The sequence below is a fragment of the Venturia canescens genome, chromosome 2, assembly GCF_019457755.1.
Source record: "Venturia canescens isolate UGA chromosome 2, ASM1945775v1, whole genome shotgun sequence".
Classification (NCBI taxonomy): Eukaryota; Metazoa; Arthropoda; class Insecta; order Hymenoptera; family Ichneumonidae; genus Venturia; species Venturia canescens.
This window is the reverse complement of record NC_057422.1, coordinates 15,288,046-15,416,613: the sequence shown is the minus strand read 5'-3', so window position 1 is coordinate 15,416,613 and position 128,568 is coordinate 15,288,046. Positions and strand designations below refer to the sequence as shown.

The following is a 128,568-nucleotide window of genomic DNA, read 5'->3' as shown; positions in this document are numbered from 1 at the left end:
AATAACGAGTGACACAAACCCAACGATGGGCCGACACGGCATGATGAGTTCACTATAGACGTCCCATGACCGTACTTGATTAAGTTTAGTGGATGAAACTCGCGAATGATGTCACGTTAGCATATTATGACTTTGCAGAACGTTAACGTCGAAGCAGATGCTCCTTCGAGTCCCACTTTACAGCTTTTGCAAACGACTTATGAGAGTACCTCCGGGAATCCGTAAGAACAGTGTAAACCGTCCATATTTTGCGAGCAAAAAAGGACTTGCGTGTGTTAATCCACAGGCATGTATGTGGAGATCGTGCAACCATTACTTCATCATTAATTCAATTATGACTAAAAATTAGCTAATTAAAAATGATAAATAAACACGAACCGTCATTCGAAGCGAGTGCATCATATTTCGTGTGAATTTTTCGTTTTAGCTTTTAATGTCAATTGACAGTCCCGAATCCACCGAGATAAACGACTAAATCTTGAAATTCATGTCAGAAATGAGAAAATATACTAAATATATTGATTTTATAAATAAATAAAGGTTTTCTAGACATGCAGCCGCGAATTGTCGCTCGATTTACGATACTTGTTTTTTCTCCATACTTAGCTCACATTACTTTTTTTCAGTACACTCAATTGAATAAGTTTTTGCAAATGATGGATCCATTCCGGAAGTCACATGATTATTTTGATCGCTAAGAAGAAATTGTATGAGAAATACACTACGAAACTGGGAGTCATATTCTAAAATGACTAAATTAAAAGTTGGAAAACAATACACTTGAGAAATGGAAGATAAAATAAAATAATTACAGAAGGATACGATGCGATACGAAATATTGGGTAAGCACTAGTAGGCTGCCTGGCTAATGCTGTCAACGGGGATAATGATCCAACACAATAAAATAATTTTTTTACATAAAATTTATAAATCTTCAAAATTAACATTAAATTATTTTTAAATCTTATAGTAAAGAAAATATGAATTTTTCAAATAAATTTGCAATTAAAAATTTTCTATAAAATAAAAATAAAAAAAATAATTATATTCAACTAATCATGAAGATATTGAAATTTTATATTTGATCCTCACAAAAAAAATGTAACATCGAGCAGCGGCTCGAACGAAATAAATATTTAAAGTGAAAATATGGCATCGTGATAAACGACATCGAGAAAGAGAAACTGCGAAGATTTATTCAATTATTTATTATACGATTTCGATTATAGGGAAAGCGTGTACAGCGCAGAATGTAGAGTAAACAGAAATGAACGTGATAATATACTGGAGGAACGCGTTATGGTTCATTTGGAACGTGCTTTGGATAAACGTGTGCTATGAGACAGGGGGTAGCTGGGATGGCAGTGGATGGAAATTGTATGTGCGTGTGTGGAGGTCAACGGGCATAACCCGGAGGAGCAAAGTTATGATGGTTTATGAATACCCCCGTAACGAATGCCTCGGACTAGCCCCATGAACGTTCGTCTCTCTATCCCTGTCGAATGGCTCTCGCGCACGTTACGAGCTCCGCATCACTCTCGAAATACGCTTTAGTTATAACGCGCGTGATTTTCTATGCTGCAAATTGTTTTACGCCTATAAACACAACCTGCTGTGAGGAAAGTGCTAAAGGTCTCTGGATGGGTGACAGTTGGCGCGTAAAACTGTAATGACCGTTTTTTGTACCTTCCGTGACCTATCGATCTCATAAATATATCATTCGAGTTTCCAAATTTTTCCTCCGAAGCTTGCGCCCCGAAGATCTGTTGAACCTAAGCCCGCGGAACGTTGGTCCTACGGATTCACCGATTTTCGAAAGTACCCCTCGATCATTTTCCTCACTGGGAAAGGCTTTTTCTCCTGCACTTCAGCTAGCATATACATAAGAATACATATAAGGTATTCGAAATAGATGCAGAATGACATATCGCTGGCACAAACGCTGGGGGACCTGGTCGGGTGCCAATTTGTAAAAGGAGACCCCACGCAGTGCTACCAAACACATCCAACGCTCCATCTCCCGAGTAGTTTTGCTACAGGCGTACGAGCGTTTAGCCCTGGGCGCAATATGCTCCGACTCTTGATTAAAACACCATGGTGCATCATTCAACGCATGAAAAGTCCCTGAAGTGGTGGTACAGTTTACAGGGTTAAACACTCACGTTGATTGTTACAATTTAGCTTCTCATGCATAGAAATAATCGTCGCATGCGACCATTATGAATGCTGTGTATAAACGTAACTCGAAAATAAAAAAAATACGAGTTTTCAGATGTCACGTTGTTCATGGAGTGCATCATAAGCACCGACTGTAAAAACATCTCATTTCGTCGCGCAACGGAAGCATTGCGAGCGATCGTATTCTTCGGGCGTGCATCGAACTTTCCAGGTTTTTATCCAAGCTTTGAAAAACATTTTTTCCTCCTGTTGACAAAAGCATGCGAAGATACTTCCGGAAAATTCTACTCGGCGAAAACCCGTATTTAAAATTTTCAATTTTCACCAAACAAAATTTGAATCCGTCATTTGAAAAGCATCAACAATAAGCAATAAAAAATACTCTTCGAATTCTCGCTCATCCAAATGCTATTGAGCTTCCAGGCACGTGAGTGAGTCTGCTAGCGCGATATCTCAACAACGCCAGTCCCGATTTATCAATCCCGATTCATTTGACGATCCGCCTATCGTTTCGAGACCCAGACAAGTGCAGAATTTACCATATAAACTTGTTTTCTGAACTCGAGGCTGATGAATCGAGCGTCAAGAAAGATTTATGTTTTCCCCAAAAACCCTTGCATCAAGAGCGCAGGAGACGGGCGCCGTGTTACGTATTCGAGAATGCCGGACAATCAGCCTCGTTTTCGTAGTGCACATAAGCACCGCTGTGCGCGCACTAGCCCCGTGTATTGTGGCCATACGGTTCGCTGCAGCGTGTAATATGATGTAGTGGCGTATTGTGTAGGATGCTTCGATGCTACTGGTAGTGCACAATAGTTTCGATAGGAGCAGGACATGCCCGACAGATGGAAGTGTTAATAATTGATAGTCGCGCCCCCCTTCGCATCGATACTCTATACTCGGGTTTTGGGGTTCGAGGGGTTCGTCGAGGGGTTGTTCAGCCTCAACGTTGCCTCCAATGCGTACTTTTTTAGCGCCGCATAAATACGTGTCTCAGTGATATGTGACTTGGTCCTCGAATTTCGCATAACAATAACAATATTTCCATAAAGTTTCATTTTAGCACTCGTCGGAGGATTCCGTTGTGCTTCTCGAGTCGAAGCAGTACAACAACGATTTTAGGGACGGAAGATCGTAATAATGAGCAAAGACGGCAGGATCTTACGAGAAGGGTCAAAAAGCATCGAGGTATCATAGCCCGCAGTACACAGTTCGAAACTCCGACCCTTCGTCGCGTAGGGCGGTTCAGTCGAGAGTGCGCGCAAGTTGAAAGACAATATACGGAGTGGCGTGGATCAAGCAGCACGGTTTCTCCGCTGGTTTGCGGTTCCGTAGGGCTCAGGCAGTACGGCGGTGTACCGCAGGGTTGAGCAATAGAGAATGAGCCAAGCTGCGTGGGCGCAAGCAAGTGCGGGAGCTGAGAGACGCGAGCGGGTTGAGTGTACGTGCGGTCCGGCAACCGCGAGAGGGCAGCGACATAATGGACACATTAGAGCCTGGCCTCCAGTTTAATTAGTTTACATTACGGTCGCATCGTCACCAGGACCACGCAATGCCAAGGGATGGGTTAACGCGATCCTTATACACGGGTATGTGTGGAGGGAGACACGGACGCGCAGCGAGTCGTGCCGAGGGTCGCCCACCGTTGATTAATTGGGAAAGTTTGATGCGAGTTGATGGAGACGCTAATCACGCCTCGTAATCGAATAATCCTCGGTTCATGCTCGTTTCGTCTATCCAAAACCGACAGCTGTTTAAAATTCACGCTCACATGCAGGTGCAGAAAATAAAACGCGTGCTTAAAGCACCGAAATTGACTTGCAGAGATAAAAACGTTCTGCGAGTTTATTTAATACTAAAATGGACAATGGCACAAGGGCCGAAAATCAAAGACAGCCTGCAAGCATTTTACAACGTACTTGAGGGAGGGAAAGACAATAGAAGGAAATTCGGAGTGAAAAGCTCCGACGACGGGTCCGGTCGCTTCCCCGGGAAAGCAAGAGTCACGCGACATAGCTCATTTAATTACAAATTCCATTAAAATGAATGCCAGTTGAGAAACAAACTCCACATATCAGCATTAAGCCGGTCGGCTTGAGCTCGCTCGCGCGAGCCAGCACACACAACGTGTTCTAATCAGGTTAATATAAATATGAAATATGCAGCGAATGTGTTGGGTTCTCGAGCGGAGAGATGCTCTCGGAATCTCTTTCTCTCGCCCTCTCCCTCTCTCCCTCTCTTTCCCTTATTCACGTTTACACTCACGTAGGAGCGTGTCCTCACTCTCACGAATCGCGGAGCTTCGCAGGTGGTTAAAGGGTGGAGAATGCCGTGGACGTGTACAGTTGAATATCGTACGATGTACTACGTACGGGGTAGGAAGAGCGAGGACACACGTGGTGGAAACCTCGCTGCCACCTTACGACTCCTCGAGGGAGGGCTTCATATTAACCCTTGCATATTAAGCTGCCTGGCACGATAACCGGATTCTCAAATATTAACGTTGACATTGCGCTCTCCTCCCTCTCCCTCCGTGTCCGGCGACATCATACGTGTCTCTACACAAAATATGTTTGCATCCATATTTATCTTCTGACCGGGATCTCGCTCGTCCTTATATGCACGAGCTGACGAAGACGACGAAACAAGATGCGATGAATGGCGAATGAGTTACATTCGTTTCGGTAGAAAAATAAACCTCCGTTCAGCAGCTTGCTCATTCATAAAAAAAAACTTACGCGAGCCACCGCGTAGAGTTTGACAAACATTTAGTAAGCTATTTACTCGATCATTACTTTTCACTGTATTTCACGAAGATGAGGAATTCACAGATCAAAGTTACGTGGTGGAGGTTCCAATCATAAGAAATAACGGAATTGGCACGAATTTTATTTTCTTGAGAGTCAGATACTTCAGTTTTATAAACCTTACGAGTATCTTAAAACTATTAACGAAAAACGTTCACTTTTCTTTTTCACTTTAACATGTGCGTCTTTGGTTATATTTCGTGTAATGAAATTGGAGAGAGACAGAGTACGTGTGAATGCGGAGAATTTCAAACCTGAGATTTTTGTTAGTGCCGCGTCGTCGTAGTCGTTTCCGAAATTCCGGAAAGTTCTTGATAGTAGTCTCGAAAGATTTTTGGATAGTAACCGCTTCTTGACAGGTCTTCGTCGTCACGCCGATCTTTGGAGAGGCGCCTCGATGTAATTTTTCTTCGTATATGTAAACGACTTCGAATCGATGCTACTTAGAAAGCGCAGACTCGGTGCTCTATTTTCGTCGATGGCCAAAACGGCAAGAGTCCTCTTTTCTGAATTTCGAGTTTCCCCTTTTCTCTCTTTATCTACTAATGCGCCTTTACACCGTTACAGAATTATTAGGAAGACAATATCACTGTTTGTGGATACCAATTTGAAGCAGGAAAGCTTTAATCAAGGCATATCGAGATCCGGTCAGAAAAGGAACAAGAGGAACGCGATAAAGCGAGAGGAAAGAGAAATACACGAGTAGGCGAAGTAAAGAAGTGCAAACATTTCTCGCAACCTCGATATTTTTCAATATAAGCGAGAGACTCGCTCGTGCGTGTGTGAGGGTTGTGGCTCGTGTATCGTGTTTTCCGCGCGAACTCTGGTCACCAAGGGAAATCTGGCTCGGGGCACCGTAGCTCACTTTTTTTGTCATGCTCTGCGTTCTCTCTTTTTGGCCTTTCTATCTGTGCCTCTTTCCGACAGCCGGCAATTTTGATAAATATTGGCTCAATTACGGAGGAACGTGTAGTCGCGCGCGGTTATACGACGACGAAATCAGGTGGCAGCTAAATTGCGGAGTACTGAGAACACTTTTTCCGTCGTGCGCGGACGCACCTGCACTCACACAGTTGCGGCGTTAATGAGTTTATAAGTCACGAGCGTTCGCAGAGTCCCTCGTATCGTGGGTTCATACGAAACGTGAAAAGAGAGCGCGAAATTCGTGGAAAGCGTACGTGCACGTGGGCCGTGAATAAAACGATAGAAAATGAGAGAAACGGAGAAAGGCTCGATGTTGTATAGAAGAAGTAAAAGTGCGATGGATCGAGTACAGCAGCGAGCAGGACGCATGAAAGAGAACGAGAGGCGAGGAAGAACGTTCGTGCGTGGTCCCAAAGTCCCCGAGCCGATCCTGCCAAGTTATTTAAATTCAAATTCGAAATATCGTCGAGGGCTGCTAACATATTGTTTGTTTCGTTTGCGCCGTCGCGCGATAACCGCCGGTGAGCCTAGCACGTGCATATGTAAACGTACAAATGTACGCGTGTGTATGCAGACATAGAAAGGGGGAGCAATTCCAATGGACATGACGTATAGTTATATCGTTAACTCAACGTCAGAGGGAAATTCCGTCGAAAGTTCTCAACCCACTTGTCCAGCCTCTGCACATCCATTACTCTCTATGATCAGCTAAATCGATCTTTCTCCAAAAAGAGCAATGCCACTCTGGATTTGCCAATATGAATGAAAGAATGTACCCAAAATATATGTTTTTTCGTAAAGACATCATTCGATTCAAAATTTCATCAATTCTGGAGCATAATAACACGTTACCAAACAATAATTGACCTGGCAGGACGAAACTTATTTGCATACGTGAATGCTCAGTGCTCTCCTAGTTCTAACATCGACGTGTAGAGTGCTTCGCATCTCCTACGATGTCGTGTTTCACGTGTATACCTGGAATTCCCTATCCCTTAACAATTTGCTACTAACATGCTGAGGAACCGACGAACAGACAGCAGGAGCACACAATGTTTCCTGGTGCCTTCTCCACAAGACGTATACATGCGTGCAGCCGATTTGACCAATTCTGACATAACACTAACGTGAAAATACTTAAACGTAAAAGCGATGATATACGTTTTTGTGATTAAGCTTACTCAAGGTCAGTCTCCATTGGGCATGAAGTTGTCAGCAGATATTTTTGGTAAGCTGCAAAATTATTCAGTTCGCAGTAGATTTTTGAGGTTTTGAATAATTTATTAGGGATTTGAGGAAAACGACAATTTTTCCGACATTATCCGACGGTCGCTGGAGATTCTTCGTCTTACGTATGGTTGCGTGGCTATTTACTGATGACGCAGATACAAGATTTGAGTATATTACTCGTAGAGCTGTCATAAAAGAGGGCTTGGACTCAAGGCTTTTTAAGTTTTTGCCTCTGCCACTTGTAAGGGTCAGTCCGCAAAAAGACTTAATTAATGATCGTGGCTCTCCCCGAGGGCGTCCACTGTGCTCTCGGTCGCTTCGTCAGATGCTTTCGGGATGCGAGTAGAAGCGCGGGAGTGAGGTGAGCAGCAGCACAAGCAGCAGCCAGGAGCACTGAGATGACGGAGTGCCCTCCGAGGAACGACCCTCGATGCAAACTCCTCGTATGAATATGTCTCTGCTAATTCAAACTTTGTCCCAGAGGTAGGAGCCTCCACCTCCTATCTCCCCACCTCTTACCCAGGTTACGGGGAATATTAAAAACTTCGAAGGGAACTCGAGGCACCGTCCTTCAGCAAGGTCTCTTCTTGTGACAACATTATGTCTGCGGTACACCCTTATGATGAATGATAGGACGCACATGATATGAGTACGTGTAATAACCTCGGAGACTGACGAAGAACTGGATGATATTTTGTTTAGGAAATAATCCATCCGAAATGAGAAATTAAAATCGTTATTCTCGTTGACAAGAATGACGCCATTGGATCACAGTCCTTGTCACAGAAGACCTTTGCGAAACGTCCGAAAACTGTGGAGCTCGAAGCAGCTTCCTTGAAATTTATGTCATTTATTTCTCTGTTGTGCACTATAAAACGGCATAGTGAAATAACGCTTTTTACAACATGAGATTCTCCTGTTTGTGGGAAAACTGCGCACCCAACCAATAGTCCAACCCCCTAAAGTTAACGGCAGGCCATTTCACACTTTCTTTTCCTGTTTACTGCTAGACGGTAATTTTATGAGACGATCGTCTTCCATCTTCTTCTTCTTCTGCTCACTTTTCTTACGGAGATCGTACACGATCCTGGGGAACATGTTGCAGAAACAGTGAGAAGGATAGTCGTTGAGGACATGCACTATTCAGTTGCGAAAGAGCAACGTTACGTCATATCTTTTGCCAACTGGCTATTTCAATTCTTCACCCTCTATACTATCGTCTCTTCGTTTTTAAGACTTTCCACTCTCTCTCCCAACAGCTCCAGGTAGGTTCTTCGCTCTCAGGACGCCCCTTGGGCACCTACCCGATCATATTTTATTCAGGCCATAATTGAAAATTCGGTGGTATACGGTCGATGGATTTGTCGCCTCAGGAAACTTTACGTAGTATTTTCTCGACTTTTCTATCGCTATATGCATGCCCTCGTGCTTTGAACATTTGATTTCATCTTTTCATGGTCGTCAAAGAAGTTTCTTGCAGCCAATGAGGTCTTCTATTCGCAAAGTGAATTGATGGTGATGTCAGATCTCGCTGTCGTTTTTTGTTTCCATCGAATTACTGATTTCGAACATATAACGATTGATTTGGACTTTCTTCAATTCCAAATCGCATCAAATCATCAACGATGTTAATCACTGCAGAATTAGTGGCTAAAAAAGAGCCTCTTTCAATCTTACAGTTCCTGCAATATCGATGTTAAGCTGGCTCAATCCACGACCCCTAAAATCGCGGCGTATTAAAAAAATAAACTCATCAGCCATTGAATACAACACGACGATTTGCGGACGTGAGTCTCAGCAAAGAAATTCTTTTCACGAGCCGAGCGTTGACGCTCCGTCATATAATATGAGAGAAACGCGTGGGGGAGGTGAAATGGGGAGTGAGGTGGTGATCCAGCAAGGAGAACGAGAAGCGGATGGATCTCGCTCACTCATATAGAGGGCAGGGGCGAGCGTGGATTGAGGGGACCCTATGGAGTCGTGAAATCCATCAGACGAGAAGGCCTCGAGTTCTGTTTTCCAGTGCTACTTACATTGGTGTGGCGAGGACGCGCCATCAAACCAAGGAGTACTGGAGATCTTCGACGTACCGTTACCTGGCTCGCAAAGAGAGCGGGGTAGAAACAAGGTTGAAGTGAGGAGGAAAGATCAAGAATAAAATATAATCCACGATATGTCCCCTTCGAGGATGCCACAACAACTTTCTCGCCGGCTTCTATTTCTACGCTATTTTTTCTCGCTTCAACTTTAGCCACTTTTTTTCAAAAATTTTACTCTTCGTAACTTCCCACCTCTTCGAAATGAATCGAATTTTTCGAATGTCTGAACACGAGACTCTTGCAGCTCGAATTTCTTGCTTTCGACAAATAAACAGTGTCGACCATTTACTTTAATGTAATTCAAGTTAATTTCGAAAGAAGCTCAAAAAGATTTACGTACGAAGTAACTGTTTAGGAATCGCAATATTGTCATTTAGGACCGAAGCTCACAGCTTCGTCGAGGTCGTACATCGTACGAGGACCACGTTCTTGGGGTAAATCTACCAACGTGCCTAGACGCGAAAGAGGAAAGAAGGAACGAAGCGCCGAGAGGTTGTGCTCCTTAAATCTGAAAAATTAAATTATATCGCCGTAAAGCGGCATTGCCCCCGAGTTTAGTGTCTCGTGCCGAAGCTGTTCGCAAGAGGGTAGCAGCCATAAGGGATACCGATGTGCTGTGGCCCTCTTTTCTTGAATAAAAACGGCATTAGTCCGTGCATAATGTATGACCGGGACACGACTATGTCGTTGCCACTGCGCGAGTGCGGCCAAGTGAGATGTTATACGCGCAGTAGCACACTCCTTGCATCGTCTTCGCCTTCTCACTCTCTTTCTCTAGCTTTTCTCTCTCGCTCTATCATGAGGATGCTTCGGCCCACGCCCACCTCACCGGAAGACCCGTGTACGGTAGCTTCTCACCCTTTCTCTTTCCCTTATCCCCTCCTCCCTGAACCCCCTTCCTCCTTCTCTCCTTCTCTCAACCGCCACTATAAAATTGCGTAGCTTCCTATAGCAAAAGAGAAGAAACTATACGAGAAGATTGGGAGTCATAAAGCTTCTTCTCTGGCTCCGAGGTCTCCCTCTTTTACCGTTATGTAATAATTTAGCTTATGAAAATTCGTTTTCATATAGCAAGTTCATGACACAGGGCACATCTTCCTTCATCCCTAGCACATCCAGATTCGCATCGTCGGTGTTCAGCGTATAGTCCACTTTATTGAATGTTCGCAGCAAGTTCAAAAGACTCGTGAGACGTTGAGCTAATATTCCCGAGATCTTTTCTTTCTCGTGTCTTTTGAGTTGAACTTTGCCGCTGAACCAGCGCGGAGATGAGAATCGGATAAAAAGGTAATCAGTTTGGCGAGACGAGTCCAAGAGAAAAGTAAAATTTTCAATTTTATTTTCTTCCTGTAACGGAAGCTTGGCTGATCGAATTTACCTTTTTCTCCAGGGGTAGCACAATATGACGAGGCGCGAGGAGAGTGTCGTCTTGAAAGGTGTGACGCCAGAAAAAGATCAATGATCCACGAATGGCTCAGCGACTGAGCTTCATAATTTTGAGAAAAGTTGACCTTTTTTTTGAAATTCTAGATTACCGATGATCCACTCACTTCGTTTCGCTATTTTGCCGTGTGCAGAACATCGATTTTTATCAAAACTTTGTATTTCGATTATGACTGATCGTTTTTAGTGGCAACGTAGCTTTGCAATGGTTTCAAGAAGATTTTGATGACCAACAGAAAATAAGTTGGTTCCATTCTAAGATGATCCGGTTATACATTAAAAGTTACTCCGAAAATTGACCAAAATAGAATACTTCTTGACACTCATTTATAATTTGTCGTTGACAAATAAAAAATGTCGATTTCAGAAACCTGCTATTGGAATCGTCGCCGATTGCTCGGATCGAGCACAGAGGCTGTGCGGGATTTGCACAGCAATATATTGGAATATAAAAATATATAAGAAATACGTATTATAACTCCGGTGCTGAGATACCGATTTGATTTATCAGGCGGGAAAATCCTATCATCTCTTGCCGCTACAAGACTTTTCACTCTGGTCCTTTGATTAAAATGCGAGCTTAATCATTGCTCTGGCTGTAGCCTGTAGTCACCTGAGGGACTTGCCTGCCATCCTCGTTCGCCTCGCACCCTTTTGCTCAATCTCTTATTTCCTCTGTATCGCCAATGCGTTTTCGCCCTCCCCCAAATCCTTCCCTCCTTTTCTCGCACCCTTCTTGCTCATTTTATCGCACGATGAGAGCGCGCAACTTCGACGAAAGCAGGAAAAACGGAAGATAATACATGACGCGCTCTTTTGTTGGGCTCGCGAAAGAGATACTCGCAAGCCAGTCTGCCTGTCTCTGCCACTCTGTTTTAAGATATTAAAATGTGTCATCAGCTGATGCCTTCGTTACCACATCGTGATGGATACCCTCTCATCATCCCTTAGTTCATCTTTTTATTTTATCGTGTTATATATAGACACGGATATAAACGAAAGTGTCACAACGAAGGCACAAAATTTCTTCAACATTTACTCAAAAACATGCTTTTGAAACCTGGTACTGTTTCACAAAAAGTACAATACTGGACCTAAAAATGTTCAGCCTAGTCTTTGACTGTAGCGAATTTAAAATATGAATCTGGAAACTCGGGCATTGTTTCCAGGAATGATTGAATCGGTTGCGACATTGAATGATTTCCTCTCGTGAACAGCGACGAGAATGGATGATATTGAAAGATCTCAATTGTATATCTAAGACGTATAAAGCTTGATGCAAGAAGGTGAGCTAGCATCGTCGTTGGATATAACGTACGTGTGACTAGAACGGGTTTGGGGAAGTGCTGTTTCTACTATTGGCGTTGTGCGAGGCGTAGAAAAGGTATATACCGCGACAGGTCGCCGTATGCGGGGGAGAGATACGAGCGGTGGGGCTGCAATTTCCGCGGCTCGTGATTGGGGCAGCCTCCTCGGGGAGCAAAAACTCCATCTACAAATGAACAGCCGTGACAAGAGCCATAATTTCTCGTGGCTGAGCTGAGCTCGGCAGCAACGTAGACGTTGCTGTCTTCCTCTTTCTATATCTCTCAAAGAACATCAGCAGCTTACCGCTTCTGGAACCTGCTACTTTAGATTTTGTCGTATACGGACTTATTGGATCGCGAGGTAGCTTGATCGTCCGATCAACATAATTAAACGCTCGTCATAGTTCGATGATCATTTGAATCTACAAAGATGCTAACTGCATTCTGAAAATGTTTTTTTGTATAAATGCCTGAGATCGTGATCATAATCGTAAGAATAAATTTTGAAAGGATAATTAATTTGTTTTTACAACCTTCGTCAATTCGAAGATCCATCGATCCCACGAATGAGCATCGAAGGTAAACGCTTTTTCACTTTCCCACATCGTTATAGTGAACTCCACCAAATCAACGTTTGAAAGCAACATTCCAGACGATCTATCAGCCACAATTTCACGGCAAGTGGTACACCGCGCGTTCGGAAGTAAACATAGTACACCGATGACTGCGAGTTTTCCATTTTTCTCGGGTATTTTTCCTCGGAAAGTAATCCTGCCACGTCCGTACTCGGATCACACCTTCCCCTTGCGGATGATGTATGACCTGGGAGGAAAAAAAATTAAACGTACATTTGATAAATAGACTTTGTGGCAGAGACTTCGTATTTGTGTGGCAAAGTGAACGGTGGAAGGTTGGCTTAGCTTCGATTAAAACCTTTTCTCACAGTATATTCTCGTACGTACGTTTCGAAAAATCTTTGTGCAGTAACTTCCAAGTTAACTATATTTCCAATCTTTTTTGGAATATTCCAGTGACTTCATGAATCACTGCAGCGATACTTCGATAAGACCTAACCCAGAGGAAAAGTTGAGGCGTTCAGGGTCTCTTTGAAAACTGACACGGATATCATTAACTACATTTTCCGATTTTCTTTTCTCCTCTTCTCGACTAGCTTCTTTGGCGACAACTCTTCCAGTGTTATTCCCCGAAGTAGAATCAAGCCGACAATCACCATTGGAGGAGGGAGTTGGCAGCGTGCACACAGACTCGGACGCACACTACAAAGCGCCATTCCACATCTATCCTAAGCCTCAGCAAGTGTTTCAGCATCGTCGCATCTCTTGTGTCGCCGTGGGGATATGATCGCGGCTCTCGATGCGACCAGTTTCCAGAAGTCCAAGAGAGCTCTTCTTCCTTTGTTGCCCCAAAGGAGCTGACCTCCATTACGTCAGGTTAACCACACTGCCTTCGCACTTCCATCAGTCTTTGATTGGCTTGGAAATCCTATTAATTCCATAAATTCGACCAGACATCGCGTCACCGCCCTTAGAATCGTCCATTTAGTTGCACCGTTCTCTCCTATCTCGAGAACAATGCCAAAACGCCACTTGAACAAAGTTTATTGTCAAACAAAAATCATGAAATGTTTGCTATGGGGGGGCATCTCGCAGACACATACCTATCTCTAGAATGTGTCTCAGCGGTAGGTTGTCACAAGCTCTCAAGGTGCTCGATGCTCCGCTGTTATGCAGATAGATAGATGGAAGCCTGCGACGTTCGTTCTCGCCTTGGCAAAGGGTCTCCGGAGACTTGCTCGCGGATATTATGCTACAGCTATACTCGGTGTTGCCCGCAGCGTCGTACTCTCTCACCCTCTTTTTAAATAATATAAGAGCATATTTATCTAGCATCCTCTGTCTCAACCATCCAATTTCTCTTTTTCCTTTTTCGCAAACATGTATCATAGATTTGAGAAAAATTTAGGAAAAATGGAAACAGGAGTGCAGAGACCTGCCGAATGTTACTTTGTGATGCTCGAATGTTATAACGCAGTTTTTGCATAACATCTTCCCTGCAGCCGTATATAGTTGCGAAGTTTTATGTCGTATCATCGATTTTGCTGCAAGACTTCAAGCACATGTTGAGTCGCTTCCAGAAAAATATTTCGCTGTTCCCTTGCTTAGGTTGCCAAGATTTTGTGTTTTTTCGTTTTCTTCCAAAACAGATTGCGTTTTTAACACATCGTCACCAGAGGATTGTCGACGTTTTGGAACGGAGCTCCGGCCAACAACTTGATTAATCGATCGACCTAATTGGCGACCATGCTGGGATGATCCATCGGTCATTTTCGGAGAGTAGCTTCCCCAGTTTATAGAATTTAGACGGACCCAAGATTAGGTGAATCACGACTGAAGGAGGCGTGTGGACGTCACGTCCGGAGATTTGTACATCTTGCTGAAAGATTCAAACTACTGTTCCATATTCCCAGCGTGAACATAAATCGATATCCGGCTCGTGCATGTCGTTTTGATAAAGTTAATCGAAAGCCAGTGATATAGCAATTATTTGGAATCGAGAAGCTTGGCATGAAAAGATTTTCTTATGAAACATAATAAGCCTCCGGTAGGACGAGGGCGGATGGTATATTAAAACTGTATGAAGATGAATATCTTCGGCGTGGCCGCCAAAAACTTGAAAAACAAAATATTAAGCAATGAATCATGAGAAACTTGGAGAAAGCGGATGAATTACGATCTGATTAGCACACCTTGGATGCGAATATGATCTTTTTCCGTTTCTATACCACACATTGACCATGCAAAAGTTTCCCAATCAAACTTCCATAACGAAAGCTCCAAACTCTTAGGAAATTTCATTCCCATGAAGTACATTGGCATTCGGAGAAAGTTTTATTTCAACTGTCTCCCGGAAATCCCATCATCCTTACACTATTATTCTCTTCGTTCATCTCGTGTGTTTCTTAATGCATCATACCAGGTATCTCAATGGCGGATTACAGACCTCCTTGACGTCAGTATGCGGTAACGCGCAAGTGCAGCAACGGTAGCAGCAGCAGGGCGAGTAGTGCGGCCTGTATCTTCAATTAAACGTGGCTTTCTACAAATTAAGAGTTAAGGTGCATAGAGGTGGGTGCCGGGGGTGGCGGCCTCAGGGGTTGGTGGCCTCAGTACGGAGCTCTTGCTTCGAAGGCGGCACCGGACACGCCCCTGGTGGCCGTCCGCGCAACCATCGTGCGCCTTTCCTGATGTCGAGAGAACGAGAGAGAGCCAGAGACAGAGAAGGAAGAGAAAAGAGAATTGCTATCCCTGTGTATAGTCAGATATATAGATGCACCAGGTACTTTCCTGCCAGCTCCACCTTACGATCTCTCGCTATTCACTCCATCAGCCCGGGCACATTGGCAAGAATTGCTTGTCCGTTCCCCATTTCTCACCTCGGATACATATAATGTTACAAGTCGAATTTACTCAGAAATATTGTGCATTAAAATGCAGTAATGCAGCGAATTCATAACGAAAATTGCAGTCAGAAAATTTTATTCGAAAACTGTGAAAAATTATGGTTAAATAATCCTCCAAAACCGTTAAGGAGTAGTGAAATTGATCAAACTGGATGGGATTTAACGAAGAATCAAATTTATGTGATTATGGAAGATCATGCGTTACTAAAAAAAAGCAACTGAACTGTTTTGATCTTTTCATGATCAAAGAAACGATTAAAATTTATTCTAGCAGTTATTAAAATTATGTGTAACTTATTTGTTGAGATTGATACATTTGTAATATAATGATAGTGGTTAAAATACTTTCGTAGTAAAATCGTCAAGCAAAATGTGACAACAGCCATTTTCTATTTATATGCGTATGCCCATCTACATTTTAAGCCAGCTGGCTCATGGTATTGTGAAACCTTCCACTGTCATTATTACTCGTTAACCTCAAATAACTATTTTTCTTCGTTAATTCTGAAGGCATTTTCTCCGGTAACAAGGCTTTCTCAAGACATCATTGATATCTAAAAACATATTTTCTTATTCTCGTTTTTGGCTCTTTAAAGTTGGGAGGATCCTGTTTCATTAAATCCAAATCGTCGCACGGGAAGTGTACCTGCCATAAGAGTCTATGTATAATCCTTCAAAAATGTGATTTTCCTTAATTGCTTTCTCAACAACTAGACGGTAGAATCTATTATAATTCCAGGAATATAGATGCACGGCGTATATTTCTAGCATATTTCCAAACTTCAATACTTAAAGTTGGAATTTTCGTTTTTCATCAGATCCGCGTCAACTTCCTTAAAATACATTTTTGTTGAGACTCAATTATCGAAATTTTATTTCTTATTTGCTTTTCGATCGTATGAACTGTTAAATCGACTGAAGTTTTATCATTTTGAGAGGTAGATTAAAGGGAAAATTTCTGTTTTCCATATTTCTTTGAATGGAAGCCAATAACTATCGAAATTTCAAAAGTTCAGAGGTCCTGACCTACTGCGTATGAAAATCGACCTTCTCGAATGAAAAAATAGTGTTCATTCGATTGTTTATTACTTATACCGCTATAATGCAGCCCCGTGTAGCCGGAGTATACAATAATTCACGTCAAGGATATTCGATATCGAACTTCGATTGGTTTCATAAATACTGCTCGCCCGGACGGTTTCTAACGCGCGTACTGCGCACTTCTATATCGTTTGCTCGTGTGCCCCGTCGGAGAAAGATAATTACTCCGAAGTCGGAAAGTTGTCGGTCCCGGTCATAACTTCGTGAGTCCCTAGAGATGTTGGGGTGCAATTTGTTGGCTGTGCTGAGAGCCCAGCGTTGAAGCAATGTAAGCTCACAGGGCGGGACGTACGCATCAGACGAACTGTATGATATAAAGAAGAAAAGATGCCCATCGCAATCATTCGGGGGACAGGAAGGCAGTGTTGATTTCTGTTGTAGAATGCAAACCATTACGAGGCACAAATGCATCCCTAGAACGATGTGCATCGGTGCAGATGCGCTTCTCAATTTTCAATTCCACTTCGAATATTGAAAAAAATGTGGAAAAATGAGAAGCTGGCAACTGGAAAGGATGCAGTTGTTTTACCAGTTTTTTATGTTCAGTGCATGCAAGCTTTGAGTCTGTTATTTTCTGCTATACTCTCATCGTGATGAAATGTTTTTTTGAAATTTCTATCATTTCGAGCCTTCGAATAATACGTGTGAAATCAAATGTAATTCTTATTCTTGTGAAAGCCACGATAAACGAGAGTGTAAGGCGCGTGAAAAATCGCATCATCTACATTCGACGAGCGTGGGTTTATTCTTGAGTATGAAAAAGACGCTGGAGGACGGTGGCAATAACCAGGAGAAGGTTTGCTTCTCGTTGCTCGAAGCTCAACCAAGCGGCACTCATCAATAATGTAGGCGCAATCTCATTCCGTATGATAATTCGCGAGAGCAGAGAAATATTCATCACCACGTGAGCGAGCTTGAGTTTGTTTCCTTTTTCGCATGGCTCTTTGGAGCTTCTTCTCGGACACTCAAAATTCCATGGCAACCAAAAGAATACAGGTAGTGGGAAGCTCGCGCGGGTATCACGGATAACTGCGTGTGTACATGTTAGCTTCGTTTTCCTGTAGCTTTCTGGTCCACAGGGGCCTTCACACGTCTCAAGGCTCTGCTTTCTGTTCGACTCCGTTTCCATCCGTGAGAGCAGTCTCTCGGACCGCAGGCTTCTCGAATCTTCTGGGAAAACGTGATGCATGCCAAAGCATTCGTGGCAAAGAATCGAGAGTGCGAATGCCCCAGCCGCAAAACAGATAAGGGAAAATAAGAGAAATGGGAGAAAAGAAGCCACGACGCGGCGGCGACCCCCTTGGAAAATCCACGCTTCAAGTGGCAAGAAAAGATGCTCGTACTTTTGACGACCACCACAACCAGCGCCATCAGTAGTCTCAAAATCAGCCCATCTCTCCGCGTGTATACCCAAAGACGAAGAAGTAGAACAAAAAACTTGTGTTTTTGCCAAAAGTTTGTAGCTGCCCTGGAGATACGGAGGGAGAGCTATAGCTTTCCGTTCGCATACTGCGGTGGTATCGCCACGGGATTACCGTTCGGAATGATACTTCCGAGTCGGACACCGGGTAAATGATGGATCGTTGTTCCAGCACGCGCGGGAGAGAGCAGGTCCTTGGAATATAAAACTAACGTAAATCTCAACTCGGTGCGGCATCGCGTGTGCCTCCGGCAACCGATGCTGCTGTGGTTACGTGATACTGGACTTTTCTGAAAGCAGCACAGCACTCGTACTTTTCCGAGCTGTTGGAGGTTTTTCTGAAAAAAAAATAATACTCGTAATTTTATCAGGATATTTTGTTTCGTCCGACGACTCAACGGACATGAGAGTAAATCGGTGAATTTTGATTTTCTTCAGTACAATGTTACCTGCTGTGCTTGTCTGTGTGGAAATGTAAAATCGAAAAAACCAGTGAGATCATGGGACTCCGTCAATCCCCGGAGGACAGGTCACCCAAGAAACATCATCCGGTTGTATCTTCGAAGAAGTCAAATATTTGGACATATTGAGGCTAGTCATCGTGTTGGAAAACCGCACACGATGTTGAAAATGTTCATGCATTTGTACCGCAGCCGATCGATAGTTCAAGGCGAATGTTCTTTTTCACACCGATCTGTGATTTCCTTGGGAAGAAACGAATTCTGAAAAACTCCGGAGGCTGGGGCTGGGGGAATGCCATATTGACATGGTGCACTCGCAACTACCCTTGGGACGGATTCCTCCGCCTTGCCAACAGCTGATTAATCGTCGCGGCCGATCCCTCGGGACTTTGAGACGCATCAAGCGGCTTCTTTGTCGTCGTTGACGTCGCTATATTCTTTGGATGGATTTAATACACGCTTTTTATCGTTTACCGTTACGAATTAAACTGCGCCCTATAACGGCCGCTTTAGCGGCTTCAAGTGTTATGATCAAGCTGGCTGAACAGCCTTAAAAATTCTATTGCAGAATACTTTTGTTCATGAATCCATTTCCAATGCTTTTCTTTCTCTCTAATTACTTAAATGTCCCTGAATGTTAATAGTCATTTGAAACGATTTCCATCCCGAAGCATGACACGCTTTTGTTCACCTCCGATTGGCTAGTGATTTGGCTAAAATGTTTCCCAAAGTTAGGGGGAGCTACTGGATATTTAATTTGAAAATTGTGAGGGAAAAAGTCAACGGTGAAACGTCCGTCGAATGTCGCAACGTAGGAGAGGTGTTGCCCGCTGCAGCTTAATTTGTTTATCTGCAGGATAGCATGCTTGCTGGAGGAGAGTATGCATGCCCCCGGAGGGACGAGCGTGACGGAAGGGGGAGGGGAGCAAGGGGTAAGGGGTAAATTGCAGCGCGATCCGATGTTTTATTTAAATACGTCGCTGTGACCCTAGTCGCGGCCCCATGGGTGTCCTGGATCCGGAGCTGCCTGCACTTAATATGGGGAGCGACAGAGCCATTTTTATTTTTCCGTACATGCTTGGTCGGTTCGTGCACATCACTTCCGCTTCCCTTCTTTCTCTCGATCTTTTTATTTCAGTACGAATAATGAATAGAGTCTGTTCGTCGTATGTCGAATACCAAACGCTACCCAGTTTTTCTTTGATTGTAGCAATTTCTTTGGGTATCAGAGAGTAGTGGGAAGATTGACGTCAGGTTAGCGCTCCTTTTTTTCGAGCAAACGAATGCGAGAATTGTACGAATGTACACATTCGTTATGGCGAGAGACTAAAGTCATACGATGCCCCAAAGGGCTTGGTAATTATTGAGAACGGCGTGTGCTGCACGGAAACGTGATTGAAGTAAAGAGGCAACCATTAAAATTCGGTGAAGAGTCTTCGTGCTGCGGTGAGTTTTGCATATATATGGAGGAACAATGGATCGAGGGATAGAGAATAGAAAGAAGAGAGTGAGCCCGATGTCCCGCGGACTTTGTAAGGACCACATAAATTCTAAATCCGCACCGACGGTATCGCCAGGCCCCACGTGGCGTAATTTGAGTTAATTCCGCTGCAGGGAACACACCGCCAGTGCGGTGAAAGACGATGAAGGAAGAGAAAAAAATAAGAGAGAAAGAGACAGAGAACGGCGGACTTGATTAAAAGTCTCGTGACTCACATTGTCTTCTGTTTGCCCTGGGCGCATACTTGGGCTCTTGCCAATTCCGCGAAAACGCCCAACGGTACCTGACTCTCGTTAAAATTCATTAAAAAAAATAGATGTACATCGAGTGCTCTCCGCGTCCCATCGGGAGTAGACACTGCTTTGAAAAATAACTGCCAGTAAAAAAGAGACTCGAATGAATAAAATGTATATAAAAAAAAATATATATATATATTTATATGGAACCTCGGTATTTCGATGGATGCCGAGCACACATCGAATGCGACAAATCTATCGATCGAGGGTAAATATTGATGACCAATCAGAATGAAATTTTTTGCTCGTCCTCCAACGATCCAATTCCTGTTTTCATACCACGCTGTCAAATGGAAGTCACGAAAATGGATTCTGGGCCGTACAGCATCATTTGAATCAAACACTCGTTTTACCGGTTCATCGATGTATGCCAATTTCCGTATCAACTTACTCCAAGAACGACAGTGGGTACCTACACTTTTACCCTCATCTACATATCTATGTAGTTAAGGTCCGACGGATAATCGTGTATTCTCTTTCCAGTCTAGATAAAGAGGAAGCAGCCCCAGTGGATCGGCAGAGTCAATGCTTTCATTGACTCTGTTCATCCGCTGGGGTTTCCTTGAACGACGTTCGTCGAAGCGTAAGAGTCCGAGGGTGCACCTGGAAAGTTTTGTCACACGGGTGTATCATGAGAAGCCAAAGTCTCATCTGTACCCTCGCATCTTCGTTCGTACACACGGCACACGATGCATGCAAATTTAAGGAAAGGATTTGAGATTACGTCAAGAATTAGATTTCCGAATATTCGAAACGTAACATCTACTGCCTGTTGGTCTCATTCAGTAGCTGGCCAAACGTTATTCTGCTCATGTATACGTGTATATGTTGGAGTTTCCAGTTCGAATAACTGAGACATTAGATCACCGAGGAACGAGCTGGAGGATGGCGTAGTCAAATACGGTTACCTCTCTGTTTGCTCCCCTTTGAATGGGGCCGTGATGGTAAAACGAGTGAGTGCCACATCCCACACGTACGTCATACATGCTGGCTGTGCACCAACTCGTCCAAACGTACTATGACATGGAGACTGAAATCCGACGGTCCTCAGACTTGAGTTTCTCCGTTGTCGATTACTTTGCCAGGTCCTTCGGTAACTCTGGTCGCCTGTTCCCCTGTGTCTCTCACCCACCGCTATAGATGCGCCCCCGCTATACCAATCGTACGTGGAGTGTACTCAGTACTGCGGCTCGCAGTCCCTCAAGTTAAATAGTATAATGGCCAATTTAAAATGTCCTGGAGTATTTCTTGGAATTCCTGTTTGCTACGGCTTCTCTCAAACCTCCGTGTACTTTTGTAAGGATCCTGCATCAAGACCGCAGAACGAGACTCGCCGGTAGAGAAGTTCCTGGAATCCACGAAATACACGACGGTTTCGAGATAAATCGGTGATCAGATCCGTTGGGGGATATTGCAAAGTGAAAATGAGAACGACAAAGTCTTTCCGAGACGGTTTTAGAAAAGTGGGAACAATCGCGTGAGTCCAGATACGCTGCACGTCTTGATCCTTTGGAATTTTACTTTTTAATACCCGCTGCCAGGACGCTTACAAAAAATTACATACTCATGAAACTCTAGAACGAAAGAAAATGCACAGGACTGAGTCGTTGCTCGAGTCATGCGCGAGTTAAATTGAAGAGTCTTTTCCAATAAAGGACTTTTTCCAGTAGCTAAAGTACAGCGATGTTCTGCAGATTCACAGGCTGATGAGGGCCTCACCGCACGATGAAAAATGCCGAAAGAGCTTCCAACTGGTATGGCGCTGCTGGTTCTGCCGATCCTCACATTATTGCATTGTCCGATTTGATAGAATCCCAAAATCCTTCAGGTCCTGAGCCACGAAGTGCGGGGCAACGCGAGGTGCCTAGTAATGTGCCCTCCTGCCATTTCCCTTGGGCACAAGGTAACCCATCAAACTTTTAGCTGGACACACTACTACGAGCACCCTCTTCCCTTCGCCTCTCTATTCTCTTAGTTTGCTCCCGCGTCCCTTCTTTCCTCATTCTTTTTCCGACGCGAGGCATTTCACACTCATCTTTCTATATCTTCTGTCTCAACGTTTCTTTCTCTCCAAGATATACGTATCTTTGTGAGTGTTGTAGCCTCTCTTTCTGGCGTTAAGAAACGTGCCGGTATAACAGTATTCGAGGAAGGACCAAGAGATGGAAGAGAGAAAGAAATGAGCGGCCGTACGCGGGTCCATGTACGACGGGGTGTGCCCGAGCCCTCGTGATGAATATTGCAGAGAGCGCTTATTGTTTCCACTCACAAATCATCCGCCGATGTCTCGCGGGGGTAGAACACCTCGATGTTTTATTCTTATATATATTCGCTCTGAGGCAAGAGTGTAGTAAAAAAAAGACGCAACGGAGAAAATGGATCGAAAAAGAGTCCAATCGGAACCGTCAAAATTGGGGTTATGGACGTTGATGACTATTTATGTCCAGCAGGTCCAGTGCTCGGAACGTTCGTACCCAAACTGTGTTTGATGAATAATAAATCATAAACATGTTCGAATTTTCGTCTCATATACAAACGTCATTTTCTGTTGACTGACTTGTAGCTAAAATTTGTGGTATCAAATCGAAACAAATTATTTTTTTTTATTTAAAAAAAAGAACCGTGAGATGACAGGAATAAAGTTGCTTTTTTCTTAAGAAACAAGGTGTTAGGAGTTTATCTTTTTAGTTACATTTACGCTGAAGTTGGACTGAAATTTATTTTCACTTTTATCTATCACTCAATGAAACTGTCAAACTCCATAATCATAATTCTACAAACTACTCAAGAATACCGCTAATAAATAATGAATGAAGTGTTGTCCGAGAGATTCAATTTAGAAAGGTACCACGTAAGCTCGCACGATGCGGGGTGAATTCACACAGCAGACGCAAGCTTAGTTCTGGAAAATCGCTTCAATCCCTCGAATTTTCTCCTAGTCTTTTACCATAAAATTTATATCGCATGCTCATTTATGTTTGTAGAATACGAGAAGATTATTCGAATTTGTAAAACTTGAGAAAAGTGAAAATTTTCACATTTTTCGTGACGCTCGACAACTATGACTGTCAAATATCTACAAGCAGCCTCGAACCCATGTGACTAACGTAAGATATTCAAATGCAATATTCAAATACTGACCGCAATCCGTAAAATTTGATTTTCCCCCGTATGAATCAACGTCCGAAGGAAATTCCTTGGGGCGATGGATGCCCCCTTGCGGCTAACTCTTGGCCAGCGATCGAGAGTGAAGGCACACTGACGGGAAGTTTTGCCAGTGAGGTTTTCGTAAATATACAACATTTTACAACTAGGTACAGAAATTCGAATAAATTGTAGGATGAGATCATTCAAAAGACAGCAATTCCAGTTATATGAAAAAAAAACAATCTTATTAAGCACCGTTGAAAAATATAAAGATTTTCAAATTGTTGACGAATATTTATAAGGACAAGGAACATTGAGCAAATAAAAAAGACTTCGAATCATCAGTCCTAACAGCAAAAATTTGACCCAAACACTATGAAATCATGTTTTCTGCAGCTGTTTAGCATTTTTGTGTGGATTAGATTCAGTGGTGGAACTGTTGTAAGGTAAAAAGTAAATCCGCTCATCAAAGTAAGTGTAAAATCTACTGACGTGCACGTGCGGAGACAGGAACAATTAAAAGTCCAAGGCAACTAATATGGAAAAAATGATTACGAAACGAGAGTCACTAAAAAACCTGCTCAGCCTACAGAAAACGCAAAAAGTCAAAATGGTTTCGGATTTGAAAGAAGAAAGAGTTCGATCAACAGATGAAGTTTGCTGCAGAAGTATTACCTTGTTCGAGCAAGTTACAGTGTTATGAATATTGGTTTTATCAGACCCGCCGGCACTTTGCTGGCAGGACACAATGTATATTTATGCTCTGAAAGGCCGGAAGATTTTCAAGCCTGAAAACTCACCGTATTCATCCCCTTAACCACTGGTTGGTCGGTACGAGGGAAAAAGTAATTGCGCGTGCACGATTTTATTAAATTTGTCCACAGCGTAACTTCGTTTGCATTTGTTAATGAGTTTTCGGTCCGTCGACGCCACATCGGCGGGGTCAGCGTCGGCGACATACCGGTTGGACTAGCAAAACCTTCGGGTTTCCCCGCCCGACAGGTCGTGGAATTTGCATATTATTTTCGCGTTCGAAAAACTGTAGGAACATCGGGGACATAATATCGTCGTCGTGACTGGTTACTTCATACGGTCAAAAATCGTTTATTTGCCGGCTCGGTTTCACCTTTCTCGCTTGGCATCAGCGTATACTTTGGAATAAGTACAACGCTGCGGATCCGAATAAAGTGCCGTAGATCACTCCGTGGTCCGAGCGGCATCTCAGGGGTCGCATTATCCCCACCAAACGTCCTGAGCAAAACCCTTTTTGTGAGTCCTTCTTCCACAAATTATCCCCAGTGTTTTAGCCACAGATCCCAGTTCTCCTCTAGAAGCTTTCTCCCACAATGCGAAAGAGTTTAATCGGCTGGCTTGCGCGCGAAAAAAACGAAGAAATGAAGAGGGTAGGAACGAGCCGCAACCATTTTTCTGATATCCGAAGAAACCACAAATCCCCTTCTGTTACAGTATAAAAAACGAAAAGTATTCCAAACGAACATAAATTATCAGGGATATAAATTTGTAACAAACTACCGACTTCTTCATCGGCTCCGCATCTTTTCTCTTCTATAGAAAATATTCTATAACGATAAACGTTAAAGTCTGAATCTAAGACTTCAAACTTTTCGCTCCAAGCGTTTATGCCTTCCTGATACGTATCAGGAATCGTTGCAAAAGCTTTTCGCAAACTTCTCTGTACAGTATTATGTTAAAATCTCGTGTGAAGACTTGTCTCTAAGCATATAATCGAGACATTGGAAAAAAGTTTTGTCTGGTGGAGCGAGGATCGTCTGATGATAATCCAAAATACGCGCGAGCTCTTCTCCTGCAAAACAGATGCTTCAACGTTCGCGATATCAAATCCCCGGAGATTTTCTTCCTGTTCTTGACGCCAGTGAGTCACACGGGAATTGCGCCCCTCAACCCCCTTTTACTTTGTGTACATCACCTGTATGAAAATATACGTACGCTCTACTTCGACTTGTACGGGAATATGCCTAGGAGCAATGCTGTATAGTGGAAAACAGGCCGATAAAGGACATTATTCAAATTTCCTTTCGCGTAAAATCTTCCCGTGTATAAAGAGACAGGCGAGGGTGAAATGGTAGAGGCTCACTGGAGTGGGCATGCGTGTTTTGGTTACGACGAAGATGCGTGAACACTTTTAAATCAAATTATAATAACAGTAAAACTGTATTTCATTTGAATAAAGTTTATTTCGCGAAACAAAGTTACTTTTGATTGACGAAACGAAGCCCCAACTTGGCTTAAATTCAATTACAACCGTTGCCTTTTATATTGTTGAACAAACTATACCTTGATTACTGCTGCGTTGATTTATAACGATCTCACTGACGAACAAAATCGTAAATTAGAAGTACTACTTAACTCTGGAGTTCGATATAATTTTAACCTCAAACAAGACACTCACATAACTCCATATCGCGGAAGGCTGAAGTGGTTACTGTACGATCAAGAAGACGCTACTGTATTTCATTGGAACAGTAACCTATCGAGTTGTTAACAATCGAGCACCTCATTACCTAACTGAACTTTTTTATTATGCACCATCATCTACTCGTGCCATTAATCGGCACACACCTGATGTATTTCACATCCCCAATCATCGTACATCTTGCTTAAGTAAATCATTTTTTTTAACTACGGTGCCTCTCTGGCATTCTCTTCTGATCGTCATCCGATCTTCTTCATCACTAGATGTATTTAAATCTCACTTTTTCTCTCATCTCGTTAGGAAACCCCATTTTGCGATAAATGTGTTAACAAACAAAAATTAATAAATAATCAGTAATTAATTTCACCGCTTACATCATAAGTTAACTTCAAGTTTGTCAAAAATTTTACTTCACTGTACTTTCTAAATTCATCTTTACATTGTAATTCGAATATGTCACTCATGCCTTATGGATTCGTCCTAGGAAAAATATACTATCAATGAATCAATCAAACTTTTAGTTTATCATGACGTTGAATAAAAATCATGTTGTAAGCATCCCGCAAGTGAGTACTTTACCTGAACTTTTGAATTTCCCAAAAGAATACTCGATTTCAGATATGTACAGAAAATTTCGTCGCTCCGGTCAAAGCCACCAAAGTATTTTCGTCCCACCGAAGAAGTCCCGGATCGACGGACTTATAACTCGGAATACGCATATGGTGGATGTATACATTACGAATATATCTTTGAAAGACGACGACGCTGTCAGAGATTGCGGTGACACCAAGCCGCGACCCACACGGAGGGTTCATGTCTGCGAGCAATATCACGGGGACGTGGTCATCTTAATGGAGTCGTCGGTCGTCGCTCGACGCATACACCCGTAAAGCGAAAGGCACGCACCAATGACTTTAATGAGATTCGCAAGTCGGACCCGCGGAGTTGTCCACATTCAAGTGACGGCGACGTTTTGCTCGAGCTTCTGGCAAAGCTTTCTCTGAAGTCGCACGAGGTAGATACTCAACAGCAAGATATGCTGCTCAGATATATTCGTGCAAAGTTATTGCAGAAAGTGATAGAGCTTACGTCATCTGACGGGTAAAAAAAATGTCTGCAAGTAGATCTCGTGCAACCTCACATTTCTCAAGAGATGTTACAGCTGAAATTCCCGGCTTAAACATCCTTGGGTTGAAATAAAAACTGAGTTTAGCCTCGAGAAAATTGAAGCTCACATGAAAATGAAAATGCATCGGTAATGAAAAATATCGGTAAGCATGAAATATCGAAGCGAGGAAAAAATGTAAGTGTGTTGAAAACAGTGGATCTTCTAAGATTTTGGAGATTATCTCGAGTCTTTTTTTCCAAGAATTTCCGTCAGGAAACCGAAGAGAAAATCCTTGATAAAAACTGCTTTGCCTTCCATATATCTTAGAACTGGGATCCTTAACAAAATGGGAGTTCTAGTGATGATGTCGTTTTAATAATTCTATGAAGTGAGCAGTTTGAAATTCTTTGATATTCTTCCCACTCGTTTGTTCCAACGAATCCGAAGATGGAAAAATCTGAGATAACATAACTTTATGAATTATTAATGGCACAGATTATTTCGAGCTGAAGCAAGTTTTTCGATGTCATCGAGATCGTAAAAGCCCTTTGGGTTGATGTTTGGAAAAGGGCATCCCAGCATGATATCTATAACCCCAAGAATGAGAACTCGTGGTGGGCGTTTAAAACGAAGCTCAATTGGGTTTCGTGTCGGTCTCTTTCTGGTCGCACATGCTATGTGAAGAAAAGAGAAGGAGAAGCACAGCTCGGACTTGGAAATTTCTGTTGGCGAGAGTCTCTCGTTCGCGGGTGCACAAAGCGGTCTGCCGGACTTAACGTGATTAGCTGAGATACCCGGGTGGTCTGCCAGCAGCAGCAGCAGCAGTACCACCACTACCAACTTCCTATTATCCGCGGTCCAGACTCTCGGGCACAACAACCCTTCAGTGCTTTGCCAGCTTTTGCTTCAACCCCTTCAACTCTCGCTAGGACAACGATCTATATTCTGCAGACACACCGGCTATCAATGTCGCTTGGACACAAACACGATATCGTAGCAATACCACCAGCGGTTTTACTGGACCCAAAGTAATATGTTTACAAATAAAATTATTCAAAATACAAATAAAATCGGGGGAACCATCGGCATTGCGTCGTAGATTGCAAGATCTCGAGTTTGGAGTAACTTCACGGGTTCGTTTCTGAAATATATTTCGTGGCAAAGAAAAATGGACGATGAGCAGGTGATGAATACTATTGAATTGGTCCTCCCAATCGTATAAAATCTAAAAGTACATTCGTTTTTTTTAAACTTCAACTAGAAATAAAATTATTCAAGAAAGTTTTGTATTTTTTTTTCAAAAATATGCAGCAAAGTCAAAAATTTATGCAATTCACGGATTTGTACGAGGGATGTGTGTGTGTGTGTGTGTGTGTGTGTGTATAAATGAATGTAGATAGGTGTGCTATATATCGGAGTGTTCCTGGTACTGCTGGTTATCCTGGACCAGAAGCTGCAACATCAGAGTGAGAGACCCTGCGAGTATGAAACTCAATTTGATTCCTGCTTCGCCGACCCCTCGGACGATGTTGGGGTTGTTCGGGAGGCAACGGGGAGGAGGATGAAGGATGGAAAGAGCAAAAAGAGTGAGACGATAGAGCAAAGATGTGAAACGAAGGGAGTGAGCACGAAATATAGCGAGAGAATCTGTCAGGAGGGTGGTTGCCCGCCAGCACCCGCCACCGCCACCACCCTAGAAAGGAGGTTGCTCCCTGGGGCGAGCGACTGACCCGACATCCTGCTGGATCCAGCCACTCATATTGCCAATTACCAACTCGACGACCCTCTCGCTCTTACTCTCGCTTCGGACTTTGGACGATTCGAAGCACTTGCAGCCTGTTCCAGTTACAGGCTCTCCTGCATCCCTCCCCCTTACCCCAACCCCTTGGCCTTCATCCCCTGGATCGCTCATCCGCCCCTCGTCGCGGTTCGCTCCTACGAATTTCCGGATGTTGAGCGGTATCCGTGACCATTCTGCAAGAGAGTAAAAGACAGCGAAAGAGGGAGGCAGAGGGAGAGAGATGGCCGAGGTATCTTCCGTTGCCGAAGTGGATATGCTTCCATGTGGGAAAAGTCATCGGTGCGTCTAAAAAAACACGAGCCGGAGTTCATTATCCATTGCCAGAGCTAAGAATAGATTTTTAATTGAATCAGTCTAGATTCGGTTTCGAATCATTCGAAAAATCGAAGCGATTAAATTCGTGTTTTTTTTTTTTCCTTTAAACATGTTCATTGGATATCAAAATGAAGGGCGCAGAGACAAAAGGTTAAAAGTGAACCATTTATTCCGTCAGTCACATTGTTGGGCTTCGCTAAGGTCAAGAATTGTTAGCAACTATCACATAACGATGGAAAGGAATTGTATTTTTGAAGCTGAGGTTGCCCTCACGCTCGTTCTGTATGGGCGAATGTACGTCCTGCATTTTTCATCCTACAGTCGCAATGAAACTACGAAACAATACGATCGGAAAATCACTTAGGTTTATTGGAAGTCGGACAGACGTGACTCAGTGCTCGCAGTTTTCTTACTATTTCTATCTCTTTCTTGGTATTTTCTTTCGCATACCCATTCAGCAACGATATATAAAATCTATATGACAAGTATAGGAAGTATACAGCAGGACGTTGCCTTACATACGAAAGGGAGAGTGATACAGAAAAAGATGAAACACGTGTGGGACGCAGACAGCGTCGAATGGTTTTATCGGGAGGAGGAAATGACGGTCGACACTCTACGTCATCGTTCCCAAAGTTTGTGGAGGTAGAAAAAAATGGAATGAGGGGAGTAAGGAAAAGCTTGATGCGGAAGGGAAGACCAAGGTGAGTTTAACAAATATCGAAGTTGTATGTGAAGATGTCGAAGAGTTCTTCGCGGAGCTTCCCGACGATATGTTTTCCAACTACACGCATTTTCTTTCGCCCTTACGAACTTTGAACTTCCAAGTTCTCAGCTTGTCTAAATGTTTTGAGTTTTCTTTTTTTTTACTAAAGTTCAATATTTCACACTTAAGCGGTTACCACGTTTCGGTTAGCTCAGCGAAACGTACGATCAAGATTGAGACGTTAAGTGTCATTTCGGTTTTAAAGGGGTGAATACAGTTTTCTCATCCCCGATACTTCGAATAAAATATTTTTGATTCTTGACAAAACTTTTTTCCATTCGATAAGCATTTATGATTTTGCATGTTTTTTCAACTTCGCACGTTCCCTTGTCGATTGAGCGCTCGGGTACGTTTCTTATGACACAAAAGTATGGCGAAATGAAGTTTTCGGAAGAGGATGGAAAAGTGGGGTGAAATTCTTATCTTCGCAACTCTTGAGAAGCATCGTCTTGCCGTATGGTCGTGCATGCATTCCTTTGATGTTTCAACGCACGACTTTGGGAGTTTTGGCCATTATTCGAAATCCCAGAGACTCGTCAAAATCTCTGCACATCTCTGCACATGAAAGATTTCACGCGACTGTTACATCCTCAAAAAGCGACTTATTTTTGATTCATGAGAATTCGGATTACGTTACGGATGGATTTTTTCTGTAGTAGTAACGGCTCTATACGAAGCCCTCGAATCCCTTAAAAAATAATGAAATAACTGAAAAGTATTTAGAAAAGAAAAAATAGTGAAATTGATGGAAGTTTTACGATTGCAAAATTTCCATCCAGTGCGTCGAAACTTCCGTTCGTAGTTCTCGTTACTTTTTCGGTCTTTTTGCCCGCGAATTATTAAAAACATGCCGAAAGCCATCGGGAAAAGAAAAATGTGTATGCCGCCGCCCGTACAAAACGAAGTCCGCACGTGTGGAAACTACATGGATATTTGCACATACACACACATACAAAAGCGAGTCCCATTCGGAAGGGAACAGAACGTGAGCGATAAAATCGAGTGGAAAGGAGAAACTAACGAAATATATCGGAGTGGTTGCAGTATAAACTGCGATGGAACGAGAGATGCATTCGTCGGCTGCGATTACGAACGAGCGAGCATATCGACGAAAGGGCAAGTTTGATTCAAGCTGCGGTGTTCGCAACCTAAACCTGAGTTGACCGAGCGAGCCAAGTTATGAGCGAAAAACAGACGTGGAATGAGGAAGAGACAGGGGAGGGAAAACTCGGTTGTTGGATTGAGGGAAAGGGGCTGCCCGGCCATTCGCAAAGTACGTATATCGCTAGTATACGTCTCTGGTATACGATAATATTGTGTAGAGTGTATACCCAAGCGTAGGCTGCTGGCTAGATCGGGTGCGGAGTAAGATGTAATTTTCAATACCCAGCTAGCGCGGTCTCTGGAGGCGTCGTGAGGTAGCCACAATTCCGGGGGTTTACCGTGCCCTGTCGACGTAAACTCTCCTCAGTCGTGCACGCTCTCCGAAAGCTCTCCACCTTCCCCCAACCCCCTGGCGACCGGGCAAGTCACCTATACCCCGCGTGAGCACCACTTACCCGAGGTCCATCTACAGGTCGTCTATATTGCAGCGTCTCTGGTATCGTTCGCAGTGACTGTCAATACATAACTGGATGGCCGACGCTGATGTTACACCGCAAATTTCTCGAGCTTCCACAATTTTCTGCATTCCTACTTTGAACGTATATTATTTGAATGCTTTAAATGTTTTTAAAATTTGGAATATCTTTTAGTTCGAATATTTTTTAGTTTATAAACTCTGTCGCGGTTAATCAAGCAACATTGTTTTAGCTTCTTCGCAGTATACAATTCGATCGCATGCTTTATCGAGGTAAGATATCCTTCGAGCTAAACTCCGAGCCGAAAAAGCGTGGGAAAACAAAAACGTGTATTCGGAGCTGAGGGACGACCGATACGAATTTATCTTTCTTAACAAAATTTTACTCCCGAAAATATTTTTAAATAACTGAACGTTTTTTGCAAAAACGTCAACTTTCATCCTAAATATAAATGGCACCTTCGGAGTGGATTTTTTTTCGTAGCAATTCTTTACACCCGTTATTCGGGGGTTTTGAGGCAAAAGGGGGGAGAAGAAGCTCTCAGGATAGAAAGGTGAGAACCGCATAAGAGAGCATCATGAGCTACAAGGAGACTGTGCTCAAGCCACGTGGAGCCCAAGGGACGACTGTGAGTCACACTGATCTTACTCTTTGCCACGGGTGCCATTGGAGTGCAGTCTTCTATCTTCAAAATATATACGTGTATAGATACATCTATATTTTGAATTTTTTTTATCCATGTGTATTAAGGATGTCTGTTCTATCCTCTTTCTGTTACCGAAACCATCATATGCTTCGTGCCTTGCTTCTTCGAGATACTCGCTTTCTCATGCTTTTATCTGCCCCCTCTTTCTCTCACTGTTTTTCTTCTCTTTGCATTGCACAAGATACTCTCGTGGATTTCTTGATGCACGAGTGCTCGACACCGAGCCGATGTACACAGCCCCGTGCTCTTCCTCCGCTTCAAGAAATTTCGCGAGTCAAAAGGTCTCTTCGGCAAAGTCGCAAGAGTTGCACATTCGTGCGGGTTTTCGTTGCCTCTGTGAAAAACTAGCGCACCCTGTTTTTCCTCCAGAGGATTCGTCGACTTCGAGATATTCCGTATCGAGTTACGATGGCAGGAGGAGCTTTCTCATTCATGTTTCAGCCTCTCCTTCTATCCTATTTTTGCATGTTTATGTACGGGTGAAAGAAAAATTCGAAAATTCAAAACTCCACGTTGTGCTTTTCGTTCGCTCTTTTCGGGAATTTTTAACTTGGTTTATTTTCGAAGGTCCTTACAGCTACTGAGATTTCAACGATGCTTCCTTTCTATGTATAAATGCGCATTGTAAAGAGACTTACAATGTTTTTTGCTTAAAATTTCATTAAATTAACACTTTCCGATGAATCTAATGCTTGTTCAAGCAAATACATAGTTTGAGTTGATAAAATACATAGCTTCTCGGTAATTCTTGCACGTCGATTGTCTTTCAGCGGTATCCGTAGCGCAATCCTAAAGTGTCGGAGCTCGCGAGAGAGTAATTGTGCAAAATCTTATTCGACCCTTGGCGAGAGGCGTCGGTGCTGATTGAGCTCGTGAAGAGCGAGTAGTGTGACTATATATATTCGCGGAATCAAGGAAAACTCCGAGGGGCCAATTCCCAAAAGACAGCGAATCAGTTTCCGTTCGGATTCGTCCGATGGGACGACGGTAGGTGGAGCTGCTGGGGAAGGGAGAAAGAAACTTGAGGAGTCGCTCGATAGGGTATTTTCTCGTACGATTTTTCTTTTTCACTTTTTTTATTTTATTTTATTTTATTTTATTTTTCTTACTTTGCGCAGCGTCTTCTCAAGAACTAGCGACGCACTGTGGAGACGAAAAAATTCAGAATCTTCCGGGTGTTCTCGCGAGTTATCGAGCAAGCGAGAAGAAGAGCTCTGGAAATGCGATCGTCATCTAATTGGAATTCGATACCCGATAACGAGGGTTAAAAAGTTTTCTGCTTTTCTCACTCAGTGTCCCTGTTACTAGCGCATCCCTCTATGTTCTTTCTATATGCTTATCCCCTCGATCCTATTCCTATGTCACGTGGAACCTCCCCCTATTTGACGCGAGAGCTCTCACCCCGCCTTGCTGGCAGACTCGCGAGGGAGAATGAAAAATTGTTATCTTATTTATGGATACGAGCCTTGAGGATCTCCGTATCACGATATAACGCCGGACTAATTCAGCGCTCGTTTTCACTCGTTAACCAGCATACATTTACGGGATAGTTTTGTGCATGACACGAAGAAGTTTCTACAAAAAGAGCTTCACACCTTGGTGATAGATGCCAGTTTCGAGTGCGGTCTTGACTCGTTAAGTTCAAATTAAAATAAGTAGAATGTTGAATAATAGACGCTAATTATTTTGTTAAATATATTAACTTATTAGAGCTGGCCAGGACAAATGTATTCCCTCAGTGTATCCCCCTCAAGTTTTCACCTTCGAAATAAAAATATTTCACAGAGAACTGTCATCAATGGCCAAATGGTGTGTAAACTCAGCACATTTTTTTCACTCCACTGCTTTATAGAGTGTAATTTATGGACTGATAATGAAAAAACGGGACATTTTCTACCCGCCCACCAACTCGTGTCACGAGTATATCAATGTCACGCGAGCTACAACTGCTCGATCACGCATACACGTGACGACAAAACCACCGAGGCAGTATTGTTATAGGATTACAGGGTGGCGTAATTATCGTGAAATTTACAACTAAACTACTTTTTTAACACCCAGAGATGGAGGAATATCACGAATGGGAGTTGATGCTCGAGGTGTTAAACTCATCGTTTCGCAATTACAGTGGGAAGGTTCTTCTTAATGGTGATTTTAATCTGTAAATAAATAAGCTACTTTCCAGGTCAAAATAAAGTCAAGGTTCTGTAATTTGGTTTATATAAATTGGCTCGAAAGGTTTTGTTATTCAGTCCAGATGCTCCATGCGAATAATCTCTAATTCTCCATTCACGCGGATTTTACGAAGCGAACAAGAGACGGGACAAATCTCTATGGATTACTGGTCCACGGACAGGAGTGAGAGGTTGCAAGGCTTAGATTTCGAAGCACGTAAGCAATGCTGGGTTGGCTAAAATCCAGAAGGCGGAGGAGGAGGAGATTGTTCAGAATGGTGGATCTTGCAACTCTGCGCGCACCATTCCCTCCGTCCCTCCGTCTTTCCCTGACGGGCATTATACGAGTCATGTTCGATGGTATAGAGCTACAGTATCCGACTCGTTCTTCGAGGATCCTGAGGGTTGTGCACAGACACAGCGGTGCATTTTAGAGCGATAGTAGGGAGCTGGCCGCGAGATGCCCCCGAGAGGCCAGCACGAACGCCCGTGAATGCAACATCAACCGCAGCCACTACCGAGTAGTTTGGAAATCTCAGCGAAGAGATGCGAATACGCTTTTGTTTCATAATATCTGTGTGAGGATACCTTTGCACAAGAGAGTTGCAAACGTCGAGCAGTAAGATCCAGTGGATACAAATCCTGCTGTAAAAGGCAGGCGAACTCGATTCGGAACGAGACGCACACAGCGGATCGAGAAAAAGGCAGTAAAGAAGGGTTGCTCCTGCGACGAAAGAAGGTTCGCCAGGTTTCGTATTGTATAGAGCGTTAGCACGTATGAACCTCTGCCGGAGGATACTGCGCGAGTAAATGCTTGAACGGTATAAAGGAGCAGGAGTAGCCGGATGGAAACGGGTGAGGTGGGTATAAGGTCGCTTTCCAGCCTCTCTCACAGTCTCTCCCACGAGGCCTTCAGTGTAATTAAGCGAGTGCAACCCCCGCCGCCACATGTCTACGTACGTTCGCAACGCGTCTATCCATCTACCCATGGCACAGACTCGCTCTCTTCGTCGACCCCCTCCCTTTTTCTCTCTTTCTCTCTATCCTCGTCGAATCCTCGCTCAACGTAAAAAAAGAGAAACGTCTCTCGTACACGTTCATTCGCTCAGACTCTACGGATTCTCAACATTTCGTCTCCCCCATTACTTCACATTGGCGAGTACAACAATCTGTCGTCGTGATAGCACAGCAAAAAGCCACGAAATAAATCCCAGTCTCGTACTAGTCCCTCATATTCGACCCGAGCAAGTGACTCGGCAAGAAGACGAGAATAAGAAAAAAGAATGATATACAAAAAAAATACAAAGTTGATGAAGGTATGCAAAGCTTCTGGCAGTATTCCTGACATTGGATAAAATCTCAGTGTAATCGAGCAACATTAAAAAGTGGACTTGCAATCATTTGAAACAGATTAAAGTGCGGCTTGTGCATGGTTATCTTGAACATCGACACCAAAGTGCTTGTGGTAGCTATTTTTCTCACATACGCTCTGTCTATAAAGAGATCGCTATACATCCACCGAGACGATCGACTAGATGGATGAGCATCTCAGGCTTTTCACGATAAGAAACAGCAGCGAGTTCTTTCTTTCGGCACGATCTTTCTCCGAGCGATGTAGAAGCTGTCGTTGCTTCTTCGCGATATATCTGACTCTCGTCGACGCTGCCGGGTACCCCGGGTGAAAAACATCGAACGAACGCGCTTACTGAGCTGAAGAGGAATCGCAGAGGTGGGTAGAAAAAGGAAGAAAAGACCGAATGATCGTTGTGTGCTTGTGGGTGAAGAAGAGGCCACCAGGGTTCCCGCGGGAACAACCCTCGAAGTATCTTCGCACCACTTTCCTTGAGGTAAAATGATAGTGGCAATGGTCTAGTCATGGATTCGAATAAGAGTCGAGGTGTTACCGAAATGGAGCACAGAACACATCCAGTTAGCAGTGCCCGCACAACCCTAACGTTCTCCGCTCACAGGACAGAATTACGCTTTAGGATAACGTTAGGATGACGCTTGTCTATGCTCGTATATGGTAATGGAAGGCCAATCATGCGGTAACTATCCACCCGAGGGATGCGGTCAGGCCTGCCAAGTTGCGGTCAGCCCACGTCAATGTGTCACTTACGTTACCGGAATAGCCAAAACCCTCTGGACAGCGGAGCAGGAGCATCGCTGCATCCAGCACCAATAGAATGCTACTACGTTCCTGTCCGTTTACGATCCCTCGAACGAGTTCCCTTAGTCTCACCTCCCGGTACAAGAATCACGAGGCCACAGATAGACAGAAACCGTTCACGTTAATAGGATACGTTTTAATAATCAACACTCTTCGTTCGTTTCAGGCCTCAGTAAGCGAAAGCTCCGTCTCAAATTCTCTTTAGTGACCTTCACAAAGTAGCACGTGGCCTACCAAATATTTTTTTTCAACATTGCCCAAAAAGCTTTTAAGATACGAAGGAACTCGTCAGATTCCGGGGACAAATATATTGACAGTTCTGTCATGTGCTGTACTCTCTTTTCCGAAGTTTTTTTTCACAGATTCTAAAGGGATGAATGAACCGAATAAATCATGACGCTCAATCGCTTGGCTGCCGGATCAACGAATGCTGTTGTGAACACAAAGAAAAGATTAATCGCGATGACGAAGCTGGGCTGGCATGATAACAAAATAAACAGAGCGAAGAAAATGAAGAAACAAAGCCGATTTCCAGGAACCACAAGAAACTTGAGGGTTTTCGTGATTCTTGGGATGCTGAGGATTGACGAAGGTCCGCTCATAAAGCTGCGTCCCGCTATATACTGTTACAGGGAACCCCATGCAATTATACGTACGATACGAAACCACCAGCCTCTGATGATTCTTAGCGTTAGGAAAATAGGAAGGAAAGGAAAAGTCAAAGACCTATCAGGAGCCACGGCAACAATACTTTACCACAACCCTCGTACGACCTTCTTCATCGCACGCCACTATGACCCAACTTTGCCGTCAACATCGATGAACCTGCGATGAGGGTTGCGCGGGGGTGCGCGCCCTATTGCCTTTCGGTGTATACACAGCAGTAGATTATCGCCGCATAGAAGAAGCTATGTCCGTGTACGTAACGCGCGCGCGCGAGCGCGAGAGAGAACACACGACCGCGGGAGCAGGACGATAAATAACTACAGGATGAAAAAGGGGGCGCGGTGCACCCCCGGGGCCCCTAAACCTAGACTATAGATACAGCCCGGACTATTCGAGCCACCTCTGGCACAGCAAGAGAACTTTGCGCTGGCGCGCTATGCGGAAAACCCGGGCACAGCCCCGACAATTATACCCTCGCACGCGAAATGTTTTATTACCCTGACGTGTGTATTCTGCAGTTATATATAAATGCAATACTGTGCGAGCTACTTTTAACTATCGAACGTACGCCACGCGCTACGATTACAAGCTCATACGTGAGTTTACGCTCATCGTAATGGATTTTTGTACTAACTTTAGATTGGCCCGGTTCCCATACGATTTTTTCGCCTGATCGTTGAGCAAAGTAACAGCTTCAACTTGAAATGAAGGTTCGAAGAGCTTTGGATCATGGTAGAAAAAAAATGAAGTGACAAAAGTCCGATCACGATGAAACGGATTCTTAGATTTCTCGTGTTCTATCATTCTGTATAACCAAATTGTGTGAACTCTTAAGTGTACTGCCAACACGAGGAAAGTTTGCAAGGGTATTCCGTGCGAGAAGAGCCGGGAAACCTCAGCCTTCCTGAAAATCCGATTGGCCAATTTCCTGCGCCAAGTGGCCGATAAAGTCCTTTTCGTCTTGGTCCACGTCCTCGAGCAGAGACGTACGACCTGGATAGATACTTTGGGGCTCCCGATTCTGCCCTATCATAGAGTCGGCGATACGGACTACGGAGATGGGAATGGGAGAGAAGCGCACGGGCCGAAGAACGTGCCACCGAGAGCTAATTTTGTAATCCAAGCTCGCACTACCTCTGCTAACTGCTCCACTAAAGTACTCGAGAATCCAATCTTCCTTGCCCGTCGTTTGACAACATTACGTACCAGTCTGTTAGAACTTTCGTTCGTCCGGCACACTCGAGCGTGACGTGCACGCTTCCCCCCCAACGACGCAGGAAATATCTGAGTTTTGCTGTACTCTTCGCGTCATGAATTCCTGAATAATTCGGTTTTTATCACCCGACTGCTACACTCTAGATTTAATGACAACCATCAATCCAAATGAGGACTCATACTCTTCTGATGAAGCTTTTATAGTTAAAAATTGACAAATATTCGTTACAGAATGAGGTCCCCAATTCGATATAGACTATCAGTGAATCTACTTGAACTCATCAGTCCTATTTCCAACACTCGATCAATTAATTGTGCCGTGAACTTCATCGAGTCGTCACACGTCACACGTGGTATTGTAATTAAAACTGTAATTAACCGAGCTTAGCCTAAGCTTAGGAACACTGAAAAATTTGTTGTTTCTCAATTTGGAATTTTGTAATTGAAGCTTGTGTGTGTGCGTGCAATCTTGTAATGGGTACGTCGTACCCAGTGTTTATGCAACGGTTAATGGAGATGGTTGTAAATTATCCGATAAATACTTACATAATTAAGGCCTTTCAACACCATTCAGAATTCAGCGTGATACCTAAATACAGTACATTAATCATCCGAATAATTTTCGAGACGTGGCAGTTTGCGTGTAAATTGACCGTTAATTCATTAAAAATGAAGCGGCTGACAAAGCTTTTACACGTGCTGACGAGAATTCTTTTCCTCTCCTACATTCTCGTGCTTACCGCTTCGCTTCCTTTACACATTTCCACCCCTCGGTTACAGGCAGCAAACTCTTGAGTTAATAACGTCAGATTAACTCGATTAAAGTACACTTTTCTGGCATGCTTCAGTAGTTAGTGACTTGTTATGGTATGTAAAGATTTCTGCGCATGTATTGATCCTCATCAGCCGGTAAACCGTTCGAGCTGTAAACTCGCTGAAAAAAATCGAATATTCATGTATCGATTCTTTTCGATGTTGACACGTACAACAAAGCAAAACCGCTTTCGTGCTTACAAAAATCTTTTAAACCGAGAAGCCTAACTATCGTGATCGCGGTGAAATCGATTTTTAAATTGCGTAATAAATAAAATTAGAGCAGCAAGGGTGGCTTCGAGGAGGAGATTTCTGCTGTCGGGATCCGACGACGAGGGGTCGTGCTCTAACTTAATCAGGGTAACTTCCCTCGACTTAATAAAGCTGTCTCAATTTTTGCCTCATTACTGGTACAGCCTGGACGATTTTTCAGTCAATTTCCGCACTCTTCCCCCGCTTCCTCTCATCGGGCCCCTGTACTCGATGGACAGGAATCAATGATCGTGAGTTGGCGTTTTACAGCAAAAGTCTCATTACTTTTTCTAATATTCAATGAATCTAATTTCCAGCATTTTATTCTTCACCATTTTTCTATTTCATTACTATATTTACAAACGTTCGTCTCAATAATTCTGATCAATATTTCCACTCGACACCAACACCTTTTTACTCCCAAAGTTTGAAGTTTCGCGCCATGCAAACTTGGAAACTCACAGCCGTTCGAAAAAATCTAACAGGCGTTCACGAATGAGCTCTTTTTCTGAACTCACCCATGCACACTGCATCCTGATCCGCAAAAAATTAGGCTTCCTTTCCTCCGTCAAAATGGACGCCGTTCACAAACATGTATTCACGAAAATACACGAACGTGCAAGATTTAGTCGAACGTCGTAGAACACATTTAAGGGTTTGGCCAAGAGGGGTCGATTTGGCTCGACAGCCGGTTGATTAGTTACATGAGACCGAGTGCTCTGTGGCTGTTGTATGTTCGAGCTTTGACGCATCGATGCAATCCACGTTCCACGTTCTTGAATCCGCACGTTCAAGTTCACATATGTGTACCATAAGTTGCTATACATGTATCCAGACCTGCTAGATTCGGTGCGCAGTGTGTATACTTGAATATAGACGTATGGTTAAGAGCTCCTCGGACATGGTTGCAACGCGTTCGGCTAACGTGAAATTCTCCGCGAGCGCGATAATCGCATGTCCAGACATACACGGAGCAATCATGTTACATTATGCGTGACGCGTGTGTGCCAGGGAGCTTTGCTCTCTGCTCGCTAGCGTCGCGCGAATCTCTCGATCCCTCACGAATTCTCCACTCTCGTGTTACTCCTGCCACGTTCTTCGCAACATCGCCTGCGAAGCCTACACCATAAATTATGGGCGATTGCCTCATCTCGTTGATGAGTGACGGGAGATAAGTTGGCGATCAATCGCTATTTTTATCCTCGATCATCGCTGCGATCTACTGGAACATTAACCCTCCGTGGTGACCAGGGGTCAAAATGACCCTGGGAGTAACTTCAATCTGGAATTTCGAAATTACCAGTGGCTAAGGAAGCTGGTTGAACCGTTGCCAGAGTCATGATTTTTTCTAGGGAAAAATGGTTTCTTCTAAAACATGCTGGCCTCGTTGTTGATTTTTTTTCGGCATTTTGACAATTGGATGAAAATTTTTTCCTATGATATTCTTATTCGGGGAGGTTCAAACTAATATCCTGAATTTTTATGTGTCGTTCGGAACAATGCTGGCGACGCGGCAAGCGTTTAAACACGGCTGGGGTTATTCCGAGCCCGTGCGACCAGCGCGTTTTTCCTAGAATGTGTGACCACGGAGGGTTAAAATTGAAATAAGTACGTGGAAAATCTCAGAACACGATTGTCATCCAATTTCCACATTTTTCATGTTTCGACTCCCAGATTGACGGAGCAATTGTTTTTACGCATACAGAGATTCGGGAAAGTGTGCCGCACCGGAGGCAATAGCAGTTCAAAAATTCCTGTAATACGAAATAAAAGGAAAGTCTTGGGGAAAGGCTTGGGAAGCGGTTGCTGCTACTTTTGTTAATCAAACTTCGTATTGTACGGCGATATAAATATAGTTTGAAAGAAAAAGTCTGGAACGTCGTATTGCTACTTGCAGTGCTGGCCATCAGCGAGGGCGGGTCGAGGAAAGCGCACGGGTAACAAGGAGCACAGACGAGGAAGGGAGAAAGAGATACCGTGCTAGCAGCGAAAGCACAAGGGTCGTCGCCGAGTTGATAAAGAAATAAAGAATCGTGGAAGTTGGCGTCGAACCCCACCCGCATATTCCCGAGAGACCTTATGACTTAAAGTCTCCTTACTCCGTTAATTCCGAACATTAACAAAAGTCTCGCTAAAACTCGGCGCCAACTTCTCTCTCTCGTCGAGCTCTCTGGGGGCGTGACGGTGGACTTGTTAATGAAAAAAATACAATAAAACTACGTCACAAGTCGCTTTTCTTCTTACATTCTTTCCTTCAGTTGTTGTACTTCTTTTTTGTTTTCAGCAACGCTCGAGATTTTCACCTGTCGGTCGATCCGCGTCAAGCAGATTGTCGCCGAAACTAGAAAAAACTTCGAAAATATATTTCGATATAGTTATAATCTGCAATTATATAACGGCGAGGGTACGCATTTGCGATGGAACGCGACTTGAAATCTTAATACCCGAGTGACGTTATAAAACGCTTTAGTATTATATTCTCACTCTTTTATGGTACAGCAGAGCAGTTACCGCGCGCTCCTCTTTCGCTTTTCGTCTCATCCGAAGCGTACCTTCGGACTGTACAATGCTTTGGTTTATTCATTCATTCCGTTGCTGGATGAAGTTTACAAAAATTTTAATAATGCTCTGATGAAAGTTGAAGAAAAAATATTTCACCTCGTGTTCTTGAACATTTCGTATTTCGTCGCCATGACAATGCGAGTTACAAAACTTACGAGCTGATCTCTCTTGAGGGTTTCGATCAATCTTAAGTTTTCACAGATAAGCATTTTCCTTTCGTATTGAAAGTCATTAGAGCTCCATTTTTTGTGGACACCGGTCCAAACACTCGATCGAAAAATTTTCACATGATTCGTACGAATATCAGAGTAACATTAAAAACGATTCCATGGAGTGGAGTACGGCGAAGGTGGAGGATAAAAAAGGAGCGGAAACGTGTTGAAAAAAGCCAATAAAACTCACGATACGTGCAGAGGAGAATAGGAACGAAAAAACTTTTCTATATCGGTTAGATGAAAGTTGGAAAGGGGCCGGGGCGAGGGCAGCAACCAATGAAAGATATACATGTATGGATACACATTGAACTCATGCTCGCAGAGAGGAAGGTGGGCAGAAAATAATGTTTGATCGCGCTGAAAATTAGAAAAGCGATCTGGCCGAGTCAGGGTGTGCGAAACCAGTTGGGAGAATGATGCGGGTGGCAAGTTGGAGGGAGACGAGAAGAACGGAGAGTTTGCTCGATCGAGGTTCGGCCTTCCTGCCTCCGGTAGCGATTCTACTCCACCAGCACTATCCCCAGGGAAAACAGCTCCCTCCTTCTTTATCTTGCTCTCGCGCTCTCGTGGTGCTGCTACCTCTCTGTTTTCCCCGTTCCAGCCTCCGCTCTTGCGTACTCTCGCGCCCCGTACACACGCGCGCATATACACACACGAACACTCCACCGACGAACACACGCTCATTGCTTTTTCCGCTGGTGCCCGGAAAAATCATCTCGCTGCCCATTTTCAAGCTCATCGCCGTGTCAGGGGTGGTCCCGTCAAGCTGCCATTCGTATATCGGCTGCGAACGAAGCAAAGAGGAAGGAGAGCGAGGAAAAAAACACAAAACTCGTAACCTACCATTGATCCGAGCTATCAATACTCATCGCGAGGTCTCGACCGTGCCTATCTGTCCTGATCCACCAGATATAATTTGTTTCACTCCGAGTTGATGAACGACCACGATTTCACATGTGTCTCTGCGTCCGTTCGTACAAACAAGAATGAGAAACGGAGAAAAATCAAGCACTTGTCGTGGTTTAGGCGAATAGTATCGACGCGGAATCTGCTCGAGCCGCACAGAAAGCGTCGAGGGTCCTGAATCAATAATAAATCGCAAACTCGTTATTTTCGTACCGGTATACCAAACGATTTCGCTCCTCGCTCACGCTTTATGTACCATCTCGATCGCACCAAACTTTCGCACACACACACACATACACGGTAACACCAACGAGAAAATACCCTCATGTGTAACGAATATAGAGATCAGAAGGGAAACATTTATGACGACATAACTCGTTTAGCCACCGCAAGAGGTCTTGGATCCTGGGGTTGCCTGATGGAGGAAAACTCCGTACGATCCGCGCAGTACCAGGTGGTCCCTGCACTAAGAATCTTATTACTCTCTGATCAATTCTATATTTCCTACTTTGACCTGTCCTGGGGACTGCGTGTTCGCATTGGATGATGCTAACTGAAAGGACGCGAGCCTCCCGCAGGGAGGCTCGAACTCATTTGGAGTTGTGCCGTTCTGTTGCTGAGGTGTATTGCGCGATGGAGAAAATGGGTCCTTCAACTGCGCAGTCACGGTATATGACCAAATATGTCTCATATCGAACATTTCACTTTCCAATCACGTGTTCCTCGTTTCGAGTTACGTCGTGATTTGTATAAATAAATCCAAGCAAAATGATCCGAGTGTCCGCGATCCGGTTTCGGAGATAAGAAAAAATGTCCTCGTAGGTATGACAGCTGGAAAGTGCCGAAGGATAGTTAGCTATATATAATAAAGAACACGAAATGCCCAAAACACATAAGGTCGCCCGAGCGATCCTGCGCCACGTAATCGTGCGCTGCTCCGATTCTCGTCGAGGAATCGCCGGTGGATTGTGAACGTTGGACCAAAAAGATCGCCGATGAAGTCCTCCGAGACCAGCACACGCCAGCAGCAACGGAATGAAAGCTCTCTCTCTCTCTCTCCCTCTTTTGCCCTGACTGCTGCGTGTCAGCGCCAGGGAAGAACAGCCAGCGCACCTAGTTTTGATTCACCTCGCGGCGGCCTACCGGTCACGGGTCTGACGGCGCGTAATTGTTCTCTTGTCTGGGCGCTACGTTCGCACAGCACGAAATCTTCGCCTGCTGGTCTCGCTCTCATTCTCTGCCCCCCGCGTTTCCGTACACCGCCGCCGTGTCGTCCTTCGTGCTTTTGGCATCATCCGTATGTGCCTCGTGCCAACGCCACATTCAGCCTTTCTCAACACTCGGCTACGATCTCATCGGCCATACCTGCGATTGCCTTCGCGCCAAGAATGCATAAGCAGCTTCCAGCACTGTTATCTCCCGCTGGTGTGGGACTCCTGCACCGAGTACGCTTTTCGTATATTTTTTTCTCTGTAAAAAGGTCTTGCGAAAATTGTACTTAATTCTCATTTTTCTTGTCCTTGTATACGATCATTTTATATATATTTGTTTCAGTATTTATTTCAATGAATTCTTGTCTACGTAGCATTGGAGATAAATTTCTCAAGATATATCGAATTCCGCTCTCACTTCATTTCGCTTATGATAAATCCGTAAAATATCATATTCCACCGGAATTTATTTGCAGTCTAGTAACGATCTCGCAGCAGCATTCCTTCATACATCAAAAAAACCTGTCAAAGTGACTGGAAGAAAAACGATTGAAGCAGACCAGAATTAACTTATATATGGATGAAAATATAGATTCTGTCCGGATGTATTCCGTGACTTGGCTCCAGAACCAATCAGCAAGGCTCAGTTTAGCTCTGACAAACGATCCTTTCCCCACATTCAACATAACACGCTCCATACGATATCGTATATCCCTCCCCATAACTATGTGTTCCCGATGCTTGTGTTCCAGATACATACCCATGCCTCGGTACGAATCCATTCACCCCTGCTTCCCCCAATGGGTTATTAACGACGCTGGACCTGTCAGTCCGTCCTTGTCTCTCTCGCCTGGCCAGTGCAACATGACTCTTTATTTATTCGTATCTCTCGTATATGGAATTCTTTCTCCCCTTTTAGTCTCTTCTAACACACGAGAAAAAAGAGAAAGTGGGAAAAAACAAGATACACACGATTTGTTGTAGCTCGTCACAGCTCGATCACTTACCCCCGCTTGTTCGATTTACGAATAATTTGTGAGAAGCTTGCAGTTTGTGCTAGCAATCGTTTCGATCATACCGTAATTGGCACCTGGGTCGACAACCGTTCCAATATGTCAGAATTTTGAGTAGCAACACGAGAGAGCGAGGGATGGAGAATTGTGCACGAATTCGAGAGAGTTTCAACCTCCACCCACACGAGGACTTACCACTGCAAACCTACCACCTGGCATTTCAGATAGATTCATCTTTCTCTCTCTCTCTCTCTCGCATATACACTCGTTTCACCTCGAACTCCCAGAGTTCTGACGTGTGACGGGATTTGTGCTCCTGGGAGACACCTCATTCAATTAGCCACTCAGTTACTCGCATCACATCGCATTTGCTCTTGGCTCCCTCGCGCTCACCTACATCCTCCCATCGTCTCTTATGACATGTCGCTCCGAATACAAATTGTATATTTATGTGTATGATGCTTCTCCACGTGTATTGTGTGTATACGATTTTGGCAAAATCCCCAAATTTCAAATTATCACATTGGCACTAAGTATTCATTTACAGCTATTCAATATCCTCTAGTTATCCATTGATTTAGTCAGTTCCAAAACATCACATCGTCGAATGGCTCTTTTCAATTACATCATTTTCGACCATGAACTTTTAGGATGTACACGAAGGCTATTGATCCTGAGACGAAGATAAGAATTTTCGTTTTAATATGTACTTACTCGAGAACTATTTTTGATCCCACAATGAAAGGAGGCGAACGAAATATCCCAAAATCATGGTCGTTCGCTATTTAAATCCGAGTCATCAAAATCGAATGTCTTCAATCAAATAAAGAGCATGAACAGATATTTGTCAATGTTATTGGCGATGTACCGCAACTTGTCCAACCTCACCCTCATAACTTTGTCGCGAAGACGAGTTATCATTTCGACACTTTGTCTTAATATCCTGAAGACAAGAACGACTTTGAGGACAAACGAGAAACTCAGAAGAAATCAAAAATTATGAGAACTATTTGATATTCATGCGACGAGGTAGATGCTCTTCTTGTCACGGCGGAGAGTATATTATACAGCGTTCTTCGTCAACTTCCGGTTCTCGGTCAGATCTTTTGGCCCAAGATGGATGCGGGGACATAAAGTTGTGGAATAGTGTGGAATCGAGAGAAAGATGGAACGACGAACACACGGAATTGCTAACGTGACAATGCGCAGCACAAGAGAATGAAAAAAAACGGAGAAAGAGTGAGCGAGAGCGAGAGGAAGGAGCGGAGGAAGAGAGAAAAAGAGATTCTGGAAGAAAGAAAGAGACGGAAAAGGGAAGCTGCACATATACACATAGGCCGAAGGGCCGAAACCGCTGGCTTTGCGGAATTACTCGACAGTTGAATCCCCCGGGGTCGAACTTGTCCGCGACAATTTCAAACTTATTTTAACATTCATATAAGCCCCCGTCCGTCCCACTATCTACGAGAGTCAGAGAGACAGAGAGAGGGCGCGAGTTGTGTAGAGCGACGGAATATGGAGGGCAACACGGCATCGTCGAACCAGCATCGGAGTTACCCAGAGTCTTCCCCTTTCCGGGGCGATGCTATAGCGCGATCCTCGTACCTCGAGAATTCCACTATGTGTATGCCCTTTCGAAGGGTGAAATAGAACGGAGGGAAGGAAATAGAGATAGCGAAAACGATGTAAGGGCGTGTGAGCATAAGGGTAGCCATGGATTTACATAAGATTATCCAGCAAGGCCCCTCGTTTACGTACTCCGGTTAGGAATTCATCGTGGAAAACAGCAGAGAAGCTGACGTCGTCAACGAGCCACTCGGGATATTGTTGTCTTCGGCACACAATTAGGTATGGGACGAGCAAGTGTCATCGTCACGGTTTCAAAACCCCTCAATGATATGATAACCATCGAAATCTTTGCTTTTATCAGTTATTCTCACAAACGAGATATTCAAAATTCACAATATGAAAATATCATGAAAAACTGTTGGAAAATTATTGTCCTGGGAAATGCCATTTCTTTCGATATTCATTTTACTGAGTGAACGCTGGCAGTTTTCGACTTGCCCCTGAAATTCGTTATAAGGTTTCTCAGTTTCTTTACAAAACAGAGTTAAAGATTGCTCAACGAGTTTTGTACACATCTAAGCTCAATCGAAGATCAATGTTTCAACTCAGAATTTTATACAAGTAGATCAACATAAACCCCTTCTGTAAGTTTTACATCTAAGTGAAATGCAGTATTTTATTGAATGATTCTTCTGGAATATGGACGAGCGTATAGTGAATAATCTCCGCTTCTGAAAATAAAGACCTTTCAAAATAAATTTGTTTGCAGAACCTTTGAAGGGCTAAAATTTCAAAGTCCGTTTGGCCACGGTCGGAAAATTATAAACCGTTTAAGGGGTCGCATAACTTTCATACAGGATCGTATAAGCAATGAATATCTAGAGAAATTGAGTTTTACGAAACACCTTAAGTCACGACGGTGGGTATGAGAAGGTGAAAATCTATTTCACACAAGCGGTACTGCTGCTTCTGTTTTATATTTCAATAGGCTGAAGAGATTTACGTTTGAACACGAGAGCCCCGTCGAATAGAATGCTCGCGGGGTTGTTAAATCCAGTACAAGTCTTCTCCCGCGCCACATCTACCCGCAGTTATGCGTTTCGTATTCATAGTCTGAGGGAAAGTTTCTCCTGAAGCACAATAAAGCTTATACGAGCCGTAAAGTAAGTCGAGCCAACCGTATGCCGATATTTATTTGGAAACTGAGAATATCTCCATGTACTCGTTCGCTGTGAATACTTTCTCATCTGCATGGTCCCCGTAACCATCAGCAATCCTACCATGGAGTTGGTCACTACAGAGCTACACGGAATCCCACAGAATTATTGGCAGTCGCTCGGATTCTGGTTGTAGGTAAATGAGACTGGAGGTTTCTCAAGCATGGTCTCGCTGCGATTCGACGCTGCAAACGGCATCTGGTCATGTAGCCATGGACCGATAATGCAGAGCGAGAGGCTTCGGATAATCGTTTGAAAAAATGAAATCTTCTGTACCTACTGCAGGCAAGTAGAAAGGACGATGAATTTTGATGACGAAAACAAAATAAATCTCGATCGCACCGCTGACACGCTGACAATTTCAAACTTGTTTGAATGGGCTGTCAAGTCACGACGCGATTAAAGAAATTATAGGTGGGTTTTAGATTTTTCGTAAGAATGTTCATTATTTTATACGAGTGAGCCATGCTTCCATCAAAAGTTTTCAAAATTCTAGTTCCAAATGTTACTCAGGCTTGTTTGATAGCTTCCTGTCTACATACGTCCGGAAGTTTGCACAAAACGAAAAAGCCTTCGAAGATAAAAGGTTGCGATCCTACTCCTGTCGCCATCGTGAGTTGTGGTGACTGTTTGCAATTATCAGCTTACACTCGTTCAGGATTTCTGAGGGAAATTAGCTATTTCTAGTTGCTCATAAGTTGCTTTGAACCTTCAAGGTTTTTAAAATCTTCCGATCTTCGCATTGTACTTTGTGAAAACGTTGCAACGAGACTGCATGTGTTGAAGCATCTAATTGGGCGCCTCAATTTACATTTCGATTGAAGGAGTTTTGAGCAACAAAAATTCGCAGGTTCTTTGCGGTGTCGGGGGTCTCGACGGCACGGAAATTGCCGAAGCCGTTTCTATAGCGATTCATTGTTCCGAAAACAATTTGCTGCCACGATTTTATGCGCCGGACATTGAAATAGTTGGACTCGTGAATCACTTAACCAAGAAGCCGGATGATCGCAATGCGCCCAGGAATGCTCTTATCGAAGCGGCAAGATTGGCTAGGCCTGCGATACAATCTCTCTGCGAGTGTGAACCGGGCTCCGCCGAAGCGTTAATTATTCCCGGCGGCTATGGCGCTGCTCGCACCCTGTTCGTACAATAACTCACAAAATTACTACCCGATGATTTATCATTCAATTAATCCCATTTAAATAACTCGTTCCAAAGGAGTGACTTCGCCTCGAAGGGAGCTGACTGTACCGTGTTACCCGAACTTCGGAGAGTCATGGAAGAATTCAATTGCGACAGAAAACCAATCGGTACACTTTGTATTGCAACATCCTTGGTCGCAAAGGTCTTTAAGGGGGCTAAAGTAACACTGGGAAAAGAAGGTTAGTTATTTTTTCGTACGAATTGAGGATACAAATTTGAACCACATTATTCCATTACACTGGTAAAACAAAACAAAAAAATACAGCTTCGTGGGTAGATAAACAGAGAAAAATGCGAATCCCTTCTCGTTTAAAGCAATTTAAAAATAATTGCTACGTTAACCCAGTAGACAAAATTTTTCTGAAGGAAACTTTGAGATGTCATTATTTTTCAAATACCCAATGATCTTCCGTACATTCGATCTTTGATGTTTTGTCCGTACAAAGATAAAAAGATAGAGTGCTTCTCACGATCCGGTCAATTAAGCCTACGAAAAGGCGTTTTTGTAAATTAACGTAAAATTTCAAGTACGTATCAGAAATGACCATTTCCAGGTCCAGAAGAAGATTGGCCATACGCCGAGGCAATAAAGCAAGTTAAAAAGATGGGTGCAAAGATTGAATTCAAGGATGTAACAGGTGTCTCGTACTGTAAAACTTACAATGTATTTAGTAACCCAGCATGGTTATATGCGTGTGCAACTTTCGGCGAGGTTCACAAAGGGATCGGTAATATGATATCGAAGATGAGGAAAAACATAGTACGCTGAGACATATAATAATTTTCTTCGTATACACAAATACGTATTCATAGTCATTTTGATCGTGGAATGTAGGAAAATTATAATTTACCAAAAATATAGTTTATTCGTATGTTTCCATGCGCCCTGCAGAGTTGTATATAAAGAACCTTTTTTCTTGTTTTTTGTGTGTGTGTTTTTTTTTCCTTTTTTTTACAATGACTTAACTTAACTATTCCATATTTATTTTCCATTTTGTTTTTCTCGCTTAACATTATTAGTGCGTAATACTATATCACTACAAACTACAATAGTCAACAACAAATGAGATAACAATGCTTCGAAATTCGTGGCGCTGGTTTATATCCGGTAATTATAAGAAGATAAATGAAAGGGAAACAATCTTGATACGTTGTTTTATCTAAACTCTAAAATCAGCAGGTCTAAAAGCTCACAAAATTTCGTGTAATACTTTCTTGAGTCAGTTCCTGGGCCACGAATTTCAATTGAGACGAATACTACCAAGCCGATTTCCTCACCGTTTCGTGGTTCGATAATTGAACCTCAGACGCATTTTAATCGCAGCGAATGAAATTTTCAGATAGATTATGTTGATGAGCAGGAATCGGAGTGCCGATTGATCGATTCCGTCAGGACACGCAAAGTGCGTACGTTTCTGTACCGTTTTTGTTTGTTTAATAAGCAATTAAAAACTAAATGATTTGCCGAAAATAATGAGTCTCTGATCTCTTGATCGCGCTTCTAGGGCATTCCGCAAGCGCAGTTCCGATCGATGTACTATATGCCTATGTACTTTACGCCTTTCTCTGTTCGTGCCTTTTATTTTGTATACTGCAACGTCAGTCGAAGGTGTTTGAAAGAAAAAAAAAAAAAAAAAAGAAGAAGAAAAAAAAAGAAAATAGAAACTCTCAGACTTTGAGCCAGATTCCACGTGTAAGGGGAATTCCGATGAGCACTCTCGCGCATTGCCCAAGAGTACACGTTTTTTTTTGTATTGTTTTGTAGCACAGCGAATTTAGTAAAAAAAACCTCACGATGCTAGGTTAGATAACGTTCAACTAAGAGCGAGTAGAGGCTCGACAGTCATGCGGGATTTGCGAGCTTTTTCTTCGTGGTATTCTTTCATCATGATGAGTTTCCTCTTGCCCTGACTGAGCTTTTTCGTTGGTGGCTCGGCGGTCGTGGTGGTTAGACCGTTGGCGATGTCAGTCTCGTCATCTTGCTCCTCAAGCATTCTCAATGTTTCAATAATGTTTCTCGGCTCATTGGAGTGCCCCTTGGTTCCATTCCTGTTGGCGTAAACCACCGAAAGATGCGAGAAACTCGATTTCGGTGGGGCCGTTATGTCGGCAAAGTCACGGAAGTTCGCGAAGAAATCGCCTCCTCGAACGGGCTGGGGTTTCGGATTTCTGTAGTAGTTTGCTCGAGCTCTGGGAACATTGGCTGAGTAGTAAGGATTGTAGAGGCTCTCGTCACCGCTGTACTCCTCGTTTTCCTTCTCCTCAGGGTAATAAGTTCCACCCCGGATAACGCCGAAATTGCCGGAACCGAGAAGCGGGTGCTGGGTGTCCTTGACGGTGGAAGCTGCGGGTTGATAAGCGGTGCGGTCGCGCTGGAAGTAACCCAAGAAACGATTGGGTCTGTAACGCTGTTGCTGCTGTTGCTCGTTGTAGGATAGCCGATGATTGGCGAACAATTCGGCAAAGGAGGGGAAAAAGTTTTGACTATCGGACTCGAGACTCTTGTCATCGACCTGACGAGCCGCGGATGTTACTACGATTTCTCCATCGGACTGCAATCTCGGCTGGGAAATTGTCGCACTCACGCGTATCTCCTCGCCACTTGGATTTCTTTGGCTAACACTAACCGAAGAAGAAGTCGCCGTTTCGGTACGTTCGGAGACACTTTCGTGAGTCGCTTCCTCGTTGGCTGTCCCAGCACCGTCTGGCTCCATGTACATGTCCGAGTCATCTTGATCGTCGTAGTCATCGGTACGAATCTCCGATGCCGAGGCCTCGGAATCCTGAAAAAAAAAATCAACAGTAGATATCACCCGATCACAATTCTCGTGGGCATTGTAATTTTTTTTCTAATATGAAATTAAAGACTCTATCAACGAGCACAACATGGCACGAGAAACTTTTTCTCCGCGATCATACAGATAACCCGATTATGCAAAACCCACAGCTTCGATAAATTTGAATATCATGAGATATTATTCATGAGGCTTTTTCCACTGTGTGTACACCGCACGAATCGCGTTTTCATTGTCCTGATTATGAAACATTTGAACGTCGCGTCACGCCTAGCATTGTTACAAAAGCTGTTGAGTCCCGGCAGTCCTCACTTCTCTGATTGTTATTCAGGTATTTCAAATTTCACATTAGGCCTTTTCAAATGACGAGTTGTCTCGAAAAATCAAGTCTCAGAGAATAATCTTTCATGAGCTACTCCTGATTCGGCCGCAATTAATGATTGTCTTGGACCAAAAACACGAGTTATACCAGAAAACTTAACACGTTCATAAATGAATTCGTTCGGGTCAAACCATTCGACCGAATGACTGAGTTGGTAAGATTCCGAAATGAATAGTCCAACCGTGAGCCGGAGAATTTGCCTAATTTGCCGGAGGAAAGAAATTCGGAATTCATTAAAGAGGAAAAAACTTGAATTTTCCGATTCGTTCGCGTTGCGAAACTACTAACGAGTGTTACGAAAAATAAGTTGAGAGAACACGGTTCGAAGAACCATGTAAGAAATTCGTGAAAATTGATATGTAGCCGATTGCAATCATTGGAATAGTGAGTACGCTGTGGGGGTAACAGAGGTGGCTCGCCATTTCTTAGCGTTACATCTCGATCGAGCATCCTCGCGCCTGATGCGTGTTGAATAAAACGTGTAAAAAGAGATTCACGAAAGCACACAACATGCAGACAGAGTATTACAGGGCAATTCGAGTTGTCTTCACTCGGATCAATTAACGATCAGTGTGCTTAGACAGCTCGGCGTTCACTTTCGAATCTATAACGCATCAATTAAGTGAGTCAGTGAGTTGGTGATCGATTAAATCGCTCGTAGCACACACACGTCGGTAAAGGAACGAAGGATTTCGCCGCTTCGTGACGCGTGTATAGCTCCTGCTCAATTATTTTCTTGAAGCGTGGTGTTTTTGACATTGGACAGTGAATGGCACGATAGTTCGGTTGGGGCTTGGGAGCCGTTGCCGAGTGCAAAGACACAAGGAAAGTCCGTTAGCGGTTACTCTTTTTGGCAATTGGCAGTGGTCAATCACTGAATCATTGGTCCACCAAGCGAGACGGAGTTAATGTTCGATGGGAAAATTGTATCTTCGAGACCTGTCACTTTTGTATGGCAAGATCGATCGATCCATGGACGCTTTGCAGTTCGTTTTATTAAGGCCTCAGCACTGTGGCCGTACACTTTTCTCTCGTCAAGCACGTGAGCACGTGTGTGTGCCACGCACGTGTAAATTCTAACGGAGAAAGAGACGTTATTATTGCGTGATTGCGGGACGCAAATTAGTCTCGCACCGTTTGCACTGACTATAATACACGCTTGGACTACCTTTACCCTTGTAAGAAGATTATTATATTAACTCTCGGATGCTCGTGCTGCGATCGCGCGCTCCATGGCCTATTAGCTTTCTGCGCGAGCTGACGGAGCTGTAGTTATTCCAGACTCGTGTGCGCAGTTCGATATAGTATCGCGAATGCACCGACGCGATTCAACTGCGAATGAATTATACGTGAATTAAGGGCAATCAAGGCAGGAACCCAATCGCGCTTTTCGCACGATCCGCACCATTCTTTTCCGTCTCTTCGTATCACTATTACGTATATGAAGTTTGCACAAATGAGGATGAATCATCTTCGAACGAGAAAGCCGAACACCGCGGGATACGTACACGTGCAGGTTCAGGCTGCTTAGATCAATACGAGGCTGTTGTGACACTTGCAATCTTCGAGGAATCGATCTCCATGCGATGGTATCTTCATTTTTAATTGCTCATCGTTTCTTCTATTTTTCGCACTCGACGCCTCGACCGTTGCAGATAATTACGTAATTTTAACTTCGATAGCGCTCCTCATTGGGCGATTCAGCGAAAGCGACCCTTCGGTTAATCTCGTGCCATCAATTCGCACTAATATGTTATTGCACTTTACGGATCATCTTCCGAGTTACATAAAAACCGGATGGATGCACATTTATAGAAAGTTTTGTCCCGGAGCCTGAGACGTGATTCTTTAGTCACGCGAGAGCCGATGCAATCTTACACTGTTTTCTGGATAATCTTATAAATCACTTTTGTCAACTCATCGATGTAGATTTCTTATTTCTTTGAATTTTTTCAAAATTTATGTTCATCAAAATGAGTTTATCGGTGTTCTGAGGACAATTCGGATTGTAAAAACTCAACCTTCGCTCAGTTTGAGACCAGAATATTTTGTATTTTCAATAAATTTTCATAATCCTGTTACCCCCTTTGAGGATGAGGCACACAGCGCAGACGATCGTTAATCGTTTATTTTTTCCTCATTTTCAAAATACTACAAAAACGCACGTATCCACGAGTCCCGTAAATCCTCTTTCGTGTACTCTAATCGAGATTATAAATTGGCACCGCGATCACACGTGAATTACAATTTGCAATGTACGGTCTCACGATCGGCGATGTAGCAACACCGTGAGTCTTCTCTCACGGTTGCTCTATCCATAGATATAATCGAACGTGTATTTACGTATTCGTATGTGTTTATAATAGTCCGGGATAACCAATAGGTACGTAATATAATACTCGCACGCTCCAACCAAACCGTGAATCTTTGCCGAAAGACAGCAGCAATATCTTAGCCTCATCCCGTTTCGCTGATTCTTCGATTTCAAATCTTCACAGCTTAAATCGACGCTAAGTACCCGCTGTTCGAGACAGAACTTATAAATACGCCACGGAAAAGTACGTTTGCTACTGCGATAAGACCCTTTCTCGACGTCTCGATACGAATGTGATCCTGGTTTTTCTCACCCAACGGTCCTTTCCTTGATCGGTGTCGTTGTGACTCAAGTCCAAGATCTTGAGATAAACCCACATTTAGACGTAAAGTAAGATAATTCATAATCTATTGAAACAGCGTGGAATCTCGATGAGTTCTTTAGGTTCAATGGACTGATCAATATTCCAATATTATTTTTTGAAAACCGGTTGTTTGTTTTTATAAAAAACAAGAAATTAAATCCCAGAAATGATTTTTTTCATTTTTTCCTACTTTTCATCGGGTGTGCAATTTTCTCAAGTCAGCGATGATTTACGGAAAGATAATTTTCAAAAGTATATACGATAAGTTTGATTGCTTCTACGATTTTACCTTAAAATTACATTTTCGTGCCATCTATTTTTGTTATGAGATTTTATTTGAAGTATCCTGCGCCTAATCTTGCGTAAAATTGCAGTTTATGAGTATTGTAAAAATTCGTGCTTAGTCGTAATAGTGCAAAATAAATTACAGACGAACGTAAAAATGTATACTGAAAACCGTCGGTAGTTGTTCGATATTGTTTATCTAACCTCGTGAACTGCAGCCTCTTTTGGTACTGGAGCTCCATCTGAAACAAAAATGAAAATTTTCCTTAAGTCTCCGAACTAAAATAAACTCAATCGACAACAAATAAGCCACGAAATTTAGAAAAACATAAAAAAATGTCTTCAACCTTTGTCTGAGCTATGTGCAAAAACAAATTCGTAATCTTTTCGGCTGTGCAGTTTCCAAAAATCCTCTCGATCGAAGGAGCCACACGCAGTTTTATCACGAAAAATAATCGCGTTCGAATCTCACGAGTATTTATCATGCCCACAGCGGATAAAGAATTGTGTGATGCCGTGTGCCCGTTGTAATCTGAGTTCAAGGTTTCCGCATTATCCGAAAAGGTAAAAAAGGAGGACAAAGAAAAGTGTGAAGGAGAGATTTTTAACCCTGAAAAAACGACTTTCGAGAGGAGGAATAATATGAAATTCTTGAAGTTTGAGTATAGCGTCGATAGCGAACGAGGGGGACGAGACCACGGAGCAGGAATCGTTTGCATGGAACCTGCCCCTCGTAAAGTTCTCCCACAACAACCGGATGGGAAGCACACCGGCGATAACATTAATTTTATCTCGGAAAGCAGCGGGAAGATCCGCAGGACCCGTTCACCCCCGTCATCCTTGAAGCGTCTTTAAAATAATTCTTCCCAAACAGAAAAAAACATATTTTTCTTTCTCCAAGAACTTTAGCATCGAAAAGCAAGTTCGGGCGTTGAAAGTAATGTTGCTAAATACGAAGGTGCATGAGATAAAAACCTCTATATTTATTCAACGTCAATGGCTTCCCGTATCCCCGCTCCTCGTCGAGAAGAATAGAAATAAAAGATAGTCTTGGATATAAAATACAATCACTTGGAAAGTCCTCCGATAATTTCTCTCCAGCGAGACCCACGCGACATGCACTCACACACAAAAAGTATCCCTTTCTCTTGAAACCCCTTTCTTTCTTTCTTTCTCCCTCGTTATTAATTAGTTCGAGTACGTGGGTATATGTCGCAGCGAGAGAATCCGTGCAGATAATCAGCGCGTATCTCTCTCGCTCGTTTCTCGACCCACAAATCTCGAACGGTGGTTCACGATTAATTACGTCCACGTTGAGTACACAAACTGTCGTTATATACATCCATGTATACACAGATATATACGCTGCTCAAAGCAGATATATAAATCCCTCCTGTAACACCGGTAAACTCACGGGAGTTTGAGCGTTCCTCCCTCTCACAACGAGGGAGAAAGTCAATTACGTCGAGGGACGAGTAGCACGTTTGCGTGTATCACTGTACAGTTCGAGACTTGCGGACATTGGACATTTCGCGAGAACGAGAGAAGTCTCTCGAGATTATTGCTCGATTCTCTACAACGTAGATTCGTACTCGCGACTTCTGTACAACGAGAATAGCCTCCCGCGAAAAACTTCGCCACGGATATATGTGTGCGTTTACGTATTAACTATACAAATATATTTATACATAGAGGAGACTCAACAACGCGCTCTGTACACCCGTTCTACTGGCCGCATGCATTCGTTTCAATTGCCGATTACTGCTGCGACTGCTACACAGCATCGTGCACCTGTCCCGCGACTGTCCGCTTCTTGGATCGTTACGTTCCACGCGGTGGAAAAAAAAAAATCCAAGCACTTCCGACATTTAGGTTTTTGTCCAAGCGAACTCTTGCGGCACATTTTTTGTCGCAAAAAAATCATCCCCGTGCAGTAAACCATTCCGAGTTGAGTAGTGTTGACGCGCCAAACAATTTGATTTTATCGCTATTTCGAGAAGCAATGAAATACTTCCGGCTGAAAGTCAGACTATTTGTAGAAAACGTGATAAGCTTGGAAGGAGAAAAAAAGCTCGTAGTATTTCCAGCACTTTTGTAATTATCGATATTTATCGTTTGTGGAGAATTTTATGTTTTTTTAGAGTTAACTTAAATAAAAGGAATTTCTTCCCATCAGAAAAAATGTAATTCCATTAAATTTTGGTCGGATCGAAGCTACTGCAGTCTTGCGTGTTGTTCTCATTTTTTAGTTGCTTCAAATATTTACTCTGCGTTTGTTTCGAACCGACGTGACTTTTCGTTGCACGCTTTTTGGCGAGCTCACGCGATCTATAAATCTGTGAATTTTTCTCGAAAAATTAAGTTAAAGGAAGCTCCATGTTTTCACTTCCGTCTGACATTTTACCGCCTTTTTTTCTTGGCTTGTACTTTCGCGCTTGGTCGATCTACCGAATCACTTTCGTTTCGTGTTTCTTCTCCTCGTGATCTCTGTTGGAGAGAGAGGAGGATTTTTCTTTAGATAACAAAAGCAAACGAGAGGGGTTACGATATTTTTTTAGCGTCTACGTAATAAATCTGTAAGCAAAAATGATGTTCTCGTACCGAAGCGAAAGAAAAATTTGAATTGCAAAAAATTCATCTTTCTCATAAATCTGGAAACTTAATCCCTCGAACGTGATTGAGTCCGTGGCCCTAGAAAAAGGTTTCTCGACGATCAGTTCAATAAAAAGAAGTTCAAAGCAGCATCTCGTTGAACTTTCTTGACAGACTGCACCGTGGTAGTAAACGAAAAGTATTGAGAGCGTTAAGGTGGTGCACCCAATTTTACGCACCGAGTACCTCCATCTATGAGGAAATACAGAAAGAGAAAAACGTGCGTTCGTGGAAGAAGATTCTCGAAGACGAAAAAATCCGAACGAGGCAACGTGAAAGTTTCCATTTGCATATTTTTCAGATTGCTTTCTTCTTCTCATTTTCTCGTTCATTCATTTGAACTCTTGAAATATCAACTCTGTCGATTGAGCAAGCGAGTTCAAGAAAATGAACTTGAAAGGATTCAAAGCAAAGAGTTTTTCGATGTGCTGATAATGAACGGCCGCTCGAGTATTGTACTGCAGGAGCGAACGATTTTATCTATATTAATGAAATATATGCGACAAGGATTGCGTGTCGTGAGTTATCGCGTGTTTATCTCAACTCCGCGCTCTCACTATGCTAATGTGCAAGCCATTACAACTACTTTGACGTACGTCAGTTTCACTAATTTTCAGGTGTTGTTCATTATCTAACAGAAAAGGGTCGCAAAGCCGAGATCGAATGTTTCACTGGATCAAAGTGCGCCAAAGTGCTCCGAAAAATTTTCAGTAAAAACACTTCATCGTAACAACAAGAACGTTGTTCAGATGTAAGTACAGTTTTGTCTGTGTGGTTATGAGCGCAGATTGGAACGAGTGATAAGTAAAGTAGGCCTCGCCGACCTTTACATTCGACATTCAGTAACTTTTCATCAATTATCTTTCCCTACAAAAGTGCAACATTGAACAAAGCGAGTCCTGGCGTGAATCTAGCCAAGAAAAGCACTTTGTAATCCGAATAACGCAACCTTTGGTGATCTACATTTCGACTCGGTTCACCCGGAACACTAGCGCACGGTATCGTGATATTTACGAGGATGTTTGTGTATTTTGCGAAGAAATATTTGCTCCGCATTGAAAAATTTACGTTCGAATAAAGCAGAATAAAAGACAAGAGCGATAATTCAGACCGTCGAGCGATACCACTGATCGAGTTCGTGACTCAGCGAGGAAAATTAGCGTTGTTTTCTCTACAGATGGAAGGTACCGGGTCGTGCTCCAACCCATCTCAGGTTTGCTGGTGATCAAACTTTGCTGGCTTCACGAGAATTACTTAGAACTTGTCTGGGAACATAACGAGCTGATTACTTCCATGGTTCAGTGACATTGTCGACGATAATGGATCACCGATTAGATCGAGGTAAAACATGCTGCCATCATCGACACAATTGCAGCAGTGCAGTCCACTTGATTATTTTGTGGAGAGACTCCATAACTGAATTGGCCACGAGACCGTCGTCACATTGAATGAACATTTTTTTTCAATTTGTCTTCTCTTTCTCTCTACTGTTCACTCTGCTTAACTTCACCGCTCAATTGTAACGCGAAGAGCATAACACTGCAGTAACACGCTTGGAGCTATTTGAAAATTGTAATCGGTACGTAGTATCTGAACGACATAATCGAGTGGCGAATAAACAGACCGGATTCTTATGCGGTGGTCTTTGCCCCGGGGCGATCTTAGTATCACTGTCGACAAGGAAGTTATTTAAATCGATCTCGTGCAAACCACGCACGGCTACGTTTGTTTGTTAACACTCTTTCTCGTTGTGTTTTCTTTTCCTGCTGCAGTTCGATATACTCCGGATGGGAAGAAGAAAGGAGAGAGGGAGGGAGGGAGCAATTGAAAACGACGTGTCATTCTAGTCAGACGTAAATTTGTTTTTATCCGTGCCGGAAAACTGCAAAGAATCGATCTCTGTTCGTTCAGATCGGCTGCCACGAGGAATCACGTACTTCCTGCTCGGGATTTTCTGTTTCTCTCCTATAATCATCCCTTTTACTTTCTTTTTTCTTGTTATAATTCACCGTCAGTGCTATGGAGCTCGAAAGAAAAGAAAAATGGAATAGAAAAAACAGATGAAACGTATGTACGCGGCGCAATAGAAACCAGCCAATTTGTAACAAATAATGCGTGTACGCTTCGAGCTTCGTTTGTACGTTTTATGCAATTGAATTCTTATGCCACTGTCGAGTAACTCTAACAAAAACGACTCGCTGTCTCGACGAGACTTGAGAAATTCGAAGATATTGGTGACCGTGCATTATTTTATGACGAAACATCGCCAGAGAATCTCGAGCTTTTCAGGAAGCTCCGGTGATTGCGCATCAATATCGCTAACGAGACAGCACGGCCGTGCTGCATGCTCGACGACCACTCTACGTAGAAACATACAAAACTAAAGTTTCATGAAGAGTCTTCTGCTCATATAACTATAAACATAGTCTTCGTAACGAAGAAAGCGTTTCTCGTTGACTACATTCACAGTGGCCAACAGGAAATATTTCATGTACAATCGTCTTCAATGATCTTTGCTTAGAATCAGCAAGATTTGCGTTGTGTTCACACACATTTCGATTTAGCAGCATTTACTTAGAAACTTATGTAGTCTCTTGCGTTAACAGCGTCATCATTTTATTCACACTCCAGCATTGTTTATTTCCTGTATAAAGCGAACCCTTAGAAAAATTCATCAACGAATACGTCTATTGCCAGGTACGAATGAGCAGTAATTTTTTTATAACTTTCTTCAAATGCCATGTTTCCGTGAGATTCAAAAAAGTATCCAAAGCAACTCTTCTACATAAGTTGATCGGATACTCATCACTGTTCATCGTTCTCCATTTTAATTGGCTCTTTTTCTTGTAATCGCTCTCTCATCATCATTTACGTTGAACTCTAGCTAGAATTTTGGCAGGTGGTTGAATGAACCGAAGCAACGTCATCAAAAGATTATGCCCGCAGAACGATCGATGATATGTTTTCCTGATAAAACTACCCGGCTGATTTCCATGATGAATCATAATTACAAATACAGTAATTAGGCGTTTGACGAACCACGCAGCTCGTGATTACTTTGCCAATACGATTTCTCTGTTTCACCAGTATGTTCGAGTCATTTGGTACAGTTTACTCAGGCAAAACTAGGAAATGCTTTCACACGCCGCGCACAATAATCTCAACAACCAATTATCATTTCACGTCCGCACAAACATATTTTCTTTATGCACATCATTAATGTATATTAGAGATGATGACGATGCCTAACACAAAGTGAATCCTTGTTTCGTTTACAGCTCCAAGAGATCCGACTAGTGAATAAAAATGTTGAAATAACCGTTGGCCTCAGAAAATCAGCAAGAAATTATGGTTTCCCTGGCCAGCCTTCGTGAGATAATTAGACGAATGATTTTTTTCCATTTCATTATTGCATCGGTACTGTTCTATAATTTCGCATTCATCCGCAATCTCCATCCTTCAGTCAATCACGGTATGAAAACCTGAGGATATTCTGATATGCCATGGAGGATGATCGTGGGAGTTGATTAGATTCCACTCGATCCGAGGATCGACCACACCTTACACAATATATACTGCCACACACGATTTCCGACGATACCTTTGGTCTTTGGTTATCAGCATTTCCCCGACCTTTTCTCAGTTTCTCGTGAATACTACACGGTGGTGATGATTTTTTATTCCAATAAAACAGAAGATCCGAGAGAAAGCACTTGGAAAAGTGTCGATCTTCGTAGCAAACTGCTCGAGAGTAGCAGAAGTAAAGATCAAACTTTCGTTTGACGCGGAGGCTCCGCGTGTATTCGCACGAATATAACATAAATATACATAAACATCTTCGTATTCGTACACAAATATATGCACATCCGTGTATATACACGGATGTAACACACATTACGAGTGAGAACCGAAACTCAATCGGGAATCCAACTTTCTCCCGAAGGGAAGAAGCGGCTCGTGCAGCCGCCTGATGCCTTCGCCCAGTGCGCGCGCTTAATATTTTCTTTTAATACCTCGACGCTCGTAAAGTACGTCGCCAGATATATTCGTCCGAGATGCCCTCGGCTCTTCTCACTTATGTATAGCAGATATGAGCACGCTACAAAACGTGATACGTAACCGAGTGAACACTTTTGTGCCTGCGAGAATTTTAACTACTCGACAAACCGCGTAATGAAACGTCTCGATTAGCAGTTTTCATCCATTATCATTCCAGCAACATGGGAAAAGAATCCCATAAAGGCGATAGAGGATATGCAAACATTTTACAAAGGGAAAGTATTTTATTGATTAATTGAGCATAAAGATGTTTTTACGATCCTCCATGTTTTTATGAATTCTTGTCTTTTCAAGACGCCTTCATGCTTACGTCGTACATTTCATTTTTCAGCTCTCGCAATGCATTTACCTATTAGGAGGAACTTCTTATGTTCATTCGGAAATGAAAATATGGATTGCCTCAAAAGAAATTTCATTCCAACGTTTTTCTTGTAAGACGTCCATTTGTAATTGAAATTACGGTTCGAAAGTTTTGGGATGTTCTAAACGATAAATTAGCTATTTAAAACCATTGTTAAATGTGTATATTGAGATACATTTCCTGTGAGTGTACGTCAAAGATTGAATGCTATGCGTCTGACCCAGATAGAAACTGACCACTGATGATTGATTGCCTACGTTCCACGCTTCTTGCGTTTCAGATCGTTGGCCTTGACAATGTGGCCACGAGCCCTGGACTCTCGTTTCTTTCTCTCGGTTTCCGAGCTGTCTTTGTCCCGCCTCCTTGCTCTTTTTAACTCTCCCTCTTTCTCTCGATCGTTTACTTGCCATGTATCACGTCAAAGACCGCCGAGGTAGGCGTTCTGCGTTCGCTATAGGCATATACAACGATGCATTTTCACGATGGTCCAAAAAAGATTGGGTTGAACGAGCCACGAGTTCGTTGGCACTTTTTCGAGGGCATTCCGCGATGGGAATCTTGTAGGACGACAGAATGCATATCAATTCGAAAACTCGTTCTTCGGTCCACTCCCAAAATTCTTTCCTGAATTCGACTTTTGGTGCGAGTATCAAAAAGGAAGGCCTCCAAATGGCTTCGAGATTTCATGCAAGTTTAATTTTTTAAAGGCATCTTCTCTACTATGTGAACGTAAGAATCAGATCTCATTTACCATTGCAATCCTTTCAGTTCTTTATCGTTTGCTCCAACTGCTCGAAACCCTATTTCAGTGTCGATTATTATCATAAGTCCCTATTAGTTATTCATTATCTTCAAATTAATCAAACTCGTCTGCGCAGAATACATGCATTGAGTTCGATATACGCGTTCACTAGGAAATATTGTTTTAATGACGTCGAGATTTCATGAGGCAACGAGAGCGAAGCGTTGTACTCTTGCTTAATCGAATGAACCCATTAATATCAATCCAACATTTGCAATTGCACTATATGTTTTTCATTCACCAAATGCTAATATGTTTCGCAGCGTTAATTTACATCTCGGATTCCTCAAGAATACCAACACTACATCGGGCGAATAGAGCTCCTCAGGAATAACGTAATTGCAAAGCCGCATTACGAAATCATCACACTCGATAGTCATGTTGCACTGAGCAATAATATTCTTGATTCCTGAGGGTCAAAACAGAGCGAATAATCCAGTTAACAGTTAATTTTTGCATTTATCCTTTTGATCTTGGGGAAAAACGTCCACAGAATATTTCTATTATCCAGCTATCGATTTGAAATTCATTGTAAGACAATTTCGGAGGACAGTGAAGCGAAAACTTCAAGGCCCAGAGGGTTATTCGACAAGCACACTCGACGTATCTTTCTTTGCACGTATTACTTTCTCCTGAATCGTGAGGCTCTCGCGCATGACTTCCGGGTGAGTAAAAAAAGATGTTCGGAGATGAAGAATTCGTTTACCTATGCTGTAGGAAAAAGCAAATTGCTTGGGATGTGCCGCATGGATGATTGGTGAATATGGTGAATTAGAGCAAAATGTAATCTTCGGGTTCTCAAATTAGATTTGAATTCCACGACTTGTTGCAGTTGGACTTCGATTAATGTCGTGACGAGTTTAAAAAATGAACACGAATTTGGTCAACTTTTAAGGCGACGTTCGAAGGGATCACCAATTCTAACGTTAGTGAAAAAGTCGAAAGTGATTATCTGCTCCAATGCTCTTTCACTGCATGTTCGATAGAATCTCATTCCATTTGTGATATCACTACCCGTAAGAAAACGATGCTTCGTCCATAATAAAACGTGCTCACGCACATTACGAAACGAGGAAAATTCCAATCACGTTGAATACCAATTAATCTCTTTGGAAAACGGTGGTAAGTCAATTATTATAGCTGTCACTTAACGATCCAATTACAGATACGAGTCCACGCCCAGGACAATGAGAAAAGAGTAAAGACGGTGCGGAAATAATAAAGCTCTTCGATAGATAACTGGCTTATCTCGTGGGGTTAATCGGCCGATGATTCATGTCAAGCCATGGGAACTAAGTGCAATTTGCAATAAACGCACCGGCTGGAGGTGCGCATACGTACTTGTTATCTGACAGCAAGGTCGTAGCATCCTTGTTTTCATTTTCTTGCTCAACTATATGTTAATATTACAAAGTGTATTAAATGCGCGAGAATAAGGTATAGCAGGACGCGGGAAGAGACGCACGAGGATCTGGAACGCGCGCGCTCAGCAGAACTGGAATGACGAGCAATCATCGGTGCAAGGACGAGACGATCATTAACGTTCCCTAGGATTCAATTAGACGCTTGAGCTCTCGTTTCTATTCATCAGCGTATGCACAACATATTTATACGTATAACTCTCGTTTTCATTATTCATGCCAAATATCCATTAGTCATAACGAAAAGTTCTATAGAATTGAGAACAAGTAGAAGAGAATGACACCGCCAACAAAGCCTGTTGAGCGTTAATGAAATAAACGACACGATGTTTGCCTACGAACTTATTTCACGGTTCGCTTTAATTTAATATAATTACATAATCACGAGTAAACGTTTCTACATTTATCTGCATGTTTGTTGCAACTTGTAACCTTGTGCAACCTCATGACGTTCATATACTCCCATAGAACTTTTCAGCATACCAAAGAATACAACTCTTGTGAGCAGTAGTTTACGTTGTGAGTCGTGAGAGCCACCCCTTTTTGTTTGCTATTAATCGATGTTTATGTATGCAGACGTAGTGTAAAGAGCCTGAGATAATCGAAAGCCAAACGGTCAGCAAAGCCCCTCCAGTAGACCGGTTCAGCTACTGTCTCGCATCTGACAGTTGGAACCATAAAAACTGCCAGTCATCGAGCGGCTTACTTTTTTGGAGTACTGCGAAGTTTGCTACTGGGCATTTTTCTAGACGATCATTTTGGCGTCTGAGTTTCCACGCTGTTCGAGCTCCATTAGCTTGCGTTGTAAACGTCCCAGGTAATTTTATAATTGAACGTAACCATATTTCACTGAGGCCAGGATCCTTCGTAGAAAATCTCTTTATTCGATAGTTAATGTTGTGTTCAATAAAATTTCGCGTGCAACAACGAATCCGAATAATTTATGTTCTGTCACAGGAGGCATTTAAGTACAATGACTACCGAAATAATAATAACAATAATATTGAGAATTATCTCGCACGATGCAAGATTGACAATCGTAAATAACACGAAGGCTCGAGAAGAAATGTAAAAGTGGTAGGAGCTCGACATTGTTTCGGAGTTGAACTTTTATCTGCATCATAAAACGTCGTAGACTGGTCGCAACTCCATGTGTATTTAACGCGTAGGTTTTCTCATCTATTCATTGTTAGATTTGCATTGCGTGAGTCTCGTCTCAAAAGCCCGCTCGTCAGGAGAACGAGCAGCACACGTGAATGACGTCAAGGGAGGTTGTTATCGATCACGTGAACGCGTGTACCGCGACCTAAAGAACGCTGACTCGTGAGCCTTGGCACGCATAAACAAACGGTACTCGTGCCGTCATGTTCAACGACGCCCATTACAATTCTCCATATCACTCTGTAGCTTAGCTCCAACGGATAGCGATATCCATTGCATTCGGATCCGAGAACGAAAAGAAGGACGACATATGCGATTGAATATTACCGCAGCTACTACGATCCACCCACGTCACACTACCGGCATTGAAACTTGTCTTGACGAACGCGATTAAAAATTAGTAACCATTTTAAGGATTAATGGAGTATGAACGAATCGGGGGAATTCGAGGATGGAATTTGTTGAGTAACGACGAATATTCCTGGGATCTTAATTAAACTTCTTTTACGAGGCGCGTCAACTAATTTTAACACTGAATAATTTTTTTTCAATGAAATATATCCTTGAGGAATGCTAATTGCTCATTTTACTTTCGATCGTTGTTAAGTGTTTATAATACTGGTAATAATAATGTATTTTTTTTTAATTACCAATGGTCATCGAGGTATTTTACCGAAAGAGAGGCGAAGAGACACGAGCGTTCGTTTATTTCTGTGGTAATCAGAAGATCTTTAAAAAAGAGGCAATAAAATTCAGCGAATTTTAATATTCTCTTATGGTAACTAAAGAATTTAAAAATAAAGTGTTTTATTATATTCGATTGCATGATAAATCAATTGAGTCTATGTGTCTTGGCCGAAATGCATGTTATTCAATTAAAATTCAATTTAATCGAGTGGAATAAATCATCGCTGCTAGAAGTGATAATTCTTCCAATTTTTTTTCCCCCTCAATTATTTGTGGCATTCGTGTGCACAGGGAAACTTTCGTCTCACGGGATGGATCAGCGAGACTGGCGCGTTCGTACGAACGCGTAAATACAAAAAACGATGCACAACGTAGCGGCTCGCTGAACACACATATTCACAGACGTGTGTGCACGCGTATAAAGAGTGCGGTTGGCGCATCGTGAAAATTAATGCACTTTCACATCGTCGTCCGTATACTCGCCCAAGAGCTTTCCGTCCCGGATAGAAAGTATGTAATTGCGCAAAACAATCGCATACGGTTAACCCAGCAATAAAGTTTTAACACTTGCCACGCGTCAACAATATCGGTCGGACATTCTTGATAGATTTACTAGAACAAACAAGGCAGATTTAATTTCCAGTATGTCAGAAATAATTCTATTGGCTAACACAACCCAAACAAATTGGAAAAAGTAAATAATCGAATCGTGCACAATACGAAAACGCGAACAAAAAGGAATCGCTCGAATTCATTATAAATGACGAACGACAAACCATTAGAACGATTAATTAGGAATAATCGAAAGTGAAGATTCCTGAACGACTTTTCCTTGCAAGACTCACGACGAGTCATTCGTGAAAACAATTTCAAGGCACAAAAAGAATAATACTTTTCTCGAATCATCATCGAATGTTGAATACAAAAGAATAGAGAAAGCGTATAAAGAGAAAAAAAGCTCTCCCCAGTGACTCCGAAGAACAGAAATTATTTTGATAACTATAATCACACAGTTGATATAACAATACGTTGAAAGAAACGAACAGTGGATTTTGACCTGCTCTTTTCAGTGAGCATTCCAATTGCCGTGCTACCTCTGGATACGTGCTTTCAAGAACAACGAAAGACTTTCATTCTCCTACGGAAGAGAGGATCAGCTGTAGTTGCTAGAGCAAAAAATCGAAACGTCGCACCGTGGAAGAGACAGAAAACGTACGCGGAGATATGCATCTGATCTCATTAGCGCTTTCGTTGAGGCTCGGACTCTCGCGCCAATCGGACACTGTAAGTATCGCAGTGACTCGTTTCTCAGATAGGGAGATTCGATCGAGGGATAATAGTCTCGATAAGGCGATTCGAGGATCACGAATGTTCCGGTTCGTTCGAGTGCAACGAATTCAGAAAGTCAACAAAGGCGGATTCACCGTAACGTACGTACGCAGAACGTCGAGAGATACGACTTTTCAGTGTGCACTGCTATATTGACGTAAGTAGGGCCGAGACCGTTACTCATGCTTTCAATTTTTCTTCAATTTTTGTATAAAACACTGCGGTACTTCAATTGAGTCTCCTGCGAATTAGTTCGGTTAAATTAATACTTAAATCGATCACGACGTCGACGCGCTGTGTAGACAAACTGCTTCGAACGGAACAGCACTCGCATATGGTATTTCAAGGCCAAGGTGGATTCTTTGCTTTTTCCGCTCTCTCTCTCTCCTTAATCTTGATACTCAGTTTGCAGCGTTCGCAGTGAAAGAGATCCGTTCGATCAGTTCGGTGCTTTTGCGAGACAGCTGGTCACTGATTGCTGCATTTTTTAGTTCCATCAAAACGCATTAATGACGGGACTATTATCGTTGTGCGCATTCGTAGAAACTGATCTATTCGATATCCGCCCGAGCTTTTTTACCTTCCTCGAGCTTCTGTGGCCAATTATGATTCAAATCTCGTAGAATAAAAACTCTTCTCGTTTCACTACGCTGGCCTAACTCGCGCATACGCGCGCCCCTCTGAGAACTCGTTAATACGCTTGCCGGAATTACTTTCCCACATACTACTCCGAGGCGAGACTCCGGTTAATTTATTCTGTTCTCCAGTAGCGGGTGTACGTGGCCGGCCGAACAGCTGAGGCACACAAGCCAATGTTTATGTACAGCACAAACTCAAAGAAAAGAGAATTTAAAACAAAAAGTCTGAAACGCGTGGCAAAGTAAGAACCGCAAGATTAAATAAACGCATTTCTACGTTGAGAAGGCAAAAATTGATGCTTTGCTTCCTGATTGATGTGCAACTTTCATTCTTCCTTATATACTTCTGTACGTACGTATATAAATATATCCATTTATTACAGTTCTCGTGGTTTCTTCACAGAAAAGACTTCCTCGTAAACAGTGCTTTTTGTACGCTCTAAAACAGTCATTTGCTGTTCCTACATCAAGTTGAGCCCTCATACAAGCGATTGAACAGTGAAATAGTGTCGATTGACAAGAGCGACGCGACGATGAAAAAAGGGAAACCCCGATAAACTCTCAGATCAGTTGATAAATAAGAATCCGAACGCCACGATCAAGTTCGAGAACGAATTATGAACTTACGCAAACAATTTTATCCCAGGACGAAGGACAAGTGTAGATCATGGTAAACGGCGAAAGTGTAAACTATCATTTCAACGTATATTAAGCATATCCGAGCACTAAACGCTCATAGCAAAATCATGTATGTCTTATATGTTTGCTGACCAAAGTGGAATGCGATCGCAAAACCTTGGCTCGAACGATCACGTTTATATCCTCTCCTCCGGTCCTCCTTGATCCACCCTCGCGGTTGCGCTCCCACATAAAACGCTATCATTTAAACGCGGTGTGGTCCTGCGGGTTCTGAGGATGAGCAGTTCGTGCATGTTTGCTGACAAATATACAAGAGGCGCGACACCGAGAGAGAGAGAGAGAGAGAGAGAGAGGGAGAAAAAAGTGTCAGTGAAAGATATTCCGGTCCAGCTGGATCCGGAGAAAGTAGCCTCTGCTTTGTCCGCTTCGAGTCTGACGTATGTGTGCGCGAGTCACGTACAAGCGCGTCGATGCACGTAGGTGTTCATTCGAAACTTACGACGGGGAGATTCTTGATCTTTGGATCGCATTGGACTCGCGAAACATTCGGCGAAGATAGGATGATCCGTTTCTCGCGATCGGCCATCGACTATTAATCGTTCAATAACCGCTCACTTCGTCGCTACTAATTATGAAGCTCGAATATCGATGATTCGTTTATTGAATCTTTTATAGCGGCTCATCGCTAGTTTCGAGACGTCTCTCAACCTCTGTATTGTTGTAATACGATGATCACTTTTCATTTCTTTACCCGAATGAGGCTCGCGGTGCTGTCATTCATCAATGATACCTCAGCAGCGTTCCACATCCTTGATCTGTCCGCCTTTGTGACTTAGACAAGAGGAGAGAGTGTTCTTGAGTCGCGAATAAAATTCCGAACCGTGTCACACAAAGGTTATCCTCCGATCACTCTCCCTCACGTATCCGTCGAGTATATAATGATCCGAGGATCCCTCAAGCTCGTACTTTCTGTAAGCAGCAAATTATTCGCAAGGCTATCCCTGACAATGTAGTTGAAAGATACGAGGCTTCTGTCAAGTGTTATCTCCATCGGTGAGATCAGTTTCTGTCATATAAATAGGTTAGCAGAAATGAAATTTTGTTCAGGGGTCTCATTAGGGGTTTTTGAATGGAAATTTTCGTCATCAATCGTGCTAGAGTCGGTGGAAAGTCGAGCTACCTTCACATCGACCGCTCTCATTTTCATTATGTACATTGCCATTAGCAATTGAGTGTAATGTGCTTAAAAAATGTTTAAAACTGTGTGCCAACTTATTTGCCTTTTTTTGGCGTAAATAGCCTTAAAAATGAATCTTCGATCGTCGTTTGAGTGCATCGATCGAAAGCCTCAGGCTCGTAAATATGTGACAACGTACTTGAGTGTGCGTATGTACTTTACCATGAAGATCCTGTGTCTCCCAGAGATGCATTATACTCCAGATCGAGCAGACTCGCGCACGAGTCCAATCCTTAGCTAGAGGCACGTATATGTTTACTAAAGTGTCAGTTGCAAATGTCTATAGATTTCGAAAGTGACGTGCATAGCGTTCGAGAGCACAATCTATAGATCCGCCGTATACACGTCGTGAAAGGGTGCCCCATAAGCCCTGAGTTATACCGATCGTCCTTTATTTAGCCGCAGGATCTCTGCGAGAATTGTTGATACGCTGAGAGTCACCGGATGGATTTAAAGAACGATCGCAAATCACCGTATTCTGTTTATCTGCCTCTCTATACGCATTTATTGATGTAGCTGCCCCCCCCCCCCTGCTCCGATTCCTCCTTCGCTACTCTGCGGGTAAACTTGGCTCGGTGAATGTCTTACTTGAGCATTTCTTTTATTTCTCGTGACCCACTCTTTCGCTCCATAAATATATGCGGTGCCTGTCGTTTTAGATGAAAATTTAGCGTCTAACGAGGAACAATCGTTTAGTAAGAAAATCGACGGTGCCGAGTATTCTGCCAATGAAAGCTCTCATCGTTTAAGTCGACCGTGGAATTGAAAAAAATTAATGTAGACGAGCATTATACACTTTTTATGTGATCGTTAAAGTTTTAATGCGCTTTACATCTCTTTCAAGTTTATATCCCTTCTCTCGTGGTTGCTGTTTTCAGGTAGCTGTCACTCTTAACACTCAACGAACTCGCCAGATTTCTAACGACTGCTCTCATGGGCCTTGCATATGTGGTATGAAAAATGAAGAATCACACGTTCACTAAAACGAGGGTGCTTGTAATACGAAACTTGGAAATAATCAAATAAGTTGAGTTTTTTTCATATTATTGTAAATTATTCTACTAAAATTGATTATAAACTGTGGACAAATCAAATTTGGGTTTGGAGTCTTCATAACACTGCCAATCCAACAAGTCGTCATGAATTTTTTTATTTTCGTTTCTATTATAATAATTTTTTATAACATTTTTGAGCTATGTTGTAGCTGAACATGGTTGAAGGAAAGCAATCGATATTACAGGAAGTCATTTGGAAACGTGGTATTCAAGAGACCCGCTGTATTCAAGTATCAAATTACAATACTTCGAGGCTAATTTCAAATAAAGTATTTTATCAGAAATGTTACAGTCGACAGTCGTGCAGTAGTAACAAGACTTCGTAATAATAAAAGTGAGTGATAGATATTAAATAAGATTATGAAAGCGTAATGCTGCGAGTGGATCTATTGGGTTACCCAAGAATCCATCGTAAACTATTACCTCGTCGCTTTTCGCGTTCGAAACTTCTCAACACCGACGCGCGAATATAGCGCCTACGAAAATTTCACAATAATCGTTTTCAGATTCGATACATCCTCTTGCCCTAAGCGTTTGTTCGCTTACACTCGGTACATAATACTTTTAGTTTCATTTTCAAATATAATAATACTCGATTTATGAGAAGACTGTCCGGTCTCTCGGGAGCCGTGTTCAACACTTTTCAATCGGTGAATGATCAGCTTACTTTTCACATAAATTAGCTTGCCCCTGGTAAAAAAAGACTGGGTTTTAGCCGCATGCACGATTTTTCTTTTACCCCACGAAGAGAATAATTTTCCGAGAGAGACAGGGAGTCCGATAGCTCGAGCGTTCGCGATTACTCTATCGCGCGACTGGATTGTCGGGGAGTCAATATTTCTTTGGTAATGACAGGAGAATTGCGATACCGAGCTGGGCGTATCTCAACGAGGAATCAGAAATGAAGGCTTTTATAGATCCATAGAGACGCGAGCGAGCAACGCGAGGACGACAAGTGGACAGCTTCCTCGTTTTACCCTGCTACGACCATATGTCGAGGCTGCTGCGCTCGCCGGGAGTTTGATCTCAACGTTGTTGTATATCTGTACGAAGCGACAATACGAGGCTCGCGTGTGAGTCCAGGCGATCGCGACTTCAAAGAATTGACCGTTACAAATCACGCTCGGGTTGAGACAGTGAGAGACGCCTGTAAAAGCATGCGTGCGTGATGTGTATGGATATAGATAGATCGCGGCATATAGTCGAAAAGAGATGGTGGTTACAGTGATCAGTAAAGACCCGGGTATGCACGCACCAGATGAGGAATGTCCGCACAACTTGCCATTTTCGTAAATAGCCACCCGTACGCGAGGAGAGCGGGAGCGGCGCTTGAAGATCTCGGGAGGTCGACGACGCGGCTTTAGTTATGTGCGCTCTCTGTATATATACAAATGGATACGTATTATGCACGTAGACGTTACGTTTTCTCGCATTCTCAGGAGCGAAGCGAGCCACGCTTCAACGAGATTCTGACATAAGTCTGCTGACACGAGGTGCGAGGGATACGTTACTTCATCGAGTGTTCTTTCCCGCGGCTTTGCGTTTTCTGTTAAGTCGCGGAGGCGCGAGATCGAGGCTTAAAAGGGTCGAGATATGAGGAACCACTGCTGCTCGAGGAGCTGGATCCGCGTGCTTCTACCTTATACTTTTGCACTGTGACTCCAGTTTTTTTCTATTCCGTTTGTTATTCTTGTTTTTTCTTCATATTTGTTTTTCCACTTTTTTTCACCGTCGTTTCTTCTCTTTCATCCTATTTGTTCGGATTGCAGCTCTCTCTCTCTCTCTCTCACACACACACACTCCATTTTTCTTAAGGCTTTCCAGAGAAATCGGGTCTCGAGGGGAGAATTATCGTGGAGACGAACGTGACACGAATGCATCGTGCATTCGTCGAAGTCTATAACTTCGTCGACAAAGCCTCTCTCATTTTTAAGCTTCTCTATTTTTACTCACTTCTCTTCCCGCGATTCACTTATTATCTCGCGTGCATACGCACACGACTCTGTATGCACTTACTTGTTACACGAATTCACGGACTCGCCCGATCTTTCATTCCTTACACTCATTTTATCTCACTTTTGCCGCTTCGAACACGCTGCCCAGAGATTTTAATAAGTTAATTGTGATTGAAGTGACTCAATCGCGTGTGCTCCTGGGAAAATTGCTTACCGAGCGCCCAGGCCTCTGTCGCTCTGCGGGAACGACCGGTACAAGGGCAAATATAATAATCAAGATATCATGTCAGAAAAAATGAGCTGCTATTACAGAACCATTAGAAAATCGAAGGAGGAAAAACTGTGCGACTATCGAACAGGGGTTAAAAGTGCCCGGAGGGTTGGTCAAGACTTTTTTTTTATTTTTTTATTTTTTTTTTTATACCTCAGTCAGGTAGAATGTATCTCGCTTGTAAGTGGAATGTTCAATGTGATATGGACGGACGAACCGAGCGGGCACTATCGCTGGGAAAATGTTTCCACCAATCTTACTTGACCTCCGCAGACGTTTCGAAACTGCAAACTTCTATTAACAATACAGTTTTTAAACTGTTTTATAATGATTTTGCGAATAGAACGAGAGCAGAGAGAACAGTGATGTCGGAAAGATAAGAAAAGTGTTCGTTTTGTTGTCGGTGTAAATCACCGGCATTCGTTAGTTCCTGATTTTATGGTGTAACCCGAGCACAGCTCGCGCGTTCCTCAGGATACTTTGTACGTTGGCACTTCTTGAGTATGCGGCTCGGCGTATATACCGCGAAATCGAGTTCAAACTTTCAAACGATAAACTGTTAAATCGATGCAAAATTTGTGTTCATGAGTTTTACACCTGGACGCGCGTTCAGCAGGTTCCCTTGACTTGAGAGAAATTAGTTCGTCAGCGATTTCGCTCTTGTCCGCATGTTCTCAATCTCTGCGTACTACAACCGTCAGAAAAGTGACCTGACGTAACATCCAAACGCTTTATATGCTTCTTTATTAAGGTGCTTGATATTTATGTTTTCATATTTTTTACGATACTCTTCGAAAAAATGCATCAAATATTGCGTGACCTCGACGTGCTCCATTTCATTCCCTGAAGCTAAATATTCGTCTGGAAAGTACGCCGAGTGCGTTCTCACAGAATTTTTTTCTCTCGAACTCTCATGGAGTCAAATCTTTTCTTGTTCAACGAAACATTTTTCGACTCAAAAAATCCGGACGGTCGATAAAAATTTCGAGTCCAAGTTCCTTGTTCAGGAATTTCCAAAAATTCACCGTTGTTTTTCATAGAGTACGAAAAATAAACAAAAAAAATTCAACGAAACGTGGACAAAATTTGAGAATTAAAGAAAGCGAGCGAGTGAAAAATCAATATTAACAACCTTTTGGTCATAAAATTCACATCGACTCTCGTTAATAATTGGCTGTAACGACGGCGTGACTTTCATCACCGCACGCACCCCTGTTACGCATATAATTAAATTCTCGCTTTATCTCGCCCGCGTAGTTTCTTACACTCGCTGCAGCAGGTTAACAATTTGCGAGGTGTGGTTTTCACCGACAGGTATTAATTTTCGTTGGGTCTTTATCGAATGTGCTGCTCCGACGTATTCGAAGTGAGAAAAAAAAATAACAATAAAAGCAATTTGTCAGTCAAGGCTGAAAAAAGCTCATGACAATAGGAACTGAAAGTCAACAATTTGTGAACGTTTTTTTCTTCCTTTCGATCTAATTGATAATGTCAGAAACTCGTCCAGTCACTAGAAGAGGCTCACCTTTGCTCGGGAATGTCTGAAGATACGACAGGAGAGCGAAACAAAAGTGATAATCAACTAGGAGTGGCAAATACTCGGTATCCAATTAGAATTTCTTTTTGTTGTGATAAACTGATATGCCGCTGAACGCGATTACTGAAGAACGAAAGAGGCTTTTCTTCGTTTTTTTTACTGATTTATATGAACAACAACATTCTAGTCGGGAAAATAACAAATTACATGCCCAGTAAAAGGAACTTGGTAAATACAAGAGCTGTAAAGATGGTAATTAAATTTCCACTGTCAACATCTCAAATTTACGTGTTGCCGCGAGGCTTTTTATTCTCCGTAACGATGTTTAATGTAACGGTAACGTTGATGCAAACAATCCCTTAACTGGTCTTTTCCTGGAGAACATTGTCCTGTAAAAAGATTATTTTGTTTAAAATCGGTGCATGTGTTAATCGAATTACTTTTACAGGAAAGCTATCAGTCACTGATAATTGAGTCACACGGGATATACTTTCGAGACGACTCAAATAGCACTTTCTTAGAAACTCACGTAATGGGCTCAGAAACTCCAGCGAAACAGAAAAACTAAGAACAGTTATGGGTAGTTTCATTATTTTTTCAATCCTCGACTAAGTACTTGACCCGCACATATATTTTAAGTAACGTAGAAACTTGATCTGTTAACACACTGGGATGATAAATTCAGCGTAGTTTTAAAGTAACGGAGTGCCAAGCTTTTTTCATTCTCGAGTAACACCAAAACGTGTTTTAAAGCCACGACTGCAAGTAACGTTAAAGTATAGAATTGATGAAAAAAGTGAAAAGAAAGCAAGTTAAAGCCGGAAGGAGAAGAGATATTGCGTAAGTCGAGGGCAATAATGTTGTTTGGTTCGTCCGTTAACTACGATGTGAAAGGTGTTTGGTGGATTTTCTAACTTATTTTCCTCCTATCCTTAAACCCCACTCACATTTTAGTGCGGATGTTCCATCGGTAATGATCGATCGTTATGCCAGAATAATGGTCGAAAGAGAAAAACAAACGGTATTATAAATATTGAGATAGCGAGGGAGAGATGAGCGAGCGCGGTGTCTAAGAGTAAAAGCCTCTGCAGAGACGGAGCAAAAAGAATTGCGCAAAGTGCATTCACGCGGTGTAGGAACTCTGCTGTGACGCGTGCACGAGTTACGATGCACTGTTTGCTTCGCTCGTAGCACGGCGATTACCGTTGAGAAAGAAAAAACTGAGATCTTCGTCTGTCAAATGCCACGCGAAGGTGTTTGATCATTTATACACAACTAAATATAAGCTGCGCTACACTAACTCGTGATTCCAAATGGTTTTAACTCATTTTAACATGTTAATTTTATTTTTTGTTATCGGAAGCTCAGAGTAGATCGAAAATGCTTGTTAAATCTTCATTCTTTATAAACATAATAATTTTTCTTTTCTTAACATCTTTCTGTCATAGAATCGAGAGGCGAACCGACCCAGCGTTCAACGAACACTTGGGAATTCAATTTATATCGCATATGCAAACAGAATTCATATGACAACAAAGTGCGTGCATACATCACATTGATTATCCATGCAGTTCAAAGACTGGAGAGGATAAACGTCATAATTGTGCTAATCACCCTCGACGATATTTACACTTGGTTTTTTTCCTCTTTTTCAATTTTTCATTCTTCGCATTCCATAATTTATCGGTCATAAACACATTATGTAATTAATTTTTTAGTGTTAACTATTAATAAACATAACATATCCGCGTTAAGCATATCCATTAAAATGCAAGAATCCATTCCTGCAAATATGTATCTGACTCGTATATCAATTTTATATTTTTTCGCACATACTGCAATAATTTGCATGTCTGCGCCGACGAGTATAAATAACGGTAAAAAATGAATGACATTACGTCGTTGAAAGCGCAATATACTTTAGTTTCAACTCTTAACTCTACTTTCAGGACTTTCGCGATGACAGCCTACTGTGATTGGACTCGTCATGAAAAAAATTTGTTCCGCATCAACGTGCATCATCCAAATTGCTAGCAAATATTGACCAAACCAAAATACTGCAAATGGAAGTATCGCGCATGACCTTCGAACCCGAAACTACGAAATTGGCCTCAATATTGAAACAAGTTATGATCGTAACCTCACTGATTATAAATTGGATCTCAGCAGCCGAGGATCTGCTCTAATCTCAGTCAGACAGGCAGCTGCCATGAAAGTGCTGGAACAAAATTCCTCAACACGCCTTTACAGAGATCCGACAAACGATGCAGCAGGCATTACGATTCAAAGAAGCATGCATTTCTACAATAGAATGCACATTCACCTCGTTTTGAATTCCAGAGGAGGCACTACGCTGGCTGCTGTGGTTTACCTAGGACAAGAGACGGCTCTTTGGAGCGAGCATGCAGCCTCGCTCCATTTGTTCTTCAGCGCGTCTTCCGTTGTAATATGGATTCTCGGTAAAACTTGTCGGCGACATGTAATTCGATGGAATCGCAGCACTCATCCAATTAAGCTGTATCTTCGGTATTCCAATCACTGATTCCCGGTTCGAATATGCCTGTGGCGATATATTTATATAACACAATGCGCTTTGCTTGGTGAATAACAATACGGGGCTCTCGGAATGAGACTTTATTACTGGACAAAGACCGCGGCACATTCGTCTTGTCTATCTTCGTGGACGCAGCACTTTCGACTCATTAGAGTAAGTATTATGATCATCCGGGTGATATTTCGTTAACGCAACTCATTTTATCTGCCTGAACTCTCGTACACAGAGAAAGCACAAAGAAGCAATCGATTGCTGGGATCCGGGTGCATACAAGAAATCACGATTTTTTTTTCAATGGACTTGAAGCAAAGAAGAGAATTTTATCTGCCATTAATATCTTGGAGCATCTTCTGGTGAATCTATTAACGAAAAAAAACGGCTTTTCTGAACATCATTTCAAAATGTAGGTGCCCGCAGACAGTGATTCGTCCGTTCCCAATTTCTCTGCGTGTTGCACACACTTTTCACAAAACCATTGCTTTCGCCATTAAATGCCTAGCAACTGGTGTAAAACGGTATACGATGAGTGTGACGTGTAGCGAGCGAGAGTTCGCGATGCTCGCAAACGCGTAATCGCGTGATAAATGAATTGTAATAAAATTACAGCATTAGCTCGGGTGCTACACATCCACGTGTTTGTACATTCACGGATACGATGTAATGCGCAGAATTAACACATATTTAACCAGATCGTAACTCAAAGTACGAAAGCCCGTGTATACACACCGTTGGCAAGCATATTTGCGGTTACAAAAATCATGTGTACACAAATTACAAGATTGCGAATATAATGCCATATACAGTTGTGTTTTATCGAAGCGAGCTCTGCTCTCTCTGGCGTGTTCGAAGCAAATGAGACACTCGCGCCAGCGGGAGTAATAGAATCGAACGTGAATATTGTATAGCAGTTGATGCTAGAGCAGCAGCACTATCTACAACGCGAATGCGTGCATGCGCCGATACATAATCTTGATTTTATATAGACATCTCGTTGCTCCCGTTATCATCCACTTTGCTAGCGCATGTAAGAATTCAACTTCTGCATATAAACTGTCGAATTTCCATCGATCGGCTGTCATTTAGTTTAGGCTTGTTTGAGAAAACGGTAACTTAACTTTCGATCTCTGCAGTGGGCGATGTATCGAGGCTCATAATGTTCGAAACGTACAAACGCCTAATCTACTGCTGCGTGCGCAGGTTGTAAAGGTACTTGGACAAGCCTCATTAAGAAGGCTCAGCATAACAGGACCGATCAAAGCGCCGTTTTCTTTTCTCTCACCTATAACGTAAAATGGGATAAAGTTTGAAAAACTGTTGGTAAAAGCGTGATTAAATCAGCCTGTGTGCTCAAACGCGTGTAATGGATACCTCACTAAACAGAGGGCGCATTGTTTTGTTAACGATACAACGGGCTTTATAGACACATGTGCGACGACGAAAGAACCCGGCAGATACGGAGATAGAGCCAATTATTTATTCAAGTTTATTTCATACGCTCCGCACCAGCGAGACGCTATTATCGCGCGGAATCGATTTCCGCGGATTGAAATTCACTCTTTCGAGAAAGAGAGAGAGAGAGGCTTGCGCGATCAATGCCGGAGATCGTTTGAGAAAATCAAAGGCGTGAGTGCGCGAGCGAGGTCGAGGCACAGGTCGTTTGGACACTCGCCAGCGCGCTAACTTCTTTCGCTTTTAACTTGCGGATCCTGATCCATAAAACGTCACTCTTTTACCTCTCGCTCAACCTCCTTCTCCCGTTGTTTTTTTTAAAGCCATGCCATGCCAAAGTGCCGATAGTATCAAAACGTTTAAATCTCTCGGATACCATGAGTACTTCGCGGATTCTGCGTCCATACGCCGCAGATTCCTCTCGATCAAACTCTCCATTTGCATTCTCAAGTGCAGCCAACAGACCGAACGCTGGCATTATAGTTTCAACAGTTTCGAATGCACACCCTCACACACACACCGACCTTCTCTCCGAGGGCGTTTTTCTTATAACTATATGTGGGAAACGCTTGAGTCCAGCGATAAGTTGAAACTCGCAGATTTTGCGAGTGAACTTTACATCGCACAGTATCGTACAGTGGCACATATTGATTGCACGCTACACCGCTTCAACTGCAAATAGCCCTTCGGCGATGTGAACATACATGATAGTTATAGGAATTCTACTGGCGCCAACAATTTAAAAAAAACCCGATAACAATCGTTGATTAAAAAGTATGAGAGGGAATGAAACATTTTTTCAAAATTATCAAATTATCCAAAACTGTTTTATCTTATCTCATACGAAACCAACATTTTCTCGTGATCTTAAAATATCGTATCTTTTCGTTTCATTTCTGTGTGAAGTAATAATCCGAAGATTTATTTAAGCATAGTTATTATGAGCGTTGTACTGGAATTCGAGAAACATAGGGGACTGAATATACATAAAGTTTCCTGGATGATGCAGCCGAGCCAGAAGCGAGCTCGGACTCAAAGACGCTTCGAGCATCGTCGAGACTGCGGCAGAGTCAATGTTCTCTGGGAAAATGTTGCGTCAACATCGGCTTCTCTCTCTCTCTCTCTCTCTCTCTCTCTCTCTCTCTCTCTCTCTCTCTCTCTCTCTCTCTCTCTCTCTCTCTCTCTCTATGTCGTCTCTGCTCTTGGTAAAAGTACAAGAGATCAACACACAACAAAAGGTAGCCGGTTGACTCGAAGCGAGAGTGAACGTTCTCTCAGGTGGCCCCGTTACTCCGAATAATTGTTAAGAAATTAAATAAACATTCCCGTACAAACTTCTCCCGCCAGTTACACAAGTTTTGCATTACACCGCACTAATATACACTAATATAAGTGAGTCCTTCGCGTGTGGAGTGGACTCAATGTCGAGAGGGAGATAAGTTGTTCCACGCGAGACACTAATGTTCGACGCAACAAGAGTAAAGACGATGCCTAAATCATTGCCTTCCCAATAAATATTCAAGCACTTTTATTTTTAGCGATTGACCCGACTTACTGTTTCCTAGTAGAAACAGTTTTCAGTTATTTTCTGGTGGTAAGATTCTCGTGCCTGTCTTCATTCGATCCGTCTCAGACGTGATTGATCGGAATTTGGACTCTCGCAATTGCGAAAACGCTTAGTGCCCTGTTTTCAGGTAGGTGAGGAATCTCCCTATGCGAATGGGTATATTTCTCTTTGCATCTCAAGCACCGAATACTTTTCGGCTGCAACGCTTAGCTTGTCTCAGGAAGAATTTCTTCCTGATGAAACTAGAAAATTTATCAAAACGTTGAGATTGTTGAGTGTGGATTACTAAAAATATTGATATAGAGTGATCTGCTCGTCACCAATCGTAACTACGAGCTTGTCAAATAATTGAGGATTTCGAATTGGTTTAAGGAAGTTCATTTGGTAATCAAATTAACAAAGAGATTTCGATTTGAAAATTTTTATATAGTAATGAATAATAAAAAAACATCCTGTCAAAATTTTAACGCCTGAGGATACTTTGTTCGTGAGAAACAAAATTAAAACGGATTCTCCAAATCAACACGGTCTCTTACGGTTTTCCGTGGTTTTTCCGTCTTTATATATGAAATTTGCAGGCATTGACAAACGGTTCCTGGAGAAACTTCCGTGAGTGATAGAAAAATATCTGAAGAATATGTTTACAGTGTCGTAAAATCCATTCAATACTTATTAAGTTCGCAATTAATGATTTTTTTCTCGAAAAATGGTGACTATTGGGAGGTTAACCCATGTGTTACTTTCATAATGGTAACGTTGCAGCCGCGCGCTTTTTGAAACCGGAGACTACGTTTTCCGATCCACGCATCTCACACTAGGGACATCCAATAAAATACGAAGGATGGGTGAGGAAAATATTGATTTAATTAGTAAAAACTTGTTTTTTTTTTTAGACATTTCTGCCATGTTTCAATTATGAGAAATGTTTGAACACTGATTATGACATGAACGCGCGTGAAAAATTCTGTCAATAACTGCTGTATAGACAGTACAGGTTGCGACTACTCTAGTCGCAATAATTTTTCTTTCGACTAACTCGGTACCAGACGAGCTTCTTTAAGGGCAGTTTTCAATGAGGCAGTCCGATACAAAATGTCACATTCGACAGGAAGTGATGCGACTGACGCGAATGCACTGATGGCCGCGTCGTCATTCGTTCCCTAGAATTTGGACAGACGTCGAAAGGCTGATGGGGATGGAATCTTTATGAGTAGAAAGCAAAGAAAATGTATAGGAACCGGATTCTTTGTGAGGCAATCTATTAATTGCGGAAACGAGAGACGAGGCTTGTGCTCGAGAACAAGCTCGCTGCAACGGCAGGGGCTGAACGTTGTAGTCCATTTCACGTACGTACGATTATGTGTATATTTATATAGGTGCGTTAGATGCATCGGGGGAACAGCTAAAGCGCAGAAACGTGAGTAATTTGGCCGAGAGCAGGAGCGCTTCGGGGGAATAAAACTCATCGCTGAGTTTGTGCTCTAATCATCGGAGATCTAGTTTGAGAATCTACGCTCAGCTTATGCCTTGTTTTTCTTTTCCAGTCATTTTTTTCGTTCATTATTTCCTTGATTTTCTCCGGGCAAACATTGAGGAACGTGGTCTATAACACCATAAAGCAAACGGCGAGTACTCTGGCTTCGTCAAAACTGTTTTCACTACATTTTCCGAATGGTTTATACCAGCACACGCGTATATATCATGTTGAATAGTGTTATACCATACGGGAAATTAACCTGCTACACCGAAACGACGTTCAAGCGCACCGCGGGAGCTCCAGACTCCTTCGTCCTTTCCCATCGTCACTGTATGTCTATACACTCGCTTGTGTGTTAAACTTCTTTTTCGCAAAAATATATACGGCGTCTCGTTACGAATACCCGTTAAAGCAAGTCCGGCTTAACGAATGCAAAACAAGGAGGATCTGTAAATCGCGATATAAACGTCAGTGTCCGATGATGTCACAGGCTTATTGCTGTGTTACGTCTACCGAATAGATATTACATCGGGCCACTAGACACCTCGTTCGTGTATGCCTATGTGTACAACCTGCCTCAGATATACAATGTATTTGTGGACGAATACGGACATTTGTATATCCGTGTGTAGGTGAATTATCGATTTCTATTTTCATCAATAAAGTGCGGCAGGGTCTCGTGCAGCAGCTCAATCTGTGGCAAGATACACACGGACACACACGTTAATCGCTTCGATAATCGTAATTATGGCCGGGTCGCGTAATCGATGGCTTTTCATCGGGCACTTTAACGTGAGAGGTAATAAACATTCGGTAAAGATAAACGATGCTAATGCATTTTTCATGCCAACTTTGCTGTTTCTTGAACGTTAAACAGATCCGGAAAAGATGAAATGAAATTTATTCGAAAACTTTCATCGTTCCACCCTTCGCGCTATATCCCGCTCGAGCGCACATTTCAACCGGCTCGTACGTGGCTTGAAACGAGTTGGGATATACAATCGATTGTTGCCTCCACTCCACAGGTTGAGAAAAAATTAGGAAAACGTTTGTGCACATGTTCAGTGAGTTTGGAAAGATTTTTTTCCTAAAAAGACAACCAACGCGCAGTGGTTTTACCATTTTTTTACACCCGAGCCTATCTTCGGTTCACAATCAGCAACTTTCAACTGAACTTTAAGAGTAACAATCCAGTCAAAGAAGCGATCTTAGATATCCCATTTTGCGATCCCCCGTTCGTTTCTAGTGTGCATATTGCACTTTGTAAAGTTCAACGGTTTCACGTTGAACTACTAGATCAGGGTGCACGCACGGTGGCACGTAGAAGACGTCATGCATTAAATTGATTTTCTACCATAGTTTCGACTCACAACGAGGAAGACACTGGCACAAGGTACATGAGCAAAAGCAGTGAAGAAAATGTTAACTGGAAAATCGTTCATACGTTCCATGCCTGTCGGAAAGCTCCCTGTCTTCAACGTCCCGGATAAAGATCCATTAGAAAAACACATACAGCAATGCGGAAAAACGGTTTTGAAAACGTACGCCAACCCAGAAACGTACGCAAAGGAACAATTCTCACCATCCCCTTTGAGAAAAGTGCATGGACCAGATGGAAGCTTAATGATGACAATTATACTTTTCCGAGACGCGATTGCGATTACAAAAATGGACAACGCAGCACGATACAGTTGATTTTCCCGCTTCTATAACCCAAGGAAACTTTATACATGTCCGTATATATAAATATGTTTTGTCGTACTAGGAAACGACCGGGAATTTATATTATCCTTGGTATTCCGAGTGCCACGAGCACGCATGAAGTGTCCGTAGGCTACGAGACGACAGACAGTCAGACTAATATGCGAGCCGTTCTACTACCGGTCCCTACGAATCTCTCTTTCCAACCATTTTCGCTATTTATATATTGCGAGCTCAACGTACTATATATATATATTTGTATCTCAAGGGAATTGCGGAGATTTATGGAACGCACGAAAAATTTCACAACGTGACGTGACTGCTGACGAAAGCCTCTCCTGCGGCCAACCAGCTAGAGAGAGAGAAAGCACACTTAAAGCGAATTATTACCCTCGCAATTGCTTTTATAGTAATTATAATGATAGATACATAGAGAATATTCCGTACGGTTGAACAAAATCAACTTATGGTGTGTATATATAGGACGTAAGTATCGACGTGATTACGCATAATGCAATATGTTCTAGTGCCGAAGCTCAGATTGTGTGCTGAGGCTTTACAGCGATGGGGAAGACAGAAAGAAACGGAAAGTTGAGAGAAAGAGAGGGCAAGCTTTCCTTGATTGACTGCCAGTGATCCATATGCTTTTTTTCATCTATCATGCGATCGAGCGAATCACCCAATCGACGATAGCAAATAGCCTTCGTGTGTGCACAAGAATGAGAGTACGGACGATTGAGATTAAGTAGTTGCCGACCCAGTGTTCAGACTCGAACGTCAGATTTATTGCATTCTTTCTTTTCCCACTTCCATTTCTTTGAAATAAACACGATCTTCGCGGGTTTGAGCAATCCGGAGAAAGTAATATCATCACGCTTTAATTCAGTGCGCTGCACATCCACAGAAGAGTCTAGTAATCCCGGAAGACGGGGTGGATTTTGGTCACGAGACAAAAGCGGGACCGCCTTCTGCGGCAATTTTACAGACGGAATATATCTTGGGACGAGGAAAAATAAAATTGCGCGAATGGAAATCCACTCGTCTTCCTCTCGAAAGATTTCAGCGAGATATTCTCATAATATTAATGAATCTGCGTAGCGAACTGATTCAATTCGAATTAGGTCAATATTTTCATGTTGCAGTACGTTTAATAACAAATTTATTATGAATACGATGAGAGCTAATTGAGATTTATGGATTTTATACATAATTCCTCAACTGGGTCAAGTACGAAGCCAATTTAATGTTCGATTTAATCTTCGTAGCTTTGAAGAACATTTTCAAATGGAACTATATTTTTTTCAAAGCTTTCAATTAAACAAATTGAAGAAACAATTTTTTGGTTACAATAATACGAGATATTGGACATATTACTTTTGAAACAAGCTTATAGTTATAAAAATAGTTTTATAGCAGCAATTAAGGTTTATCATCGCTTTAGAACTCGTTCCGTTCGATGTGTTCTAATTATTGAGTAATTAATAAACAATATAAAAATATTGCTGGAAACGATCTCGTAAAAAGTGCTTTGGGTATATTTAATAACTTATTAATTATAATGATTCTAATGAGCAGATTTCAGTGTTCGATTTACTTTCTATTTCCGTAGAAAATTTGAAAATGTGTTGCGCTTCACGGTTACGTGAAATTTAGGGAGAAGAGAGAGCCTGAATTTCTTATATCGAGTGACTTAATCGTTGGTCAGTGCAGTCGAGCGAAGCATCGAAATGAAATCAATCCCTCGCGAACACGAGAAAAGTCTTGCTCGCGTATGTACTATAAATCCTTGTTGTGCTGGACCGTTCCGAGTAAAGCACTCAAACTCCGATCAAATTGCCATCATCTATACACTGATTACTGACGCGATGAGATATATTACGTAGTGTGATTAGGCTTGATCAACTAGATGGATACAAAGTTCAGCATTCTGGGATATTTACGTGTTTCTATACATCCGGAAAAATGGTTTTACAAGACATAAATAATTATTTTTTCTATGCCGCGACCTTAATACATATCCGTAAAATAAAATGTCCATTCGAGTTTCACAAACAAAATTTACTGCTGTATTTATGGAAATATGAGTTTGATCGTATTTTTCAGTATTTACATGAATTTCTATTCGGAACATACAGTTTTTCCAGCTTCGATAAATCAGCTTATTAAATTTTTAATTGAGAATTTCCGATGTCTAATAAATGTTTATTCCAATGAGTCCGAACACGAAGGAACTATAAATTAGCGCTATTCCGTAAGTGAGAAATTTATCGAATCTACCGTCTTTTTTGTCGTGTCAGCGTCGGAGAAAGCCACCGAGATTCTTTGCTCGAAAGAAATTCGTAAACGCGGAATCGCTGCCATCCATTGTTAGACGTCGATAGTGATTGTGTGGAAAACAATGGGCGACCGGACTCGTGCATTCGTGTGTATGATTACGCAACAGTCGAGAGCCGATATCGTCGGAGCGAAGGAAGTATCGTTTACAGTTTATACGCATTATCATAAAGACTGGACCATAAATATTACATAGTACGAAAATGGTACACCATCAGGAGTCGATTACTACTTGCATCGAATCGCGAAGAGGCACATCACGTTGTGACCCAAGGCGTAGACCTCCGCGCATAATAATTCATCAAAGAAACAACAATTTAGGTTTTTACAAAATTACGAATCGTGCACCATAAATCTGCGAGCTGGGCCCGGAAGCTTATTAACAATATTCGTTATATCTATATGTACAGAGTAAAGTAAACAGAGAAATAGTTCAGAAATAACTGTGGATTCATGATAATTAAAGTTTATTTATTATCCATGCCAAAATAAACGAGGGAATGTAATGATTGGCAAGCACCGACGGCGCCATGTACCCTAGAAGCTTGAAGAATAATATCCGAGTGTGCTAGACGGTGGAAGATTTCCTAAGGATCAGTGAGCTACGAGGTTATGGTATAAATCAAACTGCTTAGATAATTCTGTTCGATACCTCAGACTCAAGCTTCTCTGAATTTCTTGTGGGCAAAAGCAAAATATTAGGAACGTTTATAGAAGCATTTCCTGGGCGATACTACAAGAAAATAACGTCCGAAGTAACCAATAATCATTTCGTGTGATTCGAGATTTTAATTCCAATCGAGTAAAAAATGCTCGAATCCTGTCATACTTTGGGCCACGACCAAACTGTAACTTTTTACACAGTGTTCAAATGATGGCCAATTTTAACATAAGAGTAAAAAATAGTAAACAAAATTCCTTAAATTGCTGAGAGGAATTCAGATAATGATTTAATAATAGCTTGCTCAGTGATGATTTCCAATTTTCCTTACAGAGGGCCAAATGTTAGAGAAAGTTTTGGGCGCCCTCAACAAAACGTTTGAGTCGTTCGTTATTCAGACTTCCCATGATATCTTTTATACTTCGCATCTTTGCTCCATTTCGTAGTCAAAAATAATAGTGAGGAGGCTCTTCGATAGTCTTTCAAACAATATCCTAACGTTATGAAAACAGCAGTCTCAAGAGAAGATTTTAAATCACCAAGAACATCTACGAAAATTGATGCCGACTGTACCATTCAAGAGTTAATTAAATGAAAAAATTATCAATTGCTTATTGAACATTCGTAATTGAATATTGAGTACTCGTAGCAAAAAAATCATCATCAATATTATTCTTATTAATACTCCATTACATGAATTTCCTGCTGCATATGATTTGAATTCTTAAGGAAGTATCGGTCGAGGAAAAAATTTGGTCCCTCTGATTCTTAGATTTGCTTTCATTTGAGTGAGAAAGCGACGGAATTTTAATTTATAGCTAAATCGTATGTTCATAATTTTTTTCCATCGCGTCCCTAATGACTTGGATCAAACGGAGTAACAATGTTTCCTAGAAGCTATTTATAGTGTAAGCGTGCTAAGAATTTCAAAATCTCGCTTAGAAAGGCTTGCGGAAGTTTTTGTGCCCCGTATACGTTTATTACACTTCTTCCAACACATGGTCAAGTTAAGTGAAATGTATCTGTCGTCTCGCGATTATTTAACAGGTGAGACGCACGCGCGTGACAGTTTTATGATGTTGAGCGTGCATTATTTCAGCCAATTGATTATTCTCACGAGTGTGTCATTAGGAAAAGAGCAGACAAGAGAAAGAGCAGGGAAGGGCAGCTGATCAATTACGGTATTCACCGTTTCGAAGATACATCAATGCGTGCGTTTGCTGCGGAGAGCGGAAGGAAGAGTGTCCCTAGATTTTCTCAGACAAAGGAAAGCCCCTGAAGGATTTTCCATTTGTTGGAAATCCGTGAACTTTCGTGATCGATTGTAGCAAAACAGCGCACTAGAAAAACTCGTGAGAAAAATGATAACGAATCACAACAAACCTGACTCCCGTCGCATCCAATCTATCTAGCAAATAGCAAAAGACATTTATAAAACAAGATTATTGTATTGGGGAAGAGAAAAATCTGAAACGTTGCATTGTGACGATGCCGAATGGAATTGGACGCACGTCCGATTACCAATGTCCATGTTAAAAGCCGGATGGAACCGAAGTTCCAATTGAATTTCGAATAAATTTCAAATTTTTCACGCTCTTATCTAAGTATTATGCACAGACGGACGACGGAGAAGAAGAAAGCTGTGAACTCCGAGTGCGGAAGGAAGAGCCAAACGACGTGAGTTTCGCGTTGCGTAAACCGAAGGAAAATCTCCGCTGAGGCCTCTCGATCGTTCTGTGAGAAAAAGCGACGAGTTTCATTTCTATCATACGGTTATAAACTCGTGTTGAATCGGTGTATAAGAGAGCACAGGCTTGAGCATTGGGTCAAGAAAAAATGTGTGACCCATCCGAGAAAGTGGATAACACGAGTTCGGAACGTGACGTTTGAGTATTTCGTACACATTAGTTCGGATATTTAGTTACATCCCTAACCATCCACATTGGATATTTAGTTGATAATCTACTGCGAAGAATCCTCGAAGAATACGAAGTCGACACGAATCTCTCTCTCGCAGTACTGTTTACAATATTTGTGAAAGATCTCCTAACGTTTCTACGAGTCCAACAACTCTTCGGAGTGTCTCTCACTTATTATTCATTTATACAGAAAAACAAATGGAATCATCTTTCAACATTGGAGCACAAGCAAGCGAACGAATGTATGGAGTCTACTATGGACACTGGCAAATATCTTAGTGCACGTACACCCGGAAAGAGCGATAATTTATTGCAAATATTCCACGTTGCATATCATACGTAATTTATATGCATTAGGATGGCTCATTACTCCGCACTTAAAAACTCTCGTGGAGTATGCGTATAAAGATTCAGTTGGGTAGAGACGAAATTTTTCATTGAGAAATGAATAAAATTAATCAGAGTCACACTGACTTATTCTGGGAATTTGTGACGCACGAAACGAGATCCACGTCCACATATATAGGCATGTCCACATATATATGATGGAATTAGATAATTAATTAGATTTTAAATTAACACCACTCAGGCTCGATTCGAAGGAGGAGGAGGAGGCGGAGGAGCAATGAAAATACTCTGCATCTATCGCACTAGTCGATATTTTAATACACCGGGAACGATTAAAAAAAACGTTTCGGACTGTCCCCTTAAATTATCATTTATTTCCATTTGCTATCATCTGGCCGTCATCTAAACGAGGGAAATATAGGTATTCGCGTGTGGACAGCATGCAGAGTAATTTCTCGAATAAATATATATATATAGAGACAGACATAACACTTAAAGATACGAAGGCAAAACAAGCTCTGTGCACCTCTTGACTCACTATTACGCTTATCGCGATTCGCTCCGCGCAAGCTACACTCGGCTTAATTCCCAATTACATACGCCGTAAAACGAGGTGTAACACAGCCACTTATGTAAATAAGACGTTCGCATATAGCGTGTGGCGAATTAGATGATTAAGGGGGCACCCTCGAACAAGGACCCTATTATTTTCGTCAGCAAGATCTTTCCGGTATTGCTTTTCTTGCTAAATGTTTGGCGCACTCGCGCCAACTATTCCTTTTCATACACACACACGCGCTTAATAATACAAGTACATAAACATAGTGATGCATAAACATCATTACTTAATCGTGTAATGATCATTCACCGATCGTCGCCTCGAGCTCAATCGCTCGGAATTTATGAGTTCCAATGCGGATTCAGCCATTTTTTCCCCTCCCCATCTCGCGTGGTTAAAATTAAGGACACTTTCCGATCGAAATCAATTATGACAAAGTGCACCGGTCGCATGCTGCTCAACGAAATACGAAATAAAAAGTAACTGGTTTCAGGAATATTAGAGATAGAAAGCTCCGATATTACAGCTTGGATTTTTATTACATTATTAATAAACCAGCCCTTTATGCATCAGCTCCGTACATTTTTGTGTAATAAAAGGAACCACTTATATCAATCAGATACTTTAATTTTTTTCCCGGCAAAAAAACGTTAGAACGCGAAACAAAAAGTGCGAAAGATAAGGCATTTTTTCATTGGAATCAATCACGTTTCAGTGTTATTATCTAATTTTATTTATTTCATCATCGAAATTGATATATTCGGAAAAAATACAAATGCGCCGTTCCAATCACCGTCAATACGCCTTCCTACCAGGTGTACAGACGCCGACCGTGTAAGTCACTCGGTTAACACACTCGGGATTAATGATATCTACGATCCATGAATTTATAAAGGCCGAAGAGAAAAAAAAGGGTATCAATGAATTCGTATTATTGTACGGTGTGCTACATAACATTACATGGTTCATAAATTTCTGGTACACAGGATTGATAGAATTTTTGAGCAATACCGCAGTGATATCGCTGTTTCGATCTTCGATCGATATCTTTCTCGTGACAAAAAAAAAGTATGCGCGTTGTGCCACTGTTCGCCAGAAATGCTTCAATCACCCGCAACGCTGTTACTTTTCTCGAGCAAACCCACCGACTTGGTGAGGGGAGAAGGAAATTCTTTTCTCGGGACTCGCTGGTGAAATTTTATCTATAGCTGACCAAAGAGTTTGCGCTCTACGTGATATATCTTTTGCGAAATACTTCGACCGATGTCACCCAGCCGCGCGGTCTCCACTCAAGATATAGCACACGAGCTACTGGACTCCGGGACTGGAGTTGATGTGAGAAAAAAACTTGCAACAATTCCCTCACGTACGTACGGAACGGTTGAAGCTGAATCGAAAGGTACGCCGGGAGGCTTGGTTCAAAATTTGTTTACCGTCCGCGTGACTCACTTATTATTTTCACTCTTCTAAGAACCTTTTTTATTCTTTGGTTTTGCCAGGTTATTATCACTGTACGAGGATATTTTTTAGAGCCAATTGATCATTATTTAGACATTTTTGTCTCATCAGAAAGTGGAGACGACTGCGGTTCTAGTTTCCACGAATCCCAGTGTGCGCGCACGACTCAAAATTCGTTCGTGCACCCTGGAAATAAGGGGACGGCGCGGTTTTTCAGTTCAGGATGCGATTCCACAATTCCTCTATCTAACGCTGCCTCTTCTCACTTAGAGTCTCTGATATCCATCAAGTAAAAAATGTTCTTTCGTACTGAAGGATACATGAAGAGAGACTGGGAGAAGTGAACGGCTCTCGACAATTCTCGATTGCCCGATTACGAGTTGAAATTTTCTTCAATTTTTTTTCTCCCATTTACGTGTCGATTGAATTTAGCAAGTAGCACGGGTGTGCTCTTGCGAAATCTGTTCACTTCTGTTTGGCATTATTTGCAAGATCACGTGTGTGTTGTACGAGTGTCTTTTGTACATTAGAATTTCACTCGATGGCCTTTCGTAATTGGGAATGAATTCGTTTTCATTGATTTCCTAAAAAAAATGAATTTACTAACAATCCATCGAATTTTTCGACCCCACGCGTGGTGTTTCCACTAAAAACATCGCGTCCGAGGGAAAAATATCTGGACGGGAACGCACTCCGAAGGTTCGATAGTCGAATGCGGATGCAGGTAACCCGCTTATATTCAAAGACACGAAAAGTTCGCATACGTTTTGAGAAAGACCATTAAAAATCGATTACTGGGAAAGTCCCGATCATTCGCACCTGCGACGTCGCTCGATTCTTAATCGAGAAGCGGGGGTCGCGCGGTTGCACTCGTCTCTCAACAGCAGAGGATCCCCATTGAGCATCTACGTGTCCGAAAGGTTTTAGCCGAGAAAGATGCCGTTTGTCACGACGGAATAAGAGTATTATTTGCTGGCAAAAGGCGAGAAAGGTATAGCACCGTGGGTATATAATCGAACTCTAGGTATTTACCTGAAGAAGATTACTATAGAGTCGCAAAGCGTAGAGGCAAAGAAAAAGAAGAGTGTATCCCCGACCTCCGACAAATTACCAAGCGCGCACGATCCCGCGCGTGAGATTCCCCTGTTACTCCTGCGCACAACGGAGCGAGAGATCGTGATTCGCCGTCTCTCTTTCTCGCGATCTCCTCGATTGCGCAATATTAAACGACTTGCGAGAAAGACGTAAGGAATAATTGTTTCGATATTCGCGTCGAAGTTCCAACAGTCTCGAAGGATTTGAACGACCGCGCGTCGAGTCAATAGAAACGAAAGAGGAATATACAAAGAGACCGCGCGCGATTCACGCCAAATGGAGCCGCGAGAATAAATATTTATTAATGCACTTGAAGCGACCGTAAAGTGTCCTGCTATGGTGAATTATTGCACCATATTTTTTAAGGTAAAATATGCGATCGACGTCGGCAACTCACTTAACAAACACATTGCGAGAACCCGATTTTAATCTCAACGTTATTTAGATCATTGAATCAACCGTATAAAACAATGGCTGTGAGAACTGTTATCGGAGGAAGACATGTGGCATTTAAATTAATTGGACACGACCATTTCAGAAATAGAAATCAGAGTTACGACGAAGTGAGCAAACGAATAATTCTATTAAATCTAGTACAAGAATTTACCAATCCTACTGGGCGTTCAAATCGTTGGAACGATTGAAGAGCTTCGTTAGTCTGCACTGCTTATGAAAAACTGGAAAATTTTTTTACAGTTTCTTGACACATACAAAACAATCTCAGAACGTCTTATTCGAGCTACGTTATTCGTGTTTCCCCTTAAGATTGATGCTTCCAATAGCGTCTGCGCTCTCAACTCTGAGTACTATTCTCCCAGAATATCGAGACAAGTTTGCCAATAACAAAATGATCGTATTATTATAATATTCAGCAGCAATGCTGTAATGGAGCACGCGATCGACCCACTGATCTATGGATGAAAGAATTTCGCCATGTTTGCACGCAACGCACTCGCGATGTCATCTCCACACGACAGTTAGCACCTATCGAACAAAGTAAATGTTCCATAGACACGCGAGGAAAGTTCGTTTTACTGAAAAAATATAAGGGGTTTCGTACCTAGCCGGTAATTTGTGGTGCAAATATTGTAAAGAAAAAAGTGGAAACTGCATAAAATAACACATCACGTTGCTTTTTTGTGTCCAAAGCCCTTGTCTTTGGTAAAATGTGTTTAAATTACTTCGGAACGCCGTATTCCGATTCTTGCTTAACGCTCTAAACCCATATCATCCATGCAGAGATATTCCACATAAAACGTGATTCGTTTGAAAGAGAACGCGCATACTCTCAATACAGAGCTCAGTCCATTAATAACCCATGAGTTGGTGAATTTTTCGTTCATTTCTCAAGGTAACGATGCAAAAGTGTATCTGAAGAAATCCTGAGATCTCAGACAATGCTCCCTCCCCCCCCCCCCCCCCCCCTCCTCCTTGCCGTCTCGCAGTTATTGTTGCAAATCTACCGCGTTTCTCGATCACGATCTCTCGTAGCGAGATCGCGAAATCTTTCGTCACCTTCGTTCCACCTTTGTGTTTGTCTTTTACACAAGATATACTTCTCGAGAGCAGGTGGAATACACGGACGTTTGGTCTTGCCCGTAAATTGTGTTCGATTTTACCCTGAAGATGGGTCACGAGCTCGGTAGAATCGTTGGGCACCGCTCGAGAACGTATTCGAGGATATCGATAGTTTGTAACTATTGAGCAACGGGTGAGAAACAGAAAATAAAATCTTCCGTGCAGCACGGGCGGCGACGGCTGAGGCGGCAGCGTAAAAAGACCGTTGAAATTTCGTTGATCGCGCGGAAAAAGGATCAAGCTTCTCGCGCGCCGCTCGATAGAGAAAGAGTGAAAGAAACAGCTCTCTAATATTTAACTTGGCGTAAAAAGTGCGTTCTCGTAAAAGTCACGGGAGCGAAACAAGAGATTGGTCAATAACATTCGGTGAACCGACATACTTTTTTGTGCTATATATGGGCTGTTCCGAACCAAATGCCAAAAGAGTGTTGCAGCTGAAGGAGGCCGTTCCGTGCTATCCGGCACACCCGTCAAAGTTAATGCAACTTTTTCCTACGCCAATTTACAAATCAACGGCCCTCCAATTTATACCAAATTCCAAACCCTCCAAAGTTTCATTCACTGAATCGCTCAGTAGAACGTTAATTGATTACATAACCAGAGCTACATAGAAATACAACCAAAAATTGCATCAGATAAAATGCAAGCCTGAAGCTCGAGCGATCAACTTGGGTTCAAAATCTCCGGTAGGAATCTCCACAAATTCACATCTTTCTGGAGCTACACACTAACGCGAGCATTTATACTCTTCCTGGTATAAATTCAAACATTTTTCCGAAGGGTATCGCTGTAGCTGGGATCTCCGAGTAATTCAATACCAGTAGCACACTCGACTTACATCGAGACTAGCAAAAATATGTAAGCACAAGTTATTCATACCTCTAATTATGCCATTCTTTAGAATTTCGTGCAATAAAGCAGTGTGAAGTTACAACGTGTTTAAACCGCACATGCAAATATATAACAATTGCTTATGAATAGAATAAAGTAAGTTGTACATTGACCGTGTTGGAGTATCGAGCCTCGAGCATTATAATTTCCTGCATAACGAGAATAGTCCAAATTAACACACAAATTTCAGCGTGCATGCAGCCATAAATCTTTCTCTCGTTATGCTCCTTTTCGCCTGGCCAAGATACGGGAATCTCTCCGGAACAATAGTCGGCTGCACGTTTTTGTTCTGTTTCTCTGAAGTGTGCATAGAGAGCTGCAACACTTTTACTGATCGCGGTGGCTGCACGCGGTTGCATTCCAGGGGCTCGACTCAAGGCCTGTTCGCTTGCGATGCCTCGAGATCCCGGCAAAAGTCACCGGTGCTCTGTGTATAGCCGCAGGAGCTATGGCTCCAGCAGCACGAGACCCACGACGACGCATGCAACTCACCGGGAGCCTGAATTTCCTTCGTCACGTGAATGCGATTCACATCCAAGTTGTGTGTTTATCGCACATACGTGAACGTGGATTACGATGCATGCGCGCTGTCCTATGGTCGTGGGAGAGACTTCGTCTTCGCTGGGAGGTCGAGGGTTATTAGCCGCACCTGCGTTAATATCTCGAAACGGTATTCTAAGTCGGTATGAATTTTCAGCTTGGTCATGATTCGTCATTTACAAAATGGGGAAGGCTGTCGAGAAAATCGCGGTCGTTATTGCAGCAAGCTTGACTGAATCACGAAAATGTCTCTTTGTTTATCAAGAGCTCTGAATTTGCGTTGAACAACGCTCCCGTTGGGTGAGAATTTCTTCTGTATTGTTGAAAGCTTGCACTTGAAAACACCACCAGAGAAACAAAACGATACGAATCGTTAATAAACGTAAAAGAAAAAGAGAAAACGGGAATGTTTCCATGAATATGGATCATCCAGATCCAATGTTCGAACAGCGCATATTTTAACACGTTTCTTACTTTCATTATCACTATACCGCGTTCGAACAATCGTGCTTCCAGGGGTCACACGTTTATGAGTGCTCTGGTATACTTTATATTTACGGTCCATTGTCCGAGCTGTACGATCGACATGCACGCCTGCAAAAACTTTCTAAGCAGACAGTAGCAGCACGGCCGACTCGTTTTCACCCGTCGAAAATACGATCCAGGGTGTCCGAAGTAGTTATAAATGCTTGAGGGTGTACCCGAAAGATCCGCTCGCGACGTCGATCTGAGAAACGAACTTGCCACGTAACGTTAACTTCTCAAAATCAACGACCGAAGTGTTTGTTCTTGACCAAAAGCGGTACGAAGTTGTTTTGAATCGTAAAACCCGTAGTTAGTGAACGATTATCTAGAATGTGCTATGAAAATAGATCATAACTTTAACGATTTCGCTACTGCCTCGACGAAGATTGGAGGGTTGGGTAATCGTTACATAAGAATCAAAAATAAGCTGCTTTTAATCGCTCGAAAGATATTTATTTGATAAAGGTTAACCGTAACAAGAAACACTTATAAATAATACGTGGTGAGTACGACACTCTGATACTGAAGTGAACAATATTAATATGCTATTCACAAGAATACATGATTTTTTGTTTCCATCGTTGCACATCGTTTTGGCGTCATATCAAACAAGAACCCTTCCAATCGAAGGGTTTTTGTGTCTTAATCAAACACAAATTCCTGCTCCACTTCCAAAAAACTCGAATGTCATTTGGCTGCTCAATGACATTAATTCTCACACGTTGTTAGGAACTCAACAATCGGGTAACACGTCGAGCAAAGGAGATCCAATGCCTCCAGTGGATTGTCGTCCACTTTGCTTGACTTTGCCTGCCCCAATCGACCCAAATGTCACGACTGCCTTTCCATTCAAGTAGAATCTCGAGATTAGCCTCAAGATTACAGTCCCTCGTGGAGGGAAAGATGCTCGTGGTGAGGGGGAGAGATGCACCGTGCCTAACCTTCCTTAACGTAAAATCTAAGTGGAAAAAGTGAAAGACAAACACCGTTGACCTTTCTGTGCGCCGATCACGAAATCATCGCCAAGTGCTGACACGCTACGGACATTACTCGTACGACATAACCTATAAAAACTTAAATGGGTTACACCCATTCGTTAGCACGAATGTATGGAAAAAAACGTATTCGTACATAAGTGCAACAGACGCGAATACGTTCTCGCGATCATTCGTATTTCACCGCATGCAAAATCAGCTAATGCTGGAGTCTAAGCTGCTCCGAGTCTCAATGGCAACATAAATTATGAGATTCTACGGGCGTATAACAACCCTCTCCGTTCCCTTCAATGCGTGTTACTCATTGATTATGATCTCGTTTGTCGAGAAGCTGGATTTAATTATACGGCAATCGTCAAAGTATATCGGTACACTTGGCCATGTCTAAACGTACAAAGCTGTCGTAAATCAGACGCGTGAGACTCGAAGTGCGAAATATGTTGCGATCGTGTGTCTGCTCTCGCCAGCACAGAAGAGACGGAGAGACGGAGAATGAGCAGCGAGTGAAAAAGTGTTCTATTGCGACTAATTATTCGTGTTCGTGATTGACACGAACAACAGGGGCTGTCGAAGCCTCGAGAGGCGGCTTCTAGGACGAGCAGCAAAGGGATGTTGAAGAATATGAAAAATCGGTTGCGATCGGTCTTTATTATGCTACCGCGTATACTCCGTTGCGGCTGCAGCCTTAAAAATCTTTGAATCACTCTCGCACTGCTACTGTTACCTTAAGGTCTCAACATTTTCTTCGGTTTTCAAAGTACTAATAAAATAATGAGAGTCAAATGGAGATATGGATTCGTGACAACATAATAGACCGTACGCTGGGATTATTTATTGCTTCGTTATTGTTATTCTATTGGCGAGACATGCGAGAGATAATCATCAAGAAGTTGGAGATACGAAGGTGGAATTTGAAGAGAAGGAAAACGTCGTGGCAACGGGTTAATGGGTCGATCATTATATGAAAATAGTAATAAATATGTATGCACTTATAGGATATACATTTTTTATCGCAAGGAAATCATACGTGCTGGGTTTGCACTTATTTATATGGACGCAGGTATCACTAAGTTTTTTTCTCCGTTCAGCATCGATCACGATTTAAAAACGATCGATCGTGACGAGAAGTTGTGCACGATCGTTGATCACCGAGATCGCAGTGCGATTTTTCACTGTTTCATTTTGCGAAAACAGCACGTTATAAGCGAATACATTAGTCCAATTCACCCCATTTTCAGGCTACTTTCCATTTCACCTGAGAAGTCTATTGAACTCTGGGCTTAATTACAATGCTCGCGATAGAGAGCCTCCGCGTGTGCGATACGTCCGATAATACCAACCTGCTCCACATGCATGACGAATACTATTATCCCTCGCTCAAATTGATCCGGTAAACTCGGTCTTAGCGGATCTCGCAGAAAAGGAAGAGAAACGAAATAACGGATCGAGAAATCTCTCGTCTCTCAAGAGCACGAGGAACCGACGAGGGAACCGACAAGATCAAGGGAATCTGGTTTCTGGTCTATCGCTCGACGTGCGCACCGCCAACTCGGAGGGCGCAAAATATGCACAAGTTGCCGCGAGCGCCCGCTCAGCCGTTGCAAATTAATTCAGTATTACTCAATTTGATTACCGGACGAGAACGAACCACAATCCAGACTAGATGATGACACTGATTGTTGTGAAAACTTCCACTTTATACACTTCTTTGATTTCATTCGGACTACATTTTCATGAAATTATTTATACCGTACGAAATTCTCGGTGAGCGTGGTTATTAGGCACGAGGAAAGCGACCACTGCGGGGTCGGAAATGTTTCTGATTTTGTTGGAAGACACATTCGCGTTTCTAAAATATTCGGCTTTCATATCTCGATCACGCTTTGGTTTGATAACTTTTTATGTAGACGTTTGAAATCCTGATTTCTTTAAGGCCTTATTATACACTTGCAGAGGGTGAAATACGTCATTTTCTTGATTTTTTTTCAACAAGAAAATAAATGTTTATTGAAAAACTGTGAATGACATTCGTTAGTACACATGTTCGTGTACTTGTACAATTTTTCTCATCCAAAAACTTCTCAAAGTGGCGCAACTCCAGCTGTATTCCAGTAGCAACTTTTTTTCAGCATCTCCTTTATCGATGCTCTTCTTTAAATAAATCTCATTATCACCCTCTATACTGTAGGCATTGTCAGCGTGATATTCGTCCCAAGAAACGTGATCACGGATCTTATCCCTCGACCACGATCGACCTATGCCAAGTATCTATCTACTTTGCGCATCATCCATTCTCTCGAACATCCTCCGAGTTACGAGTATCCTTTTTCTCCTTCCAGCTGTAGCTTCGATGAATGTAGGAGTAAAATATTTACCAACAGCCTTAACATTCTCGGGACGTTGATCATCCGATTAACTTCACCATGTGGGTTTTCCAGGAGCACGTATATCGTGTGTGCATTCCCAAGTTTATACATCTCAAAAACAAGATGAGTTAAGACATATTCGAATATTCAATGAAAACTTTATGAAACAGACGAAACGATTTGTCAAAGCTCTTCATTTACTCGAGACTTTTTTAACGATTATCGGTGTACTTCGCTCCAAGAAAATGCGTTCAATCGTTACATTCATGCAATTAATAAATGATGAAAAGTTTCGATTTAACGATTAATTGTTTTTAACGATGGAATAATTCATCAGTTTTTATGACATTTTCGACTTGGCCCAAAGACGGCGAAGGATTATTGTGAATAAATGGAAAACAAGGAGATTCGAGATAAAACGGACTGTCAATTGATCGCGATCCGTGTGGCACGCGAGACGATTAATATTGCAGTAAATTTAAGAGCGGCGGGTGTGTGATTGAAATTCGCATCGATCGATCTTCGATTGGTCAGCGTTGTGGCTGCCTTTATTGACAAGCCACAAGTTCGATTCCTTTTTCAGTACCGAGTTGGCAAGAGCCGTATACACTGTGCGGTATTAATACACATTCATAGTCTCCTTCTATACGACGATTATTATTGAATAGGTGAACGAATCGCATGAAAGAAGTAGAGCGCGGGGAATTTCGCGTAGTGGATGTTTATACACGCCGACGTTCGAATCAGCGTCGCAATCGCACTCTAATTATGCCGCTTTATTGACCCTCTACGGTCGCGTATTATACGGGCTTTATAACGAGCGAATGACTCTGGTGTTCTCTCATACACGTGTATAACGTTACCAGCAGATATAAATGATGCAAAGTTTATTTTATGTGAGCCCCAAGATACAGTATTACAAATTGAACGATTGTATATATGCATTTAGATGTATATAATAATAAAACTTCGACTCAAAGTGCCTTTGGACAGGCACGCTTGCGATTAATAAATACAATGTAGATTGAATAAAGTTTGGTATGCTCGAGCTTTGATTGTGGGAAGATATGTTGTGAAAATAATGAAGTACATAGACTGTCGGGCTATTCTTTTACACACATTGTTAGAATAATTTCACAAAAGCAACTTTCTCGAAAGGAAACTCCATCGGTTAACTTTTACTCTACATCGAGTATGACAGAAAAAAAATAAACACTTACCTTTCGAAACACTTAATTTTCGGCGTACTTATATATTTCATCAGATTTATATTCAAGTGCTCCATTGAAAATTATATGTTATAATGCGGTCAAGATATTACGGTGGCGAGCTGGATTCTCGTGTGTTTTGATAAGCAGTTATTTTACAGCGTAGGCCTACATTTATCAAATTTACATACGATCTTTATTTTCGTACAAGAGGCGTTTGAGATCCTCACAGGCAAGAATTCTCAATTCCAGCTCTGATGAATCTCAGAGGCAAAATTTAGTGCGAAAAATTGCCATGGCACCTGGACTGAGAGTAGTTGAATTGGCTCGCGTGAATTTTCGTAGCGATTTTCAAAATTGTTCAACAGTAATGGAAAAATACCGAAATCGATGGGGTTCCTAGCGACGATTAGAGAGTGGTAGAGAAGACGCGCACTATCGAGTCATTAGTTCGACGTGAGATCTCGCGCTGTATGCAGCGAAAATAAATATCGATCCTGGAGTAGCTGGACCAACGTGTTTTTCATTTCACAATAAAGTATTCCTTACAGAATGGACTAAAAACTGCCCTACGGCATTGGCGGCAGGTCCATTGCATTCAATACCGATTGTTCGCCACTGATTTTTTGCTAAGGATTATTGGCTTGTGCGTATACTCGATATGCACTTACCACCTACAGGTTTTTCATGCACTGTACATTTATGATGAAGAAATTATGCGTCTCGAGACTACCCCGAGTTTTTCTCGAAGGCGGTGCGCGCCGGATTATGCGTTAATAATCCTCATGTTTCTGGCTGCTCGATCTTTCCGTCTCCCTCTCTCCCAGCCTTTCCCCCCTCTCTCGCTCTCTCTCTCTCTCTCTCTGGTTTGAACTCCTGCACGCCTCGAACGCAATATTCAAGTAAACCTGTTAATGTCCACTCTACCATGTTTTCCAATGAAACAGCAGCTCCTGTATTCATAATGAGTTGGTGAGTATCTCTGAAGGGAAAGAAAAAAATGCCGAGCGGTCCTGACGAGCGAGTACCGAGTGTGCGAGCCAAAGCTATTTACACAGTGTCAAGGAACTGTTACTTCCAGTACATCGACGTGGTGCTGCCCACTAATTTATTCAACGGAGCCGCTTTCAATTGTCCCGCTGTCATACGTGCATTTGCCTCTCGTCTATTGGAGAATGGAGGTGCGCGTGTGTGCGAGCGCGTTTGATAAAGTTAACGATCTTTAAAAGTGACGGAGTCTCGGCACGTGTGGTGCATTGCACCGGCTGCGCGTTGCCTGCTCGAAGGAACGAGTGCACCTTTCTAACGATACAATAATTTTTCTCCTCTTCTCGTCTCGCTTTTTTCCAAATCACGCTCAAATCATCCATCAAGAGGTCAACGCCACGGGTGAATCGATATCGTGGGATTTATCTGGACTCGATGAGAACGAATAGAGAACACTCCGATCATAAATCGACATGAATCATACCGATTCAATGCAAACGTCACTCACACATCGACCAAAGTTTGTATCCCTTTCACATTATCTGAACATCGGACGACGCGATCGCGACTCTAACGAGCCAATTATCTCTGCTCCACACTGCATCCCGCGCGCGTTTACGCACGTCTGACCAAGATCCATTTAAGACCGCGACGAGTAATTAGACTCCGGCCGATACAATAAAACGCTCCCGTAGTCTGCTCGTGCGAAGTGTAACACCCCGTGCGCGTTCTTTCTCCGATAGGACGAATACCTGTCACACGCGCATATTATGTGCCTGCTGCGAGCTGCTCGCTTATCCCTTTCCCAATATTGACCGTCCACGCACACCGTCACGCGATGATCTACTTCTCGCTTAACCCTGATCTCGACGATCTCCAAGATCCAAGATCGCGGATTTACCACGGACACGCGCGCACATGCACCCAAGTTTCGATGTAACATTCTGTTCCTAATGAAATATACATCTCGGTGGAGGCACGCATACGTGCTTAAAGCTGTTTTATACTCCGCGGGGAGATTCGTACTCACGCTATACGACTCTATTAAATCCCGTGTGATTGCTCCCAAAGCAATAAATAAATTCCACTCATTTGACGCTCTGCCGTTACGTACACGCGTTTTATTTCATTCGGTGTTTAATGATCGACTGCCAGGAACGTTAAATCCTCGATGCCTCCGCTATAAGTCTACTCTTTCCCACTGAAGTTCAGTTTTAAATCACATTATCAAGCTTCTCAGATCAGATCATCGACAAATCGGCTCGGTAGTTAAACCGCGAAAACATGCCGTTATTAGAATAACCTGTCACTTTCGATCCATTCTGATACCTACAAAGAAGCAATAAATGCGCAACTACATTCCTTTGAAGGAGCCAAAAATTATGGGAATTATGTGATATTCCTGCAGACGAAGTTAACCACGAATTTTTAAGACTCGAGAGCTATCGCACTGCGCATGCAACGTAACTAAAGACGAATTTACGATGTCGAGTGAAAACAATCCGAGTTGACTCCAATAATCGAAGAAAAAGAACAAATTTTATTATCATCGCTTTTATCGAATGCGTGCGTCCACGGGAAATCGAGATCTGGCATGAGCCACTCTATATCGCAGAATTTATATTTCCATTTATTTGGCTGAATTAAAAAATTCATTGGATTTCAATAATATTTGGAATTGAATTTAGTATTAATTTTGAGAATGTCGATAAATGTTCTTCCATTTGTACGAAATGTCGCCAACAACATCAAATAAAAGTCTCAACGTGCATGTTTGTTTCTTCACAGGTGCGACACGAATCGCGGGAATGTCACTGAAACTCCGTGCGTACCAATGTCCACGACACTGTGACATAAATCTTCTGGGCAGACTGCAGAAACTCGAATCTACAGAATCAAAGTCGCCGAGGGCCAATACTCCGGAAAAAATTTCAGTCGCTGAGCTCAAAGTAAGCAGGGCTGGGAGGAATTTTTCAAATGAGTATTCAGTGCACGAGCATGCCCGAAGCATAATAACCAAACGACTAAAAATCTACTGGTGCGGCTATCGAGTCCGGACGCGGACACGACTTTCAATGAGATTGCAGCAGCTTCCAGCAACCCCATATCCAGTGAAGTGATTCAGAAACGCTCGGATGTTAACCCCGAATGGGTAAAAGTGGCCGGAGGACAGGCGGCTTCACTTTCCACGCGATTCAATAGCGTCAGGCCTTCGCGAGCTTCATTATTCCAAGCTTCGACCAGACGGTTTTATGTTTCTGGCATTTTTCAAGCAATAATATAGGATTCGGACATTCCAATTGTGAGCACGATGATTCTCGAATGCCGGAAGTTTACTGTGCCTTCCCATCCGCCCGATGAACGTCTGCTAAACACAGTAAGAAAAACTGAAATGAACTAACGAACGTTCAGCCGCGAGTATAGACGGAAATATCTGACTGCAATGAAATTTTCCCATAGCACAAAACTCACGTGCATAATGGTCAAATAAAACAGAAGTTTCGTTCCGTTATATCGGTATTTATAAACCGATAGTTTCTCGATTCTAAATTGGGTCAATCGAACAAAATCGGCGGAAAGTACAGACATCGGGGGCTTGGTCTTAACTACATTGCGTCAAGGCCCTTGCGCCCGCTTCAGCACATACTTAAACGCGTAAGTTATCATATATCTATACATGTTTATTGGAAGTTGGTACGTCAAAACTTGGTGAAAAAGTCGCATTCGCCGTTCGCCTTTCTCTCTCTTTCACAAACCCGGGTTTATACATACGTATACTGGCTGGGCGTTCATTGAGCGTAATTATGGTCACTGGTGCACAAGCACAGATCCATATATACATAATGCCACGGTGCACGTGATTTTTCTTTTTTTATCGTTCAGAGACGCGGGCGAGAGCGGGTCTTTAAAGCACCGTTAAGTTTCCGTAACGATCCCGCGGCAATGTGACATACGTGTGGTTAGTTTTTCTTTATTCTTTCCCCAGTGAATTTCTTCGTTTTTTCGCCAATCGTTTCCTCCCCTTTTCATCGTGGATAGCCCACGGTTCTGAAACGCCTGTGCTCGATGGTCCCCCGCGCTGAATGATCGAGTTGCGAAAACTTGACGAACGCTCCGAGCCAAACTCTGGCACGAGTTGGGCGAGGCATTTTTGTTAACGAATACATATCTGTAGCTATATTTTCGCGGCTCCCCTCTGTGATCGATTATTGCTGATTCAATACGCGTCTGCAGTACTAGAAACGTTGAGCAATTGAATAACGAGACTGCGTCCACGGGGGATAAAAGCAGCGTTGGATATTTTAACATCGTTGGAAAGAAGAAAAATCAATATTTCCCGATCAAATCTCAGATACATCGATCGTATTACTACGCATTTCGTACAGTTCAACTTTGCCATTAGACACGATCGATGACTTTTCCTTTATTCTGCGTTCATTCGTTTTTTTATAATCCCTCCGCATTCTGCTCCCATTATTGTGACAACGCGAGCAGTTTTCATTGGAAGTTTGATCGATCGAAGCTTTCTTGACAGCCTTAAACGCTGATATGTCTAATGAATTTATATCGTTTATCGTGAAAGACAGAGGAATAAATACCCGAAGGTAGACTCCAGCATCCCGTTGCACCAGACGCATACCCAGTCAGCACATTATTATGGATAAAGGTGCCTTGCATTTTAGTACGTATCCGAGAGTCTCGTGTGTCTCCTTCGGCTATTAACTCTTTCTCCTTGGCTACTATAGTCTGTATTTGCCCTACGCCGTTCACATATACATATAATTTTGCACTTATATCGCGTGCCAACTACCTCTCGATGCATTTATACACGTGACACCTAGTCACGTGCAAACGATACAACGTCCACGCTCTCGAGCACGTGAATTCTGCATACAAGCTTGCTGCGCGGATCAATGTTAGAGAATCCTATTTCTCACATGGAGAACACAACATACGCGTGCTGCTCAGCGAAACACACTAAATGACTCGTATATAATTGGACGTTAATGCGATAGCTGAACTCTCCCATTACAAATAATCAAGATACACATCCGCTTTATCCACTTAGTTTATTCGCCTGCAAATACGATTTTAAATGGTAATCGATCGATCCCAAAATTCAATTCTTTCGTCATGGGCACTGCTCGCTGCAATGGAGAATTAAATTTTGTACGTAGGCATTGGAATACAATAAAATTTATGGCAATGTAACACCGATAATAAATACTGACACCAAGCATCCCACGCGAAAGTTTAACAAGACTCTCGAAATATTTTATCAACTGCAAAAAATAAAATAGAACAAGCGGTTTTAGTGGCATAATAAAGTGAGTAAAAAAAACACCCATAAAATGTGCATTGCTCAACGAAATTTGGATTACGTTATTTCAGTTGAATTCAAAAGCGAAAACCAATTCGAAGCCGCCAAGTTAAATTCGGGTTAATTACGACTTTTTGTATTAATAAAGCGACCGGTCAAAGACACTGGAAAATCGGTTGTAATAAACTTTTGAAGAATGAAATAGTGAGAAGGAAATAGATACTTGAAAATTATGCTGAAAATCAGGTGTTCAACGACTGATCGATGCGAATGCATGTTTCGGTCAAGGATGTTCGTTTTTTCCGTAGCATAAATTCTAAGCTCCTACACATTGTGGCGTAGGTGAGTGTATTTTTTTCTGGATACCCGCGTGCGAAACTCAACACCTACGTAGCGATACACATCGCGAACATATTTTCCACCATTAACACAGCGGAAAATATGTTTACGATCCCTTCTCCTCAACATAAGAGAATTACGATCTGGTAAGTCGAATGAGCGAGACTTTTACACAGAGTATTGATAGTTAAAGCACACGCGCGCACACACACACACACACACACACACACACATATGTGAGCTCCCAATCAACGGCATGCTTGCACATTGCTACATTGAACTACACTCTTAGCTCGCAAGGCGCCACAGCAATGTAACGCATTAAAAAGAAAAAAAAACATTATTCACAAGATAACGAAAATAAATTATTCTAGAATCGACAAGAATTGATCTCCTTTCGACAGGGGAGTTCGCCCCTGTAAATCTTGCCATCCTGTCACCACTCGGACGTAATGAGGCTGCAGAGCTTTCAATCACTGAGAAACGTATCAATTCGACGCCCGTTGAAATCGTTTGGCACATCACCCACGTCGTGGCTAATCGTACATTTGTCACTTGTCGAAGGTCGAACAAAATCTGGGCGAAAAAATTGACTCGTGGGAAGTCAGCGTAGAAAGTTCCTACGGAATTGGGAGACAATATTGTTGCTGCGGATAATAACTGTGACGACGACCGATTCGTGTCAGTCTCGTTTAGTCGCGAATGGTAAGCTAAACCGGAGACATTTGAAATAAGTTTACTTGTATGAGCCCAGTAATATTGTGAGGCAAAAAAAACATGAGGAAAGCAGCGCGACCGAACGTACGCGGACACATGAATGTGAGTCCGGAGCCGAGCCACCCTGAGAAGCACGATAAATCAATAGGTACATAAAACCTATCGAGTATTATACGGAAACGTGGATAACAGACGCAAAATAAAGTTTAGATTGCCATTTAACAGTATTCCCAGAGATAATAATGTTAATTGCCAGCAGTGCAAAAGTCGACAAATTTTACTCCACGCGCTACAGTCCTTCGGCGTTCACTGAAATATTCACTGTGATTGTTATTATCAACTCATTAACTGATACCAGCAGCATTCGCAAAATTCAAATAGAAAAATATTTTAAAAAAAACAGACAAAAATCTTAATCTGATTAGCGATACGAGAACGGTGCATGAGCTGTCAAGATCCGTGCCATATAAGGCCTTGAAGTACCCAGCGTTCGAGCCAAGTCTAATGCTGTACGATAGTATTCAAAGAAAGGGGTTCCAATGCTCCACAACCGCGAGACATTTTCTTAGTTCTGTGTAAACGCACACCAACGCATCCGGTACACGAACGAGCAAGTTATTCCATCCGCCACGGATCGAAAATCCCAGACATTAACCAGTGAACGTTCATTTTTTTCTACACCTTTCTAGCCTATCGTCGATGTCGTTGAATTACAGAGTGTATATTTCGAATACATACGACAGCCAGTCATTACTGCAGTCACGTGTAGGAACGTTGAAATCGAGCTGCGGATCAGTGTCAATGACAGCTAGACTCGTAGTCTGCACCGTTCCTTTTGATTCAGACGCATACAAATGCATTATCTTTTCTGTCTTCGAGCAAGGTGCTGTGTAGCCACTGATACATTCAGGGGATATTTACGTTCGTGTATATTTATATACAATTCGTCTTATTCTTCACTCTTCCCTCTTCCAATTCTCACGCTTTCCACGCTAACGAGCCTCGCAAAAAGATTCCCAAAGCTGTTTACGGGGGCCCGTGGTGTACGCGTATCGATAACTCGCGAGTGAAAGGGCAGCGTTCGCGTATAATTTTGCTGCTTCTATCACACGGCTTACGTCCTTCCATTGGCCGCAAGCAGCATCGAAGTATCAAACTCTGTCTTGAGAAATCCAACGATCTTGGTCGGAACGGAGCTGGCGTATTAATGAAAATCTCTTTTCATGGCAATGTCAATGACAGAGATTCTCGTTGTGAGAGGCGAACTGGCATAATCGCTCCGTTTACGGTCCTCTGATGTCGTTAGCCGTACTACTAATTGCACCACTAACTATCATGCATTTTATTACATTTCTTTAGTTCTCAGCTTCACAATTGGCCGTGTGGACTGTCATTGACATTGTTAGTAATATGAGTAGACGGAGGGAAAGAAAAGTCGACCAATGAATCAAGGTCCGGACGGTGAAAATTTTTCGCAAGCGTTGATCGCGCTTTTTTAACGCAAGGTAAATTTGGTGTTAATGAAAATACTTTCATTATTATAATTACTGTTGTTATGCTCGAAATTTAATCAGAAAGTTTTCGACCCTCCGACACAGTCCCAAGAGCAGTCAGTGGCTAATTTGGACATAATTTAAAATGTCGCAACGAATAAAAAGCTCAGAGTCAAAGACATGATTGTGACCGGTTCCTGGTGGAGATTTCTCGGAGCCTGAAGACCGTAATTTTGACGTGTTATTACTGGCGAACCGACGGTCAATGGCAGGTCCATTAATGCCTTGGTATTGCAACCTGCGGGTAAAAGAAAGTGCGGCTCTACTTTTATCACGCGTCGTCTCACCCATCAATTAGCTTAGGAAGTGTGACGTGGTACAATGTCAATGTCAGTAGTTAAAAAAGTTGTACAATGTTGGATACACTCGTAAACACGAGTTAAAAGGAGCGTGGCTGTTCCTTTCTTTTTCATAAGACACTCTGTAATTATCGGAATCGTCGTGCGCGGAGAAAATGGGTGGACATGGGAGCTGGATAGACTAATTGACAGGATGATAGAGGGCATCGGCGTCGGCCATAACGGCGAAGCGATGAAGAGCCCTGTCCAAGGGTCACGCGAATCAATGATCGCTTCGGTCACGGATGCTGCTTTATACATAATGCTTCGTACGTGACTCACAACGTAGACACTTTTCCTGGCTACGCATTGATCTACGACGACGATACTGGAGCCTAGAGGAGCCGGCCAACTCGCCGGCTTTTTCTATGCGTTACTTCGTAGGCGTTTCAACGTATTCAAAGTATGATACATCGTGTGCAGTATCCATATAGAAATGCACACGTACATTTACTATGGCGAGAGCGCAAGTCTCTTTTTCCCTCTCCATCCTTCGCTGCGAACGTCTCTCGTGAACGGCTCGCCGGGAGACCTCGTGAAAGATCACTGCAGCACGTGGATCTAGCTAGTGAAATCACGTGCAGCACGTGAGTCCGTCCTTACTCTTTAATATCCACACTCGCTCTTAGCACAAATTTATATATGTAGGGTAAGGTGGTTCGATTCGAAACGCATTACGTTTTCATGGTTTTTTCATCCCCGTGTTGGATGGTGTGAAAATAAAAGTTGTTCTTATCTCAAATCGTGTCATCGAGGCAAGCTCCTTTAACTGAGGGTATAGCAACATTTTTAACGTGGAAATCGCCATGGCAACGATCCATTGTTGTTACTAAGTCACGAATAAAATTTCATTTCGTTTTCGTCTACGGTTCAATGAGACGAAATATCTGTTCGTGGTACTAAATCTGATAGTTGGCGAACATTTAGTGGATTTATTGATTTTTTTTTAGAAATCACTCTCAATTCAGTTCATTCAATAGATGAATGCACTGTATTTTCAGTGAAATTTGAGCCAGAAGCACAAAAGTACCACCATATTTTTATCTAACTGAAATCTGCGAATAATTCTCATGTAAGCCCATTTTTTTCATCGATTCAAGTGGGTCAATTATATTTTGATGATTTTTGTTGGTCTTAAGGAAGTTCATGCACGAAACGATTTTCTTAAAAAAGTCTTGAAATTTACACAGAGTTTAAAAGTACACAATAACAATGAAATATGTAATGAAGGTCAGGGAAAAAATTGGAGACGATTGTCTTACTACTAATAAAAATATAAAAAACAAAGATTGAACGAAACTGGTAATGAGCACTCGTACAACCTCACATTTGCCTATTTCGGCATTTCGTTTCTTCCTTGGCTTGGCCCATTCCTGTCACAGCCTTCTGTCTTTTTATTAATACTTTTTTCTTGATCCATTTATCTTTGCTTCTACCCTATGCGCTCTCTGATGCGATTTATTACATAAAAACCATGGTATTTTCGCGAAGGACGAATGAAATTTCGGCTTCAGTCAGTGATGGATCTCCGATTAATTAATGGCTCGTAATTTCATTTGCCAAAAGATAAGTTGAAAAAATGTATTTACAATTTCGAATTAATTACTCTGACATTAATTTAAAGTGATAATATATTCAATTAGGGAGTCAAAATTAATCCAATTTAGAAACCCATAAAACAGGATGCTTCCAGCATGATCTACTTTAAAACATAAAATATATTTTTTCAGGCGTTCGTTTCTTTTTTTTTAATCTCTAGTTAGACATTGCAGGTAAAGCTATGCCACATGTGGGGGATAATTGGAGCTTTGTACCGATACGAAACATGCACGGGTAGTTCAGAGGTCGCGACTTGTCGCTAATCGTCATGCACGCTTCTTGTCACCAATCCCAATGATGTATCAGCATATCGTAACATTGTTGCTGAACAAAACATATGTGTACGAAAAGAAAAACGTAAATGCAACGGATAAAGAGATTTGGTCAGGATAAAATCGTGACTACTTGAGAAATCTTTAGGTCTATCGAAGAAGGCAAAGGCATGAAACTCCTTAATGAGTCCGAGATATCTCTCACTCGAGATTTAGCGATTTCAGAAATGTCTGATAGCTCAATAATCGATCTCTCGCGGGAAGTGAGTCTGTCTCGGGTGATCGGAACGTAAAGAGCGACAAAAATGCTTGCGATCGTCGCGCTCACGTATCGGTCTGCCTCCGAAGTATTTATCGAGATCGCTTTAGCACGAGCTATATACATGCAATGCTTATCGTCTGCGGCATGTGTTTTGCCCCTTTGAAATCGTTAGACGTGCGTTAGGTAGATAAATCGCACGAAGATTTATGACGAGGGACAAAATTAACTCGCTCTTTGTCCTTATAAGATCGAAAGTTTGAACCAATTAGGACGAGTCGTACAGATTCCCGATATCTCATTATTTCTGCATTATCCAAAGCTCGTGCCACTTGGGTGCACGCTTATAAATTTCTATTTAAAAATCTCGATCGAATGCGAACGACACACACTTGCCAAAATCGGTATCCATGCTAACGAGGTTACAATTTTTGTGGACTTAAAACACTCTGGCCATTGAGAAGAAATTTCTGACACCGTTAAGGCGTTACACAACCCGAACGGCTCGCTCTCGAGCAATATTGCATGACGACTAAATAAATTAAATTGAAGTTTTATCGCGCAAAGCGTATTGGGATTTTCGAATAAAACAGTAACAATATTATTTTCTATTATGTCATACTTTTTCACTGAAAATGAATCATGAAATGTACAGATTTTTAATACTCAAAACTATACCTATAACACGAATTATTCTATGCAGTCTGTCATTAGTGATCCAATCAATAGCTTCGAGATATCTTACTGTTATTATAAGCATTTTACATTTACTATTGTTGGTAATTAACGTTAAGAAAAGTACTCGACTGACATTTTTTTCCAAGAGCCGGAAATGAAAAAGAAGAGAGAAAGAATGGTTCTACACCCAAATGAAACTACGAGCAGCAACTGTGAATAACGAAATAATCGTTATAATTCTCACTGTGCGCTCAATTATGCAAGACTCCACTGTGTCTCAGAATTTCATGAAAGATCTCCACACGTTTCAGTCAGATTTCATACTGCACGCTTCTTATGTATACTTATGTACAGAATATCGTAAAACGAATATACATTTTTTAACACGCTTAACAGTCCTCAGGGCCTGAGCGCAAGGCGCGTTTTGACGATCGTACATGAAGATTATCATCTCTTGAAGGAAGTGTTCCACTTTCAAATGAGTCAACACGTGAATTGAGGAATATGAGGAGCGTGCGTGTGTGTTCATTTCTTTCCAGCAACTTTTGTGATTTAGATTTTCGTTGATAATTTCACGTGAATCGCTTTTGAATCGGTTGTAAATTGGAATCTTCCATATTCTTGTTTATCTCAACAGAAAGGCGAATCGGCCCCGATAACGAAGAATTTATGGCAGTTGGAGGGCCCGTATAAAGTCAATATTATTGAAAGCTGTGTGCGATGATTCCGTTCCAATCGATAAGAAACCAGATTGGTAGAAAAGCGATTTATTTTTTAATCAGTGCAGAAGAACATTTTTCGTTTTTATTTTCTTAATAAAAAAAAAAAAAAAGAATCATATTATTATGAATGCGGATAAGACATGATAAATCATTCTGAAATTAGGGGAAAATATATGGTACGTAATTTTTCACTCCGCGTTCTTTCACAACCAAATAAATTGAATGAAAAGAGTCAACTCGGATGGTAACTCCTGCTTGAAAGTGTGCGACTTTCCTGAAATTGGTATACACCATGAACAATGTGAGAATTGTCCCCGTAGCCCCATTTTTCCATAATTTAATTAGTCTCCTTATGACACAAGAGACACTTGAGAACCACACCCAGGACACATGCAGAAACATTCCATATACGTGTGTTCAGTGGCTTATCGATGCTCCAGCCTCATTACAGTGAGAAAAAAAATCCTTGATTCAACAGAATTTTTGATGGTAGTGAAATATTACATTGAGTCGATCGCGCAGTGTTCTTGGTCATGGGAATAAACGTGCAGTAGGATGAAAATATGGGTAACAATATTCACAATGTTCTAAACATTTTTATCAATATCGAGAATTTTATTCAAGTACTGAAACATCCGTAAAAATCATCACCATACGAAGGGCATTTATTGAGCAGTCTTTCGGAACTTTTATTTCGACGAATAAAACGACACAACATTCTTTGAAGTGATTAGAATTTAATAGCTGAGTAAGCGAAGGACTCGACCACAATCGTCTCCCTTTTGTAGCTGGCCTCAAGTCATTAGTTTCCGCATAAAATTCAATTGATAAAAACTGAAGCACGTGATTTATTAGAAAATTAAAGTCGAACCGTTTGCCGTTAGAACTCATTCGATAACTATCAGGAACAGAAGAAAATAACGCGCGCGGTTATTCCAATAAATTTCAATCAAACCTGACATTGCAATCAATTAGCGCAATTTCTTTGTAGTTCCAAGCAAAAGGTCAATGAAAATTGTAATCCATGAATATGGATTACCTGCATTTCAAGGAGCTGCTGCTGGTCAGCAAAAACATGGTTTTATATACCGGAAATATTATAGATTCGTAATACACTTTGTTAGAGTAATTTCATCGGAGCCCAGCGTGATATCATTTCAAGAAGAAAATGGAATCAATGTCGCCGGTATGTCGGTAGACTTGATCCTAAATCGTCATCATTTTTTTATTTACCGGACGATCTTAAACAAGAGTCACAATAAGAATCCGATTCAATATTAATAACGCAAAACCTGATTGAATGCGGCCACGAAGTAAAGGCCGTGGAGCAACACAATGGATAGAGTCTGCTATTATGAAATGATGTACCTGAAAAACGATCCGGACATAATTACAAAGAGCCTTTCCTTCATACGAATTTCACGCCAGTTTGCGGCCTTCCGTTTAATTCCCTTAATAGTTCATTGTGTTGTCCGGAAGCTTTACAATCCTCGTACTCGTATTTCGGGTGGAAGATGGCACGTGGAAAAGGGAGTGAAAAATAGCACTAACCTGGCATGAGCCGCTCTTGCGGAGGATATCCCAAGGCTCGATCTCCAAGGATCGTTAGGAGAGTGAGAACGAAAAAAAACAGAGTCTTCATGATTAGCACTGTTGAATTCGTCGATCAAAAAAGTTCCAGTCAATATTTCCGGCACAAACAAAACGAACGTCGTACTGTAAAAACGATTTTTAAAGAAATACGAAAATCCCCAAAGCAAAATGTTTGTATTGCTGAAAAATGTTAAATGTTGCTTAAATCGTACACGAAAAAGTCTTTCCGGAGATGGAAAAGGGAAAAACGATAACCGTACTCTACGTGACAGAGCCAGGCACAAGGTCTTCTGCAGCGAACGGAGCGGCTCGTTGCGCTGTGATATCGTGCGCTAGTCTGGAGGGCCGTCAAGCGCTTTCACCGGTTTTATACGGCACGTACGAAAGCACCTCTTCTCTTCTCGATAGCACGCCCGGAGTAGGGAGACATCCGAGTCTGGCCGAGTGTATTGTACCAGCAAAGCAGAGACCTCACGGATGAGAGCACTCGCGCACATCCAGCAATGAATGTGCTCCGGGAGTTCTGCACGCTGCTGCGACTGTGTTTTGTGTCGTGGATCTTCTCGGCAAGATAAATCCAAGATGAATCTAGTAATGATGCGCTGATACGGAACGAGAGATTTAAGCCTCCGAGAAACTCTGCGGAATCGGATCGCGAGATGGTAAATCTCAGAATCACGCTTTCCTTGCGCTTTTTATTGGGGTTTCTCGAATTTTTACCGATTCCAAAGCATAAGCATTCGACGAGACAACTTTATTCTATCCTTACGTGGAGAGTACAGAAACGGGATTTTCCTCGAAATCAGAGAAAATCTTGCAACCCTCCCATCTTCAGCGAATAGAAAAGCATATGAAAAGCACTCGAAAATATTAATAGCTGGAAATACACGAATTTTCTCAAGATTCCTTTGTATGGGATGCATGCAATTTCATCAAGATAAAAAGCCTTCAATAGTTATTACGGAATCGTAAACTCCGTGTAATGACCCGGTGCAAGCCTGGCAATCAGTCAATTTTTTATTATTCAAAAATAGCTACCCGCGCATATTCATCTTGTTTTCTAATATCTGATATGTACAAAAACACTTGAGAGGTATTCAAATTCATGGGCAATGATGATGGTAGCATTTTTTCACAAAGCCCACACGAATGTTATTGTTAAAAAAATTAAACTATGCTGGGCTGTTGTGAATAATTTAAGTGAAGACACATAAATAATGGTGGAAATAAAAATTAGACGAGTGTCTTCAAAAATAAGCAGGTTAATGACCTTTTTCCCCTCTCCTTCGAGTCCGCATATTCATGAACTGTGTGCATCTCGTTCGAAATGTTCTTTTTTCGCGACGCTCTCCCGGGTCAATTTCGTGACCGTTGGATCAGCATATCGTGAGCATGCTTAAACTAGGGACCAATTCGTGCTTGTGCTTCGGTAATCTTCTCGCCTGTGTGCGGCTAGAACGAGTAGAATATCAACAGGGGGGTTGTGTTGCTTATGGGATACGAGGAGAATCGTGTTCGAAAGGAAACGTCATGTCGAATCGATCCGCACGTTCGGAATGGATCGATCCAACCTATCTTAATGAGGCGACCATAATTTACTGACTCGCATGTACGTTTTTTATTATTTCACTAGCGCACAGAGTTCATGGGAGACGTTTGACGTAATATGATCAGGCTTCATTCAAGACCACGGATGAATAAGCTTTTCCTCGTGTTTACACGTCGAAGAAAGCCAAAGTACTTGCAAATACAAGTGATTTTAGTCTTTGAATTAATACCTTGCCGACGCACTATAAATTACTTCATTAATGCGAGACTCTTGGACACGGTATTTCGTTGAACTGGCGCACAGGGCTGCGATTTGTGCCTCCATAAAATCGGTACCAGCACCCACGCAAATGCGCGGTTAACCGCGTCAAATAGTCTCTACGCGTTTTCCTCGTTGCCGAACAGCATAAATATTACAGACGGACAGCACATCTGATCCTGATACTTCACAGGCATGCAGTAAGCCACGTTCTCTGATACAAGTCATTTATTATTCGAATTTCTTCATCAATCTTTTACTTTCATTTGTCACGGTCAAATAAGGGCGGTTGCATAAAGTGAATACCTCTTGAAAAACTATCCAGTCGATTCTCATTTTTCTCACCGATTTCGTTTAATGGATTAAAACCAACTGAAATGGGATGGATTTTCAATAAGATTTTCATCATTGAGACACACGAGGTTTAAATTCAATAGAAAAAGCTTGAATTTTAACGGTGGATTTTCAACTAATGTTTGAATTAGTCACGTGCTAGGATACGCGACGACCGAGCCATCACTCAAACATCCTCTTTCCTTCAATATAATCAACCACATCGTAGGATGTGTCGAAAGTTCTTTTACAATTTGCCATCTAATCGCGCACGCGCGTAGCTCTTGACCGAAACGAATGTACCGAGCACTATATAATAATAGCGAGCGACGAAGCGAAGCAGTCGCTTACTACCTGCAACGCTAACGTATATCACACACTTACTTATTTTCTACAGCTATCCGAGTGTTAAATCAGAGACTAATGCATTTCGTAATTATTGTCAGACCCTAAGACTTAGCCAGTGTCAGAGTGCTTGACCGTGGACTCGATTTGATCAACGCGAAAATTTCATATCGATCGAGTCCGCTCGCAGCTGATTCTAAGCGTTGCGGAAGCGTTTCTCACAACTTTCTTCGAATCGGACTGACGACACGCTATTTTATTCGGAAAGACGAATTGTACAATGCGCATTAGCTTTTTGTAGGATCTTACATAGAAGGAGCTGCGTAAGGTGTCATTTCACGCAGTGATGATTTCTCCGGTTCTTATCCCTGCGTGCGGATGAAAATTTCAAAGGATACAAACGATTTAACTTCGTGGGAGAGTTAGAATTAAAAAAATACTTTTTCAAACGAATTTCGTTTCATTTTACTTCATGCAGTTAATTTGAAGTAATGATCTCTCAACAGGGAAGGCGATTTTTAAAATATTCTTCCGTCTTACCTTATCCGTAAGTGCAGTCCATATACGCTAAAACCAGGAATTATTAATAGCACATTTTTCAAAGGATGCCTGAAAAAAAGCACCGTAAATTCTTCTCACGTCACGTATCCAGACATCACAAGTATGTTCATCCAAACGGAAGCCTGCTGTGAGGTATGTTCGAGTCAGGCTCAACGGTATTCGGTATTGTCGAGTGAATCATCGATAACTCCAATTTTCCCGAGGTTTTCATCAATCCCTTCTCACCTGTGTGCCTTCCCTCCCGCTCTCTTTTTCTTTCTCCTCGACCCTCGCGCATTGTAATCTGCGGAGATGTTGTACTCATCCCTTCCCGTAGTGGCGGGTGAGCAAGAGCGCGGAGATCCTTTTCCTGGTTGCACGTAATCGAGCAATACTCATACTAACAACAAAGACGCTCGCTATGAGTCTCAACTTGGTAGAAATCTCTACACACACCTTCGCGCTGGAGCTGCCGTTTCGCGAACCTCCAACTTTCTTTTTCCAAGGTACTCACTGTCACCACGACTTTATAATAGTCTCAACGAGCAAAGTTACGCCAACTATTAATAGTTATGAAGGAATTACGCGACTATTCGGCCGGCTAATAGACGGTAATAACAGTATCAACTGTTTTTATGAGAAGAACGAGAGATGAACGAGTGCCTGTTATAGATTTGTCGCGGAGCGCGACCGAACCGTTTTTTCTCAGATTCGATTTCTTTTTCATTTGAAATGTGTCGTTGACTCGAGCTCAGCCTGCAAATATTAACCGTTTGATGAATCTGTTATATGCGTTCAGTCCGTTAACAAAAATTATTCATACGATTTTGAAAAAATCTGCAGTTTGACATCAATTGGTCTAAAGATTCCCAAAACCTTCGTTGCAGAGTTTCTTCAGTCGTTATACGGATTTCCCACTTCTTGGATTTCAAAAAGGGCATCAAAGTGATCCGGATATGGCAAAAACGAAGGAGAATGATTGATTCTTCAAAAAATGACGATTGCCTTATTTTTTCGTTTTCTTGTAACGATCATCAACGTCGAGTGGTATAATTTAAGCTACAAGCACTCTGCTTCAAGCTGTATTTCATTCATTTTTTCAACTACCAAGATAATTTATACATGCAGTGAATGGATGTGAACCTAAGCAGCAAATATTCCGATTAAGTTCACTCTTGACCAGTCTAATTATAGGAACCTTGACTGTGTTGCCCGTTGCGATCAAGAACGATTAGCGTGAATGAATCTCTATTGAAGTTCACATTCATTGATTCCTTTGTGATTGATAGCGCGTTCATTAATCATGCGGATATTACTCACTGAACCGGAAGCGTCCGATCAATTATCCACAAGCGAGACCTTGCTCTATGAAACGTGCGCTTTGTGATGAATAGAGAAGAAAACATCAATTTCATTGGCCTTCGAAAGGAAGTTTCAGCTCTCAATGTACAATTTTTTGTTTTCATCAATTAGACTATGCTCGGCCGCGCGATCAGTTGGGACTATTGTTTCGCTAAGCTCATGTTTGCAAGGATACTTTACAGTTTATTCTCAATCGAACAGTTACTGACCATCAAGATGCTTTTACCGATCCTTATAAAGTGCCCACACGTGGGTGCGGTCGTGAATCGATCGTGACTTGACTGATGGAATGTTGGTGCGTCCTAGTCACTTGATTGATCCGATTAATTGATGGGGATCTGCGCAACGGCCAGAGGATAGGAGGAGAAACGGTGAGCGGATCGAGTATCCAGAGCCCCATATTCGTGTGACTGATAATTGTTCAAATAATTCAGCAATTATCACGCCTTACATTTATAAACGAAAAAAAAGGCAAAAAGTTTTAATCGAGAGGCAATTAACGTCGCGATCATCACATTGATTTTTACCACGCTCGATTCAAGCTCCGTTACTTATTCGCTGTCCGATTTATTGTGACGTAAAACGTTCATGGACATGGTTGAATCTAAAATGTTGAGAAACGTTACGCAATAAACTGTTCACTTTTTTCATAGAATACATTGTCGACGGTTATTCCAAACAGTGGAATGTAAATTGTTTCTTTTTCTAAAATGCTTTTTTCAATGCTCGGCTGAATTTTGGTGCACATTGTTAAACCTCGGGTACTCGAATCCCGCGCTTATCTCTTTCGATCTGTGAACAACGGGCGCACGCATTCTCTTGTCGATGCTGCGATATCGCATTTTTTTCAATTCCTCGCTCGCATACCACCGATTTGTTGCAGCGTGCAAGCCACAAACGTCTTTCGTTACTCCGCACCCGCTAATTTTCCGCGGTGCCTGAGTATATCAACCGCTTTAGAATGTACGCATAACTTTTCGGAAGGATGGGGAAAAAGATATCAACTTTTTGCCGTGCTCTGATCTCCATTAGCTGTGACGTGAGAACGACTCAATTTTTCGTTTTTGCTTCCTGTAATCTTCCGAATTTTCATTTATCGCTGAAGAGGCTTTCGTTCTTTTGGAATTTTCAGTTAACTTTTATCATTTTAGTACATAATTATGCACACGATGAATTTTATTTTCGGTATTTAAAAATGACTTGCATTTCGCTGCTTTTCGATAGGTTCACATGCAAATTATATGTCGTCGGTGAAACTGAAAGCTCATCAGCGACTTTAATCGGCCACTTTAATTAGACATTTTCATGGATTGTTACCGCAAATTTAACTTACGCTTAATTTTCTCAGGGTGTCTTTTACGACTGCATCAAAAGGCGACACTTAGCTAAGATGAAAGTAGTGCTGAAATGGTTTTGCTTTCTCACGATCAACGGCCAGTGTGACGACACAGATGGGAGACAACACACACGCACGGAATGTTGCTCTGGTGTTGCCGCTCTTGATGCGGTACCAAATTCATTTTATGGATAGAAAGGTACGAAAACTTTTAATAATTTCTTACGTTCCATCTCTGACTTGATATTCGAAGGGGGAGCTTCATCAAATTAGGCTGAAAAATGCACATTACCTTCTAACGAGCACTTGGAACCTGCTGCACCAAAGTAACCAGTCGCGTGTATATCCAATCGTTCTTTTTCTACTTGTCTAACTGGTCAAAAACACGTGTTTCAGAGTTCGCAGTGCACAGGCAACAGGAGAAAACTGAACGGCTCAGGTAATGAAGCGCAAATCGAGTTGTTAAGCAAGAATCGTTGGATTAGGGAAAAGTAAGAATTTTATTTTCTCATTCAGAACAGAAATTTGATTACGGGTTTTACCGAATACGTCCAAGACTTTTCCCTCTCAAATGGTCACCGAGACCAGCAGTTTTGGCAGGTTTTTAAATCTTTTGATCGAATACTCCTCCACCTTTATTACAACTCGCTCGCAGAGTTGTGAAAACTTGAGTCGTCCCCTTTGGGAACCACGTCTTGAAAAATATGCCGACATCGAATCGGAATTCGAGTACGCGTGATCAATCTGCAGCATTGAATCGGGATTGGTACCGAACGAAAGCTCCGTTCGCCAATCCTGAAAGTCACGAACGTATAATTATCGTTTTATCGCAATAATTTTTCGACTCGCTCTCTCTCTGTCAAGCTCGCGCCGCTTATAACACAACGAGATCGATACGGATATTGCTGCATTGGCGGTGAAACAGGAATATTCATATTTATTGCCAGAAGAATAATGATAAATCGGCACGGGGGTGTGACACGGTTTCAAGGTTTTTGCATTATGGTCTTCCTGAATGAAAACTGCATTCCGTCCTGTCGTCCCTGGTCCGGCAACCCGGTACGTACAACAGCGACCTTTGCCTCTCAGTCATTTGTCGGCCACCATGAGCAAATGTATTCGGATCTTATCGCGCTTGCTACGCAGATAATTCATTATTTATTACAACTGTTCTAAGGTTTCTCACGTGCTTCGGGTGCACACCGAGACATTCAGTACGAATGAGAAGTCAAGCATTTATTTTCTATTTGCGCCGCCCCAGAAAAGTAACACTTTATTGCTGATCGTCTATAAAATGCTCAGATAATGGCACTTATAGATCAAATAGAATTTCCCGCCGAATATCACAAAAGAGTTTAATAGCTGACTTAACCTACGGCGATAAATCATGAGCTGGAGTTCGCTCGAAGAAAAGGCCGGCACGCAACTTTCTTCAGGCAACGTGGAGTTATGAGAAAGGAAAATGATGAGACCTTGACTACCGTGAATGCATTGATTATTTTGAAGCGAAAGTAAAAACAGGAGTCTGCAACTCCTCCGGAGAGCAACCACAAATTTCAGGTCAAAATGGCATGCCATCAACATACAATTGGAGTTCAAAGCACACGTAGCTCGTTTGAAAAGATCTTTTGTAACGTCGATTTCTATCTTTTCGTACCGAGACTCGCAGTGCTGAGAAAAACCTTGTTTTTTGTGGGAATTTGTGCACAGCCAGTCCACTGACAACAAAGTCGAACTTCTTGTCGTATGGCAGTCTAGAAACCTCAATGTATGGGGACGGAAGCAGAACGAAAAGACGAGTAACTGAAACCTCTTATGTAAGAATTGTTCTATCCTACGAACGAGTGGAATCTTCTTTGTAAAGACGATTTTTGCCTTGGCGTAAGGCAAAATGTTTCTCTTTAGACAGGTTTTGACTGCTGAATAAAAAGCTTCCTGTAGTTACGTAAATACTGACGTGTGTGTGGGCTCCGTAAGGAAGATTACGATCAATGCTACTGTTAAAGTAGAGCATTGATCAAAACTCTTTGAAAATTTGAAGCAAAGCAAAACTAAAAATATTGTGTCGATCACGACAACGAAAAAAATGTCTTCAGTTCGATAGAATCAAATTTCGCCAGTACTTAAAGTTGATATTTAAAATAATCGAAGTTCCTCTGATCTCACTCGCTGTTTTCTAAAGGGCAAACTACTTTGTGCCAATAGTTCAATCGTCTGGAAAATCTTGTGCGCAAATCGAAGCTGTATGATCTTTGCTGAGTAGTGATAGCTCGCTCGCCATTTTCAGGGAGCCACATTCGATTGTCTCAGTCCGAGACACCCACGCACATTCCAGCAGAATAGTTGCAACACGTCGCCCCCGAGGTAAGCGTTATCTCTCGCTGCTTCGAGACAAGATCTCGAGGCGCATTGTTATAGCAGCGACGAACTCTCCAATGCGATTCGATACGATAGAGTCTGCCGCTACAAGCCGGCACTAGCTCGCTGGACTAATAGACCGAACATTGTTATCGGAACGGAATGGAAACAGAGTCACTGACACTAAACTAAGTAGATTCGTCAATTGTTATTTCCATTGAGGCTTTTTCTGTATCTGGATGCCACGAGCTTTCTTTTCCTTATCCTTCGATGTACCATCCAGAAATAAGAAAAATTCTTCTCCGCACAAAGTTCCTCAGGCCCAAACAAATTCATTTATCTCGATATATTCAAAGATCACAAAGCAGCAGAGTCGTTGCTGCTGGGACAGTTGTAAATCATTTCGAGTCTTAACGATCCTGCAGATCCTTTCAGACCCCGAAGAATAAAAAAATGTGTACACGCTGACGTATGGCAAATGTTAATAAATTTCATGGAGTCGATGCCAGCCACTCGAATCTCTCGAGCAAAAAAAATATTATATCCGATATATCATGTAGTCCGGTTCGTAAGATATTTTGCAAATGCGCAATCGCTTTTGCTCTCGTGCATGTACACATTCGCTGCACGTGTATACTATCCGAAAAGTAAATGCTCGGTACTGGGAGAGAGCACGAGGGACGAGACTTACAGCGTTTGCCAGCAGACGTTCGTGAAAAGTATCGTTGCTCGGAGAGCGATGATGCTTCGTTGGTTAAATACGAGCACGTTGTGTATCCTCTTTCAAATGGGATTGCGGATACATGCCCGCGTGCATGTGTAAGACGAAAAAAATCTACGGACATGTGCATATTTCAGTGGATCCAGACGATATACGTTGTTTGGCGCTCACTGAATACGTAACACGAATCTTCGAACGCATGCATGCAAGCACCAGGGCATTTATGCTCCAAAAAGGTACATGCATTCGTCTCGTTTCATTTCTGGGGCTAACAAGAACCTTTCACTACTGTAACGCGCGCAAGATACTCGCAGTTTGAATGGGTGCTTAGGAATAACGAATGAGGGGTAATAACGTAGTAACTTAATAATCGGCCGCGGATCCCCCTGGTGTGTCCGTAACTCCGTTTCACCGCTACCGGGGATCACCCGGCGCCGCTTCTTCTCTCGCGTAAGTTCACCAGTTGAAATATCCTGTACACTATACATGGATATTAAACGCGAACCCGCGTGATTTTCCTCCTATTATTAACAGCGAGCGCATGTTAGAATCACCAGCCGACGAGATATCTTCACTTCCAATAACAGTTATCTGTCCACTAATACGTAACGAAATAATCAGCGAGAGCTAATTACAGAGTCCTCGGGCCAGGTCGGAGTCGTTAAAAACAAACTTTCGATGTGCAATAATTCCCCTGAGGTTCGCGAAGCATGCCAATAGAAGAGGCAAAAAGTTATCGTTGCCGTTACTTGCGTACACCATTTCCTTCATAAAATATCTCGGGCCGATAATGCCCGCGCCGAAGAACGAATCACATTCGCGATCGTTAAACTTGATTCATTTCCGCCATTTTCCAAGGTAGTTTATGCGTAAATTACTTCGAAACGCGTTTGATTGCTTTTAAGGACTCGCATCTTTCGCAATCTGGCGATCAATGCAGACGAATAAGCAACATTGATGTTCGAACTCTTCAAATTTTGTCACGTTTTCAAACCGCGGTATCATCTCGACCTTAATCCGTTGATCGTCGATCGAATCTTTTTGCGCGTACTTCAGGATCCCTCCTTCGATAATTTTCTTATTTCCAAGGCTTTCATTTTGAAATTTATGATTTGGAGTACCAATAAAGTTGAAAGAGCGTTTCCATCGGAGCACAGCTGCCGAGTGCCTGGGTTTGGATGACGCATAGCATATTCGGTGTCATCATTAGGTCGAAGACATCTTAGGACTATGAAATCTACGATTTATCTTCACTCGGAGCGATTCTCCAAATTTGGTATCGAGGCCGTGGGCCACTCCTCGAATAATTCGTTGATGGACAGGGATCAATCTCATCGAAATTTCCATCACCACGAGGCTTCGCGATCTTTTGAACCTGGAGTAATGGATATATGCAGGGCTTTCAGCGTGTAAATCATGTCGAATATATCCAATTGCAATCTTCGAGAAGGCGAAAAATATTGTGCAATCCTTATAATCGTACAACAAAGATTCACATAACAACAATGATAAACTCGCTGAAAGAGTTGTTTACGTGAACGATGGCGTGGCAAGTTAAATAAAGATGCACGCCGATCAATTAAACGTAAGAAACGTGCTTGACCCGCAGCTGGATGTGGAGACATTAAATTTTCGTGCAACAAGAAGAACTTGATCCACTTTGCCCAGGTGTTATTATACGGAGCGCGATCCCCTCGTCGCGTCCTTGATCTTCGATCTCTCGCCGTAGAATTCTCTGTGCGCAGTGACGCATTGTCGAAGAGAAAGAAAGCGGGAAAGAGCTCGCGAGAGAAGTTTATAAGCGCGAGAAGCGAGAAAGGATTCTCCGCGGAAAATCGGTGGCGAAATGCACGCAAGATACTCGTCCCGGCTCGCCATCGATATACTGTCACGAGACCCCGCGCCAGCGACAGAAGAGGCAGCCTGTTATTTAAACCCAAGTGAGATAAATGGCCACGCGCTTAAGCCCGGAGAATTCTATTTCGAAGCTGTACCTGAGGATTCATTTTATGTACTTATATATACACCATACATGAACCCATACATGTATATTTAAAAAAGGGACGCTGGCTGCACCTACGCGAGATCACGATTCGTGAAGATTCACGAGGCTTTATCCTCTGAGCATTAAATCACGAGAATCGTGTACGCGTTTACGTGTGTACGCTCGTGTACACGGATCCGGCGAGGAATAGGTCAATGTACAGATTTCCCACTATTGTTGGGCTTCGTGTACGTAATTCACTTATATACAAGCACTTACGGCTTTATATATACGGCACATATTGTTTTGTCTGTCTTCACATACGTACTTATTCACGTTTGTGTGTTGCATCGTCGCGACTATAAAGCTGTACATAGATAATAATAGCAGAGTGCCGAGTGGGAGAAGTACTGCCTCATTAACGGGTTGGATAGCCTTTCTTATATCTGTCGTTGCTTCCAATCTACCCTCAGGCTATTTTATATACAGAATTTACTATTTATCCGCGATATAACTAATGAGAGTCTCGGAGTATCGCGTTTCGTTAAAATTCTCCTCAACAGACGAAGCCTGCATGTTTATTGAAAGGTATTAACGACGATAACCGCGAATTCGATTTTAATTGTTACGCGCGCGGGAGGAAAACGACGTGAGAAGCGTGCACAATTTGATGGGGCTTGAGACACATGGGTCTCTTCGTCTCAAAAGGAGAAACTGTCCACTTTCTCCTGCTTAAAGCACATCAGAAAAATATAAAGAAATTTTTTCATTTTAACTAAGTTTGTTTTCACTTACGGTTTTTTAGTTACTTTGTTTCTTATGCAGATTTTATACAATCTTTTCACTCGTATCTTTTTTGAACGAAAATCGTTCGACTTGGATCTTCCGGTTTGCAAAGACTCATTTTTTTTGTTCGAGCTCGACTCCTTGGAAGTTGGATATCTGCCCTGCAGGCATGCATCTCCTCTTGTATTACTTTCCGCAAACGGTTCGCGAAAAATACTTTGCGTGATCAATGAAGAAATTGTAAAAATATCACTGTAAAAAATGTTATGAAATTTACAATACTTTTACTATACAGCGGTGTATGAATTTTACAAACTGGGTATATGAAATGAAAATTAATATACTTGTGTGGTAAATTTAAAACAGTATTCTGCATTCCTATAACTGGTATGAAATTTACAATACATGATATTCAATATTCAAAACGGGTTTGAGAATTTTTCGAACTAGTGATGTAATATCCCATATTGTCAATTGGAAATTACAACATTTGTATATGAATCCACCTGTCGGAAACAAAACATTGAAAATACAGTACAACTTTGAAATTTATTTTCAGGTATTTGGGAAATGATATACATATGAAGTTGAATTTCAGGATATGCGCGATTTGTGGTTCCAACAATGACCTTTCAAAAATGCTAAACGAGAATAAGAAACAAAAATTAATATACACGGTCAAAAATTATATTATGAACTCCTCAATAGATTTGCCATACATTTTTTTTTCCATCGCATGTGCATTCATTTTCATATACACAAGTATAGTAATTTTCATAGGCTCCACTTTTACTGGCACAATACCTAGTTTGGATTTCAAAAATCGTATCTGAAATTTCTCACACCGTGTCCGCGTAAGAACTTCCTATACATGTATATTAATTTTCATACAGAAATTTTTTACAGTGTAGATACTAAGCTGAAATTCGTGGTTGAAGCGACTTTTAATGATAATCTTTGCTATTGTGCACCGAAGTGAGCCAGAAAACGCAGATTTTGGAAATTTTTTGCACGAAATTTTTTCGGCACATTGGAGAACATCAAAAATTCCCCTAGGGAAAAAAATGTTGGGGCGAGTACGTTGACGGTCCTTTGTTTCCTGATCATACACGAAAAGTGAAAAAAAATGCCATTAAAAATTTTACGAAACCAACTGTAAAAAATTGGCAACACAAATATTCAGAAAAAATTTTACAAATCACGAAAAAAATTATGTTAAACGAAAACAAATTTGTAAATATTTTGTAAAGTGAAAAAAAAAATTTCCAAGATATTGGAATTTTCAAAATAGTTCCGAAAAATTTCATCAAGCAAATCAATCATCAAGCTTGATTGAACGACGATTCTATACTTACCAGATTTTTCAAAGCTCGCGCTGCCACGTTACGGTGACACTCGAAATACAATATTTCACGAATGCTCTTTGAGACATGGAAGAAAGTTTGTGCAATGAAATAACCCCCGTCGTACCAATAAAATGGAGGAAAAGAAGGAAAATACGGATAATTCGATGGTGTGCAGCGTTAAAGAGCTCGAAATGGGAGGGCATTGCAGCGAAGTACTATGAAATATCGTTTCCTGCAATTATTAAGGAGAGTAATCGCCGGTTTCGCGTGTGCTCTATTGCTCCTCTCTCGCTGTGATCGCGGTGCGGACCTCGAATGGAAACTTGAATATCATGCTTGGGTGTGAGACTCTCATTGAACCGCAGACTCTGTACTTTGGATGTCTCCCTTCCTTCTCCTTTTCTCCTCTTTACCTAGTATCTCGTCCATGTGAACTCGTGTAAATTCTAGTTCTCGAATACGTATTGTAAATCATCAGAAAGTGCTGCAGTGGCGCGTGCGAACCGATAACCTCTCTGTGTTAATGCATGCGGACGATCGATGGCGTTTATACAGATCGTTGAATGAGATAATGGCAATTGAAAATACGCACGACTACAGTATGACGCAAATTGGCAGTTTGGTAAAAGCTAAACGGGCATCATGTCATAAAAAATAGTTTGCTGCCTATTTGGAGATTTTCTTGAATGTTTATTGCTTCTCTGACTGTTCACTAATTGGCTCAAAGAGGGTGTTGTTACGATTTTCTAGTCCCGCTCGTTGTTGCCTTCCTCATATTTCTTGAGATAATATTCACGCGGATTCTGACCAAGAACGATTCTGATAAACCTTTCTAGAAAGTGTCTTGTTTTCAAAAGTATCACAATGACTCGAGTTTTACGCAGAAAGTAAATGGGGATAATATCGCATCGTCTTTTTGCCTTGGAATAGCTAATGAAATCATCGTAATAATTTAATACTGATCATTTCCTCGATCATCAATCGCGAAGCTATTGTCGAGTAGCGATCGTTCCATTCGAGCAGTGATTCAGCATATGAATAACCGGGGACGTGAATGCCGTCGAGTTTCATCTTCTCATTGGCTCGAGTTTGAATTTTTCGATTGTAGGAGAATGGTAAGACGCCCTTTGCGCGTGAACCAACATTCGAACAGACTCTTCAGCGTTTGAAGTTAGTCAATTGCATGACGTACTAAAAAGCCTAGAAAATTTGATCACATGCTTGTCGATGAGGACGTGAATTTAAAAAGGTTAAAATAATCACATCGGCATACACGAACGTCGAATGAAAAAGGAGCTGAACGGAGGGAAGTTCGTTGATGATTCCCTTTTGTAAATCTTTGAAATCGTAATACTTAAGGTCAAGTGAATGTATCGTTTGTTGGAAAGAGTTACTCCGAATAGAGTGTTCGAGCTCCCACACTTGAGTCATATATTTATCATTCGAATTGTGCTCATGCGTCAAACTCGAATGTACCAAACATTCATTGTTAACCATTGAAAGTACGAAATTCCTGTCGGAATCCAAATCGCGTTGATGTAAAACCCAATTCTGAATGCGGAAGTGAAAAAAAAGTCCATCCATCACCGCTTTGGTTGAATAAAACTTCCACCATATTTCATCACACATCACAGTATATAGAAACGACGCACGCACAATCATAAAGCAGCAAAATTCAGAGTTGCAATGGCGCGTGCAGGCGCTTGCATCAAGCTGGGGTCGTGAACCCGGTGCAAAGAAATTCTTATGCAGTATCGTAATACAGAAACACCCCGTCAGTACACACGTGCG

At 42.1% G+C, this 128,568-nt stretch overlaps 2 protein-coding genes across 3 annotated transcripts; one reads left to right on the top strand and one right to left on the bottom strand.

Moving 5' to 3' along the window:
* Positions 1 to 48,574: 48,574 nt before the first annotated feature.
* LOC122407350 (ES1 protein homolog, mitochondrial-like) lies at positions 48,575 to 50,081 on the top strand. Its single transcript, XM_043413508.1, has 4 exons — positions 48,575 to 48,721; positions 48,960 to 49,249; positions 49,328 to 49,491; positions 49,867 to 50,081. The coding sequence occupies exons 1-4, from the start codon at positions 48,575 to 48,577 to the stop codon at positions 50,079 to 50,081; spliced, it is 816 nt and encodes a 271-aa protein (XP_043269443.1).
* Positions 50,082 to 50,158: 77 nt separating this feature from the next.
* LOC122406527 (uncharacterized) lies at positions 50,159 to 114,184 on the bottom strand. Of its 2 annotated transcripts, none has more exons than XM_043412027.1 (4): positions 114,072 to 114,184; positions 113,818 to 113,982; positions 55,657 to 55,694; positions 50,159 to 52,095 (listed from the first exon to the last, which is right to left on the bottom strand). In XM_043412027.1, exons 2-4 carry the CDS (start codon positions 113,906 to 113,908, stop codon positions 51,127 to 51,129), a joined length of 1,098 nt encoding a protein of 365 aa, XP_043267962.1. In that variant the 5' UTR covers positions 113,909 to 113,982; positions 114,072 to 114,184; the 3' UTR covers positions 50,159 to 51,126. The 2 variants fall into 2 exon arrangements, with proteins under 2 accessions (XP_043267962.1, XP_043267963.1); XM_043412028.1 differs by having other exon boundaries at positions 114,120 to 114,177.
* Between the last annotated feature and the right edge of the window lie 14,384 nt (positions 114,185 to 128,568).

Coding starts and splice junctions, on each gene's coding strand:
- LOC122407350 (XM_043413508.1), top strand. CDS start 48,575: ATGCTTCCATCAAAAGTTTTCAAAATTCTAGTTCCAAATGTTACTCAG. Junction 48,722..48,959: donor ATCCTACTCCTGTCGCCATC/GTGAGTTGTGGT, acceptor AAAAATTCGCAG/GTTCTTTGCGGTGTCGGGGG. Junction 49,250..49,327: donor TATGGCGCTGCTCGCACCCT/GTTCGTACAATA, acceptor CTCGTTCCAAAG/GAGTGACTTCGCCTCGAAGG.
- LOC122406527 (XM_043412027.1), bottom strand. CDS start 113,908: ATGAAGACTCTGTTTTTTTTCGTTCTCACTCTCCTAACGATCCTTGGA. Junction 55,695..113,817: donor GCAAGAGCGGCTCATGCCAG/GTTAGTGCTATT, acceptor TTTTTGTTTCAG/ATGGAGCTCCAGTACCAAAA. Junction 52,096..55,656: donor AAGAGGCTGCAGTTCACGAG/GTTAGATAAACA, acceptor TTTTTTTTTCAG/GATTCCGAGGCCTCGGCATC.